The following is a 141,528-nucleotide window of genomic DNA, read 5'->3' on the forward strand; positions in this document are numbered from 1 at the left end:
TAATTTTAACGTTGGTAATAATTGAGTAGTGTGTTAACTAATTTTGTTACGTTCTGTTTAAGAGAATTAAAACGTTTCTATGACAAGTCAATGTTATGCCACGCTGCTTCCTGGTCTTATTTTGAAGGTGACGCTCGTGTTCCCCGCCATGTCTCCCCGCCGCCTTGACGGAGCTTTCCTCCCCGGTGCGCCTCAACTACCTGACTCCGCACTCGGAGCGCGCGCGGCGGCTGTAGAGGACGCAGAGGCAGAGGAGGCGCAAACTTTCAGCCAAACTTTTAGCGCGACGTTCATCTCGTCCTTCGTTCCTGCTCCATCCCTGGGTTGATTTTTTTGGGGGGAGGAAGGAGGAGGAGGAGGCAGAGGGACCGGCGGCTGCTTTCAGATGGAGCACCGGAGTACCGGGGTTCAGGGCGCACAGCGGACCCCGAGTGAGTGAGGCTGGTGGATGGACGCTGCTGTCCGGTGAGTCTGAAGCTGCACTTCTGATTCGCGACCACGCCAAGCTGTTGTGATGTGTCATCTGCAAAACATGCAAAATGCAAAATGCAAAAAAAATGGAAATTGAGATAAAAGTGCAAATTATTGAAAGTGTACTTGAGTGGATCAAGTGTGCTTGAACGAGGATGAAGTGTCCCCATGGATTCTATAGGTGTGAGCTCGTGTATGAACGTTTATGACGCTTTAGTGGCCATGAATAGAGCAGCTAATTGGTTTCTGGGGTCCTTTTGTGGTGTGACGTTTCATTCTGAACACTCACTGGGTGATTTATTGTACTCGTGGTGAGGTAAGGACATAATGAGGCTTTAAAACGCTTGGATCGGACTCATCAGCAGAAAAAAAAGCGTCTCCCTTGTTTTTCCCTTTCATGTTGGGATAAATGATGTCTCCCCAAAAAGCTACTACTGAGTAGAACAAAAAAGAGTAAACGGGCTCTGAGTCGTCTCATCTTCCAGGCGGCCTGCCCATTAGAAGAACGCCAGACTTTAGGATGCCAGACCTGTGGTTGGCACACATTGCATATCCTCCAATACATACTCCCAATTTAACGCCCAGTTGGTACAGTTGGAATACATTTCCCAAATCGCCTCGGGGGTCGATAAGTTATGTAATGAGCTCTCCCAGGACCCACAGGAGAGGTCGGTGTGCTCCGGCAGACTCTTCCGACTGCTGCGTATCGCCCAACAGGCGGAAGTGCATGATGAAATTAGGAGGGAGAATCCATATCTGGGATATAAATCTCCTGGGTGATGAATTCGACGAGACACTCCCTACACAGTAATTCAGTAAATTGCATTAGAACTGCAGTTTGATGGGTCAGCGAGTGCCGCCAGAAACCAACTATAAATCATAGACATTGATTACATTAAAGCCTCTTTGCACATATTATAGAACGACCTTCTACGCGATCTCTTTACAGGTCCATGTCGCTTTAAAGCTGCTGTGGATTAGAAGAATTAGCAGTGATGGCTGATGTCATTGTGGCCTTGTATGAGGGATAACAAAGAGCTGTAAGTACTTCCTGACGGCTGCTCTGTGAGCACCTTCGCAGACATCTCTGTGTTTGGGTTTATGTAGATTTATGTTTCCGGAGGCAGGAACGCTCAGCCTCGCTGGATAGAAGAGTTTGTGTTGGGACTCCAGCGCCTTAAAGGGAAGCCTATCACAATTTTTCCATGTCGGGAGAGTTATCTACAGTCTCTACATGTCTTTGAATGTGAAACAATAATGTTCGAGCTATTTAAAAAGGTCCTTTTTTTGGTCGTGCTGATGCGAGGAAGTCACACTGTTGCGTCACCCTTGATAAATATTCACTGGTTTGTAGACGGACTCCCTGGAAAAACAGATCCTACTTGCATTTGTTTCCTGAAAGATGAGGGAGTGTGTTTTTATTCTCCAAGTAAAGTTGCGTTCGTGTTGGTGTTATTTGTGGTGTTACCCGAGGGGCCCTTGGTTTCTTGTAACAGCCAAATTTACCCAAAGTTCATCTAATCTTCACTCATTTTCTACTCACCCTCACGTCGACTAAGAGTCGGTTCTTTTTCAGTCATAGACAAAAATGTTTCTTCATTTTGATGTAGCGACTGGAGCTCATTTGTCTTCGTTTTCTTCCAAAAAGACTCTTGAAAACATCTAAATACCTCCATACTGCTTGTCTGTAACGTCACACTTGTATTGAAGCCTCAACGTGACAATTTGTTGTGAAAAAACAATATTTTTGACGAAGATGAAGACGTAGACAACTGAACTCCAGTCGCTACATTAAAATGAACAAACATTTTTGTCTATAACTCTAAAAAGAACAGATTATTCTGAAAAGAATCCCAACCTTTAGTCGACATGAGGGTGAGTAGACCTCCAAGGTCAAGTGAAAAGTTAAAATGTTGAATAACCGCCACCACCATCAGTGAGTTTCATTCTTTTTGCACTTTCTGATTAATTTCCCCTCTGTGCCTACAAAACATCTGGGTTTTGATCGGTTAATGACTTGTCCCTGAACTTTAGGGATTCATACTTCAGAAACTGCCCCTCTGAAAGTGTTTCATCCCCCACTCCCATATTGTATGGCAACAGTGAATTTATACATTGGCTTTACATGTAAATTGCTGACCTGGATTTTTCAAGACTGAAACACGAACCTGCTTCCTGTGCAGGAAACGTATCCGGACAAGCCATGTTACAGGTTTCCACAGAAAAAAAAAATGAAGGAGAAACATCCCTCTGCTGGTTGTATAGCGTTACTGCGGCGAATATGATCCTTTAAACACAAATAAACACCATATAAAGTAATAAAGTTTCTCCAAATGCTTCACTAAGTCCATGAGTTTAAAAATGTCAAATTGTTTCCGTAACTTGAATACTAACAAAAGGTTCAGACACAAAGCTATGTGACGAGTTTGGGACATTTGGTTACTAGGACCCGTTTAGCAACAGCACCTTCACTTCAGCTGTTCACAGCATGGCCATGACGGGCACCCAGGAGCCCGACCCGAGGGCCCCCACCCTGGACAGAGGGAGTGATGAGGAGGAGGACGGGGAGCGGGTGTCGGTGGATGCGGACGAGGAAGAGGAGGAGGAGGAGGAGCTGCCCTATCCCTCTCTGGCACCGGTGGTTCTCCTGGCTCTGACCCAAACCAGCCCGCCACGCTCCTGGTGCCTCCGAGCCGTGTGCCACCCATATCCTTCACACAAGTGTGCGTTTGTTTGCGTTTCAGCTCAGCTCTGTCTCAAAGCCGTTGTCCCTACAACACCATGTTTGAACATGGGAGGGTGTGTGTGTGTGTGTGTGTGTGTGTGTGTGAGAGAGAGAGAGCTCAGGTATTTCCTTCAAGCCATTAGTCACACAGAAAGATGGCCAACATTTTTCCCTGATTGGAGGTTTCCATAGTGACGAGGCCTAATGAATCTCCCGGGTTACAGTCGCCTGGCACTTCCCGTGTCGACGGCAGAAGGAGTCACATGTGGTGGAACTCTCTTCCGTCTTTCACTCTCTGACTCCGTCGGCCGGCGAGGTGCGAGTTCGTGCAGACGCCGGGGTTCATGCGAGGAGCCGTGAAAAATGCTTCCGCCGCAAAGTCAGCCGCACCTCGGGGATTTGTCCAAATTGAATATTGTCCAGGGACTCCATGAGCGCCGTTGTGTCTGCTGGCCGTGCCTCCATGAAATACACAACGTTTCCAGGGTTAGCAAAACCACTGTTGGAGAAACTGCGACTGTCATTGTCATGGTTTCGGAACATGCTGGACACATGCAAGTGGATGCCCTCATGAACGCCGGGGAATCTCCCACAGTGTGGCTCTACAGAGGAATCACCTGGTTGCCTGGCAACAGCCCCGGTGGCCCAGTTACTTCGCACTTCCTCCATCTTCGGCCCCAGAAACTGCGATACAGTGAGTTATCTGGGAAGACAGTCTTGTTGTTGTTGGATGGGAGCGTTGTTGGATGGGAGTGTTTTCCATAGGTGACCCCCCCCCCCTAACCCCCTACAGACTAGTCATCCTCTGTTGTAGCGTGTTTACAGCACATTGTGCGTCTCCTCCCGCCCGACAGCTGATCCGTCACGTTTATGTGGGACAAAAACAAAAACAAGAAAAGTGGTTACGTAACAGTAGTATTCCTTCACCATTATTTCCTCTTTCCGTCTTCAATGGCACGAGTGCTGACTGTGGCTTTCATGTCTAATGTAACATACAGTGTGACACACTGGAGGTGTGTGAGGGGGAGACACACACACACACACACACACACACAGCACATAATTTATTCAAGAGAGCATGAAAGATTTAAAGCTTTTCCTTTTGTTTAAAGATGAGAAAAGCTGATTCTGTCAGTCGTACAAGTATCTCCATCTGCCTGCCTTTCTTCTCCCTCTTCCCTTCTGCTTTTGTTCTCTCACCTCTACAGTAACAACGACTTATTTCAACTCTCACTCTCTCCCTTTAAAAACGTCGTGGCTCTCTCTGGCTCGTGAGAAACTGGAAGTGTGTGAGTGAAAATCGAAAAGGTCTGACTTCAATTTTGACACTTGGTTTGTTGGATCCCAGTTACACGGCGTCATGCCAGTAGATACTAGAAGATTCTGACGCTCATTTCTCGATGTGAGTTCCAGTAAAGCGAGTAAAACCCAGTGTTCGAGCTGCTTCGTAATGAGGTCTTGATTTGCCGAGTGGTGTTCAGCAGTTTGTGTACACGCTCAATGCATCTCCTAATTATAATGTGTCTCAGTCTCGCCGTCACTTTTTATCGCTTGGGCGAGAATCATCGGACGGTGCAGGATGTTATGAAGCTACTTCAAGTCGTTGGTGACTAGTTTATTTTCCTCGCTTGCGCCGTATGCGGTGGAGCGCTAGCATGCTAACAAAAGCGGTGTTCTCGAGTTCCCACTCCTACATATGGCATTATAAAGTGGGTCATTCTATCTTGGAGAACCAAAGACAATCAAATGCCTTCATATATGGAAGTAAAGTCTTGGTATTATTTCTCTTTGTTGTTGAGCGAAGGTAGATTTGTTGATTCCTCACGCTCTGTTGGCTTGTACTTCCACACGTCAACCGCTAGAAATCTTTTAGCTCCTAACATATAAACTTTCAACACACAAATAAAATACAGCTTTTATTTAACTTAAAAAGCTGCGGGTGTTTCATTTATTGACGTTACCTGTGGGTGCCAGGTTTAGCTATTTTGCTAACTAGCATGTATGTCCGGGCAGGGGGGGGGCGTCATAGCTCAGATGGTTGCGGGTCAAATCCCAGCTTAAAATGACATTGTGGCGTTGTCTCCCTGAGCAAGACACTTTACCCTCATTGCTCCTGATGCTTGAGCTGTTCCGCTTCCAGCCTACTCCCATCAGTGTGTGATTTTGTGTGTGTGAATGCGTAACTTGGTGTTAAGCGCTTTGGCTACTGAGTAAGCATAGAAAATCTCTATATTAGTAAAAGCCATTTACCATTTAAATACTATTTTATGTTTATGATGGCCTCTATGAAAACTGTGTATGAAATGTATATTTTTAAAAAACAGCATTGTTATGAAATACAAGATTCTGAGGGATACAAATACTGACGATAAACACTGCGTAAACATAACTTTAACTCTAATAATCCTACATGATCAGCTGTAAAGGTTCAGCACGACCACATGAGGGCCGAGTACATGGAGTCAAAGGGTCTCCTTGTCCAGCTACGTAAGACTGTTGCACGTGAATGTGAGGATGTGTTGCTCCTCTTCATCTAAAACATTCTTTCTCCACGTGTTCAAACATCTAAGTGGTGTTGATCTAATTACATTTCTGCTTCTGGTTCCCCCCTCCCCGCCCCCCCCACGGCACTGTTTCCCACGTGCGCCCCCTTAAAACATTAATTGCCCTCTCTGTTCTCAACCGTCTGTAATTGGCCGAGGAGCTCGTGATGCGGCCGATGGAAGGTCGGGCTCCGGAGGATGAGCTGTCTGGAGGTTCTCCTCCAATTAGCATGATCCTAGCATGTGTTTCCGTGGTTACGGGCTGTCACCCCTTCAGGAGCTTGTCAGAGCTTCACTCGGGGCCACCTCAACATCAGACGCTGGCGCTCCTCATCACACTTGACGCTGAACTGGGTTATCTTTAATCAATTCTGTGTGTGAGGATTCCAGAGGCGGCGCCAGCTCGTTGGGCTCCATCAACGGCCCCGGAGGAGAAGGAAAGGTTCTCCGTTAGAAGGTGGGCGAGAGAGTCGTTTACCCGCCAGACTTACCAAAGAAAGCCACTGAACTTGAACACAAATTGCCATCATGAGCTTAAGTGCAAACAGTTTTTCGTCCCATCTTAACTTAATTTCCTCCTTAATCATCATTTTGATCTTTAACTTCTCATCTTGACATATCCTGCCTCTGGTTCTCAACCTGTCACTCACGTCACGCCTTTTAAACTTCAGAGACCTCGACAGTACTAGCATGCATTTTTGTATTGAATGAAGTCGGGGAAATTACTAAAACGGTTAAAACTGGAGTCCGTTTCCGTCGCTCCAACACGACGTCACGTCCGGGTCTTATACTTTGCTTTATGGAGAGAAAAGGTCAATGCAGAGTGTAACGGGTCGTTTATTCGCCGCTTCAAGTCAAACAAAATACAAGCTTTTACGATCGATCGGGCGCGCTCTTTGCCGGCAGCTCTTCAGGTCAATAGCTCCGGGAAAGACGGTCCCGAACGATAGAAGCATCGCTATATTTAAGGCAAATTTCCGGGCCGAGAGGTCCTCCCCCTATCGCCCTATTGGTTCCTTTAAACTCCCTGTGTCATGATATCCTGTGGAGAGTTCTTCCTACTTTGTTTCCTTTTCTAATCATTCAAATGTTCTTGGGTGGGAGTTCCTGTCTCCTAGCCCCCCCTCACAGATGTGTCCCTGCTTCGTTCTTTTGATCCACGACCCCAGGTGTGAAAAGGGCAGACAAACAGACGTTTTAAATAACCGGTGTCATGACTCTACGTCTGTTCCAAGCTTGCCTTGAGACAGTGTGTCAGTCTGAGTGAAATGTTAATTGTGAATGGGTATTCAAACGTTTAAGCTCTTAGATGAAGCGAGTAATTTATACTTTATATTTTGATTATCTTTTAGCATTAATTTAAGTATTGCGTATACGTATAGTGTATAATAATTTTTAATCTAACATTACGTTAAGATTTTTATTAGATTTTGTTGTTAATAGATAATAATAATAATAATACCTTCAGTTTTAATTTGAGAGAAATAATTTCATAAATTCTTTCTTTCTTTCTATTCTCGTCTCACATTCATCTCTTTGACTTGCTAATGCGGCCGGGGCAGAGTTCCCTGCGAATTAACTGCGTGAATGTATTTTGCATCTGATCAACTTCCTCGTCCAGTTTTAAAGTTTGCGTGGAGAAATAGTTTCGATTGAAGACGAAAAGTGCTGAGTCATTGTCGTTCAAATATCTCCTAATATGGACAAAAAAACAACAAGATTCATTCCAAGTTTTCTCTCAGATCAACTCATCAACATGTAACCCGATTCAACGGAAATTCCGATATCAGTGGTTTACGTCAGAGCTTTAAGACAATTTATAGTTTTCATCTACCGGCACATTTAATCAGCAGAGATGTTTTATACTTTCGTCTGGCTTATCGATTGAATGCAGGACGAATCAACAATGTCAGGTTAATGCTGCGTTGTGTAATAATGACCGTTTGTTTCCATGTTGAGCTGGACCGTCTTTTGTGTTTCTGTCCTGGAAACACGTGAGACAACAAAAACTTCTTATATTGTTGTTTAGTGTGTTGTTCTTTGTCAACCTTTTGTCTGCAAATCTATACTCTAATGACAGTTTCCTACGGGGGAAAGAGTGTGATCATGATTTCCTGACTAGTAAGTAAGTAATTATTGTTTGTAAAGCGCCTTTTCTCAGACCAGGGTCACAAAGCACCTAAGTAACAAAAAAAATACACGGTTAAAATACATACTGTAAAATGTCAAGACAAACACAGCAACAACACGAAAGTTGAGAAAAAGCACAAATAAAAAGCAAAATGTGAAATATGTGAAATGTGAGTTCTTCTACTAGAGCGGCTCAGAATTCTTGCTGCAGAGTTTTGTATTAAATGCAGGCGAGACAGATCCTTCTTGTTTAGACATGAAAATAAACTCTTACAATATTCTAAACAATATAACATAAACACGCAGATTTCTGTATATTTTCAAATAAATATTGCTTTTAAGAACCAGTACTGATATGTTATTTATATCTGTGGTTGTCTCTCCTCCCGAGTGATTCAACCTCTCTCTCCTCCATGTTTATTTCTTTTCTGTACGTGCTCGACTCCTGACGATTGACGGACTGTTTGGTTAGCGAGCCACACATGGATCGTGAGGTCCTGTTGCGTTCCTGCCAGGCTGTCATGACATCATGGGTTCATGATGGAAAGAGGTCACAACTATGAGAACCACTGTCGTGTGTGTCAAACCAGCTGCAGGCACATGACTTCTTGCCGTCCACCACGGAACGTGTGCGAACCACCAAGTCACCTTCCTGCAGTGCTCCGAGGTTTCCGTTCTCATGCTATCCGGGTCAGTCCGGATATTCTCTGAGGATCAAATCAAACTGCTGCTGTCGTCAGATACTTGCTGTCGGGACTCATGGCATCTCCTGTGGGACCAGGTCCCTATTGATCGCCTTTACTAGTCGACGAGATATCTTGACACCTTAGCATTTCTTCGCTTGGTGGAGGAGTGGTTGTAGTTCGAATCTCTCTTGGATGACTGTGCATCTCCGTGTAAGAGAGAAAACATTTATCTGTGATCTTCAGCAGAGTGAGTGCATTGATAGACATCAATGATACTTTTCTCTAACTCAGTAGAATCACAAAAAACAGACTGCACTAGTTCTCTACCTTTGAACCTCAAGAAAAATTTCTCTTTAAGTATTTTTATATGTTAAAGAAAACTGGTTGATGTTCGTAATGTACTTTGAACACGTTTTATTTTTTGCATGTTTCACTTACTAATATTAGTTAATGTATGAATACAAGAGACGTCCAGTAAAAATAGGAAAAGAAAACCTTGAGTCACGTGTTGTGAGGACAGCGCGACAATAGTGGTCCAAGATCCATTTAAGACGCACTTAAATGATCACGTTATTTGCCTTTTGGGTCGCGACAAATCTGCTAAACACAGGTGAGATTGACTACAGCTAGAACTGTTAGCCACGAGCTAAGCTAGCAAGTATTGCATTCAGTTTAAAACAACAGTTTATTTTCATCATGAGTGATGTAGTGGTAATTTAACAACAATCTAACTACCGGAAAGAGCAAATAATAAGGGACCTGCAAGAGTTTGAGTCTGGCTGAGAAGACAAGGTTTAATTCAAACGTCTGTGTTCTTTAACTCTTGTGTTGCATCTGGGTCAAGGTGACCCGGTGGCTGAAAACAAATGTGTTTAAGGTATTTTCTGTGTTGGCAACTTTCCTCAGTTCTGGTCCTAGTGTGTACGCTTTAATCTAATGCTGATGAGAATTCATACATTTCCTGGACCGTCGTCAACACTGAACCGACAAGACGGCGAGAAATATCTGTCGCCTGATACGTCCTTAAACATTCGCACTGAACCAGCAGCTTGTCCGCCTCGCTCCGGTCCAGATGGTCGTCCGTGATCTTTTCCAGTTAATGAACCTTTTTAGGCTTCAAAAAAAAATGCACCTGACCTTATTTTGTGTCCGGGCAGAGATGACGGCGCAAAGATCACGGTGATGTGATCCGATCTGATTTATAATGTCTGCCTGACCTTTATTACCTGTGTCGGCGCTGGGGGAGAGTAGAGGGGGGGGGGGGGCTGTTCCTGGAGATAATTAGTTAGGGCGGCCATGTTGCCAGACTCATCAGGTCTTAACCTCTGGCGTCCCTTTGCTCCGCCGCTATTGTCCGGAATCGAGCCGTTCTTCTCCGATACTGCTGGTAATTGCACCCAGAACCCTCCCTCCCACACGGCCTCACACCCTGCAGTTCTCGCAGCCCCTCACCTCTGTTAATAATTAAGTTGTAGTTCATCTGTTAGAGACTCGGGTTTCTGCAGCCAGGGGCGCTTCTCGGCGGAGCCGGCGAAGGAACAAGGAAAGTGCGTGCGGAAGCGAGGAAGATGAGCAGGAACTGATACGGAGTGATGAGTGGATGAAGGGAAGAGGAGCAGGAGGAGCGCACGGAAATAATTGGGCCAAACGAGAGCGGGAATAACTGTGGAGGAAAATGAGGGATGATGGAGGGAAGAGGTTGACCGGAGGGGAGGCTCACCTGGAGTGATGGGCTCTCATCTCACACCTTGACCCCCGGACCCTGATGGACCCTCAAAGTCAGAACCCCGAACTTCCATCCGGGTGTGGAGCTATGTGTTGTATTGATCCGGTGTGCGCTCAGGTGTGTGTTGATTGTTGTGTACCAGCCCAGACAGGATACGAGTGGTCGGCGAAAGTGGGTTCCCACGGTGAGATGGTGGTTCCCATGGCAACCGGAGCAAAGGGAGTACACCGGATTACCCCACCCTCCTTTATTTTAGTTCCTCACTCACCCTCGCTCTCGTGTCTCAAGGGTGAGAAAGGATTGTACTCTCATTAATTTTTGTGCCCTCTCGAGAGGAGGGTGTCCGTTAGAGGGGAAAGTGTGTTTGTGTGTGTGTGTGTGTGTGTCCATGTGCATCCTGCAGGCTTATGTTATGCATGCGTCCTTGGCTCTTGAATAGACTCCTGTCAGCCATTCAGCAGTTTTCGCACTCAGTTGTGTGTCTGTGTGAGTGTGTGAGGCTAACACAATTTTCTTTCTAGTTTAATCTTCAGACTCTTTCACCTTGTGACATCAAGTTTATATCCTCAGCTGTGTTGACGCACACACACACACACACACACACACACACACACACACACACACACACACACACACACACACACACACACACACACACACACACACAAATCACAATCCTGAACATCGACACAAAGATAATCGTTGCAACAACATTTGAAAACGGACACAGAAAAACTGTAACACATTGTTTGATACAGAGCTCAACATACAATACAACAAACCACACTTATTTACTGCACAAACACACAGCAACAACACATTATACACACACATCAGACTATTTATTCATTACTGCACACAACAAATCATAAACATACCAAACATTGCACACAACTTGCAGACCTTAATCCATATACAGAATAAAATGACTTAAAAACACACACACACACACTCAGAAAACGTTCTTCATTTAAATTATTTTATTTTCACCTGACGGTTGTGCTACTTCGCTCTGACAGCCTGTAATAGACACACACACGCACACAGACACACACACACACAGACTTCAAAAGCCTCACTTACTGTTTCATGTTGTTGCCTTGACTGAAAATATTGCGGAATATCTTCAGTTTCTATTGTGAACTTCTGGGCTTTAATAAAAGTGTTTTTCCTTCTAAACTCCACACCTACCACAGGTACACACAACACACTGTGACCATTGAGCTTTCGGTTAATTTCCTATTCCTTCACAGACTTGTGTCAACAGAAAACACACACTTACAAGCGTACACACTAGGACCCAAACTGTCAGAGAAAGTCACATATAAATAAGGTGAGAAAATGTGGAGACACTTATATATTGCAGTATTTTCTACACATTACCATATCGGTATAGAACAGCACTGTGTTGCTGTTTTCTTCTATTTGCTGTTATCATGCAAATATTCACAGCGTTTATTGATTTGTGTGTTGCAATTAAGCCCTGGCTGCATCTGGCTCTTTGATGAGGGCAGTATTTACATCCTCCATATGGCTGATGACTGAGGACGAGAGGATACAGTGGACTCTAGAAGCTTTTAAAACTGATGTTTGGACATATTTTGGTTTGAAAACAAATCAAAGCAGGTATGACTTCGTCAAGAGTCATGTGGTCTGTAAATTCTGCAACACCAGTCAAGTACTCGACAATACTACACATATATTCTTGTTCCTACAGTATTACTTTATATCGCCTACCAAACATATGAACACATGTACCCACCCCTACATATGAACAGGCTATTTGAAAAGTAACATGTCTGTAAAACCCCCCCACAAATTGACGCACATATGAAAACACAGATGTAAAAGACACAAAGCTAAAAACAAGCAAATCTCTGTCTCGATTGTGTGTCTCTTCTACTGGAAATTCCTAAAATATACAAGATTATGCAGGAACGTTCCATCTTCGCGCACACACACGGCACCACAATAGTGCGAATCCTGTGAGGAATCAAAAGGAAGACTTGAATTAGCGGCGGAGGATAATGATGCCGCCTGGTGCTCCAGGTCAGAGAGGGCGACGGCGGATTGATGAGATTCACGTGGAAGCTTCTTCGTGAGATGAACAGAGAAGATTTATCGCTTGCTCAGTTCTGACAGTCGCGGACCTGCAACACCAGAGATTCCTGGTTAGAGTCCGTACATCACTAATGCTCCCGGACCGACGGGGTCATTCCAGAGACGCACTGGGTGGATTCCAACGGGCCCAGGGGAAACCAACACTGCATCAATCATAGTTACCAGAGGAACAAGCTGACAAGTCCTTGCTGCAAACACTCTGTTGCACAAGTGTTTCTGTCACTGTCCAAGGTGTCCACACAAGAGGTGTTTTCAACCTCTTCTTTTCGCTCTTGATGCTCGAGGCTGCCGCTCAGGTTTTGTCAAACGTCGTGTTGTGATGATGAAAAAGAACATTTTCTTTTGCTGCACTTCACCACTAACACCGGCGAGCACACGGACATCGCTGAGTCGGCGGCGGCGCTCCAACAGGACTCATGTTGCGTTTGCTGTGCCGACGCCATGACACATGAGTGCAGCGGCGTCCACTCGGCACATCGCGTCTCAAGCACGGGGACTTCAGATGGTTTTAGACGCAGGTGTTCGTGTGGTTCACGAGCGACTCCACAGTTGTTAGCTTCAGCTTCAATAAGGACATTTTTTTTAATAGTTTTGGCAGGAGAGGCTTGTTCACGCTCCCTGTAGCAACAATGACTGAGGAGGAGACAGTTGCTGGTTCCAGCATCTGGCATCGTGCTAGCATGACGGGACGTCTTCCTGCGCCTCAAATCTGTCACGTGACATGATAAACACTTCACAGTCGCTTGTTCTCTCCTACAAAGTGGATTAACGTGTTAAGTCATTTGTTCCCATTCTCATCGTAAAACAGATTAATTAATAAATACCAACAAGTATTAAAGCTTTACTAACACAGCAGTGAACACAGAAGGTTTTAATGAACTTCAGGATGATATAAGAGTTTTTAGCTCTTTATATATATGTAGCAGAGATTTTTCTGTTTGGAGTTTGTATGTTCTCCCCGTGTTGTGTTGGTTTACTCAAGTTCAAGGGCATTCAAGTTTCCTCCCATAGTCCAAAAACATACAGAAGTTGATTTGGAACGTTGGGAAACCGTCCTTAGGTATGATTGCGTGAATTATTGTGTGTTTTTGTGTGCCTCGCAACAGACCGGCGTCCTGTCCAGGGTGTCCCCTGGTAGTAAACCTGTCCTCATCCCACATCCAAAGCTGTTTTCTGTAGGTTCGAAGCATCAGTGGATGTTTTATCTGGGAACCTGTCAATCAAAACCACCTTGCCCACCCCCCGTGTTTGGGGAAACAAGCAGATTCTTGATCCTGCCGTCATGCGTCAGAACGCAGACAACTTTCAATCTAATGGTTGTTTTATCCGTCTGGGCTCTGACAAGTAAACTTCCTGCCAAGTCCTCGCAGTGATATGGAGAAGTGACGAGGTCCCTTCCTGTCTGAGCCGCAGACGGATTTCGGGGTGGACAGAGGTGAGAGTGAATAATGATTCATCAAGAGGGAGACGGGCACGGGAGGGGCGCTCTTTGTTTACGCAAGATTGAAGGGTGTGTTGGACTGTGAAGTGAGCAGAACAGCAGCTTGTCTTCTTCGCAGGCGTCGCTCTATTTATGGAGTCCACGTTCATTTACGTCAGCCCCTACAACCTCCTGATCTTCCTTTTTTTTTTCTTCTTAGGAATCAGTGAAGTGTGAAGTCATTTCAGATGAATACTCTTCTGCATAGCCGAGAAGAGCGGCGTCGCCTTCATATCGGGCCCACTGGAGCATCAGATCCGAGACGAATACGGCGACGAACCACTATTTTAATAAAAACCCAATTGTTTGCGAGTTAAAAATATTCCGCGCTCCGAGGAAGTCATCCCAGGCTCAGTCCCGAAGGCAAGCGTGTGCTTTGCCAATTATTCAAGCGGCGTCTCGGTGTTAGATGGCAGAGCCAAGTGGTAGCGCGCTCAAAGTAATGGGTCGACTTTCCGGTGTGAAAGTGGTATTACTGATGGCTTCAACAAAAGCACATTAAATAACCTTATTTTTAGCATTTTAATAGTTGTTTTGTCATTGATTCTTTTGTTGCAGCCCTGTACAAGGTTAAGTCAACTGGGGAGGGGGCGCACTGTGGGGCAGTGGTTAGCGTGATCTCCTCGCAACAAGATGGTTCTGTGAGGAGTTCCGTCTGTTCTACCCGTGTTGCATGAGGTTTACTTCAGGCACTCTGGTTTCCTAACACAGTTTAAAAACATACAGATGTCGATCGAGAACTTAAGGAAATTGTCGGTAGGTACGAGTGTGTGTGTCAATGGTTGTGTCTTGGTGACAGACTGGCGTCCTTTTGAGGGTGTCCCCTGCCTCTCGCCCGATGAAGGTAGGATAGGCTCCAGCCCCCCGTGGCCCTCATAAGGTGATAAAAAAAAATGTCCATAGATTAACTGAACCAATAACTGAATGGAGAACCGAAGTCAATCCCAGTTCTGTAATGAGCAGCATGTGAGCAATTTCAAGAAGGAAACGGTGAAGAAAATTTCACTCGTGAAAAAAGTACGACGGCATTTGAGTTTCAAAACGAATCAAAGCTCTGGGATTTCTCTTCCAGCTCAACAAAGAGCAGCTGCGCCTCCATCGCAGCAGCTGCAGCTGTGGATCTCCAGGTCCAGTAGTTTACATGTGTGGCACGAGTCCTGGTCCAGTGTTGAGGTTTGTGTGTTTTCGGAGGTGGTGTCAAGGTCACCAGAGGTCGTGCTCACCAGCCTGCTGGATCTCTGGTGGTCCGAAGATCTGTGTCTGTCAAGGAGGGTTTCCACCCGGGTTGCCAGATTAAGGCTCCCTTGGAGAAATAAAACACTGGTTCTGCTGAGAGATGCACGTTTGTGTGAAGTGACAAGAGTCACGCGGAATTGAAAGAGTCACAACAATAAAAGCAAATGAAATGAATTTTCAGATGCGACAGAAATGAAGAGTTTTAAAATGAAATCACATCGAGTGATGCTTTCGTGGTGGCGCGCGAGGGAGCGATGGTACGAGATGAATAAAAAACAATGCGATTAAGTGAGTTATTACGAGTTGAACATCAACTTTGAAATCACGATCATCAACTCCCTTTGACAGTTGTCGTCTCTCCTGAAATGAAGTCACTGTTTCGTTCTGTCTAATCATCTCTGTAATCTCCTCTATAGTCTTGGGTTGTTGTTTTTTTTCCTGAGCTATTGTTTTGTTGAAACATTTTTTGATACGTGTTTAAGGAATTGTTTTTGCGGCTTGTAAAGCTGTTTATACAGTATGTTGCTAACACATTTCTTTATGTGTAGTGATTAAGGTTTATTGTTCAAGTTCAGGTTGGGTTTTGTTTGTTATACTTCTTTTTTTTTTTTAACGTTGTTTTGCTTCCTTTTTGTGTTTGGTAAGTTTGAGTTCGCATCATTCTGCTATTAAAGATGGGAAATAACATAAAACTGAATAGATAAATGTACAACTACACGACTGAATGTAGTATATAAATAAATAAATGGCACATTATTATGATTAATTGTATTTAATTATTTTTTTATTTGTACATATTAGGTCCCTCACATTAAGTTGTGAGTCTGTTGTGTTACACAACACAATATAACATTTCTTAAGTTGACTTTCATTCGCTGTATGAGTTTGATTGGGCTGGAAATCTGTCTGCTGAGTCAGCTTCTTCTTACAGCATGTTTTTTTGTTTGTTGTTATTTTATCATCAATATTGTGTTTCAAACATTCATTTCATTGTTGCTGTCATCGTGTGTCTGCGATTAGAGCGCCAGCAGCCGCTTCCATTAAAAAAACAACAACAATGTAGCAAGGCCGGCGACTCCTGTGTGGTGTGTTGCTGTTGTTGTGTGAAATAATGATGTTGACCCTCAATGACCCTTAACCCTGACACCACATGGTTCGAGCGAGTGAGCATTCTGGCCATCCTGCTAAACTGCGTGACTCTGGGGATGTTCCAGCCGTGCGACCACACACCCTATCTGCTGCAGGTAACACACACACACTTGCCGCAACACACTTGCACACACACACACACACACACACACACACACACACACACACACACACACACACACACACACACACACACACACACACACACACACACAGACACACACACACACACACACACACACACACACACACACACACACACACACACACACACACACCATGTTAATCTAAAATGACTAATTATGTTGAGCTTTGACACATTATTATCGAGGGGATGAAAAGTTTGTGCTTTAATTCTTTTCTTTTAATCTGTGTACACTAATCCTGTGTGTCCTTGTGTGCGCGTGCGTATGTGTGTGTGTGTGTGTGTGTGTAGGCTCTGGATGATGGGATCTTTGTTTTCTTTGCTGGCGAAATGTTAGTGAAGATGGTGGCTCTCGGGGTGATAGGTCAAACTGGTTACCTTGGTGACACGTGGAACCGACTGGACTTCTTCATTGTGGTTGTGGGGTGAGTGTCTCACACACACACACACACACACATACACAAAAGCGTGTAGACATCTGACATTAAATACGAGCCAAAAGTGTGAATGTGTGTGTTGTGTGTAATGCTGAGACGCTTGTTTAATGCCAGCTAAATGTCAAGCGCGTGCGAGCAGGAACCGGAGGAAGTGTGTGTGGCATGTCTTTGCCGAATGACAGTTGCATCCTGGGAAATGAGGACCTCTGCGATTGGTGGTTGGCCTCCATCGCCTTGCGTCGGGTTCCCCCTGCGGGGCGCGGCGGTTCGGGGTGATCGGGATGCCAGTGACACAGCTGTGACTTTGTGTCTTCACAGAATGCTGGAGTACTCTCTGGACGGCCACAACGTCAGCCTGTCGGCCATTCGCACCGTCCGGGTCCTCCGCCCGCTGAGAGCCATCAACAGAGTACCCAGTGAGTTTTCTTCCATGTCGATCGTGGAGAAACTTTTTTCAGGAAAGCAGGAGGAGACCTTAGTTCAGTTTCGGTACCAATCTAATGGCTACTGGAAACGTTTCCTATGCTAATCCGATACTGAAGCCAATCAGAAAGTAATAATACATTTATTTAGCACTGTTAGGGACTCGCAATTTGCAAAAAAGACACTTTACAACAGTGGCCCCCAGACCTTTTTTGTGATGCTTTCATTAAAACCTGCAGCTTCAGTTTGATGAAACAGAAGTGATGTTGTTTCACAAGAACGTCTGTGACTCTCGTGGAATCGACGATCAAACACAAATTATTCTGTTAGGTATATTTGATATTTGATATTCTAGCAACCAATCAGCTTTCACTATTGGGCAGGGATGCATCATGGGAGGTTGCATTTCTGTGTGCACCATTAATTAGTTAGGTTGGATAATTACTGCCTTCCTACAAGTTCTGTTGTCCAGTTCAAGTGTCAAGCTGACCGCTAATGATGTTCTTCATGGGCAGCGGTCCGGTATCGAATGACCCACGGACCGGGTGTTAGGGTCCAGGATGAAATCACACAAGAAAAAGGGTTAAACAAGTACAGAGGAGACATTTCTGAGTAAGCACAAAAATACCAGATACCAAAGCTAATGCGATAATAATGCAAATTAAAGTCACTCCGTACAGATGTTTCATTCTTATCCTAAACCAATAAGTTACTACGTTGTTTGGACGATAAAAACTTGTTTGTTTTTTCCATTTAATGTATTCAAAACAAAGTCAGGGTGGCGGGCCTCCACTGGCCCTGCATGGAAAAAGTTTGAACCTCCACTTCCGTTGTCCCTGGACTGAAGGGTGGACAGCGAAGCGGTAGTTCTTGCGCTCGTGAACCCGCTCGCCGTTAAGTGCTTCTTCGCTAATTGCCGGAGCTTCGGACTCAGACTGCGCCAGATGTGGAGCTGAAAGTCGACAACCTCATTAGTCAAAGTGAAAATGATGGAACACGCCGATGCGTCCTGCCCGCGGCGTTACAAATGCCTCCTCGTCGCCGGTATCATCCCCGAAAACTGCACATCTGCGAACAGCTGCACTCGGGGATAATCGCGTGTAAGCAGCCAAAAGCGGCTCTGATACCCTGACACAGCAGCCGTCGCTTCCACACACATCTGTGACCTTGACCGACGACAGAGGGAGACGCTGAGAAGCAGTGAGACAGGAACGCCCGTCTGTCTCCTGACGAGCTAATTATCAAACGTACGAGCTGAAATCATTTGCCGTTCGAATGGTTTCTTTGTTCCCAAATTAGTTGGAGCGACTCTCGTCGGGGCCCACGAGCCGAGGGGTAAAATGAAATGAGGGGCGTACCTGGAATCCTGGCTTTTATTTTGAAGCACACGTGAGTTGAGGTCAAGAGAGAGACTCACGGGTGCTACTCCTGAACGCCTGGCTGGACGGCCGTGACTCAGTCTGCTCCCGTCTTCGCCCCGTGTCTGCGGAAAACGAGCGTCTTGTTGCGAACGGATCCGACAAGTGACAAATCCTGTCAGTTAATTACCGCGGTGATGGATCTGGAGACGTTCAGGGATCTTCACGTCCTCCAGTCCTTCAGCTCAATCGTGTTTACATCTTCTCAATGAGGCAGAAATTAGCTGCACCATCTGAACGTTCCAGCCGGACAGCTGTGGATGGATTTAGGGTGAAAGGTTTTAGCAAAGTTTTCATTCGGATGATTAAATTCAGTGTTCAAATGTTACATCTGGTGGTTCAGATACGGAACTAGTTCAAACCAGTATTTACTCTGAGTTCATTGACGTTAGTGTTTGGGCCATTACATGTAATTGTTATTTTAATTAAATGAGATAATATTTTCATTTTATTTATTATTATTTCTATTATGAATAAATTTATTATTATGTCTACAGTCCCCGTAACACATGTATTTATACTCGATCGTGTTTTAAGTGTGGTGGAATCAGGAAGTTGAGGAGTAAAAGTTTAAAATACATGATAGTTCGCTTGAGTAAAAGTACTCAATAGCTGGTGTTAGCTAATGAGGTGTTAGCTGTTGTTGGTGTGACGTAAGGAGCTGATGTTTCAAATGTCTTCAAAGATGAAGTAAGTCCCTCATCATGACCATGTTTGCAACTTATTACTTTACAAAGTTCTCCCCCGTCTGAAATCTGGACGAACGAAAGGTTACGAGAGTCCATTATGACGTAATAATGGCTTCACTCCTCCAGCCAGTAGTAATCACACCTGCTTTGTTTATACAACGAGTCCCTTGGAGGTGGAGATGACGCTTGGTGACACAACTCCATGTTTGACCCATCACAGCAGAGTGGGTGTGGTTATGTTAAACAAGATTTCATCTGCAGAAAAACAAAGTGTTTTCGGGGCTTAAGATCATTTTCTAATGTCAATATTTAATTGAAAAGAGAGTTTTGTAAAAATACACACTGATGACACAATAGAGTCAAAGATCATTTAAGACTCACTCAAATCAACACATTAGTTGACCTTTAAAACAAAAACAGAGTTGAGTGAGCTTGTGTTCGTTCGTCCTCCAACACATCTTCTTCTTTCTTTGTGTGTTTGTGTTACTGCAACACTATAATCGGATGTTCTGTTGCGCCCATCCATCCATGCATGCGTTTGTTCATGCGTGCTCGTCAGTGAGTTGTTTCACTTCCGTGAGGATCATTCCAAGTTTGCCCTGAACCTCCACCGGTGTGTGTGTGTGCGTGTGTGTGTGTGTGTCTGCAGGTATGCGGATCCTGGTGACCCTCCTCCTCGACACGCTGCCCATGTTGGGAAACGTTCTGGCGCTGTGTTTCTTCGTCTTCTTCATCTTCGGCATCGTCGGCGTGCAGCTGTGGGCGGGGCTTCTGAGGAACCGCTGCTTCATGGGCGAGGACATCAAGACGTGAGTTGCCATAGTAACCGACAGATGTCACATCCAGCGCCTCCCCGGCCTCGTTACTCCCGAGTCGGAAGTTTCGGAAACTCGGGGCTCGGATGTTTCCCTCCCGGTCTCGACCCCCCTCCCCCGGTCAGACCCGGGACCAAAGAGGTTCTGCAAGTGAACCCTCGGGTGTGAACCCCGGGTCCTCCCGCAGGGCGACGCTTGTCGGGCTGCATCAGCGTATTCTCGCCTTCGCCGCACTCATGACTTCACATTACATCAGAGCAACATCCGCTCCAGCTGTGGAGTTGAAGCCGATAATCAATACTCGCTTCCTGGTGCAAAACCTAAGCGTCACGTGTGGTGCGTTTGGCCCGAGGGCAGAGGCAGCATCAGATCATCACTGAGTCATCCATGAAACACACAATTACAGTCAGCGTTTACGTCACCTTCGCAGCTATTGGATAGAAGACACTCAAGCGGCTTTCATTAGCTTCGCTTGGCAAGTTTAGGTTATTTTTGTTTCCTTATCATTCATCCATCAATGACAATTATTGAATTCAAATTTAGAGTTGTTTTTAATGATTTTTTTAACGTATTGTTGTATTTATTATTAATGCTCATTTTAGTTCCATAAGTCAGAAAATAAGACTTTTATTCTTCAAGTTTTTAGACCAAACAAATGTTTTCCACGTGTTAATTCATGAACCCATTCATCATGTCTGGTTGAGACGGTCGAGGTCTCCGAAATGACGAGGTCTTTCCTCAGGAGGTACAACGTGTCCTTCCTGAACGGCTACTACCGGACCGACAGCACCGACGACCACCCGTTCATCTGCTCCGCCGACCGGGACAACGGGATGCTGCGCTGCTCCGACGTGCCTCGGCGACGTGTCGCCGGCACTTTCTGCTCGCTCCCCCCGGGCGACGCCAAGGTGGAGTCGGAGCCCGGAGCGGAGCAGCCGGTGTCCTGCGTCAACTGGTACCAGTACTACAACGAGTGCCGGGCCAGCGAGGTCAACCCGCATAAAGGAGCCATCAACTTTGACAACATAGGATATGCTTGGATCGCCATTTTCCAGGTGTGTTTGTTTGTGTGTGTGTTTGCGTGTTTGCAAGTATGTGTGTGTGTGTGTGTTTGCAAGTTTTTGTGTGTGTGTTTGTGCAAGTATGTGTGTGTGTGTTTGCAAGTATGTATATGTATGCATGTTTGCAAGTTTGTTTGTGTTTGCGAGGGTTTGTGTGTGTTTACAATTATATGTGTGTTTATTTGCAATTTTGTGTGCGTTTGTGAGAGTGTGTCTGTTTGTTTGTAAGTCTGTGTGTATGTGTTTTTCCAATTCTGTGTGTGTTTGCAAGTTTGTGTGAGTGTGTTTACAAGTCTGTGTGTATGTGTGTTTCCAAGCCTGTGTGTGTTTGCAAGTCTGTGTGTGTTTGCAAGTCTGTGTGTGTTTACAAGTCTGTGTGTATGTGTGTTTCCAAGCCTGTGTGTGTTTGCAAGTCTGTGTGTGTTTGCAAGTATGTGTGTGTGTTTGCAAGTATGTGTGTGTGTTTGTAAGTCTTTGTGTATCTTTGTTTGCAAGTCTGTGTGTATGTGTGTTTGCAAGTCTTTGTGTATGTGTGTATGTGTGTATGTGTGTTTCCAAGCCTGTGTGTGTTTGCAATTCTGTGTGTTTGTGTGTTTCCAAGCCTGTGTGTGTTTGCAAGTATGTGTGTGTGTTTGCAAGTCTGTGTGTATATGTTTTTCCAAGCCTGTGTTTGTTTGCAAGTATGTGTGTTTTTGAAAGTCTGTGTGTATGTGTGTTTCCAAGCCTGTGTGTATGTGTGTTTCAAAGCCTGTTTGTGTTTGCAAGTCTGTGTGTGTTTGAAAGTCTGTGTGTATGTGTATTTCTAAGCCTGTGTGTGTTTTACAAGTCTGTGTAACTCGTCCAATGTTGCAGGTGATCACTTTGGAAGGATGGGTCGACATCATGTACTACGTCATGGACGCACACTCTTTCTACAACTTCATCTACTTTATCTTCCTCATCATTGTAAGTAACACACACTTACACACACACCTACACACACAGAGACTCACACTGTTGTAGGGTGCAGGTCATTTTGAGAGGAAACAAATATTGATATTAACAGTCACGCGTGTTCATCTAGATTGTTGTGTTCATTCTTCCACCTGTGTGTAAGTTGTGCGTTGGTAAAGACACACACTCGTAACCTTCAGGTTTGAAAACGTTGCATCGATTTCCATAAATGTTCCGGAGACTCACCAAAGCCGACATTATCAGATCCACGACCTCGATTTGGATTTAAAAGTCTAATAATGAGTTTGTCCTCGTGAAGATCACGGCGTGTGAGTCGATTCATCATCGACAACTTCTCGTGTGTGTTCTAGGTGGGATCCTTCTTCATGATCAATCTATGCCTGGTTGTCATAGCAACCCAGTTTTCAGAAACGAAGCAGAGGGAACACGCCTTAATGAAGTCGGAGCAGCGCGCCCGCCAGCTCCACCAATCGGCTTCCACGCTGGCCAGCGACAGCCAACCCGGCAGCTGCTACGAGGAGTTCATCCGCTACCTGGCGCACCTGAGCCGCAAGGGGAGTCGCCGACTGTCCCGCCTCTACACGCAGACTCACGCCTACTTCCGCTGCGGGTGCCAGAGGTCCCGCGGAGGCCCTCGAGGGAGCGGCGCCGGCGAGATGAACGGTCTGGCCCACCGGCACTCGGGCCACGTCCCCAACGACATCCGCCACCTCAGACACCTTTATCAGATCCACCGCCAGCATCACACGCAGCCACCCGAGCGCCCGCCGGCCCTCAGAGGGAACGGCTTCAACTATCCCATAATATCGCCGCTTATACGACATCCGGAGGTCAAGCGTCAGGACCATGAGAAGGCCGTTGCTATGGAAACCATCAATAAACTGCCTCAGCTGGTCCTGGAACACGGTGAGTGTGTGACATGTGTGTCTGTGTGCATTGGTGTGAGGATATGTAAGTGCTTATGAATGTGTGTGTAAACGCACATAGGGCTTTTTAGGTTTGTGTGTGTCTCTTAATGTGCGTCTATATGTTTGTGTCTGTTTGTGTACATGCATGTGTTTATTTGTTTGCAGTTGTGTGTGTTTGTTTACATGTGTGTCTGTGTACACATGTAAGTAAGTAAGTAAGTAATTTTTATTTGTATAGCGCTTTTCCAGACCAGGGTCACAAAGCGCTTAAACAATCAAAACAATATTCAATAAAGTATATACTTTAAAGATTAAGATAAAACTGATAACAAAACAGGAGTTCCAGAAAATCAAGGAAAAGCCTGAACAAATAAAAACGTCTTAAGATGTTTCTTGAAGGAGTCAGTAGACTCCATCAAGCGCAAAGAGAGAGGAAGATCGTTCCAAAGCTTAGGAGCAACTGCCTGAAAAGATTTCTCTCCTCTGGTCCTGAACCGTGTGCGAGGAACCATCAGTAGATTCTGATCCACAGACCTCAGAGCCCGAGCCGGGGTGTAAGGCTGGATCAGATCACTGATGTAAGGAGGAGCCTGACCATGAATAGATCTGAAAGTAAGAACCAGAATTTTAAAATTGATCCTGAAAGAAACTGGCAGCCAGTTAAGAGTTTTAAGGATCGGAGAAATGTGAGTTCTTCTACTAGAGCGGCTCAGAATTCTCGCTGCAGAGTTCTGAATCAACTGCAGGCGAGACAGCTCCTTCTTGTTTAGACATGAAAACGAACTGTTACAATAGTCCAGACGAGAAGAAACAAACGCATGGACTTCAAGCTCCAGACCATGTTGTGACAACAAGTTTAGAGATTTTTCTCAGTTGAAGGAAACAGTTTCTGCTCAGTTTTCTGCAGTGTTGAACTAGAGACATGTCTTTATCAAATACAACACCCAGGTTTCTCATGCTCAGTTTGACAGACTGACCTAAGTCATCCAAGTAGTGACTCAACCCTGGAACCTTATCATCAGGAGCAATAACCAGAGTTTCAGTTCTGTCAGTGTTTTCACTCAGCCATTGTTTGATTTCTAGCAAACAATTGACTAAGTTCAGCCTCTGGGGCTCAGTTGGATCAAAAGAGCAGTAGAGCTTGATGTCATCAGCAAAAATGTGGTAAGAAACATCAGGAAGTCTCTGAATGATTTTACCGAGGGGAATCAAGTACAGCAAATACAATTAAGGACCCAGAACAGAACCTTGAGGGACTCCACACAACAGATCCGCTGATTCAGACCTCATTTGATTGGCAGATACACTGAAACTGCACCCAGAAAGGTAAGATGAGAACCATTCTAACACAGACCCAGACAGTCCCACTTCATCCCTCAGTCTACTTAGCAGGATCTGGTGATCAACTGTGTCAAAGGCTGAGGACAGATCCAAGAGAACCAGAACAGTGGATTTACCCGAGTCAGCTGACATCATGATATCACTGGACACTTAGTGTCCACACATGTGTCTGTGGTTGCCCTCGTGTGTGTGTGTGTTTGTGTACATGTGTGTTTGTGATCATTAGTCTGTGTTTGTGATCATGTGCTTGTGTCCATGTGTGTCTGTGTTTGTGAACATGCGTCTGTGTTTGTGTACATGTGTGTCTGTTTGTAAACATGTGTTTGTGTTTGTGAACATTTGTGTCTGTGTTTGCTTACATGTGCTTGTGTACATGTGTGTCTGTGTTTGTGAACATGTGTCTGTGTTTGTGATCATGTGTCTGTGTTTGCTTACATGTGCTTGTGTACATGTGTGTCTGTTTTTGTGAACATGCGCCTGTGTTTGTGTACATGTGTGTCTGTGTTTGTAAACATGTGTTTGTGTTTGTGAACATTTGTGTCTGTGTTTGCTTACATGTGCTTGTGTACATGTGTGTCTGTGTTTGTGAACATGTGTCTATTTGTGATCATGTGTCTGTGTTTGCTTACATGTGCTTGTGTACATGTGTGTCTGTGTTTGCTTATACTCCACCCCCTACCGACAAGCTCATTCTCCTTGGGGATTTTAACGCGAGAGTGGGCTCTGACGGTGTGCTTTGGAAGGATGTGCTTGGGCAGCACGGTCTTGGTAAGCTCAATGAGAATGGTCTTCGCCTCCTCACTCTCTGCTCTGAGTATCGGCTGGTCATCACCAACACCTTGTTCCAAATGAAGAACAAATTCAAGACCTCCTGGCAGCACCCCCGCTCTAAACACTGGCACCTCCTTGATTATATCATCGTCCGCCAAGCTGACAGGAAGGAGGTGCGAGTCACCAGAGCCATGTGTGGAGCTGACTGTTGGACTTACCACCGCTTGATCAGAACCAAACTCACCCTGGAACTCCGTCCTCCACTGAGGACAACACCACCCTGCAAGAAGCTCAACTGCGATGCACTGAAGTCCCCGCACTCAGTCAACCAGCTCAGGAAACAGATTGCCTTACAGCTGTCCAATCTCCCTGAAACACCAGCCGTTCCTGACATCAGCTCTACCTGGAGCACTCTATGCACTGCTATCTACCAGGTGGCAGTAGAGTCTGTAGGGTACACCAGACGGCGACACCAAGACTGGTTTGATAATAGCGCACCAGGTATCCACAACCTACTTCAGGCAAAACACAAGGCCCTTGCAGCTCACCTTTCCAACCCCAAATCCACCTCGCTGAAGGCCCACTTCACCAACATTCGGGCTGAAACCCAGTGCACCCTCAGAGCCATGGAGAATGACTGGTGGACAAAGAAAGCACATGAGATACAGCATCACATGGACACCAACAACTCCCACGCTTTCTATGACGCCATCAAGGTCATCTATGGCCCACAGAGGAAAAACATATCTCCAGTCAGATCAGAAGATGGTACCATCCTGTACAAGGACAAACAACAGATCCTGGACAGATGGGCTGAGCACTTCAACACCCTGCTGAACACCTCATATCCAACCAGGATGGACACACTTGCTGACCTCCCATGCCTCCCAACCGTCACAGATCTGGATTCCTCCCCCAGCTTTGCTGAAGTACGAAAAGCCATCGCTGGCCTGAAGAACAATAAGAGCCCGGGGCTTGATGGAATCCCGGCAGATATACTGAAGCATGGCGGATACCTCCTCACCCACAGATTACACCAACTGATCAGTACCATCTGGTCATCTGAAGTCATCCCGCAAGATTGGAAGGATGCCAACATCATCACAATCTTTAAGCGCAAAGGTGACAAAGCAGACTGCGGTAATAGCAGGGGCATTTCCCTCCTATCGGTTTCCGGAACAGTGCTAGCACGGGTGATGCTCCTTCGACTAGCATCTCATGCTACTGATAACATCCTGCCCGAATCCCAGTGCGGTTTTGGGCAACAGCGCAGCACCACTGACATGATGTTTGTTGCTAGACAGGTACAGGAAAAATGCAGAGAACACTGCAAGGACCTGTACCTAGCTTTCATTGATCTGTCCAAGGCCTTCGACACAGTAAACCGGGAACTGCTGTGGGATGTGCTGGGAAAGCTGGGGGTTCCACCAAAGTTCAGGAACATCTTGCGGCAGTTCCATGATGGAATGCAAGCCTGTGTGAGTGTTGGTGGCCAGCAGTCTCCCTTCTTCAGTGTGGATGTGGGGGTCAAGCAAGGGTGTGTCCTAGCCCCTACCATCTTCAACATTTTCCTCTCCACCGTCACCATCCTCTCTCACAAACTCCTGGACCCATCAGATGGGGTACAGATACAGTACAGACTGGATGGCAACCTCTTCAATATTCGGCGCCTTCAAGCCTTCACCAAAACCACCAACCAACACATCTTAGAGTTACATGGACTATCCTCCATCAGGGACAACACTCTCCACCCACTGCACCTGACCGTGGAGGAGCTGGCCAGCTCCTTCAGTGGCAGGCTCAGGCACCCCCAGTGTAGGACGGAGCGTTATAGAAGGTCCTTCATCCCAACTGGTGTCAGGATATTTAACTCTCTACTTTAAATATCCTGATGCTAATCCGTAGTGTTTTTTCTTCTCGTGTGTGTTATTTTATTTTTTGTTTTTATTTTATTTTATTTTATTCTATTTTATTTTGTTAATAGTGTTAAATTTCTTTTTTTTTCTCAACTATGCTGTTGTAAAAGTGTGTTTCCCCTCTGGGGATGAATAAAGAGTTTCTATTCTATTCTATTCAGTATGCAGATGACTGTGCTCTCCTTGCCCACTCACCAGAATCCCTACAGCGTGCGTTAAACGTGGTCGCAACCATCTACAGCGCCATTGGTCTCCAAATCAACATCAGGAAAACACAGATAGTTGTCCAGGAGTTCACCCACCAAACATGTGTGCGTACCTTCACCCTCGATGGTCATCCCCTTGCCATCATCCCACACTTCACCTACCTAGGCAGCATTCTGTCCCCCTCCGCCTTGGCAGGCTTAGCTCCAGGGTATTCCACAACAGGAACCTCACCAGCTCCACCAAAGCAGCTGTGTACAAGGCGGTCTGCCTCTCTACACTGCTGTACGGGTCGGAAACCTGGACACCCTACCAGAGGCACATAAAAACACTAGAGGCCTTCCACATCCGCTGCCTTCAAAGAATCCTGGGTGTGTCCTGGGAAGACAGGGTGCCATATGTTGATATCCTAGAACGGACCCACACACCTACCATCGCCGTGCTCCTTGCGAAGAAACACCTGCGCTGGGTTGGGCATGTGATCCGTATGCCTGCCCACCGCCTGCCCAGGCAAATCCTCTACGGCCAACTTCTGGATGGCCAGAGATCTGCTGGTGGCCCAAAAAAGCGCTTCAAGGATCATCTCAAAACCCTCCTGAAGCAGTGCAACATTTCACCTATAGCACTAGAGTCCCTGGCTGCTGATCGCCATACTTGGAGTTCCTCCTGCCACCAGGGAACTGCTCACCTTCAGGAGCAAGCCACAGAGAGGAGGATACGGCGACGTGCACTGAGGCATCAGCCTGCTACAGGGCCCACACCCTTCAGTGCCACGTACCTCTGTCCCTCCTGTGGCAAAACCTGCGGATCCCGCATCGGCCTGCACAGCCACATGGCTATGCACCGCCGCAACACACCCCAATAAATGTCCATTCATTCAATTTGGAGTAACGTCATTATCGTTATCGATGGACTGCCATAACGTCTGTGTTTGTGAACATGTGTCTGTTTGTGATCATGTGTGTTTGCTTACATGTGCTTGTGTACATGTGTGTCTGTGTTTGCTTACATGTGATTGTGTACATGTGTGTTTGTGTTTGTGATCACGTGTCTCTGTGTTTGTTTACACAAATGTGTAAACATGTGTTTGTTTACATGTATGTTTGTGTGTGTGTGTGTGTGCGTGTGTGTGTGTTTTTGTCTCAGCAGCTCTCTGTGTCAGCTTTAGTTTAAACGAGCCAATGATCCACCAACAGTGTCTCTGCTCCTCCCCCTCCCTCCCCTCCCCAATAACAGCAATAATGATATAATTGTTACACTGGAAACAAGTGTTTACAGCAACAGTGAATAACCTTTGATTTGCCAAGCAATTTGTCTCCTGCTCCGCCGCCTTGGCCAAAAGACAAACAAGTAATCATGGAATTGGACCTCGCTCGCTGGCTCGATGCGCTGGAACTCTGTCGTGCTCGTGATGACGAGCGTCGCACTCGCGCTTCATTAGAGTCGTTTAAGTCACTGAAGCAGCTTCTCCATGTTGTTATTGAATCCTCAGCAGCTTGTGAACACGCTTCTATATAAACAGGGCAATGAGCAAGGCATTACAGGCTGGAGCAGAGCATCTTCTTCATGGACAAATTCACTCTCGTTGAAATCATGCGACTCCTTCTGAGGTTCTCTAGAGAACCTGCAGTTGTAGATCATCTGCAGCCGAGAACCAACAAATCCTGTTTTTCTCTCTCTTCTGTGGGCGATGAGTCACGATAGTTGGTCTTCACTGTGTAGTAGTCATAGTATTCATAGTGTTTGTCTTGGTCATGTGGACATGATCAAAGTTGTACTTGCAGTAGCGTGTTGTAGTACTGTGTGGTCACGGCAACATTGTAATTACAAAGATCTTATTACTAGAGTACTGTAAGTAGTAATAGTACAATATGTTTTATAGAATTAACCATTATTACTAGTATATGTAGTAGTTAATAAGTATTAGTAGTAGTACTATAAGTAAAAGTAGAATATAAGTAGTATTGAAAGTAGTAAAGTAGTAGCTAATGTATCAGGACTTCTAGAATAAGCAGTAGTTTTGGTACAAGTATCAGTTGTTGAACTATACTTGGTAGTTTTATGTATTACAAAGAGTAACTCAGTAGTAGTATCGTATGCAGTACTATTAGTACTATGAGTATTGGCTTTAGTACTAGTAGTTTAAAAAGTAGTACAAGTATCAGTACTAGCAGTACTAGTACTATAAACAGGAATGGTAATACTGTGAGTATCAGTTGTATTATTACTTAAGTATTAAGTTATAATATTAAGTATTATAATAATAATAATAATAATAATAATAATAATAATTAATAATGAAAATATTAAGTATTATAAGTTCAACTGTATTTGTCAGTAGTAGTATTACAGTATAAGCAGTAGAGGTAGTATGCTGAGAATTAGAAGTGTTATACATTTTAATAGTAGTATTAGAAATCAGTCTGGGTAGCACTATCAGTAGTAGTTAATATGAGTAGTACTATAAGTAGTAGTGTTCGCACTATGAATATCAGTAGAAGTAAAAGCAGTATAATTAGTATTATAGGTATCAGTGGTATAACTATATGTAGTAGTTGTGGTACTATGATTATCAGTAGTAATTAAAGCAGAATGAGTAGTACTATAAGCAGTAGTGGTAACAATATGAGTATCAGTAGTAGTTAAAGCAGTATAAGCAGTACTATAAGCAGTTGTGTTATTACAATGAGTATCAGTAGTACTTAAAGCAGTATGAGTGGTACTATAAGCAGTTGTGTTGGTAAAATGAGTATCAGTAGTATTTTGAGTAACAAAGTATTTGGCAACAGAGACATCAGCAGCAGAACTCTGCAGGGACGACAGCATCTCGTGACAGAACTGCTCCAGTTAACAGCACGACTGCTGTTCTCCAGGGTCGCTGCTGTGTGTGTGTGTCTGTGTGTATGTGCCTGTATTGATTTGTGTGTGTGTGCATGTATTGATTTGTGTGTGTCAGGTGGATGTGCTGGTTACCCTACTGTGCCACTGGCAGGTGAAGTCGCGGGCGACTCCTCGTCGTGCCCCTACTGCATCTACAGCCACGAGAATGTCACGGAGCCCCCCGAGGAGCCGCCGACGGCCGTCGGCGCGACGTGTCCCACGGGCAGCCCCGCTCGCACCAGCAACCCACAGCGAGCCGGCGCCGACGCTCAGGTGCACAAGCCCGACAAGAGCCTGCTGCGGCGCTGCTGGGCCTCGTTCAGAACCAAGCTGAAGCTCATCGTCGCCAGCAGATACTTCAGCAGAGGAATCATGATTGCCATCCTCATCAACACGCTCTCCATGGGCATAGAGTACCACGAACAGGTTAGTGTGTGTGTGTGTGTGTAGGTGTGTGTAGGTGTGTGTGCACGACATTTCTCAGGACCCAAGTCTGATTGGATGTGCTTATCCCGACGTGCAGGTAATGTACTCGCCAATCAACACTTGGATTATCACACACATGTGTGTGCGTGTGTGTGTGTGTGTGTGTGTGTGTGTGTGTGTGTGTGTGTGTGTGTCCTTCACACTGGTGACGGTGTCTGTGAGTGTAGCATCTGTTTGTGTTGGAGTGTGTGTGTGTGACTCAGCATCTCGGAGGACCTGAAGTGTTAATTAAAATGTGACAGTGGGACACGATGGGGCCGGGTCTGCTGGGCCATGGGGCCTGTGATTGGCTGAGAGGTTGAGGAACGAGTCATGAGCCCCGCCCACCGAAGCAGACGCTTGCTTGTCACTCTGTTGTGCTTCAAACATGGTTTCACCTCACACAACTTCCTGCACTGGAAGTTAGGGATGAAAACAAGTGACATGTTCGGGTTGTAAACACCTGGACCAGGTACTGCCTGGAGAGAATACACACATAAGGGAAGAAAAGAACACACACCCATGCACACAATTAAACAGTTATACACATTAAGACACTCACACAACACAAACACATGTTAACAAACAGTTCACACACTCGCATAGACAAACAAACACTCACAAACATATTCAAACTGAGCAGAAAACACACACCTGCCAATCCACACAAACAGAGAGTGTAACTTGCGCAGGTTTATGGAAGTCATGCATACACACACACACATAAATACACACACACTCACTCGCACGCACACACTCACATAAATACATACACACACGGATACACTTACACTCACATAAATACATACATACACACACACAAATATACTGTACTTACACACATTCGCACACATGCACACACTTGCATAGATACACACAAATGCACAGACTTGTATCGATACACTCACACGCACACACCTGCATAAATACACACAAATGTACACAATTGCATAAATACACACAATTGCATAAATACACACACACACACACTTGCTTTAATACACACAGATACACACAAATGCATATATACCCCCCTTACACACACACACACACACACACACATTCGCATTTAAACACTTGCATTAATACACGAACATGCACAAACTTGCCTGAATTCACACACTTGCATTAATGCACACATACATACACTCGCAAATACACACGCACACACGTGCATGAATACACAAACAGTTACAAACTTACATAAATTCGCACACTTGCATTAATACAAACATACATACATACGCAAATACACACGCACACACTTGCATTAATACACAGGCTGACACATGTGCATGTATAAATAAACCTACACATACGCACACGTGTATATAGACACACTCGCACGAACATAAATACACACTCGGTCACTAACGCGTCCCTGGAGGAGCCACACATTCTTTTACAAATGAGATCTCAGGACAATCCACAGCAGTTCTCCCAAAAGATAGAGCTCAACTCTCTCCCTCATCTATCTTCACTATCTACCCCTCATCCTCCTCCTCCTCTTCCTCACTCCCTACGAGTCCTCCCGAGTCATCTTCAACCTTGAGGAAGTATCGTGCACCAGAAGCACACACGGGAATCCAACCAGCAACAACAACTTAATTGACCCGAAGCGCTTGTGTTGTCTGCGCAGCCTCAGGAGCTGACGGACGTCCTGGAGATCAGCAACATGGTGTTCACCAGCCTGTTCAGTCTGGAGATGCTGCTGAAGCTGATGGCGCTCGGACTCTTCGGCTACATCAAGAACCCGTACAACGGCTTCGACAGCATCATCGTCATCATCAGGTTCGTGCACTTGAATGTCTGTGAGGTTTGACCTCACGGGTCAGGGGGTTCTGTGCCCCAGGAGTGGAAGTCCTTCCCGGAGGTCCACGTTTGCTACATAATGCATATTTGCGGCGGAATTATACGCCAGAGCTGTTTACGCCGCCACTCCAGCAGCTCCAGCTTTTTCATGTGGATTAGAAACGCTCGCTGGAAGAGCAGACTTTTGTGCATCCAGTCTAATCTGGCTCTGCAGGAGACGCAGGCCGAGGTGAAGCCAGGACGGCGCTCATTCATGTCCCAGGAATGAGGAATTACATTTCTTGTCTGCAGCTCTTGTATATGGAGCTGCAGCCGTCCTGGAACATCACTACTGTTCACCAGGAGATGAATGAACGTTTGTGCCGCCGGGATTGAAGATAGTTGAACCTGTACTACTCTTCCTAACTTAAGTCCGTCCAACTTGACATTTCCTGTCTGCCGGTTTGTACAGTGGTTAAACCTGGTCAAACCTAGGAGACTTTAGTTCTCTATTCATGTCAAAGGAAGTGTCAGCGAGATTCTCTAACTTCCTCCTTCACTTCTCATGAGCTTACTAAGACCCTCTTCCTGTCTGCGGTGTATTAAGGTAGTTAAACCTAGTCAAAAGGTGGAGATGTTTTTTTCTGTACTTGTATTTCAGGGAATATCAACGAGTCATACCAACTTCCTGCTACACTACTCATTAACTCTATTTCTAATTCCCACTTCCTGTCTGCGAGGGCAGCTAATGTGAAAACCCAACTCTCCTGACTTATTAATGTGTTGTAAATGTTGAAGTCGTCCTCTTCAAAATGCACTAGTTTATTCATCATGACGTTGCTTCGTTTTTAAGTTATTACTTAATAAAGTTCTCCCCCGTCTGAAATCTCACCAAACGAGATTACGGATTAAATTGTACATTATGACATCACTCTGGTGAAATGTCCTCCCCCTTTTGAAACAAAATAAATATTTAAGTAAACATGGTGAGAGTTACTTCTGCCTTTAGGTGTTTTTGTAATGAGTACATTAAGCAGCAAACCTTATTTTATTATTTGTTTTTAATGCACAAAACGGGAGTTTTGGAGGTGAGTTTGAAATTAACGTGTGTCCTTGAATGCAACTCGTGTTTTTTTGACCAATCAGAGCAGAGTGGGCGTGGTCGCTTGGACGAGACTTCTTCTGAGCCGAAATAGCGCATTTTAAGCTTAAGCCTATTTTCTAATGTAAATATCTTTATTAAATGAGAGTCTTGTGCAAAAAGAAACATACTGATGAGTAAAATAGAGGTCCTAGAACAATTTAAGAGACACTTCATAGCTTTCTAAGCCTTTTGTTTTCCGGCCTCCGGGTCACCCTGACCCAGAGACCACACAAACGGTTAAATTGAAAGGAATAATTCATAGCCTGTTAAATTCAATATAAAAATGTTTGCAAACTAGTGCCAGCCCATGCACTCAGTGCATTAGGTGCCATTTAAGTAGTTTAACCTGGTCAACAGAGACATTTGTTCTGTACTCATGTCACAGGGAGTGTAGGCGAGTCTCGCAACTTCCTGCTACACTACTTATGAATGATATTACTCAGACTCAATTCCGGTCTGCAGTGTTTTGAGGTAGTTAAACCTGGTCAACAGTGACATTTGTTCTGTACTCACGTTACAGGGCAACCAATTTACCCGTCTTGCCACGCTTCTCATGAACCCTATAAATAAACCCTATTTTTTTTTTTTTTAGAAACCCTTATTAGTCCCGCGAGGGGAAATTCAGCCATTCACACATACTGATGGGAGTAGGCTGCACACTTGCGCCAAGTTCACCATCAGGAGCAATCAGGGTAAAGTGTCTTGCTCAGGGACACAACGACACAAGCTTCTGTAATGTTTTGAGGTAATTAAACCGGGGCTAGGTCCCAAATCGCGCACTTCTGCACTTAATATCTTGAGTGCACAAGTGCGTCCAAATGAGCAGTGTGCGAAATTATAGTGCGCAATGAGCACTCAATTGGCGCGCTGAAACAGCCATAAAATTTAGTGTGGAGCGATGGACACTTTCCGCCCATTATGGCCGCCATCTTAGTCACTTCGGCCTAAATGTCTCGAGAAAACAAAAGTTTTACCACAAAACAACACAACAACAAAGCGCTGTCAAGTGTTATATTGGGCGATATTGGGCGGCCTGTTGCCATCAGCGTTAAAAAGTAGTAGAAGAAGATGCTGTCAAGTAATTTCCTGTAAGTGTGTAGCAGCAGTGTTTGATTTGAGAAAGTACTACCCTGTCAAAATGTGCGTACTGCGCAAGTAAGTGCAATGTTTTACAGTGTACTGTAAAGCACCTAGAGCAGTGCGCGATTTGAGACCATCTTAGCGACTCAAATCCACTTCAAGACATCAAGACCCCTTAAGAAAGTCCGTAATAGAGCCCCCTGGTGGACACACCTATTAAAACCTCTTCATGTGTCATGTGACCTCAGTGTGTGGGAGCTGGTTGGTGAAGCTCAGGGGGGTCTGTCGGTGCTCCGGACCTTCCGTCTGCTGCGAGTCCTCAAGCTGGTCCGCTTCCTTCCTGCGCTGAGGCGGCAGCTGGTGGTCCTGATGAAGACCATGGACAACGTGGCCACCTTCAGCATGCTGCTGATGCTCTTCATCTTCATCTTCAGGTGGGTTCCGTTGTGTGTCGTCACGCTGACGCACAAACACAGTGTGTTAGTCTCATTGTGTCCGTGTGTGTGTTTCAGCATCTTGGGGATGCATCTTTTCGGCTGCAAGTTTGGTTTGCGGCACGACGGCGGCGACACCTTTCCTGACAGGAAGAACTTTGACTCTCTGCTGTGGGCAACCGTCACCGTGTTCCAGGTTAGTCCTCTGACCTCACATGACCTTTCTACTGTCCAGACACGCTCGAAAAAGTCTGGTTAGCGACGGACCTCTGCGTCCTTACTCCTAAATATAATATTTTAGTCGATATTGCAATGTTAAAACCTTTCTCTTGTAGACCGGTATGTGTTCAGTCAGGGCTCTCCGAGTGCAGGTGGTCTTCTGTCTGGACCAGAACATGTGGAATTATATCGTCAGTGAGGGGATCTGGAGGAATGTCAACAACAACAGCAGCAGATGCTTCTGTCCCTGGCAGCCACTTCCTCCTCCATTATTCCATTTGACCCAATTAAGTTGGTGCTGGCACTCGCACGGACCACTCTCCCTGGACAGCGGGGGGTTCTGGAACATGCCGGTCTGACCCCAGAACGATCCGACGAAGGATTTATATGTCCCTGGAAAAATGCTGACATGGCAGATATCCAGGGAAAAATCTTTTGACTTTTTCTCTCGTAAATCACATTTACGGTTTCACCTTCACATCCTGAATCTTTCTTTTAATCCCGACTTTTATTTGCACTTTGGATCTGCAAACGCATCTCAACTTTTTTTTAAATCCATCCATCCATCTATATATACTCCAAAGATACAGATCTATATATATATATATAAATACATATATAAATATATATATTAATCCCATATTTCGAACACATGTAATTTGATTTTCTGGAATTCAATCTGGATGTTTTTTTCTTTTAAGCGTCACTGTTTAACCCATAATTTCAGTCTTAAAATCTTCATTTTCTTTTTCATCTATATCATGATGTAATCCCATTCATCTTATTTATTTAAGATTTGTTTTATGTTGAAAAGGAGCTGCAGAGATGAGTTTATGTGCTTTTGTTTGTTCATTATTAACATAACATCATTGTATTTATCCTTTTCTCAGCATCTAATTGTATTCATGATCCTTTAAATTTTAACTCAATCTTGGCTTTTTATCTTGACACAATCTGTAATTTAATGTTATCTCTATCTCGTCTATTATAGCATCTCTTTATCGTTATATAATATATCAGAATCTGAATCAGAAACTTTTATTGCCACAATTTTGTCTTTCTATTTCCTGTCATGTTCACATTTTAATCCCTGTTTTTTACCATTATCCAATTTACCATTTTCCTTGATTGACTCAGACTCCACTGAGATAATCCCACTGATCGTCTAATCCTGGGTCCTCAAGGACATCATCTTGACCTTTAAGATCATCATTTTGAAATTAAATCCCAGAGTTTCACCTCGTAATTGTGTTCAGATTTACACTCGTGATCTCACCATCTCGAGTCCTTATTCCGTCACCTGTCTGTGATGACATCGCGAAGCTTATCTGTGATCTGCTCGTCATGTCTGCAGATCCTCACGCAGGAGGACTGGAACGCGGTGCTCTATAACGGGATGGCTTCCACGACGCCGCTGGCCGCACTCTACTTCGTCGCCCTCATGACCTTCGGCAACTATGTCCTCTTCAACCTGCTGGTGGCCATTCTGGTGGAAGGCTTCCAGGCCGAGGTGAGCCTGACGAGACACACACACACACACACACTCCTCTCTTGGGTGCATATGTGTTTGATATTGCCTGCAATTCACAGCTGGTGAGCTTCTGTTGTTCAGTTTTCATCTTTTATCTGCAGCATCAGAGTCACACACACACACACACACACACACACACACACACACACACACACACACACACACACACACACACACACACACACACACACACACACACCCACAGACACACACACACACACACACACACACAGACGCTCTGGCAGGTCTGTCTGCCTCCATCTTTCTAGCAGAGACTTTAATTAAATCTAGCTTTATTAGTATGACGGTGGGGAATCAGAGTGTTGTACCTGTCGGTCCCTCCCCAACACATGCAGGGGTCCCCCCCGCCAGGCCCCACCGTTGCCCTAACCTCATCATCTCATATTATCTACATTTAAAGCCTTTAATCCCAACTGAATACAGATTGATTTTTAATTTTCTAAGCTGGAAAAAGATCAAGATAACACCAACAACAACACAGGAGTCTCAGAAAATCAGGGAAAAGCCTGCACGAATAAGAAAGTCTTAAGATGTTTCTTAAAGGAGTCAGTAGATCCATCAAACGCAAAGAGAGAGGAAGATCGTTCCAAAGCTTAGGAGCAACAGCCTGGAACGTTTTGACAGGGTAGTACTGTCTCAAATCAAACCTTACAGGAAATGAATCGACAGCTTCTTCTTCTACTACTTTTTAGCTCTGATAGCAACCAGTCGTTGAAACCTTATCGCTGACACTTGACGGCGCTTTTTCGCCCAATTGAAAGAAGTTATTAAGTTGTGTTTCATCGTGTCATTATTGCTGAGTGTTTTCTTGAGACAGTACCTGCTTCGACGACGGGTCGTGAGTTACGCATCTTCCGTTTAGCGCACTACATTTTCGCACACTGCTCAGTGTGGACGCACCTGTGTACTCCAGATATTAAGGAATATTAATATACTTTGGGGGTGTTTTTATGGAAACCCTTCATCATACAATAGTGAGATGTGTCAACATTTTTAAAGTTGTGAATGAACGGAAGCGAGCGTTTCAATTGATTCTTTTATAAGAACATGAACACTTTCTTCATCAAAGTCCTTCGTAGAATTTCCACAGAAGTATTTCTTCTGGTTGGAGATGACCTTGGATGTGGCATCAGAGACGATCTGACCACCTCGTTAATGAGTCGATAAGAGGATGGATGACTTCCCTGGCAGACGAAACTAAAGAAGGAACACCGGGAGAAGTATCCCGACGCACACTGTTAATCATGGTACACGATAACGTCCGGACCTTTTGGTCCTGCGTGTGCCACTGTCCACTGCACACTGGAAAAACCCGTGAGAGGTTAAGTGAAGTCAGAGTTTGTTCTCGTCCAGGGCGACGCCAACAGATCCGAGACGGACGACGATCGACAGTCCATCGGCTTCGAGGAAGAGGAGAAGCTGCGTGAGATGTACGCCGCAGGTGAGCGCCACCCAGTGGACCAAACCTACCTACAGTCCCGAATTCACCGTCACTCTCTCCGCAGAGCTCAAGGTTCAGGCCATGATGTTGAGCCCCAACGGCCTCCTGAACCCCAAAGCCTCCATGCCGCTCCTTCCTCCAGCGCTTCCTGTCATCACTCACACGGCGGCCACGCCCTCCATCGTCTCCAGCCAATCACGGCGAGCCAGCATCGCCTCCACGGACATCGGCAGCTGCGAGCACCAGAGGTCGCCGGTGAGGCTTTTTCGGGTTTCTCTTTTCGCAGGATCCGAGTTAAGCCGCGGCACAAACAAACTTAATTCTTAGAGACGCGTTTAAGCAGATTAGTGATATTTGCATAATCAGCCCGGACGTGAATTCTGACGGGCGACGTCGGCCGACATCTCATGGCAGAGATTTGATGTGGAGGCGGAGACTCTGATGTCATCAACAGGAGACTCTTGGAGCCAATATAGGAAAATATCGATACACTTAAATATATATATATTTTTAACCGTACTGTGTCGATATTCAACACCACTGTTTAATATTAATATGTATTAATCGTAGTTTATTTAAGGTTCATATTTGTGTATGTATAAGATAAAATAATGTTCTATTAACATTTAAATATTCACAGCGAATGCTGATTTTGCAATTAGACGTCGATCCGTAGCCAGAGGAACACTGAAATCCTGAGAGATCCTAGTGATGACTGAGGATGAGAGGATACAGTCAACTCCAGCAGCTTTTAAAGTTGATGTTTGGACTTATTTTGTTAAAAAAAAAATGAAAGCAGTTCTACAAATATATACAATAAATTGCATATCAGTGCCCCTGTATCGTGATTCGTATCGTATCGTAATACGTATCGTATTGTGATATGTAGAGTATCGTGATACGTATCATACCGCCAGATTCGTGCCAGTTCACACGTCTATTGGTAGACTTAGTTCAGAACCACAGGGTTCGTGATGGGCTGGCACTAGTTTGCAAACATTTTTATATTGAATTTAACAGGCTATAAATTATTCCTTTCAATTTAACCGTTTGTGTGGTCTCTGGGTCAGGGTGACCCGGAGGCCGGAAAACAAAAGGCTTAGAAAGCTATGAATGTTTTATTCATTCATTGTTTCAATGTCATATGTCTTGTGTATAAAAATGAATGATTTAATTAGAAATTATTTTAAAAAATGTAATATGTTAGGTTTTAATTTATACATTAATGAATTAAATTGTTCAATAAAGGTTAATTCAATTTAATTATTTAATCCTATGATTCAATAAAAACAATTCTTAAAATAAATAAACAACATTTATTCCATTTCCTGATGGTGACTCTAGACAAACAAGTCTTTCACTTTCAGTCATCCAGTTTTTAACCAGTTCCTCTCGTCAGTCTCCCTGGGACAGCGGCCCAGAGAGCAGGCGCTCCAGCTGGACCAGCATGAGTCGAGGTCCGAGCCTGCACAGGAGGAGCCAGTCCGGGGAGATGGAGTCCCTGCTGTCGGACACGCGCACCAGCTCGGCCCACAGCAGCCGGGACTTCTCTGTGGACCAGCCGGACTACCTGCAGGTGCCGGCCCTCCACACGCCCGACTGCAACGGCACCAGCGTCTACGTGCCGGACGCCTGCGAGGAGTCCACGCTGACCGCTCGCTTCCACCTGGACCAGGAGGATGAGGAGCTGGAAGAGGTACGTGTCCGGATCTCGGGTAACAAACCAGCAATGATCCGGAACCAAACAAACATCACAACGTGTTTCTGAACAGAGTTTCGGCAAGAAGCTGAAAAAGATTCTGGAGCCGTACGAACCTCAGTGGTGTCTGGACCACGAAGACTGGGCCCTGTATCTGTTCTCCCCGGACAACCGGTGAGACACACACACACACAAACATACAAACACAATTTTTTCTCGCACAACAGTAAACACAGAGAGTGTTGGTCACACACAGAGATACACACAACTCTCACTTGTGATTGATCCAAAGTGGTTCTCCAGGGTTCGGATCTGGTGTCAGCGGGTCATCGGCCACAAGATGTTCGATCATGTCATCCTCCTCTTCATCTTCCTCAACTGCATCACCATCGCTCTGGAGAGACCCGACATCCAGGCACACAGCATGGTAACACACACACGCACACACACACACACACACTAATGGTGTATGTGCGTCCATGAGGTTATTGTCGCCACATCGCTCGTGTCGCACCCTATCAGTGAGCAGGGCCCGTTTAGTGTGCGCCAAAGTGACAACGCCACAACACATCTCCGTTGCTTATGACGCACAATCACAAGAGATGCTACACAATCAGACCGCTGCACAGCAACCATGAGATTCTGTTTTGATAAAAGTACTTCAATACTTTCATGTACTACAGAAATATTTATCTTAAATCATTGATTTAATCCTGTAATATTTTTTAACCAGTGTTTGAATCAATATTACCGTAGTTACTGTGAGCGAGGAGCAGGATTCTTCCACATGGACGTCAACGCCGCAGCGACAGCAGGAGTGTTTGACTGATCTGAGAGCAGCAGCTCTGTGAAATTGGGTTTCTGGTGTCGGCAGATTAACATTCCCCGGGCCGACCTGAACCCGGCTAAATTTGGGAGGGATCATTTCCAGAACCCTGTTACCGAGCGGACAATGTAGTTTGAGCGGCCAAAACGCCTCGGGCAAGAGTTTCCACTTTCACACTGTGGAGCTGACTCGGTTTTTAAGCTCTCGCGCTCGTCGGGATGTTGACAGGCATGTCCGCTGGTTACCACGGTAACCAAGAGAAGTGATGATGTTTGTTTTCACACGTTTTATTTTCAACAAGATTTATATATTTCAATACATTTTATTAAGAAATAAACAACCATTTTATTTAACCGATACATTTTTTTTATTTTATCATTTTAAAATGTACCTTTCATTTCCAAAAACAAACCCAAATATGGCATTAGTATATAAATCAACCTTTTGTAATAAAGAAAGTCACTTTTTCACATATGATCTTCACGTTTACTTTTCATCATCTCCTTTGAGAGCCAAACTTGATCAAAGATGGACTGTTTCAGGAGCGAGTGTTCCTCAGCGTCTCCAACTACGTCTTCACCGTGATCTTCGTGGCCGAGATGATGACCAAGGTAACCACGGCGACCGGCGTCCTCGACGCCAGGGCGTTGACGTCTCACCTGTGTGCAGGTGGTGGCGATGGGATTCTACTTCGGGAAAGGCGCGTACCTGGAGAGCAGCTGGAACGTGCTGGACGGGGTGCTGGTGTTCGTGTCCATGGTGGACATCCTGGTGTCCGTGGCCTCGGCGGGCGGGAACAGAATCCTTGGAATCCTCCGCGTGCTGCGCCTGCTGCGAACGCTCCGGCCTCTCAGGTGCGATCACACCACGTCCTCGGGCCCCCCGAGCGCCCACTGAAGTGGTCTCCACGTGTCTCAGGGTGATCAGTCGAGCGCCCGGGCTGAAGCTGGTGGTGGAGACTCTCATCACGTCCCTCAGGCCCATCGGGAACATCGTCCTCATCTGCTGCGCCTTCTTCATGGTTTTCGGCATCCTGGGAGTTCAGGTGAGGAGACGCCGCTCGAACCAGGGATTACATTAATCTGGCGCCAATCCAGGGCTGCGTTATCACGCGTGGAAATACGTTTTTGTTTCCGTCATAGTCGACCACGAAAGATCCTAAACCGAGCAGCACCGAGAACAGAGGATGCTCTAACAGCTGATGTCAGCAACTCAGCCTTTTAGAAGATGGTGACTCGAATTGTTAAGACTCAATAATCCCTGAACGATTTTCTGAAAGCTCAAAACAGAGCCTCAACGATGAGTTCCCTGAGAGGGAGCGTGACAAAAAAAGGGCAGAGTTTGGAGCGAGTCATTGATTGTGTATTAAGTGAAAAAGTCCAGATATATTTTCACGACGAGTCAGCGAAAAACGGTGTTGACTCTTGTGAGAGCGACCGCACACACCAAGCTGGATCGATGCCAGTCCAGCAGAGTGGTGACCTCCATCTCTCCTCTCGCAAACACTCAGATGTAAAATCTATTTAAAACAAAAAAAAAAATCATTCAGAGGAATCGAGAGCCGAATCCCGATGAGATTGTTACGAGGCTCCCGGGGCTGAGCTCAGGGATGAAATATGCAGCGAAGATTTCTCCGCGGACATGAAAGGACACGCGGCCAGAGTGCCGGTCGTGGCTCCGGCTCGGCTCAGGTGCTAATTGCGCGGCGACTTGATGAAAGGATGAGACGACCTTCTGCCCGGCCACGCCAGGTCTCTCCGCTCTCTGGATCACTTCCATCCTCCGACTGCACTCGCCTGCACTTTCCTCGCACTGATAACGTTCAGGGACGGTCACGAGGATTTGAAGCTGCTCTGTGGAGAACAGAAGCAGATCTCAGACCTTCTCAGACCTCGCAGGAGAAATGTTGGAGAATCAGGCTTGTTAGCTTGTTAGCTTGTTAGCTTGGGCCTTCTACTAAATGATTGTTGTGTGTGTGTGTGTGTGTGTGTGTAGCTCTTCAAGGGAAAGTTTTTCCACTGTGACGGACAAAACGTCACAAACATCATCAACAAAACTCAATGTCTGGACACTGGCCACCGCTGGCTCAGGAGGAAGTACAACTTTGATAACCTGGGACAGGTTTGTGACACACATGCTTACATGCATAGACACACTCAATAAACGCACACTCAAGCAAACATGTATACACACATGCACACGGGTAAACACACTGAATTTAGAACGCAGGCACACACATGGATACGCACACAAGCACCCCAACATGAAGGGATGCGCACACGGAAACAAAAGAAACAAGCCTGTACACAAAGTCACACACACACATATACACACATGGAAAAAAACTCTGGAAATTAGAACACAGACCGACATACAGATACACGACAGCCTCACATATGCACACATACACTGATACACATACACTGATACACGTGCCTGCACACTCACATATACACACATGGATATGTGTACCTGGAAATTAGAACCCGCACACATGGATACAAACACACACACTATCACAGAAACACTAATTGAGACAAACACAAACTTGTACTGAGACACTATTTAAGACACACACTAACACAGACACACTCATACAGACACAAGATTATACAGAGACACACTATCAAAGACACACACTTATACAGACACACACAAACACAGGTACTCATACACAGATGAACACACACACATATACACACATACACCGATACACATGCCTGCACACACAGACACACAGACACACAGTTACACAGACACACACTGACACAGACACATACAGAAAAAGAGACACACTGACACAATACAGTCTTACACAGACACACACTTAAACAGACACACACTTACACAGACACATAATGAAACAGACACACACTTACACAGATACACACTTACACAGACACACATTGAGACGGACACACATTGAGACAGACACACATTGAGACAGACACATACTGACACAGACACACATTGACACAGACACACATTGACACAGACACACATTGACACAGACACACACTGACACAGACACACACTGACACAGACACACACTGACAAAGACACACATTGAGAGGGACACACATTGACACAGATACACACTTACACAGACACACATTGAGACAGACACACATTGACACAGACACACACTGACACAGACACACATTGAAACAGACACACATTGACACAGACACACATTGACACAGACACACACTGACACAGACACACATTGAGACAGACACACATTGACACAGACACACACAGACACACACTGACACAGACACACATTGAGACAGACACACACTGACACAGACACACATTGAGAGGGACACACATTGACACAGACACACACTGACACAGACACACATTGACACAGACACACACTGAGACAGACACACATTGAGACAGACACACATTGACACAGACACACGCAGACACACACTGACACAGACACACATTGAGACAGACACACACTGACACAGACACACATTGAGAGGGACACAAATTGACACAGACACACACTTACACAGACACACATTGAGACAGACACACCCCGACACAGACACACATTGACACAGACACACATTGACACAGACACACATTGACACAGACACACATTGAGACAGACACACACTGACACAGACACACATTGAGACAGACATATACTGACACACACTGACACAGACACACATTGAGACAGACACACACTGACACAGACACACATTGACACAGAAACACACTGACACAGACACACACTGACACAGACACACATTGAGACAGACACACACTGACACAGACACACATTGACACAGACACACACTGACACAGACACACACTGACACAGACACACATTGAGACAGACACACACTGACACAGACACACATTGAGACAGACACACATTGACACAGACACACACTGACACAGACACACATTGAGACAGACACACATTGACACAGACAAACACAGACACACACTGACACAGACACATTGAGACAGACACACACTGACACAGACACACATTGAGAGGGACACGCATTGACACAGACACACATTAAGACAGACACATACTGACACAGACACACAAAGACACAAACTGACACAGTCACACACTGACACAGACACACATTGACACAGACACACATTGACACAGACACACACTGACACAGACACACATTGAGACAGACACACATTGACACAGACACACACAGACACACACTGACACAGACACACATTGAGACAGACACACACTGACACAGACACACATTGACACAGACACACACTTACACAGACACACATTGACACAGACACACATTGACACAGACACACACTTACACAGACACACATTGACACAGACACACACTGACACAGACACACATTGAGAGGGACACACATTGACACAGACACACACTGACACAGACACACATTGACACAGACACACACTGAGACAGACACACATTGAGACAGACACACATTGACACAGACACACGCAGACACACACTGACACAGACACACATTGAGACAGGCACACACTGACACAGACACACATTGAGAGGGACACACATTGACACAGACACACACTTACACAGACACACATTGAGACAGACACACCCCGACACAGACACACATTGACACTGACACACATTGACACAGACACACATTGACACAGACACACATTGAGACAGACACACACTGACACAGACACACATTGAGACAGACATATACTGACACAGACTGACACAGACACACATTGAGAGAGACACACACTGACACAGACACAGACACACACTGACACAGACACACACTGACACAGACACACATTGACACAGACACACACTGACACAGACACACATTGACACAGACACACACTGACACAGACACACATTGAGACAGACACACACTGACACAGACACACATTGAGACAGACACACATTGACACAGACACACAGTGACACAGACACACATTGAGACAGACACACATTGACACAGACAAACACAGACACACACTGACACAGACACATTGAGACAGACACACACTGACACAGACACACATTGAGAGGGACACGCATTGACACAGACACACATTAAGACAGACACATACTGACACAGACACACAAAGACACACACTGACACAGTCACACACTGACACAGACACACATTGACACAGACACACATTGAGACAGACACACACTGACACAGACACACACTGACACAGACACACATTAAGAGGGACACACACTGACAAAGACACACATTAAGAGGGACACACACTGACACAGACACACACTGAGACCTGGTGATTAATCGTTCATTTTCTTCCAGGCGCTGATGTCTCTGTTCGTGCTGTCATGTAAGGACGGCTGGGTCAGCATCATGTATGACGGTCTGGACGCTGTCGGGGTTGACCAGCAGGTGACGCACGCACACACCCACGTGCACACACACACACACCTGTTTCACGCGCCTCTCATTCCCTTCTCAGCCAATCAGGAACAACAACCCGTGGATGCTGCTCTTCTTCATCTCCTTCCTCCTCATCGTCAGCTTCTTCGTGCTCAACATGTTCGTAGGCGTGGTGGTGGAGAACTTCCACAAGTGTCGGCAGCAGCAGGAGGAGGAGGAGGCTCGCATCCGAGAGAAGAAGAGGCAGAAGAGGATGGAGAAGAGGAGGAGGAGTGAGTTTAGTAGGACCATCAGGAGACTGAGACTGTGACCTTTGACCTCAACCACGTCGATCAGTCTGAATGTGTCTTAAACTTTGACCTCTATTGTTCCAGCACTTTGTGTTTGTGACACTTTAATGTTGTTCGTGTGCGTTTGTCTCAAACCTTCATATTTCACTGAAACTCTCACTGCACCTGCTGTGACTGATCTCAGTTCAGTCTCCACGGTTCAACTTCTGTAGCACTTCTGTGACACAAAGCCTGTGTTTCTGCTCTGCACGTTTGTGAGTCTGCTCTGCACGTTTGTGTGTCTGCTCTGAACGTTTGTGTGTCTGCTTTGAACGTTTGTGAGTCTGCTCTGCACGTTTGTGTGTCTGCTCTGAACGTTTGTGTGTCTGCTTTGAACGTTTGTGAGTCTGCTCTGAACGTTTGTGTGTCGGCTCTGCACGTTTGTGTGTCTGCTCTGCACGTTTGTGTGTCTGCTCTGAACGTTTGTGTGTCTGCTCTGAACGTTTGTGTGTCTGCTTTGAACGTTTGTGAGTCTGCTCTGAACGTTTGTGTGTCGGCTCGGAACGTTTGTGTGTCTGCTCTGCACGTTTGTGTGTCCGCTCTGAACGTTTGTGTGTCCGCTCTGAACGTTTGTGTGTCCGCTCTGAACGTTTGTGTGTCCGCTCTAAACGTTTTTGTGTCCGCTCTGAACGTTTGTGTGTCCGCTCTGAACGTTTGTGTGTCCGCTCTGAACGTTTGTGAGTCTGCTCTGAACGTTTGTGTGTCCACTCTGAACGTTTGTGTGTCCGCTCTGAACGTTTGTGAGTCTGCTCTGAACGTTTGTGTGTCCGCTCTGAACGTTTGTGTGTCCGCTCTGAACGTTTGTGTGTCCGTTCTGAACGTTTGTGTGTCCGCTCTGAACGTTTGTGTGTTTGCTCTGAACGTTTGTGAGTCTGCTCTCAAGAAGTTGGCTCGCAGCAGCCAGACTGCCTCATGAGTCACATTTCCCTCTCACCGTTCACCCTCTTATCGATCGGCATCATCAGCGTGACCCCGTTATTGACCGCAGCTCGCACTGCGGTGGTCCAGCCAGAGTAAGAGGTCAAACTATGTTTAATATAAGAAAAGACTCGACGTTCCCACTGGCCAGTCAGAGTGACCAGCAGTGGACACTCTCTGTGACTCGCCTCCGTAACGAGGCTCCTGTTCACCATCTCATGCTGCTGCCTGAGAACCTGCTGCACTCTTCATCTTCTGCTCCTCTTCCTCAAAGACACCTTGAGGGCCAACACAGCCGGAATCTGTGTGTGAAAGTTTGCCTCTCCTGAGGTGGCACTTCTCCACTGGACACACACACACACACTCACACACACTCACCGCAGTGAACTACTTGGCAGCGACTATATCAGTGACTTCATAGGACGTGTCGTCTTTTTCATCATTCACTTATAATTGTGTGTGTGTGTGTTTGTGTGTGTGTGTGTGTGTATGTGTGTGTGTGTGTGTGTGTGTGTGTGTGTGTGTGTTTGTGTGTGTGTGTGTGTGTGCGTGCGTGCGTGTGTGTGTGTGCGACAGGAGCTCAGGAGAAGCCCTATTATGCTGACTACTCCCCACTGCGAAGATCCCTCCACACTATCTGCACCAGCCAGTACATGGACCTCTTTATCACCATCATCATCTTCCTGAATCTCCTCACCATGAGTATGGAGCACTACAACCAGCCTCAGGTAACCATAGCAACACCTACCACCTGTCCTAGAACCATAGTAATGAGGCCTCCTCTCCTCAGTACCTGGTGGACATCCTCAAGTACTGCAACTATGTCTTCACGCTGGTGTTTGTCATCGAGGCCGTCCTCAAACTCGTCGCCTTCGGCCTGCGTCGCTTCTTCAAAGAAAGGTATGAGTGCGCGAGAGACTTGTGACTCGGTCAGCAATCACAGGATCATATTAAAAAACTGTAAGATGAAAAGAAAATAATTAGATTAAATGGAAAAAACACAAATAATATTTTAAGAAATGGTTAAAATATTAAAATGGAACTAAAAGTACTAATATACTAGAAAAGCACACGTCCACTAATCTGCAGCCATCATGAAAAGTAATCTAATAATTTCTTGTTATTTCGAAAAAACTGAAGAGAGTTAATTTATTATTATTATTAATTATTTAACACTTGAGCGGCACTAAAAGATTGCCTGTAAGAAAAATTACATTCAAAAACATTTTAAAAAATCTACAATATAGATCATTACAATGTTAAATGTAGAGACAGTAAATCCTCAAATGTCTTGCCAAAGACTCAAAGAAGAGGAAAATAATGAAAGGGAAAGTAAGAGTGACAAAATAAAACCAAAATAAGAGCATGACATGACAATAAGAGTCACAGAGTAAGTTGTTTTTTGTGAGTCCAGGTGGAACCAACTGGACTTGGCCATCGTTCTGTTGTCCATCATGGGGATCACGCTGGAAGAGATCGACCTGAACGCGTCACTGCCCATCAACCCCACCATCATTCGCATCATGAGAGTCCTGAGGATCACCAGAGGTACTGGACCACTGCTGATGTAGCTAACTCAGCCCATGACTTGACCATGACTTTACCACGACTCGGAACCATGACTCAGAACCATGACTAGGAACCATGACTCGGACCACGACTCGGACCATGACTCGGGCCACGACTCGGACCATGACTCGAACCATGACTCGGGTCACGACTCGGGGAACCATGAACCGGACCATGACTCGGGCCATGACTCTGTCCATGACTCGGACCACGACTGGACCTTGTCTCTTCACTGTGAAGTTGTGGAGAGTCGAGCTGCAGCAAAACGAGTCGACAGCCTTGTCCCCGACTCGGGGTCGTGGTGCTTAGCCAAGTTAAGTGGGACTGATGGATGTCCTCGCTGCCCACAGACAGCCTTGTCTTGTTACCGCGGCGACCAGACTGGACGGCCACAACACCCTGCACTGGTCGAGTGACACGCTGCAGTCAAAATGAAACTGTTCTATTTAATCAATCTCAAACCATCTGAGTGAACATTGAGTCACAATACACACACAGTCACACACTCTTTTACACACACACTCTCTTACAGTGTTGAAGCTGCTGAAGATGGCCACGGGCATGAGGGCTCTCCTGGACACGGTCATGCAGGCTCTTCCTCAGGTAACAGCGACGTGAACATTTACAAGTCACTGATGAAATGAAAAGACCTGCGATCTGAGGCCTAAAGATCAAGTCTGGTATCAGTCCAGGAATCTGTAGTTTCACCGGATCCAACATCACCTAGAAAATCGCTGATATGGCAGAGTTGTGCTCATGACACTCACCAAGTCTTTGTCTTCTACCTGTGTTTGTGTGTGTGTTTGTGTTTGTGTTGTGTTCTCTCTGTGTATCATATATGTGTGTGTCCAGGTGGGGAACCTTGGTCTGCTCTTCATGTTGCTGTTCTTCATCTATGCAGCTCTCGGAGTTGAGCTCTTTGGAAAACTGGGTTAGTGTGTGTGTGAGTGTGTGAGAGAGTTTATTTGTATGTCCGGCGTGTATAATTGTGTGTGACTATATGTGTGTGTTTAGGTGTGTGTGAGTTTTTGAGTTTATGTGTGTGTGTATGAAAATTAATTTGTGTGTGAGTTTTTTTGTCAGTGGGGGTTTGTGTGTTTGCATGAGTATATTGGTATGTATGTGTGTGTGTGTGTATGTGGGGGGGGGGGGGTTAGTTGTGTATAATGTAGTTTATCAGTGTGTTTATCAGACTTATACAAACATAAAAAAAGATCAATGTTGACGATTATTTTAAAACTAAAACAGAATAAATAATAATAAGTCAAATAAAAAAAGATAAATACATTATGAAAAACAGCCAACTCGCTGGAAATGCGGCGCCCCAGCACCCTCCATGGGCCAGTTCCGATTCTCCGTCTCTCCCTACCCCTTGCTACGTCATCAAATGTTGCTTCTGACTGAATGCTATATGTAAAACAAACAGTTTAATTTTAAAGTTTTTCTAATTTTTATTTAACATATAAAGTATGATTTGTGTGAACATTAATATAACTAACCGGTTTCGCAACATAAATGTTAAAAAACAAAACAAAACAACCAGTGTTTCAAAAAGGTGTAAGAACCTTCTGTCTTTGACTCACAGTCCAGACATTTACGGACATAATATACAAAATTAGTGTAATTAATATTAGTATATAGTGTTATTTTTATGAGTGATCTTTTGTTCAGAACACTCAAGACATACGTGAAAGACACAGAATAGGAGCAGCATGTGACAAGTAACTTTATCTGTAGGATTGAAGTGGGATCCTCCTCCTGAAACCATCACTGGAGTTTCAGACTTTTCCCCAAACACCTACATTTCTTCATAAAACTGCCAGGCAGCTTTTGTCTCCCTCTTGTCTTTACCAGAACCACTCTGTGGTGTTTGGAGGTCATGACACACATAAACACACAAAAGAAGGGAATGAGAGACACATACAATCTTTACATTATTAAAGCCCTAATAATAATTAATTTTTGTCAGCAGCTATAAAGCTATCATTGGCATTTTCACGGTCTGCAAAATTACAAAAAGTATGTATTTGTTAAAATTCTTTATGCTCTTTGTTGCTCAGTTGCTTCACCATGGTTGCAAATTTGCACCGTTTCTGGGTAAGTGCATCATGCCCCTCAATTTCAAGTGTGCCTCCAACCTCACTTGTTTTCAAGGGCTACCTGGCCCTTCATCTTATCACTCCTCCTTCAATTGGGGCACCCTTCCGTTTTGCGCATGCCTGCGATCTTAGCGCTAAGATTGAGGAACTGAAACTGAGGGTGAAGACGAGAATAGGAACTGGGCCTAAGAGTGTCTGTGGTCGGAAATGTGTTTGTGTGTGTGTGAGAAGATAAAGTTCTTCTACATTCTACATGATGAAGTTACTACTTCCTCGTCCTCAGCATCATCTCTTCACTCTCGTCCCTCAGAGTGCTCAGAAGAAAACCCCTGTGAGGGTCTGAGTCGCCACGCAACCTTCGACAACTTCGGCATGGCCTTTCTCACCCTTTTCAGGGTTTCCACCGGAGACAACTGGAACGGGATCATGAAGGTCACTCGCTCGCTTCACCCCTCCCTTCTCTCTCTGTCCCTGGACGAGTGTGTGTGAACAAACCTGTTTCTTTCTCGGCTTCACATCTCCCCCTGATGGAGAGAAGCTAAACTGCAGCATGAAAGCCAAGCTAAAGCAGGAGAGCGAACCGTCCTTATAACAGTCGTGTGGAAGTGTTGTTGTGACGTGTTAAAATAAAAAATCCTCGGTTTAAATGACTCAGTTCAGTCTCACACATCAAGCTGAGTCGAAACATCACCAGGACAAGCTTTTTTTTCTCCCCTCAGGACACGCTCCGCGAGTGCCGCCCACAGGACCGCCACTGTCTCACCTACCTGCCGCTCATCTCCCCGGTCTACTTCGTCACCTTCGTGCTGACCGCTCAGTTCGTGCTGGTCAACGTGGTGGTCGCGGTGCTGATGAAGCACCTGGAGGAGAGCAACAAGGAGGCGCTGCTGGAGGAGATGGAGGAGCGACAGGAGAGGGAGGAGCGCGAGCTGGCCAACCGCCGCCACAGCGCCGCCTCGTTGGGCGCCGACGCGGACCCACCTGTGCAGGTTCAGATGGAGGACGAGAGGCGGTCCCGCGCCAGCCTGATGAGCGTCGGGCGCATGATGTCGCTCCCCAGCGAGGGATTCAGTGCCCCGCTGAGGTGCCCCCCATACTTTGGAGTGGACGCCGGGTTTAACTACTCAGGTACTCTCTTAAGGTTCCTCACAGCTGTGGGATGTGTAACGCCCCATTATTTCTCAGCAGGCTCCATGTCCTCTCTGGCCTCCAGCGGGACCAGCTCCATGCTTCGGGTCCCGGGCGCCCTGCCCGCCATCAGCCACGCCTCGCTGGGGTCTGGCCGCAGCACCCGGCCTACCATACGCCTCAGCACCTCCCAGAGTGTGGACAGACACCCGTGCCACAGGGTCAACAAGCTTGAATCGTCTCACAGCATCGACCTTTACCAGTTCAGCCCATCCCGGCAGATCCACAGACACAGCCTCAGCTCCACACGCAGCATGGATGGGTACCGGCTGGCCCAAAACCCAGAGCGGCCAAAGTTGCTGTCGAGCGTCAGCATAGACAGACATCCGTCCCTCAGACTGAGTCCCAGACCGACTCACTGGCTGAGTCCTGAAGACAGCCTGGACAGAAACAAGCTCAGTCCCTCCTACATCCCAGAGAGTTCCGTCCTGAAGAGGCCCGCCTCCTTCCATGCGCCCGGGAGACAGCTAAGGAGACAGGTGAGCCCTAAACCTTGATGTGACCCGCCAGGCTTCTCTCACTGGTTGGAGGATGATTTGACGCGGCCATGATTCGTATTCTCACTCTGAAGGAGTTAAACACAAACGAGTGAGTGCTGCAGTGAGTTGCTCACACTGTTGACCAGGTTTAGCTGGGTCACCAGGAAGTTTTCTCCAGGTTAAGATTAAGACGGGTCTGTTTGTGTTTGTCTGTGTATCATTCTATTATTTGTGTATCCGTCTTTTGTCTCTTCTGGTCTGTTGAGTGTTGCTTTTCTCTCAACAGTCGTTGCATGCAGATGTGGGTTTGTTGGTTCTTCATGGACGTTCAGTCGACCAGGTAACTTACCTGAGATAGAGTTATGAGACAACAAACTCACCTTGACCCAAGGTTTCCCAAGATATTCTGATCGAATCTTCCCTCCCTTAACTAACATGAGAGTGACTGGACTGCAGATCTTCTGTTCTGGTGTCTGCACTTTCCTCTTTACCGTTCGCTCCGTTTAGTTGACTCATCACCACTAACACCAACTTTTTAAAGTCGCTATAATGTTTTTCTTTGTCCTTTATTAACTTTTTTTTGGTTTTGAAAAGTAGAATAACATACCTTAAAAATATATTTTATTTCACTATTCTCTACCTTATTTTATGCTGCTACATCGGCTGTTGGTTCCTAGTGGTGAGAGAGGGGACTGCACTATGCTGACTAAGGATTCTGACAATATATTTTTTATTATACGAGATTCATTTAAAATATCCTAAATTAATATGATCTCCATGAAAGGTGAGAAGCGCAGAAGTTTACAAACAATCTCATAAAACGATTATACAAACTAATTAATCTGTTTACACATTATATTGCACATTTGTAAATCTCAATTATTTCGATTTTATAGTCTGTACATACATCTGGAGTTTTATAGTTCGTAAATCAGTTTTATTAGTTTGTCAATTTTTAATTTAGTTTGTAAATTTGTTTATTGATTTTGTAAATGTGTATTATTAGATTGTAAATTTGTTTAATTAGTTTGAATTTTTTTTTATTGATTTTGTAAATTTCTTTTATTAGTTTGTAAATATGTTTTATTGGTTCGCACATTTGTTTCTTGAGATTTGTAATTCTGCTCTCTGAATTTGCACATTTTTCGAACAATTTGAGTAGCTTTGCACTTCAGTGCCACTGCAGATGTTTGATCTTTGTGAGGTCAGAGGTCAACCCTGATGGCTAATTGACTGTTCAGATGACATTACAGCCGTATCACCAAAGCTCACATGTGTAAAATTTTTGTTCACAAAGTCAAGAACCAACTGACCTCTAACGGTTCTGTTTATCGGGCAGGAGGCCGTCCGCAGCGACTCTCTGGACCACAGTGGCTCGGAAAGTGACCTGGTTCAGCCACGGCTGGCCGTTCCCGCCATGTCTTCCACGCCGCCGCGCCAGCGCTCGTCCAGCGTCCGCACACTGAGATGCCAGCAACCTCAGCGTGTCATCACAAGTCACAGCCAGAACCGCAGCGAGGGAGGTCAGGACTCACGACCCCAGGATCCAGCTGAAGATCTTACTGCAGCGACCAACTTGAACTCTGACCCAAAACCGGAAGACGAGGAAGTGAGTCGCATTAACAGTTCAATTCCTACCCCGCCGGCCCGTGATCGACGCAGTCGCCTCAGCCAATCGGCGTCCCCAGTTGCCGACAGGAACAGGAAACAGAGGCTAAGCCCCCCGCCGGGGGAGGAGCCAATCGCCACTACATCGCAGCTCGCTGACAGCGGCGTGGAACTGAGGCGAAGGACTTTATCTTTCGACGCTTCATGTCCAAGCGAGGGCGACTAGAGGCCTATGAGGGAGGGACCTCCTCCTGGATATTTTTTACACTGTACAGTTTGCACTCGAGATGCACACGAATTTCCTCAGTCCTGTCGCAACACTTAGGACAAAAGTATTTTCTTATCAATAGCGCCCTATCCAGGACCTCACTTTTCATCCTCTTCCCGCTCCAAAGTTCAGTGTGACGTGAAACTTCACAAAAGTTTGTCTCACCGAAAAGAAACAAAAAACTGCTTGATTTTATTGCTAATGACACAATAACATCGACAGAAGTTTCATGTCAGAAAAGCCAGTCTTGAAACGTCTTTTAAGACGAGGAACTAGGCCACGGTCAGGTGACAGGAAATTACTGAACTTGTTCTGAAGGATCCATCCGAGTCCACCAATAATAAGCTGTGGAGCTCTGGAACTCGTGCTTACATCAGGCACCTGTGGCCCTAACATTATGACCACTTGTCTTGGCTGCTCGTATCATCCCATGAGGAAAGGATTCAACTTTTGTTTTGCTTAAATGTTTGAGGTGGTCATAATATTATGGCTTCTCTCCACGGTCTCGTTAGTATTCTCAGGTAGTGCTAGTCAGATGAGCATGTGACCCGCGGGGATGCCCCCTGCTGGCCGCGGCTAGGACGCACAGAAGGGCTCGTTTGTAGAAAACGGCGAAGAATCTATTTTATTATGGCAAGAGCCAGTTTCTAACTTTGAATGTCTGATGATGATGATGATGATGAAGGTGATGCTGCAGGACATTGCCTGTAGTCATGTGACTGCAGCGTTGGAATAAACCACTTCCTCTTTTACCTGTCTGTTTTCATTCTTTCAACCGAGATGTTCCTGGGCCGGAGTGGAGATGTCTCTCTTTTTTTTTTTCTTTCTCCCTGCGCTAGCATGGTTGACGGCCATGACAGTTGTAAAACACCCGTTTAAAGTGGCGGCAATTTCAGTCGTGCAACGGTTGCAGTGAAGACAGCGTTTATTCTTCACGAGAAAATACCGACTCACATGAATATGAGACACTTAAACGTTCATGATGTGACATCGTGTCTCTCTATCACACCACCTGTGAGTGACTGCATCAACTCTCCAACAAGTCCGAGTGAGAACACGTGTCCCAGTGAGTCGGGGTGAGGGCTAGATATTCACTTCCTGTGTGTGTGAGTGAGACGGCAGTGGCGTGCCTGGATGTCTGCGTGACTGAACAGAAGATGCGAGCTAGCTAGCCAGCATGTAGCCTGGGTGACTTCAAGGAGCGACGAGGCAGGAAGTGCACGTGGGTCTAGAAGGCGGGTGCTACAGGTCTGGGCTGCTGCGTGAGCTTCTGCGGGTCCAGCGTCTCTGTGAAGGGTGGAGCTTGGTAGGGGTTGGTGGTGACGATGGTGGCACCGTTGGCGATGGGGTAGGGCGTGGCCCGGGCGTTGGGCGGTGCGGGCTGCAGGTGCTGCCAGGTGAAGAGATGAGCCTTGCAGCCGGACCGATATCGCCGCAGAGCGCTGAGCGTCAGCACGGCCTGAGAGCGGAAATAGTTAAAAAATGTGACTGGATCATGAGGGAAGGACGAGGACCAGTACTGACCCAGGTGATGGTGGAGAAGAAGCAGAAAGTGATGGCTGCTCGGGCTGCGTCGGACCCTTGAGCGAGCGGGAGTTCGTCCGGTGATGTGGCCTGCCACTGATTGGTCAGGAAACAGAAGCCGACAAACCACAGGAAGCTGGCGAGACCTGTGAGGACGCGGATGAGACCAGTGTCCTTACATATATTCGTCTAGTTTCCTATTTTTAAACAATTAAATGATATAGCTGACTTCTATCTTTTTAATTTGAAGTTTAACTAATGTGTTGATTTAAGCGCTTCTTAAATTGATGTTGAAACTCTATTGTATCATCAGTGTCTGCTTGTACAAAACTATCTTTTCATTTAAAATATTGACATTGGAAAAGATCTTAAGCTCCGCCCACTGAAAAGGCTTGGTTTTTCTGGAGTTTAAATCTTGTTTACTATAACCACGTCCACTCTGCTGTGATTGGTCAAGCATTGAGGATTGTCACTGCATGTTATCAATCCTGAAAGTCTCCACCTCCAAGAGACTCGTTGTAAAAACAAAGCAGAGTGTGATTGCAGCTGACTGGAGGAGGATTGAAGCCACTGTTACATTATTATTCATAATGGACTATGCTCTAGTAACCCCTCATTTTCCCAGATCTCAGAAGAACTATAAAAGTAATAGGTTCAAAACATGGTCAGGAACTTACTGCGCCTTGGAGAGGAAGAATTCAACATTTGAAACATGCGAGTCAGGATAGCTTTCTAATGTAATGTTATCTAATATAAATATTTCAATGGAAAGAGAGTTTTGTACAAACAGACTCTGATGAGTACAATAGAAGTCCAAGATCAATTTAAATGACATTTGATTAAAACATTAGCTTCCCTTTAAGATTGGTCACATGACTCTGAAAACTAAGATTGATAAAAACCACAATCTGCTTTTATTCTTGACAGTGACTAAAACAAAATCTAAATGGATTCCGGACTAAAACTTTAAGTTCAAAGTACAAAGTTTGCTCGACAACTGCAATCTTCAATATGCACCACAACTTCTAGTTTGACAGTAACACTGAAAATGATCACTTGTTTTGGGAAGCGTGAGAGACCCAGAGAAAGAGCAGTACCTGAGAAGCCCAGGTCCAGCAGAACGACGCGTCTTCTGTCGCGGACGTTGCTCATGCTGGGGAAGTAGACGTCAAGGACCAAGAAGAAGATGCTGGCCAGGAAACAGGCCACGCCCACCGTCACCCCGAAGTTGCAGGCGTCCGCGTTGTTGTTGAACACGCACAGGAGCCGCTCGCTGCCGATGTTGATGTAGCCCTCGTTGACGATGCAGCCGAAAACCACGATGGAAAAAACCTGTACCGCGATACCATAGACAGTCACGTGACCACTCAGGTGAGTTACCTCCTCCCCATCTTACCTGCACTTGCCGCGTCATAAACCTCGACTATATATAATATCAAAATTATAACCAGATCGCAGGTTCGTGAAGAAGCAGAAACACGAAAATAATAAAAAAAAAATATATATATATAGGTGCCACATTTTCTGTACTAGTCATGAAGGGCTAAAAACGAACGTTTATTCTATATCAGAATTAATACATAGGATTTGTTTGGTGTCAGTACAGAATAAAAGGATGAAATAATATACACATATATATAAATAAATACAATTTAGAGAAGATGAAATGCATTGAAATTATTTTTTACATATTGATCCAGTTTTATAAAGTAATTATCTAAAATGTCGCATGTGGCCCCAACAACTGGACGTCAGGTTCCATCTCAACCTAGATCCAGACTTCACGTCGTTACCGAGAAAACATGACACGAGACTGATGCCGGAGACAAAGAAGCTGCGGGTCTCCATGGAAACGGCGGAGCCACGTCTTTCATGTCGGACAATGGACCGACGCGACGACGATTGAACAGCGAACACTAACATCGGTTCCGAACCCAAAAGACGAAGGAGAGACAAAGCGGGGAAGGCCAGACGTCCCTGCGAGGCGGACACTCACCCACGAGAGCAGCCGCAGCAGCGTGCGCGGATGCTTGAAGAAGGCGACCGGGTCGAAGGCGACGCCGCCGGCCCGGGAGGCGCCGTAGGCGGCCGCGGCATCCATCAGCTCCGGGGTTCGTGCTTCCAGATGCCCGCAGAGATGGAGGGGAGAGTCGGAGAGAAGCGCAGGGGATGGGGGTCCTCCCTCCTCCGGGCTCCGTCACACCGCGTCATCGACTCCACGAGCGATCGCAGTTCACATTTAAAGATAAATTTACCTCATTTCTTCCAGAATAAAAGGAACACGCGACACAAGCAGTACAACTCATCTACGCTTATATATTCAACCATATAAATACAAGCACATTTACTTCTTGATCAACGTTTATTTACAAATGAAACACACAAGTTTTAGCAGTTTTTGTCTCCACTTAAACCTCAAAATGGTCATTTTCATTTGACTGATGTTGTCCAATAGAATGTATATTTATTTTTATTAATATTTCTAATTTTAGTAATGGTTTGTAGTGTTGGTTGTAGTGGTGGGACATTGTAAAGGTTAAGTTCACCATAGATTCAAACACATTTTCTACTCACCCTTTGTCGACTAAGAGTTGGGATTATTTTCAGAGTAATTTGTTTCTTTTAAGAGTTAGAGACAAAAGTTTTTGTTCATTTTAATGTATTGACTGGAGCTCAGTTGTCTTCATCTATGTCTTCTGTGATGTCCCTCTTGTATTGAATCCCAACCCTTAGACGACATGAGGGTGAGTATAAAATAAGTGAAGTTCGGGGGTGGAATTTTGGGTGAACTATCGCTATAAGCTGTGACTGAGGTGAAAGTTCAACAGGGGCCTCAAAGGGCCTAAAGTCACCAACATCTGAGAACAATATCAATACATTCAACAAAACACACACCAGTCAACACAACCATCTGGTCCACTAATCTAACTGGAATAAACAACAACACACAAGTTAAAGGCAACAAACACACTTCTATCTCAACTGTATAGTTTCTCCACGGTTCAGCTGACCAGGTGTATGTGCTATTTCTTAACTGCTGCATAAACCACATCCTCCTCCCGCGTGTGTTCGGGTGCTGGAGGTGTCATGACGTTGGAGTAGATGGGATCCACGGATTCGTTCTTTGTCCTGACAACGTTGACCACGCTGTACTCGACGTCCTCCTCTGTTTCTGCTGCATGTGCGCCCAACTGGAGATAAAGGTCGGTCATGTCAGAACAGGTACGACCCAAAGACAGAGGAGCTCACACAACACAGAGTTTCGGGGTCACACTTCACCTGGTGTATCTCTCTGGGTTGAGAGGCAGGCGAGCAGGGCCTCAGTTTCCTATGAAGAGAAATAAAAGTGAAGTGATGAAACTGATCAGAGCCACAGTTGAGGTTTTCACCTGAGAAGGAGGAAGGCGACCAGGAGACTGAGCAGGAGAAGGAGAGCAGTGATGGAGCCGACAGCTGCCGCTTTGATTGGATCTGAAACCAGAGGTTGTTTAAATGTTCTTCAGTAGAAGTCGAGACTGACTGACACACCTGACCCAACAGTGAGGAGCACGGCAGCCTCATGTTGTCCTCGGAGGTTCTGGGCTCGACACACGTAACTCCCAGCCTGATCACGTCTGACTTCAGTGATGGTGAACATCTGTCCAGATGCTACAGCAGTCGGGTCTCCTTCCAGGTACCAGGTGTAGTTAGCTTGAGGGTTAGCATCGGAGCTGCAGGTCAGGTTGACTGAAGCTCCCGCCTTCACTTCATCAGCGGACACAGACACAGATGGAGGCCTCGGAGCATCTGGTGAGGAAGAAGTTTGACATGACTGTGGATCAGAACACCTGCTGAGAGTCCAGTTGATGACCGTCCTGGTCAAAGAAACTTCAACAGGTGGAGAAGAGGTCACGGACTCACATTGAACATCCATGATGAGCGTCTGTGACGTCCACTTCCTAAACTCACTCTCAACGGAGCAGGAAAACTCTCCGGAGTCTGAGGACCGGACAGAACTGAAGAGCAGGTCTTTGCCCACAAACTGCTGAGAGACATTTGACGTCTTCTTCCAGGTGAACTTCAATTTCCCTCCGGGATGAAGGTTAGCATCGGAGCTGCACGTCAGATTGACTGAACGACCTTCAACGACCTCACCAGGAGGACTCTGGACCACTGACGGATCTAATGGATTGTCTGCAAGTGAAGGTTTGAACACGTCAGTGAAGATACTCAGATCATTTCCCGTTGCTGACAACAAGAACTCACACAGAGGAGCAGACGTGACCTCATGACCTTCAAGGCCACAGATGAAAGAATCACCAGATCGTAAATCCACTTCATAAGAATCTCTGTTCACATCGACTTGATGTCCGTTCTTGGACCAGAAGAACGAATGATGGTCAGATGATTTGCAGCTGCTGAGACACCTCAGCTCCACTCTGGTACTGCTGAGCCATCTGCTCGCCTGGACCTGCAGGTCTGAGGAACATCATTGACTTCATCAGTGAGCAGGAGATTCATGCGAGTGTTCATCAGTACCTGTCACAGTCAGAGACACTCCAGCTAACATGCTCCTCCATTCGACGTCTGAAGTCTTGAACTTGAAGAGAAACTGAGCTGAATCTCCTCCTCTCAGGTCAGAGATGGTCAGATTGGAGACAGACTCTCCCATGTTTGCGACATCAGAGCTAGAGTAGCGCGGGTCTTTACCAACGTCCTCAGGTGTCGATGGTTCGGTCCAGTGTTGGCTTTGTTGAGGACTGAACCAGAACTGTGATGACAGACTTCCAGTGTAACTGTAAGAGCAGGAGAACCTCACTGAGGAACCTGCAGGAGCACAGACGCTTCTTCTGCCAGTGTAGCTCAGCTTGTTGCACCTGTTGTCATGTGTACCTGTGAGATGAAGAGATGAAGAGTGATGGACGCTTGTTGAGGTTTCAATAAATATAGACGTCCCTTCAGTTGGAGACAAACAGGATGAGAGAAGAACGACGACTGTTGACTTACACACAGGTGCAGACGGAAGATCTTGGTGTCCTTTCACTGCACAGGAATAACTGTTCTTGATGGTGAATCCATGATAGTAAGAACTTGTTTCTTTAAGTTCTACTCCATTTTCATACCAAACGTATGGATTAATGTAACAATCACTCTTACATTGTAGGTATTTTGAGAACGTGTAAGTTCTTTCAATCACCAGTTCTGTTGGAGGAAGAGAGAAAAGCCAAGTCAGCACATTTACAAGATTTTGACAAACTGAAGAAAATATTATAGACAATAAAAGCAACATTTAAAGAATACTTGATCCTCACTAAGCAATGTCAAGGATATTGTTTTCAAGAATTCTTGTTTGTCAACATCAACAAAAACTCTGGTTTGTTTCACAACATCTGACTGGTTTGTGAGGAAGACATCAGCTGCACGTGTGACTGACCTGTGACCTTCAGACTGACTCCACGTAGAAAAGTGTTCTTGTTCTTAGAGGTGATGATCCTCAACGTGTATACTCCGGTGTCTTGTTTCCTCACATCAGAGATGATCATCGTACAGTTGTTGTCACTGCACTGATGCTGCACTCGACCTCTGAACTGTGGCAGAGACTCCAGACCAACCTCGGAACTCTGACCTTGAATAATCCACAAGGTCCTCTGAAGAGTCTCAGTCTGAGGGTACGTGAACCTGCAGTTCATTTTCACTGTTGATCCTCTGACAGCACATCTGATATCAGAACTGTAGGTTCCCCACCAGTCATACTGACCTTGAACATCTGCAGAAGAGACAAAGTCAGACATGGAAGTCAACAACGTCCTGAACAAGTTTTCTGCTGGATCTACTTCCAACCCTCTGACTGACATCAACAGGACTGAAGCCTCAGTGAACAAAAATGTAATATATTCTGCTTATAGGAAACAGAACTGACAGAGGAGTACGCTGAAGTGATCTGTGACAGCAACACTTGATCTAATCCACAGACACTTAAAACTCATTTAGTTATATTATGTCCGACGAACAACCATACAACGACAGCACAGGCAACAAAAACCTGCAGGTTCGTTTTGTAGTTTCATGGGTTTCACATGAACAAGATGGACAAGTCAAGAGGAGATACCTGGAAGACAGAGAAGGACAATGATGACCTCCAGCAATGATCCCAACGTCATCTCTCCAGGGTCAGTCGGAGGTGAGCGGCTGCAGATGGTTGTGATCTTAGACACGTCTCTACACAAGCGATAATGTGCTGTACTGTATGAAAAAAAAAAAGAAGTTTCCTTCCTGAGACCTCATTGACATGCATGAGTGCTGGTTGTCCCTCCTTTATTTCGACATACTAATCTTTAACATCGCCTCAAATAGGAAGTTGTTAACTTCTCTTTACTTCCCTGCTCTTTCAAATGTTATTTAAGAAAGTCTGCTCTGTTGAATGCACTTGTGGTGGATAGAAAAGATAGTTTAAGGACAACAGTAAGCTGCTGTAGGGTTCATTTTAGAGTATAATAGTTGTATGTTGTAAAAAAAATAAGAGTACATTAATAGTGATAAAGAAATAGTTAAAGACATTGAAGTTTTCATTAAATGTTTTTATGTTAAAATATGATTTTTTTTTTAAGTTGTTATTTATGAGATCAATGTCTCTGATATCGATTGCTTTGGCATCGTCTCGCCTGCGGGGGGGGGGGCAGCGCGCATAACACTATGAACCTGAGGAAAGTGAACATCGTTCCGGTGTGTTTATTTCCCTTTCCGCTTTTGCAGGGGAGAAAGCGAAAGTTGTGTGTTTTTTTTTCTTCAATACGTGTAGTAGAAATTCAAGCATGTTGTGTGTTATTTTCTTGTTGATGTGCCAGAGACGTGAGAGCCCACGTGTGAGAGGTCTCGCGAGATTAGGTGTGACTATAATTTCAATTGTACTATTGCTCATCGTGCGTTTGTTTTAGTGTATAAATATATAAATAATGTTAAATGGCGGAAGTCTTTCTTGTTTTAAAATATCTTTATTTTCTTAAAGTGACAGTTCAGAAGAACATTGTAGTTAATTACTGTGATTTGCATTTAAATAACGTGTGCATTGTGATTCCTGTGAATATGTTTAATGACACTATGAACCTAAGGACAGTGAACGTCGTGTCCATGTGTTCCCTTTCCCCTTTTGTAGGGGCATATCACTCGTCACTGTCATCTTCCTACCCACAGTAAGAAAACCTGTCTTTATCTACGGTGTCTTCTTGACGGGCCTGCAGGGACAGAAGACAGTTTAGAGTTTGCTTGCTTAAGTTAGGTTGGTTATTTATGAAGATTTACAGAATGTATGTTCTAAAAATAATACAGTTTAACAGGGTGCAGCTAGCACTGTTAGGAACATCTTGAGCTAGCTTTATCTACCAAAAAAGAAAAAGGGGCATAACACACTCGTCACTGTCATCTTCAGAGAAACGACATTGATGACGAGCTCAACACTAAGAACAGGAAAAGAGCTGACTTTTTTTTACACCTTATAATCAATGCTGAATTTATGTCATCATGGGGTGTTTTCTCATAAAAAGTATAGAATCTGTGAAGGGAAAGAAAGCACTTTCATGGGTCTGAAAGGAAACGTAACAATTCAGGTTTGTGTTTCTTTTGTACTGACTTACCTTCCTTGTTTGATTTGATGATTTATTTGATGTGACATAATAATTGAATAACGTGAAAACTCTCCTGACTCACATGTTGTAAATGTTGAAGTCTTTCTCTCTAAGATAGAATAGAAATAGAATAGAAAATCTTAATTCATGCAGTGAGTCCGTCATCATGACCATGTTTTGAACTTATTTCTTTATAAAGTGGCTCGGAAATCTAGGCGAATGAGAGGTTACAAGAGCGGAGTCCATTATGATGAAATAATGGCTTCACTCCTCCTACAGCCAGCTGTAATCACATCCGCTTTGTTTATACAACGAGTCCCTTGGAGGTGGAGACTTGCTGGGTGATGACGAGCAGTGACAAACCTCCATGCTTGACCAATCACATTAGAGTGGGTTTGGTTATGGTAAACAAGATTTAATCTACAGAAAAGTGTTTTCAGTGAGCGGGGCTTAAAATAATTTTCCAATGAAAAGAGAGTTTTGTACAAACCGACACACACTGATGAGTACAATAGAGTCACATATCTATTTAACACACTCTTAAATAATCACATTAGTTGAACCTTAATGAGCGATATGTTACTACAGATTTAAAAAAAGAAAATATTTTTCATTCACTCTTGAGTTTGTGCTGGAAAGAATGAGAGTAAACACGCCAGCAAACTGTGTTTAACACTGGTGTTATCTCTGGGTCAAGGTGACCCGTAGGCCAAAAAATAAATGTGTTTGGGGAATCTCTGTGTCGTCTCTGGGTCCAGGTGAACGACGAGACAACACAGGGGACACCTCAAACACATTTGTTTCTCCGCCTAGGGGTCACCCTGACCCAGAGATAAGGGTTGAATGGAAATATAAAACTGCTAAACGTTTTGATAGGGATCTTCAAAATAAGGGCGGGTACGATGAAGGAGAAGAACATGGTGAACAAAATGAGAGTGTGGTTGGTACATGATAGTTTTTAACAAGTCGAAATGTTGAAAATATAAGGTTATAGAAATGTATCACGTAAACAAATAATTAGACAAAGCCATTTCTTTTAACTGGTCATCTTTTTACGATACCCCTTTTTTGTTATTCAAAGTAAACAATTAAAATTAACTCATATTTAAAGATCAATCACTGGACTGTTACAAACTAAAACTTGTTTCATTTTAAAGATTTTGTTTAATTTTTTTAGAGAACCCCTTTTTCGTACGTGAATCAAAAAACCCAGAAAATACAGCACACAGATCACGATGACAGGCTGTCGTATACTCAGCTGCGCATACTTTACTTCATGTCGCTCAATCTCTTTTCTTAACTTTTCTTTGTCAAAAACACTTTCAGCTTCAAGTTTTCTGGAGAAAAAAAAACGACCCAAAGTCCACTTGTTCTCATTGTCCAGTCTTTATTAGGAGAATTGGATCATATTTTTCTTCACTAACATTTTGAACAAAGCCTGATGAGCTCTGATCTCAGTTGCATTCAGGATAATACAAAAGGTAAGAAAAACACTTGATTAAATAAAATAATAAAAGAATCTTTAACCTTAATGTTCTTTGTTTAAACTCTTAACGTCAGGCTGTGTGAGTTTTACTCTCATAGAGGCGAGTTCTGCTGTCAGATTACTAAGAGAAGAATGTAGATACATCATTACAGTAGTAACAGTTTCTATCATGTGATGATGTGATACATTTATTTTGTAACAGCTTGACTTTTACACACTGTAAAACATTGATCACATTCAATACATAATTCCCTTTATTAAGAACAAACTGAAGAGCTCATAACACGAGTTGAAAATCCACTGTTGTGGCGTCTACCTTGAGACTACTGCAGACACTTTTGAGCGTCTGTCAGTTGACTTTTAACATCAGCAAATTGAAACGCTGACTGTATTCGTGAGCTAAAATTAGTTAAGGCGTTCTTTCCATGACGCATGTTTTAGCAGTGATCAAACGGCTGATAAGGACGCCCACAAGCTGATGGTGTTCCTTTTTTATCAATAACAGAATGTAAAGAGATGACAACGTAAGTGTCTCATTTGATGTTTTATTAAACAATTAAAACTCAAATATTCACGTCGTTTATTCATTTGTGTGGTGCAATTTAACCTCTGGCCACTAGTTGGCAACATTCATCATTTCTTTTACGCCAAAGAAACTAGAAAACCAATGAAATGGCAGCAATGTGTGTAAAAGAAAGGATACACCAGAGTCCAGCAGCGTTTAAAGATAATGTTTGGACTCATTTTGGCTTTAAAACAATGTTTTAAACACTGAGAGATACTGGATATTGCATGTTGCTCCAAGATCTTTGAGACGGTTAATGCACTTCATTTTGCATTTTTAATATAAGTTGACATTTTTGTTAAGACTTTCCTACAAGAACTTTCACATTTGATTAGAGAAAGTATTTGCTCATTTCTTTCTTGTAAAAGCCAGATATATTGTTGTTCCTACAGTATCGCAATATACATCGTATTGTCACACATGTATCGTGATACGTCAGATATCTGCCAATACACAGCCTTACTTGTCACTATATATGTTTGAGACGGTAAATCAAACTGGGCGCCAGAGGATTGGTTTCACAGATGCAGCTGTCTGCTCGAAAAGGTAGAAGTAAAGGTAAGAAAGAAAAGATTAATACCATGAGCAAAACGTGTTCATTTTCAAATACTTGGTCTGAACTCTTTTTCTGTGGTTCACAAGACCACCCTGAGAAGGTGCTTATCTCTTCCTCACTCATGAAAAGTGCAACAGACTCTTAACCACCAGGAAGAAAACTTGTCTTTATCTACGGTGTCTTCTTGACGGGCCTGCAGGGACAGAAGACAGTTTAGAGTTTGCTTGCTTAAGTTAGGTTGGTTATTTATGAAGATTTACAGAATGTATGTTCTAAAAATAATACAGTTTAACAGGGTGCAGCTAGCACTGTTAGCAACATATTGAGCTAGCTTTATCTACCAAAAAAGAAAAACATGTCTAGATCTAAAATGTTTTTAAATGTTTCTTTGTAAATACAAAAGACACCATTACATCAATGGAAAATAAACAAACAACACCAACAAAAAACCTGCATAACAAGTCGGAAGCACACATTTCCAATTCTTAGAAAGGAAAAGAAAATTCAAATATGTACAGTGAAAAAACGTCTCTTCAGATTAAATCGTTTTTTCCAAGTTTCACATACTTAGTTTATTTGGTCAATATTCTTTAAAAATGTTTCCATTTCAGTTTGCTGTGCAAATGACATCTTCTCCAACTACATCGTAGAAAACGTCTATCCATTCCTCAGAAGTGATTAGGTGATTTTAGGTGATTCAGCTTTTAAACGTTTATTTCGTCCTACTGAGGGGAAGTTACCGTAAAGTTTAGCGAGAACTCTCCAGATTTAAATTTGGCTCAAAAGTGAAGAATCCCGGGCAACGGTTAAGTTGACAGCATCATGACGTCAGCGCTGTGTTAAAATGTAAAGTTACCATGACTGGATCACACGTTGCTTTCAGTGTTAATTAGTAATGAAAGATCTGCCTTATGTTGCTTCCGATTGGTTAATATGCCATTAAGCCTTCTGTGATTGGCTAGATTAACGCAAAGGGACCAACGTCTATTATCATGAAAAGATAAATATGAGTATTAAATAGGTCAGTAGAAGTGTGACAGAAACAAAGAATATTTTATTTAAGGCGTTCGTGAAATATATTAAAGAAGAGAATAAATTTAATTAATGTAAATCAAATCGGATGAATAAAATACAATACAATAAATTACTCTTACATTAAAGTGGGATTGTGAAAAAATAGGATTATGTTATGTAAGGAATCCTTGATACTTAGTCGAGTGTGTCGATGTACCTGCTGCTTTGATGACGTCAGCGTTTGTGTGCGTCTAGTGTTGCCAGATTTTTCCGGGATATATTAAGACTTGTTTACAGTGTGTTCTAGTAGTATAGTCTCTATAGAAATCTGGCAACCTACTGGACGAAGATGAACGGAGAGAGTGAGACGTTCAAGGACACCAGAATGAAGACGTTCACAGAAGCCTTCATCAGGTAACATACACTATGTTCCGTTTATGTTCGTCCAAAATACAATTTAGTTCATGAAGTATCTTGAATGTTACCATCTGTGCTCTGAATGGACGCTGGCCATGGTCTGATTGATCCATCGGTCGGGGTACCTCATGACCAGCTTGTTGCCTTGCAGCTCCGTGTCCTGACACAGAAGGAACACAAGAAGGTAACCAGATCGCCGCTGCACATTAAACCCCTGAATCAAGACTCACCTGCATCTTGTCGAGAGCTTTGGACGCCTCGATGCCGTTTCTGAAGTTGATAAATGCACAAAAGCTCTCGCGGAGAATCCTCACGCTCTCCACCTCAACAAACCTACGAAGAGAAAGGAGTGAGACTGATGTGGCAGATAGCATGAAGAATGCAGTTTAAAGGGCCACTAATGTGTTGATTTTTTTGTCCCATAGATTGATCTTGGACTCTATTGTATCATATTTGGCTGTTTTTACAAAACTATATTTTCATTGAAATCTTGTCATTATAAAATCGCCGCCTACTGAAAAAACTTTATTTTTCTAGAAATGAAGTCTTGTTGGCCATAAAAACAACCCACTCTGCTGTGATTGGTCAAACATGGAGGTTTGTCACTGCGTGTCATCAATCTCAGAGGTCTCAAAGCTTGCTGTGATAACAGCTGGCTGCAGGAGTGAAGTTTTTTTTACGTCATAATGGACTCTCGTAACCTCCTGTTTGCCCAGATTTCAGATGAAATTTATAAATTAATAAGTTGAAAACATGGTCATGATGAGGAGCTTACTGACTTCAACATTTGAAACATGTGAGTAAGGAGAGTGTGTTTATTGCTCCACATACCAACTCAGTTTTTTTTTTAACCCTCTTAGTAATTCACAAAACCTCTAGCTGACATCACCAAAACAACTTACTTTCTGAAAAGATCCAGAAGGTCTTTCTCCGTCACCGTCAATGAAACGTTTCCCACCCACAGAGATCGGCAGCTGCTTCTGGAGGATGACGGGGGATGAAGGTCATGAAACATTGCAGAGATAAAAGAAACGACTGGCCTCAAGAAGAGAACAGAAACTTCCAGGAACACATTTACTTCCGCAGCGGGGAATTCCGGTTTGCCCGAAATAAATGTTAAACTGATATGTTGACCAATAAAGTTCCCCGTGATTATACTAAACTGAGAAACAAATTTAAAGGAAAGGAATTGAATACTCCTGGTTAGAGACAGTTTGTTAAATATTATAATAATACAGGGTTTATTGTAACGTGTAGCGTAATCTTTTTGTCTGCTTTACACACTTCTTTTTTGTTGAGATAGAATTAAATGTGTCATAAAAAAAAGCACAAGAATTTTTTACATTAATGATATGTAGGCAGCTAAAATTTAAGATGTATGGGGAGTTGAGTCAACTATGTCATCGGCCATCTTCTTCTTTAAGACCTACCCATTCTGGAACGACTTGGTGTTTTTCAGCGCTGAAAGTCAGAGAAAGACAAGATATTGTTAAATGGAAATCCATGTATGATAAGGTTTCTTGAAGTTCTGAGTAAAGCAAAGTAACCGCAAGCAGTAGAGGGAGTGTCTAGTAATCAAATGAAACCTCGACTATGAAACCAGATAAGACGGTTACAGAAGTCTGCCAAATGGTTGGAAAAACAACCCAAGGATAAAAGGTATCCTCTCTCTCTAGTAAGCAAAGATGTTAAAGGATAAGCTTTACATTGTTTATTACGAGGTCAAGATACGTGACGGACAGAGCGTGTTGCAGAGCTGACCTTTGGCCCCGAAGTAGGCGAGGACCGCTTGAATACTGCCAAACTTCTCTAGAAGACGTTTACTCTGTGGCTCGTCAAATCCCAGCTCCTGAAGAACACGAGGTTATAAGAAACAGGGACTTGAAAGAATCAAGGTTTAAATTTGTGCCCACCAACATCTGAAGAACCCAACAAGAAGCCAATAAAGTGGAGGCTTCATTACAGTGCGGGTCCAGATTCAACACCTCCTCCAAGGCTTTCCCTGCCTCCTCGTGTCGCTGGAAGAAACCACAAGTTAGCAAATTAAACAACAGCCTGAATCATTTGTAAAAAGTACCATGAATAAATATGGTAAATGTGTATGACTTTTCAGACCGAAAACGATTGGGTATTAAGAAGTTCTGTATTTCTACTCTATTGTAGACATTCTAACCTACCAGCACCTCTTCTCATAGCATCTGTACTTGTGAATTCTAACAAGACTTCTGGAAAGCCAACACTCGTGCGTTTATAATTTGGATCCAATTTACGTTTACTAAACACTCCTGTTTATTCATCGTCAACAGTCGCGTGTGGTGCGTCACACCTTCAAGTTCATTAGAGCACAGCCTTTGCGAAAATGTCCTTTCGGCCAATTAGGAGCAAGATGGATGGAGGTCTCTGCGTCCGTGAGCGCGGAGGAGTACTGCTTCAGATTCCAGTAGCAGTACGAGCGATTGCCGTAGAACCTGGGAGACAAGTTGATAATCACCAACTGATGAAGCATTGCAGAGGTCAAAGGTCAGCTGACCTATGGTCACTGGGGTGATAATGGATGGCCCTTGTGAACAGGGTCACTGCCTGGCTGTAGTGTCCACACTCAAACATGTCAATTCCCTGTGCTGCAACATAAGAACAAATTCAGAAACAGATATAGCTAGATCAGAGTTAAGAGAAGTTTTAAATGAAAAAAGATCATTACACATTGTAAACAGGGCCTTCATAGAAAGTGTTACCACAAACTATAATAAAAGAAAAGCTTTAGGGAGGATTAAGAGCGTTAATAGAAAATTGTTACCAGCCAGAGCCTCTGCAGTTCTTTTCATGTCCTCTGTGGTTTTGACCTGCATGACACAACAGACAAACTCAATAACAAAAGGGGCCAAATCAAAATTTACGGAAGTATGACGATTGTTTTTTTTATCATCTCTGTCCAACACTGACCAAGCAAATATAGATATACTCTAGCATTAACAGATTTGTGAAGTTATTTTTGTCTCACATCTTGACAAGATCGAAACTACTGATGTATGGTTCTGTACAAAAGCTATAGTGCTAATTAGGTGAAGAAAGGCAGCCTCTCCAGTAGCTCCGCAGCAACGATCGATATTTTCAGTTTTTCATTAATAATTGTTATTATAATTTTTGGATACTTTTGAACATGGAGAGAATCATCTTGTTTACTCAAGAGAGGATCTGCTGTCACTGAAGTCAATGGCACGGGCTGGAGATCGTCATGATATCCCGATGGAACTTCAGCGTCGCAATCGTAGATGTAGAGCCGGCAAGAGAATAAAGGCTAGGCTAACGGACCATCGATCCCCACGATCACGATGGGTAACTTCAATTCATTGACCAACAAGATCGATGAGCTGTCTGCCAACAACCAGCTGATCTACAGATAGAGCAGCTTGTCGATCGATCTATCTATCTATCTATCTATCTATCTATCTATCTATCTATCTATCTATCTATCTATCTATCTATCTATCTATCTATCTATCTATCTATCTATCTATCTATCTATCTATCTATCTATCTATCTATCTATTCTATCTTCCTTCAACACAATGTATGAAAAATGAATTTACTTTGATGACTTGTGCTCTAGCTTGGGTCGCAGGGCACACTCTCACACACACACACACACACACACACACACACACACACACACACACACACACACACACACACACACACACACACACACACACACACACACACACACACAAACACATACACACACACACACACACACACACACACACACACACACACACACACACACACACACCTTGATTAGAACTGGCAACCTTCTTGTTGTGAGGCAGTCATGCAAACTACTGAGCAACTGTGTGTGCCAATGGCTAGTTTTTAAATATAAATTAATATTTGATCAAACCAACCCACTAAAGATTAAAGGATAAGCGTGGACGTCTTATGTGTGTGTGTTTGTTTGAACCAGAAATATTTTGAATTCCTCATAGTGACAGAACTGGTTTTCTATCAGGACGATGTCTGACCAACCTGACTTTTGCTGCAGAGAATGTTTTCCAAGTCATCTCCGGGCGTCTGTCCTGATTTGACCTTGAGAGCTTTCAGCTTGATGTTTTTTGCCACGTTGGCCACAAACGCACTGCTGGTGTCCCACTCCTGCCACACACAACACATTCTTATCTCTCCTGGTTGGTTTGTTTCCAAGGCAGGCTTCTGCTAATTGTCTCCAACTCACCTCCTCGTCAGCCCTACCCGTCCTCCAGGCTTTGTTCTTTCCTGTTAACATGTCGAAGGAGCAGGCGATCTGTGCGCCTTGTTTGTTTCGGGGTCGCACCTCTTTCCATTCCTCATTTTTGGGTGCCCTGTCCCTGTCACTTCCGGAGATCAGGGACCGCGAGTCTTCATCCTGACAGAAGTCAAAGGACGTTAACATTTAGAGAGGAGATCATGGCTTGTCCCCTGAGTGGTCCCTGCGGCTGCGCCATGAAAGGTAGACCCAATGAAAACTATAGTACCAGGGCAAAGTTGAGAATGACCGTATCTCTAAAGTCGAAATAATTTTCGAATTTAAACTTATAAACATATTAAGAGTAACAAACTTTCACTTCTACTTTCATGTTCGATGTTTTCTGGCAAACGTTACAAAAATGTGAACAACATGGCAGAGCAAGCCTTTAACCAAAAAGTGAAATCACTTCCAAACTACTTAATTAACTCAGTTAACAGTTCATAACATGTTTCCCAGCAATGCTTCCTCTTTGTCTCACTCCCTCTCAGTGAAATCAACCAACATCTAGCATACATTTGGAAAGCTCTTATTTTCCACTTTAAATATTATTTCTGATTCCAAAAAATCGTCCGGTGTCATTGTTTTAAGGAGCTCGCTTAACTCTTGACTCATGTGCAGGTGAATCCGATCTGTGTTTGACTGGTTCTAGTGTATAAACATCAAACCTCCTGTGTTCCAGTTTCCTGCTCCAGTTTCTTTCGTTCCTTTTGTCTCTGAAAGAAAGCAGACCTTAAGTTGTATAGAGTTCATCTAAAACAGTGGTTCTCAACTGGTGTGTTGGGGACCTAAAAGTGGATTGCTGAGACATCAGTCCAGGACCTTTTAAACTGCGAGGAATATTGACCTGAATGTGACTTTCAACGAAGGTTCAATTGAAGGAATCTGAAGGGTCTTAAAAGCCTCACCTTCTGACACGTTTTTGATTTGTCTCACAGTGATTGTGGCAACTAAACCAGACCAGATGAGAACCACTCACCTAATGAATCAGTCAGTTCCTTCACTCACTTTCTTTTTTTCTCTCCTCTTCTGTGCCCGTCTTTGTCGCTCTTCATCTTCTAGACTCTCCTCTCCACTCATGTCCAGTTCTTAGGAAGAAACACATCAAATCTCGTTAAACGTGACCTTGAACTGTTCCCGCTGGCCGGTCCATTGTTCACGACAGGACTAGAGGTTCATGGCTCTTCATAGACAGTAGCAACAGTGACGTGCGGTTAGGTTCATGGTTGGTTAGGAACTGACTCCTTCAGTGTCAGATTTAGAATTATATAAACCCATATGGGTAGCTTATTCAATTGGCTACTGGTTATTTCATATCTCATCAGCATCATTCACACACACCTGCCTTGCCTGACCGCACGACCCTAGTACCTGCGAGTAGCAATGTTTATCTACTACAGTAATGCTCAGAGATGATGGTGTTGCCTAAAATTAAGAAAGTTCAGAAGTCTTAGTGGGCCAACTGGTATACACAACTATCACTGAGGAATGTCAGTCCACCACAAACCTCAGGATACAGCCTCTAAACCTCAGAGCAAGGGACCCAAACTGGTGTTCATTCATTATCTACTTTTTTTGAGTTCTTCGAGTGCAGCTGGCGCAAAATCCTCAAGTCAGATATTATTAGATAGATAGATAGATAGATAAAACTTTATTGATCCCTCTGGATCATAAAACCAGATTCATGGTCCCAAGCGAAACCCACAGTTAGAGCTTTGCACAGCCAGGCCTTAATAATCCTTGATCAAAAACCTCGGCGTTACCACCATTGCTTCATCCTTGAAAAACATCAAATTTGAGCTTTGACAACTTGATAAGGTTCTCCAATATCCTTCTGGTACATAAAATCCTGCATGATGCTGCCCCTCCTCCCATAAAGACCTTTATACAGCAACGCTCTCAACTAACAAGCAGGGCTTTAAGGTCAGTGTCCAGGGGCGACTGCAATGTTCCCAAAAGAAAGTCTGCGTTCTCTCAATCAGCCTTTTCATACAAAGGAATCAAAGCAGATTTTCATCGCTTCTCACAGGCTGTCAAAGACTGGCTTTTAGACCGCCAGTACTGCTCGCACTAAAAGAAACCAGACGGATATTTGGCCATCATTGACATTATTAGATTGTACTGTGTTTTTGTAAATATTTGTGGTTTTGCTTTATTTGTATCTGGTTAAGCCATCTTTTTTAATGTAACTGAACATTGTCCTTTTAAATAAACTAAAATTGAAATTGGAGGTCTCCTTCGGGAAATTGTATTTCCAGTCAGCACACAGCAACACAGACGATAGATCATTAAAGAACAAGAACAAGAACAAAGTTTCTATAAAAAGTAAGTGCAAGATTACACAATCTAAGTCTAAAGATAAAGAACATAGATCAAAACCAAATAACGTAGACAAAGGATACAACATTAACAGATTAACATGTAATAGAATCATCTTTTTGCTTCACTCCTGACCCAAACTCAGAATTAAACAGCCTAATAGCCCGAGGAATTAATGAGTCCCTGAGTCTATTAGTGCTGCAGCTGAAAAATGAGCATTCGTGCTCCATCTGCTTCTCTGTTCGGTGATGACAGTGTTCAGAGGATGATGTCATCATCCATGATGGACAGTAGTTCGTCCAGTGATCTCCTTTCTGCAACTGTTACCAGTGAGTCCAGCTTCATGCCAACAACAGAGCTTCTGATCAACCTGTTGACACTCCTCTTGGATACATTCCCACCCCAACACACCACAGCATAAAACACTGGCCACCACAGACTAGTAGAACATTCAAAGGTGTTTCCTGCAGATGTTTTACATAATACATTTATTACATAGCTTCTATAGATTCCTAAAATAAAATTAAAAGTAAATGACCAAAATCCACAGTGAAACCACGTGCAAATCTGTTAAACATTGAACAAGAAAATCTAAACAAATTTGTCAAAGACATTACTTCATTGTGGGATGAGTGACTCAATGTTGACCGAAAACTGGTTGTGTCTCAAATTGTAAAACCTCTATAATATGACGACAAAAAAATGTATTCTTGAGAGTTACTTTATAATGGAAGACTCTTTTTTTAAACAAACTGTATTCACACAGGTGGGCTCAATAGATTCTATAATTATTCATTTGTTTGCACAGTAGTGTTTATCTCGCCATCTCTTTAGTACAACAAAAGAAAATACACTAAGGCATGTTTAATTTGGATTTTTTCCAGTGACAAACAGGGCGTGACTCTACAGAAACTGTCGGCAGAGAATCACACCTAGGTTGACTACTGTTTTTGTTTTTAAATAGGTTATAGACGCTGTTAGGGAACGATTTGAAGGAAACAAGAAAAGTTGATTGTTGAAGGATAAATACAGGTGCACAGAGTAAGTCAGATAAATGCCTCTGGCTCAAAGCTAGATGCCAAAACATCAAAGATATATTGATGAATGATTTATCCAAAAAACAACAGCTAAAAACAACACGTACATCATGTAAACGATGAAATAGTTTGGAATTAATTGTAAGTGACGTCTACAAAGAAAAATTACTTTAAAGGAAGTTTAATTTTTAAAACATTTCTAATACATTATTTTATCTCCTCGAGTAGAAGAAAACGAAAGTCATGAGAGAAGAGTTTCAGGAAACGAAAGTTGTCGGTTCACTCACCTGTTCTAGAAGCGCTTGAAACGCGCGTTTTTACCAGCAGAAAGAAAGCGGTTGAGCTTTAAACGCAGCGATTTTGAATTCCTTCAGCTAGAAAGCAAACGACAAGTTGACTCTTCTGACATCTCCTCGTCTCATCACCACTTTCTCTCGTTCGCTAATAAGGAACACTACTTCCGGTTTGGGTTTGCGACACACAGTGTGGGCCGGGAAATAAAAGCTTTATTACTCTGTAGTGTATCACTACATGAGGACGTTCCCTTTAAGTAGTATGAATATGTTTTAAAACAAAAACTTAAGGATGCAAAATTAGACAATAAAACTACATCCTTACTTAAAATGTACTTTTTGGATATGAATTTGGATCTTGATCTATATTATTTTCAATACCACATTGTAATAATGTTTTTTGTTCGAAACTTTTACTTTTTACTCACATTGACAATTAAACCAATACAAATTCCCAAATGGATATTTTTAAATTATTGTTTTATTAATGTATTTAGTAATTTCCCTCATGATCGACAGCTCAACATCTTCTTGGCACTCAAGCGGTCCATGATCCTGATCGACACCAGGCTCCTCCAATCAGAGATCATATTTGGTTTCTCTCGTCCAATCACAAGCCACGCTCGCTTAGATGGGCGGGGCTATTGCTGAACAGACGGGAGGATAAGAAATAGGCCATCGATGCTCCGTGATTCTCACCAGAGTCATTTACGTTAATCTTCCGTTTTTCTCGGCACGTCCTGGACCAGAACCATGGTGTCTCACTCCCTCGCCCTACCGATGATCTGCTTCACCACCTTGTGGGCGCTGGTGGGGGTCGTAGCCCCGTTTTTAGTGCCCAAAGGACCGAACAGAGGGTAAGTGTTTTGACCTATTTGTTGTATTAACGATGCAAACACTCGATTAAAAATACACTCGTTCCTTTGAAAGACTCGATTCATTCATATGTGTGTGAGTGATGGCGGACGGATGCGTCATTCTGCGTCCACCGTATCATCCGAGAACCACCATCTTTCGCCTCCAAAATTGAGGTCCCAGAATCAATAAGATTTCAAAATTATTTTACACTTTACAACGACGACTTTCTTGTGAAAACCCCCTGAAAAATTCAATTTATTAGCTGCGAGGGGAAGATTTGTGATTAGTCCTGAAACCGGAAATGCTTACTTACTGTCAAAATAAAAGCGGAAATCAGTTTTCGCAAAGACACTGATTTTTAAATTCGAATTATTGTATTTTAAAAACGTCGTATGTTAAAGTGAGGAATGTGTCATATACACGAATTGACCTTTGTGTGACTTCCTTCTCTTCCTCAGTGTGATCGTCACCAGCTTGATCCTCACCGCCGTCTGCTGCTACCTGTTGTGAGTGTTTATCTTTTCAATGGCTGCGTTTGTGAGAAGACCATAAATCCCATCATGACTCGGTTTCCTCAGATGTTGAAGTGTCAGAAATAAACCTGCATGATCAATGTGATTAACTTTTCTACCACTTGAGGGAGCACCCACTCTGTCTGCGAGAAAAACGATAGAAAAAAAAACATCTTCAATATACTGGTTAGAATCTTCTTTTTTGTCATGTGGTTCAGACTGTGTTGTTGTTGTGTTTCCCTCCAGCTGGTTGATAGCGATCCTGGCACAGACCAACCCTCTGTTTGGACCGCAGCTGAAGAATGAGACTATCTGGTACCTGCGATACTTCTGGGAGTAAAACACGGTGAGTTGTCGATTGACTTATGTTCAAGTTGTTCAAACACTACAAATGTTCAGCATTAAAAACAAAGCTGAAACACAAGACCATATGCAAAGAGACAAAATAAACAATTCCACACCCATAAAACAGTGCGAGGAGAGAAGAGATTGTTTAACTTTCACATGAGGAAGTTAAACAATCTGATCTCTTTGTACTCAAGCAACTTGGACATCCATGGGTTTGACTGACACTGGTATTCCATGAGTCAGATAAACTTCATGTCTTAAACCTGGAGCCACAATAAGCTTTGTACAAATACGTATTTTAATTTCATGATGGTTGTTTGGATCAAAGGCTTTCCACCTGACGTCTGTTCTTTTGTTTCAGACTCTCGTCGACACAAATAGTGTCCTGAGGTCTGATGGCGGAGATACATGGTTCTCCGTGAGAGTTACTCCTGCAGCTCTCAAAAAAGTGCAATCTGTCCATACTTTGGTTTCTGTGGTTCAACTGTGAATTAGTATTTATTTTATAGACGCTGAAGTTTGACGCTCGTAAATACCTCAGCGTGCATGTGACACGTTACATAACTCTTATTGTGTGTGATGTAAGATTGAGTGTGTGTGTGTATGTGTGTGCTCTCTGTTAACAAATTCTCCCTCGTTCTGTCCTGCTCTCCCTTCTATCTATCATGCTCCCTCTTTATCATAAACTCCTAAAATCTCTTGTTCTTTTTCACCCATTTAGACTCTCAAAAATAATATTTTGGGCCTGATCCAGACAATCTTGGAACTGAATCGATCACTATCAGAGTTGACGCCTAAACGTAGCTAAACCGATCATTTTTAGAACATTTTTGAACCTTTTCTATCCATTTTGGTCCAGAACCCTCAATGGTTTGGAATGTCTTTGGCTCGGCAAGTCTTCACTTGAAGACCTGACTCAGCCTTGTAGATGCAGACAAGTCTGGACCACTTTCACATCGTGGAGATTTGGGTCAAACGAGTGTAGACCAGGTATAGACTTGGAGACACAAGGACCTTCATCTGAACCACATCAACGTCATTTGCACTTGCATGTCTTCATGTTATCGGTGAAGTCCTTGTGTGTATAAACGTGTTGTTACCAGATGGAGAGGCTCTTGTTGAACGGCTGTCATTAACAACCCGGATGGACTGTTGAGCAAGCATGTCAGTCCAGTGACACATCACATGGTCGGGCTGTGAAGAGGTTCTGTCAGCGACGACTGTCCACGATGGTAACCTCCGGAAAGCCATTTGTTAACAATAATTACACTTCAGGGCACAGTGGTCGTTGTTTTTTAAGTAAAAAACTTGTTTTGTCTCTCAAGTTCGTATAGAAAGTCTCATGTTAAGTTAGAGAAAAGTCAAAATGGCGAATCAGAGGAATCAGATTGTATTCTATTTTAAGTGAAAATATAAGATTAAAAAACATTCGGTCACTGCTGTCTGGAAGAGAATTTGGAAAGTGCAAGGTTTTCCTGTTTTTGAATCTCTACCAGACGCTTAGCCAAGTACAAGGACTGTTGTTGCTCAACACGGAGGGCGTGATGATGACCTTTACCTTGAACCACTGCAAATATCTTTGGTAATAATTAGCTCAATCACACGGAGGGTGATGGTGGTGAAATTAAATCAGCTAACACAACATACAGTTGGGGAAGATTTCATTGTTTGTGAAGACAGAAAAGTGGAAGATCAGATGACCTTCTTGGCTGGTGTAATTATGGTATTTATATATAGACCTAGGGAAAACCAAAACCTGGAGAGCACATGCCGCCGCCACCTCAGCGGACTTCCTGTGCCCCTGATTCCTGTCCCCCGTGTCTGTCTCCCTGCAACCTCTCTCTTTAAAACTACTTTGCTTCAGCCAAAAAGAATCAAAATCAAAATACAGCTACTTTTTAGAAAGACCAAATTGCGTTGTATCCTTTCCTCAAGCCCTCCCTCGTTGAGGTGACGGCATCTGACATGGTGCGACTCCAGCGTTCTGTTCTTCCTCTTGAAAGCATTCGGCGTCAACTGAGCTCTGATTCGTGCATTTTACTTCTGCAGTTGGACATATGAATCACAAGGCTTGATTTACTTTGTGTAGACAACGGGTCAATCTGAGCGACATCAGCCCATGATAAACATGTAGAATTTAAAACCACTGGCCTTGTGTATTCCACGCTAAACAATCAATCAGTCCACAACTCCAGATGTTCTTGAAGAGCTAAAGCCATCCGCCCTCCTCCGTGTTGATGCCTTTAGCTACTCAAGGCTAGAGAAAGTAGCTGCATCTCAAAGGCTTATTCTTCCTATTAAACTGGATTTACACTCAATTTAGGATCTTCTCACACTTGACAAACCTCTCCCATATGTTCTTGCCCATACTTCCCTCTCTGCTTCTGGCTCTGTCACCATGAGCACATGAAGTGAAAATCCCTGATGTAACTGTGTGACTGTGTTTGTGTTGAAGTCAGTTGTGATGTCAGTTTGTGGAAAAACTCAATAAAACTATTGTTGACTATTGGACTGATTGTTTTCTCTTAAACAGGCACTTTCTAAAGTGTAAAGTCATTTCTTGTCAGATTGTTTTTTTTAATTTTTTTTTAATGGCAGCTATTATTTCTAGTCACACCGTCTTCTGAACCTGTGATTTTTATAAAGCCAAGCTTTACTGTTGGGATATGAGCTGCAATAGTTCTACCGCTTTCTTTGGGTTTTATAAACGGTCAAAAATAGAGTAAATCAGGCCTTGTGGACGCTAACACTAGCTTCCATTTCTATTATTCATGCTTAAGTTCAGTTGTTTATTTCAGACAAATGATTTGCGTTTAGACAATTCTTACCCGGTTATATTTATGAATCTGGTGTCTCTCAAGTTAACCTATTATAACGAAATTTAAAAAGGTCAACATTTGAATTTAATAAAAATGAACAAAAGTAAATATTTGTTGTTGTCTTGTCTAATAATTATTCATAGATAATTCCCAATTTTTAAAACTACATTTTCAATATTGCATCATTAAATGAGTATAATTTATTTAAAAGTCCATCCTGTGATTTTCCATACTTTATTAATGCTTAGGTGCTCTTGCTCTTTCAAGGACGCTTCTCCTGGTATTTAGGTTTTTTAAACTGTAATACAACGTGAAGGTTGTTAAAACTGAACGGTATACTTGATAGCTAAGCTATTTGCTAACAATTTTGGTCAAACTTTGTATATTTTAAAGACTACCATATTATTACTAAACATGTAATGTTGGGAAATTTATTAATATTCTGTCTCTGATGTGTTGAAAAGGTGCCTGCTCTCAAAACATCAATATGAATAAATTCATGCCTTTGTTACATGATGTAAATGTCTAGAAACTAAAAAAACTTTTCAGAAAATGCAAAGTAGAAATTACCCTTTTTTTTGGTAAAATGATGCTGTTCGAATCAGATGCTCTGGAGTTTGAGCAACAATAACATTTGATAACGAACCACAACAACAAAAGTTATAAACAAGTAATAATATTCACTCAATGTGTGATTAAAAAAAAGAAGTGTTGAAGTTATTTAATAAACTTATTTGGGCCAATAGTTTTCCAACTTCTTTCATTTCATCGCCCCGTCTTAACCGAGTTTCCAGAGAGACCGCTGTACGGCTCCTCTAGGCCCCACTAACTCGCCCACAGAGCCGTCGCCCCAGAGCTCGGAGGCCCTGCAGAGGTCACCGGGTTCATAGTTTCGCTTCTCTCGTTGTCCTTAAAGACAGGTCGCATGGCCCCGCCCCTCTGACGACGCCGTGTTTTTCAAACAAACTATTTCCGCTCGCAGTCGCGTGTAGCCGTATTTCACCCGGAAACATGGATAATACATTTCACAATAAAAGCAGACCGCTAACCCAAATGAGTAACGTGTTAAGCTTAGATTCAATTGTTTTATTCGTCAGTTCAGAGTCCAATAAAGCTATTTAAGAACTAGCACACACTATACCGTTTAAATGGCTGACTTCTCGCAGAAAGACGCAGCTGTAGACAATACATGGATAAGATGAACAAGAACTGACACCCTTTTCCTTTAAAGTGTTCCGTTCTCTCATCGTATATGAAGACGTCTTGTTTCAGCCCTGAAAAAAAGACGGCTATAAATAAAAGTTATTCGGCTACATTCTATCCTACGCTTTTTTTTTAATTTTTATTCAGAAGGTCGTTGCCCGGATGTTGCTCGTTCCTGCCGCTTCTTGACGCGTTCGTCTCGGAGCTGGTGAACTTGAATGCCTCCCACCTCTCCGTGACACTTCCTCCTTCTTCCTCAGGTGTGTTTACTACTCACTTTACAGGTGAGAATATGACCCCCCCCTCCTTTATACACACCAGGTCTCCTCCATGTACACCAAACACTTCAACATATTCTTCATCTTAATCCGTTTCCTCTGGTAGTCAATGAAGGAGGAGAGCGGGGGCTCCTCTGTCCCACGGCCGTCTCCGGACTCCTCCTGGTCCTCCTGGTCCTCCACAAACAAACAAACAAACGTCTTCTCGGCGCAAACTCACTTCCTGGTCGAGGCTCGAGCGACCCGCGCGCCTCTGCCGCTCCTGCCGCCTGCCGCTGCTGCGACCCGCGGGGCTCAGACAGGAGAGGCCGACATTTTAGCCCCGGTCCAGAGGCGCCTTCCCCCCGAGAGGACATCCGAGGACACGCGAGGAGGCGAGCGGCGCTCCGTGGGAAACACGCACCCACGCACACACCCCAACAAAAAAAAGGCAAGTTCCCGACAGACGAGCGAGGACTAAAGTACTTGAGATGACTTGGTTAAAATGGCCACTTTCACGTGGAGCGGACAGAAACTCGGGTCTGGTTCGGATGTGAACTTTTATTCCGGGTCCATTTGAAGCTAACGTTCTCATTAGCATAATAAAAGTCTGGTGTGGAGCTAGAGATGCTTCTGTGTTCACGGTGGTTCCGAGAGTCAGGCCCGCGACACGGATTCTGCTCCAGTTTGCTGCTTTTGTGCGGGTGTTTTTGGTGAATTTAGGGATTATGGTGGATTATAATTTCGGGGCCTATAACGTGTCCACCTGCAGGTGGACCATCAGAAGCCCCCAAAAACTCGCTCTTGGGTTTCATTCCACACAAGTTGAACATTGAATAAAGTCGGTAAAGCAGGGAGGTTCGGGAGCCACATGTGCGGGAATATTTTGGGATTAACTATTCATGTTGGACATCCGGTGGCAGTGCCAGCTGCGCCCGCTTCATTGTTGTCTGTGCCGGAGAGGATCCGCGTCTCTCGACTCTCGGGGCTCCACGTCCGCGGTAAGAATCGTCGTTTATTCAGAAGCAGAAATGTGCGTTTTTTTTGTTTTTCTACCGTTGAGGGTCTGGTTTTAAGGAAGCGCGGCGGCTCGGCTCTCGTGCCATGCGGGGACTCTGCCACCATGGCACCCTTCTGTCCTCCGCTGCAGCCGCCAGTCCCCTCCAGATGTGCGGGTTCACAGCACCGCTGTGTGTCCCCCCGACACGAGGGCTAAACCTGCCCGGCGCGGACGGAGGGAGGCGCGGACGGAAGGACCGGGCCACTTGTGCTCTGTAACGGGAACGAGTTGCAAGGACACGGGGAGGAGACGCTCCGGAGCCCAGCCGCCTCTGACCGCGTTTTATCTTGTCTTTAATAGTCAAGTTTACAACAGACAACAACAGTCGCCTTTACCCACAGAAACCCCTTCCTTCGCTGAATTCGGGTTGATTTAATTCGGGTAATTGGCCTCCCAGACACCCCCCCCCCCCACTGATGCTGCTGCCCGGGCTCCCCTGCTCTGTTCTCGGCCACACTCGCAGCCATCAGCGCTGGATGTCAGACCCCCCTCATCCTCTCACCCCTGACACCTCAGGATGACGAGGTTTCACGGATTCTGACCTCTTTCGTCTAGTCCAGCATGATTTGCAGATTCCTCCAGACGTTTAAACTTCATATTCTGAAATGCATGCACAGGTTTTTGTCAAATTACATAACTTTTATTTTTAAAAACATCAAAAGATGGAAATCTGCGGAGTCATCCTCAGTTGCTGTTACATGGATGGAGAGCCTCCACAACATCCGCTTAATTTCATATAATATGTATGTTTTTCAGTTTTCTAAGCAAACATCTTTTTTTTTAATTTTTTTTTTAAAGTGATTCCAAAAGGCTCCCTGGACTATTGTTTCACCAGAGACTCGAGAGCAGTTGTTAAATTCTACTCATGTTTTTTAAGGCTTCAGATTATTTAGTAATCTGTTGAGTTATTGTAGACTAAAGGCGCCTGCGATTAAAAAAACAAGATTTTATTTGTTCTGGCTTTTCCTTGATTTTCTGGAACTCCTGTTGTGTTATCAGTTTTATCTTGACCTTTAAAGTATATACTTTATTGAATATTGTTTTGATTGTTTAAGCGCTTTGTGACCCTGGTCTGGAAAAGCGCTATACAATTACAAATAAAAATTACTTACTTACTTACTTCCTCTCTGTGTAGCATGTTATTCTTTAAACTTCTGCTAAAAAACAAGCTCAAAGTACAGACTTGTTTTTTTTTCTGGAATAACTCCTCATGTTAAGGTGTGACGATAAGAGAAACATTACAAATAAGCAGTATTTATTTGGATGTTTTTGAGTGTATTTTTGATCGGAGATTTTCATTCTAAAATGAACATACCATTTTTTTCCCCTACGACTTTAAGGGTTGGAATTATCTTTAGAGAAATCTGTTCCTTTTTAGTCGACATGAGAGTGAGTAGAAAATGAGTAAAGTTTAAATATTTGAAACTTTGACTTTAACAACTTAACCATTGTTTGGAAATGTGGGACCGTGGATGTCTCACATATTTTGTTACATCCTCAATCAGTAACCATTTTTTTTAAGTTTCTGTTTCAACATTGCACATTTTTGTTTTCATTGAAACTATCCAGTTGGAACTTTTCACTGTTTAAATTTTTGGCGAAAGCTTGAGATTGGTTTCCCATTTTTAAAATGTACATTTCGTTGTTTGTTTCTTTGGCCCTTTTCCTCACTGGAAATGTTAAACTTTTGAATTGTTTTATTCTGTTTACACAACCGTTCACCTACAGACAATAGAAAGTTATCACCTCTATGATAAACACCGGACTGCCTGGTGCTAACATGCTAACACGTAGAGAACAATCTTCACACAGAAAGGCTGGAAAAAATGCAGGATTTAGAAAAAAAAACATTTTGCAATTTTGATCATGAAAAAAAAAGAAAAAGAAGTTTATAATTTTGTAACTGTCTTTTAAAAGTTATTCTAAATGTGTGTTTGTGGTTGGGCCTGCAGGAAGATTGTCAGTCTTGTCTGTTCAAACAGGCCATTTGTTTTGATGTGTGTGTCTGTGCATGTGTGTGTCAGTGGCTGACTGGGTGAGCTAGTTTTCCATGCTGCGTGCCAAAGCAGTGCTGGTTTCCTCATCCTGTGTGTGTGTGTGTGTGTGTGTGTGTGTGTGTGTGTGTGTGTGTGTGTGTGTGTGTGTGTGTGTGTGTTGCTCCTAGTTTCATCATGTGTGATGGTTCCTTAATGGAAGTCAAATTGTGTGTGTGCGAGAGGGTTTCAGGTTTTTGTTAGCAGCCAATGTGATGATGTCACAGGTGGAGTGTAGAGCAGGTGGGTGGAGTCAAAGAAGCGGATTAATGAGAACACCATAGTAGTCTTGCCTACTTTCTCTCAGACTCATTTTGTGGTGGTGATGACGCAAGGGTTTCTCTTTTTCCTCCTGATGCCCCTCACCAGGCCTGTTGACTCAGTGATGGGGCTTTACACGTCCATGTAATGCTGGAGACTTCCAGGTTATCATTCTACTTCTGACGCCATTATTTTCATTGAGAATTTGCGTTGAGGTCAAAATAAACGATAATCCCCTTCCTACAGATCTAACTTCCTGTCTCTTGTCCCTGCAGGCGAGAGGCTAGCTGCGACATGTGAAGCTCTGTGACCTCTGACCCCTCCTTGCCCTCAAAATAGGTCAGAGAATTGAGCTTGGCTTTGACCTCTCCATCATCCTCACCTCTCTGAATCCCTGCAGCCAAATTCTTGTGAACTCGCGGTGCGACCACGACGCCCCCCTCCTGCCTCGGGCATGCCTCAGGTAAAACTCCTGCCTCAGACCTTCTGAGGGATCTCATCTTTTAACGCGCGTTTGTCTGCTCAGCCGGGTATGAATGGGATGGAGCCTGCTTTTGGCGAGGCCTACGTGGGCCACAGGACTCTGCTAAGCACATACCCTCTGGCCATGTCACCACAAGGGGGCAGGACAGAGTACGACCAGGTGAGTCTTTGTCCCAATGTAATGCCCAGTTCAACGAGGTCGCGGTTACATCATGTCTGCCTTCCTTCAGGGTGTCCTCCTCATGTTGGGCTCGCCAGCATCGCCGCGGAAACGGCCTTTCGAGCTCCTGAGCGACCTGGTGGACGACGGGGGTCTGGGCGAGGACCTGCACCCAGAGCGCTGGGATGTGTCCGCACTGGACGAGATGGCCCGCTACACAAAACTGGGCGTGGGAGGAGAGCTGCTGGCCTGCTCTGAAGACACGGTGCTTATGTGTCGTTTGGGGCGTGGTCGCGAGGAGCAGCAGGAGAATCTGGAGACGAGCAAGTCGGTGCCCCCGGGATCTCTTGTGGACCAGGAGATCCTAGCGAGTGGTACTACAACAGTAGTAATAGATAAATCACAAACATCTGGAGACGGGGGGTGCGGTGGGATGGATCGGAGAGGCACGGTGGAGGTCTATCAGGTGGCACAGGACCAGGAAGCAGCCTTTGCCGCCAGTCTTGCCATGGAGCACTGCAGTGAGGAACACAACTACTCCCTATGTCAAGGAGGTCAGCCTAGTCAGGAGATCCAGATCCCTGAGGTACCGGCGGACCACCCGGATGCCCAGGTGAGAGTGGTGGAGGAGATCCTTGGAGAAGACGAGGACGGAGTGGATGAGGAGGCCTGTGGCGGGGAGGAGGAGGAAGAGGAGCAAGAGGAGGAGGAGGCCCGTGAGGAAGAGGAAGAAGATGAAGAAGAAGAAGAGGAGGAGGAAGAGGTTGGAGCAGAGGAGACTGCAGTGGAGGAGGAACTTTATAGCTCCTCCGAATTTGAATGTGGTGAGATTTGACACATGCATATAGTTAAGTAGTGGAAATTCAGACTTTATTAACTCGGATTAAGATGAAAAGGCTTAAATTGAAAGCAGATTAGATGGATTAGTGAATGCAAAAACAACAAGGACTGCGGACAAGGGTCAAACCAACCTATTACAACCGAGTGTGTAAACGTTCATGTGTGATCTTTGCTTCAGCGATCATCTCATTGGGTCTGAGTGCATGTGCAGAGATGCTGGACTGGTTGTAATTTGCTGGTGTGTGTTAGAAACTCTCGGTGAACCCTGAACCTTTTATTTGATTAAATATAATGTTCTGTGAGAAATGATCACGTCACTTCCTGTTTGCGCTTTATGATGACCAACAGGAAGTGACTCAACAGCCACAGTCAGAGTTTTGATGTTGACAAGATTTGAGATTCCATACGTTCCTTTTTTTCTGCAGATGTGGAGGCCGAGCCTTCCCAGCTACCTGGGGAGCGACCTGCTAAGCGGCGCTGTTTTTGGGAGTACCGCCGTTGTAGAGAGTCGTCCAGCAAAAAAAAAATAGGGGGCGACGTACGCTGGTCACTTTCCTGGAGCTCCAGTACGCTGCCGAGCACACTGTACCGGAGAGAAGGTTGACACACACGCGCACACAAACCACAGCATAGAGACTGACTCTAGTTGTTTGCAGGTAAAAAAGGTCGACGTAAGGCTCGGAAAACCGATGCCAGCGACTTGACTCCAAACCCTCAGAAGCTCCACAACATTGGTGAGCAGATGCAGAAACTAAACGCCGCCATCGACGGGATGGGTCCAGTCAACGAGCTCCCTGCCGTAGCCAGAGCCCGATCTCGCAAGGAGAAAAACAAATTGGCGTCCAGGTACAACCGATTGTTTGTCATGCACCAACCGTCACGACTCCCACTTCCTGTTTCTCTTCAAGGATTTCGCTCAATCGCTTCCGTAACCGTTACTTCTCTTCCTGAAATTGCATCAGGACAAGAAAGGAAATTAGAACCACGGCGGTGGAATGGAGAGGGTCATGAAGAGTTCAGAAGCAAAGGAGGGAGGGGGGAGGAGGGGCTTATTTTGGAAAAGGATTATGGGAATATTTTGGGATGAAGCATACGAGACACTCTCAGGTCTCGAGGGAGCGTTGGAGACTCGGCTGTGACAGAGTTCATCCTTACATTCCATATGCAGGAATTTATGTTTCCGCTGTTTCACGTCCGACTTGATTGGGGAGAAGAAAAAAAAAAGTATACACATTCAGTCGCCATTTTTTTTACACTTCTTAATGTTTATATATATATATATAATCTAAAGTACAAAATAATGATTTTCAATGTCTTGTAAAATATGTTTTAGGTCTAGGATGAAAGCAAAGTAATGTAGGCAAAATTGTATTTAACAATGATTAAAATTTTACAGAAGAAAGTTGTAGAATAAACCAAATCAGACATTTTCACTCAAACCTATGAATATTTAAAAAAAAAATAAACAAGACTTGGTGAAACAAAATAAAAAATCTGAATAAAACCTTTTATATATTATTTTAAAGAAGCAACGGATACAACTCTCAACTTTTTTTTTTTTTGTTTTTGTGTGTGTGTGTGTGTGTGTGTGTTTTTTTTTTTTTAGAGCCTGTCGGCTGAAGAAAAAAGCTCAGCACGAAGCCAACAAGATCAAACTCTGGGGCCTCAACCAGGAGTACGGTCAGTACAGAGCCAGTACCAAGTTCTTCTTTCAGTCTGTCATAGAGGTAGATGAGTTCAGTTTCTTTCTTTTCACCAGAACTTCTTTTGTACAGTTTTCTTTTCTCTCCAACATTCCGTACATTCCCCAAAGTTTCAGTATTGAGTTTTTCTTCAGTGTGGCGAGAAACCGAAACTGCAGGCACGCACAGACACTTTACTTTTTTTTTATTACGCTTCCATGCTTCATTTCTTTTTTACTGTTTTTCATTTCCAACCATGTTGAATTTTTATGATTCAAAAAAATGAAAAACTGAGCATTTTCAAATGAAGTTTATCATTTAAAAATTAAATGTGGCTAAGATTCTCAAATAGAGACATTAGTTGAACGAAGAAATAAATCTGTTCAGACAACGAAAATGTTAGTTTTGTGACTCGAAAAAGGAATGTTTAACCATTGGGCTTCTCCTTGACAAAATTCTTATCTTCATTGCATGGATGTTGAAAAGCCTGATTAGATTTTCAAGTTGAATTAAACCTTTAAAGTGATTCTCTTTTTTCTAGGTGTATTTGTTGACATTTGTCCTAAGTTGTCGAGTCATGTGTGTGCAGAGAACCTGCTGGGGGCGCTACTGAAGATCAAGGAGGTGATCCGGCAGAAGGTGGAAGGCAGCGAGGAGGACGACGTGGATGAGCGCGGTATGACGCAGCGCCTCCAGGACATCCTTCGACAGTCGGACGGTCAGTGTGGAACATGTTTTCCTCGCCTCGGATCAGTTACATTTGGTGACGTTTTGATTGAGATCGTTGAGATCAGAGGCCAACAGCAACAACCAGCTTGTCTAGACTCTTTCTCTGCCCGCAGGTCCCCTCGTCGCCGGGCGGACTAAGGACTTCGTGCAGAGGATCCTGGCAGCCAGCGCAGGAGGTCAGCTCCAGAGCAGAGACGCCCCGAGGGAGAAGGACGAGGCGGTCAACTAGACCGACCCGGAGTCCCTCCCTCCCATCCCCCTTCTTCTGCCGCGCATCTTCACTCTCACAGAAGTAAGATAGGGCGGTGATGGGGAGGAGGAGGCCAAATGACACTCCGACAGCATCCCTCCTCGGATCAGAGCTGCTTCTGTGTGTGTTTGTGTGTGTGCGTGCGTGTGTGTGTGTGTGCGTGTGTGTGTGTAGAGCTTCCTCTGTGTGTTGTATCGTTTCCCATCGTGCCTCTAATAGACATTGCACTGTTTAGTAGGTTATAGCTGTTGAGGGGGCGCAGTGATGGTGTGGGGGGTTGCACATTAAAAAGGGGAGGGTCGCAGCTACAGGAGATGCAGCCATGTTTTACCGAGGACGATTCCTTAAAGTAACACTGTGTAAATGAAGCTGATGATGTCGACGAAGCAGTGGGTAGTTTTAGCAAGTATGCTAATGCTGAATACCAGTTAGCTCGTATGCTAATACACGTGCGAGAAAACTTGCTAATAGTCGTACTAGAACACCTGTTGGCATATATCCTTATGAACATGCCAGGACATGTGCTTACACTAATGCTAGAATACTCGTCATCACATGTGCTAATGCTCATTCTAAAAATATTTAAGATTCTTCGAGAGGATTGTCAGCAACAAATGCCATTGCTATGGCAACACTGCTATTTTTTTTTTCTTTCTTTCTCCAAGTCTTTTTTTCAGGCCTCAGAGGGTGTTTATCCGAAAGTTCTTGCAGCTTTAATGTCTGGTCGGCAAAGTGCACCTTAAACCCACACTGACCAAAGATTCTACTGAACCACTCGAGCACCAAACAATGCGGACGCCAACCCCACGTTGTCACGGCGACCAAACGGACGATGGGCGTTGTTGCACTACTGTTGCCGAGAGCCGCACACTGGCAGGAGGACGCGTCCCCACCGCCCTCCTCCCGGTTAATTGTGGCGGCTTTAAAAGGGACGTGACCCCCCCCCCCCCACTCCCCTGCCGTGCCCCTCCGACCCCCCCCTTGAATATGTAGCGCACCTTTCTCAAAGACGAAACTAGTAGAATCACTCCAGATATAGAGAACAGCTTCAAGTGTGTTTTTCTTTCATCTTTTCCTTGTCAATGCTACGCAGATTGCCTACGCCACATGTCTGACAGACGAGCATATTGATCTTTGAGTCGGGTCACTACGTCCCGAAGGTTTAATGGAAAGAAAAACAAAAAAATGTACAACACTGACATTGTTTCGAGGACATGTTCATCTTAAGCCAAAGTCACAGATTCTGCTATGTACTCTTCTCATCTGATTTGTTAGCATATATGCTAAGACACATGCGCTCTTAAAGAGTCATTTTTCTTCCATCGAAGCATAATTTTGTCCATCTTTGTTCTGGAACATTCACTGTGAAATCTGTGAGCAATATATTGGAGTAATAGTTTGCGATATTGGTTAGTAATTACGAACACTCGACGAATTGTGTGCATTTGTCCGCGCGATGGCTGGCACTGCAGTTCTAACTTTTCAACTGTAGCCTTTTTCTCCTGAGGTCCGAAGCTGCAGACCGGCTTGTCCGAGGTCTCTAAATATTGTCGGACAATTAAGTTCCTTTATATATTGCACTGTGGTGAAACGACTAGCACCTTCGCAAGACGACTTTGTATCCGAGAACGACAAAACTCCTTTTGCAAGCTTTTTTTCTTTTCTTTTTTTATATAAATTGTTCCTGACAGGCGTTAACACAAGTTCAGAAACGACTGGCTCGCCGGGAGAAAATTTGCTAGCTCTGTTACAATGTCCTGTGAAACACAATCACACATTTACAACATGTACACGGCGCTAAAAGGGCAAACACACGACAACCATTTAACCAGTTGTTACACTAACTTGATGGTTTTTTTTCAAGGCCGCATAATCTTTTTTGTAATTGTTGCATCTGCTAGTGTTGTATAGCTTAACATATGTTGATTATGAAAACTTGCTCTCTGTACCACACCAGGCTTTCTCCAGTCACTCACATGAAACATTGGCTGGCCTCACATTTACTCGTTCTAAATTTGACGACACGATTCACTATTTCACAAACACTGCTATCACATTGTGTTACAAACACGCCTTTTGAAGTGATGGTTCCTAGAAAATACCAATTTATTTTTTACTCACCCTAAGTCGACTAATGTTGGGATTATTTTCTGACTTCTGTTTTTTTTTTTTTTTTTTCTTGTTCCAAAAAAGACACTTAAAAACATCTAAATACCTCCATACGGCTCGTCTGTAACTTCCATCTTGTATTGAAGCCTCTACATGAGGAACTGTTCTGAAAAAACTAACCTTAGTCTGTATTTTAGATTTGTTTGTTGCGGAAGTTATCGGCCTTCTAATGAGGAAAGACTTCAGGCAGGAACTCAAACACATTGCTCCAACAAAAGTGCAAGATTTAGGCTTTAGTTCTAGTAGAGTCGGCTAAAAACAACCTTAAAACATTGATTAGTCGTGTTTTTTCAGAACGGTTCGTCATGTCGAAGCTTCAATACAAGATGGACGTTAGAGACGAGCAATATTTGTTTGTTTTTCAGTGTCTTTTTGAAGACTATGATGAAGACAACTGAGCTCCAGTCGCTACATTAAAATGAACAAACTTTTTTACCTAGAACTCTGAAAAGGAACAGATTACTCTGAAAAGAATCCCAACATAAGTCGACATGAGGTCGAGTAGAAAATATGCAAAGTTTGGGTGAAATATAACTTTAACAAACACAAAGCAAATCTGGCAAATGGTGTCATCTGACCATGAGGTTGGAAGCAATTTTGTGGTTTCTCATTTGGGAGGAAAGTTTGGCTCTGAATACATTCCGTAGTGTTCGCAGATGACGCAGATAGGTTCAAGATGAAAATGTTTTTTGTCGTATTATCAAAACTTTGTCATCCAACATCCGTCTTTTGTGTGGTTTAAAGATTTGCCTTTGTACCAAAAAAACATCAGATGTTGGATCTATTAAGGCATTCTACCACCCCCGACCTTGGTTGACCAACATGTATACCCCTACTCTAGCATCTCAGTACCATTGCTGCACATCCAGTCAGTATCCATCTTTTAGAAATGTACTATAACTGTCCCTATGATTCAGTTTTTAAATTACTGAAGACCAAAGAAGGAAAAAAAAAAAACCAAACTGTTTTGCAAAAGTTAGCTAGTTGAGTTGTTGTTGTTGCAGGAAAAGTGGTCTTTTAAAAGGGTTTATTTATTTTTTTTCCCCGTACAATATTCAACAGCAGGAAGCTAGAAACAGCCAGTGATCCTCCCTAAATCGAGCCAGTCGTTTCTGCTGCCATCATGTGTCCATGTGGCTAGAAAGTCAAAAAGTCGTGCACGCTTACTTGCTGGATTTGACGACCGAAATGCGAAAAACATTCCATGATGTCGTGTTCGCAAAATCTTGCCTCGTCTGTAGCCACGCTCGACCTTTAACTGTTAATGTCAGTGAAAACCTTTAATCGACTCAGAGTGAGAAACCACACACACACAAAAAAAAAAAATCAAAATAAGTGCCGTAAAATAGAAGCTTGATATTTGTTCTTTCGGTGTGAGTACTGTAAACCTGTACATGTATATTTTAATATTTATATGCAGCTGTTGTATTAAAGTATATTTTTTAAAATACATGTCTGATTTATTTCTTTTTTTAACTTGACCTACTTGACCTTAACCTACTAAAAATGACAAAAAACTGACAAACAAATGTTTTTAATTTTTAAATTCACATCACATTTGGATCATTGCACTTTGCTCCAACACAGATTTGGTCCCGTCCAACAGAAGGTGAGAAACTGCCGATTTATGTACTTTACGCAAGCAGGACTCTCTAGTGTAGTTTGCTGCTCTTCACTCACACCTTGAGGTCACATTTATGACTTGTCTTCCTTGGCGTCGAGATCACTGGCCATAATACAACATACAAAGTAAAAACTATTCAACCACTGACAGATGTAAAATAATCTTTTGGATTTTGACACAGCAGCTAGCATGTTGCTAGGCAACAGCTGCCATCATAAATAATATGCAATTATTTAAAAGTCAAATTAAAAACATAGCATTAAATCAACATCGGTTTCATTCAAACTTTCCCCTATAGCTCTACGCTGCATCCCACATGGTGCCAAGAACGTGGTGACGTTCATACACGAGTGACCATTTTTGACACTTCCGCGTTTTTCGTATCTATGTATTTATTTGGTCAGCTAGCTCGATTCTGTCCAACAACCAATCAGGGCTGACACGTTTCAGAAAATGACCTGAGTCAGGTTTCGAATGTCAAGACAAAAGTCAAAGTTTTGGGGAAAACAAGACAAACAAGAAATGATAAACAATGCAGTAGGTGTAGCAGAGTCAGGAGAACGTAAGAAGGGGACAAGTGGGTTGTGGCTTCTTCCCAGGAAAACAAAACCATCCAATTAATAATTGTAGATAAAGGTAAATTGCTAATGTATTGCTAAACATAATCAATAGTATGTAATAGTTATTTGTGACCAGGGTCACAAAGTTCTTTAACAATCTAAAGCAATACACAGTTAAAAATACATACAAATTAAAAACCTCTAAAAGGCCAAAACAGTCCCAGAAGATCAGGAAAAAGCCTGCAAAAATAAAAAGGTCTCAAGATGTTTATTGAAGGAGTCAGTAGATGATGCTCTTAATTTGAAATCTGGAAGTTAATTTCCACCTTTTGAATGGCGTTTGGGAAATATACTGTAAAGTTCAGTGACAGCTCTGATGCTGTGATGAAAGACCTGTCTTTTGTTGCTTCTGATTGGTTGATATTGTGTGGTGTCTTCCTTGAATGGCTAGATTCACGCAGAAAGGACCAACGTTTATTATCATGAGAAAATAAAGAGTATTAAATGGGTAAAGCGTGAGAAATGTCAAGTTTGGTGTGAGAATGGGTCAAATTGCTTGACCTTGACTTGGAAGCCCTGAACATAAACATCCAAGGTCCCAGTCCTGTATACAACTTAACAGATGAGTGTGGAAAGGTCCTGCTGCCTTCATTTGTCTTCTGTAGACCACATCTCAGCTTGGTCACGTGACCTCTTCTCTGGTGCTCAGAGTAAAATATTCATCCAGACGTTGCTGCAGGCTCTTTTGAGACGCTGTTCTCTAGGAAACTAAAATTAGCACCAAAGCGTTTGATCCAGTGACGCTTCCTGAGTTTTAGTTTTGAGGCGATCCGCTTCGGTTTCTTTTCTCTTTCTTCGTGCTGTGATGTTGAAAGAGATACCGGGAGCTCTCTCGGGGCAAGAGGGACTGTGAAAAGTCTCAGGGCAGCAAGGACTCTCCCTCCTCGACCCACAGCAGGTTCAGGACCTCGGTCTGACGCTGCTCCCTCTGGTGGATCCGGCGCAGGCGCAGGATGTAGAGCAGGATGGCGAATAGAACCACCAGGATGCAGAGAGAGAAGAGGTGGTTGTAGACAAAAGACAGACGCAGCCAGCTGGGGTGACTCTGACGCAGCGCCTCCTGCTGGAGATCCCTGAATAGAGACATGTTCTTGATGATCCTCACAATTTTTTCTATTCTCTTCTTTATGTAATATAACTGAAATATAACATTGAGTGATTTAAAAAAAAATATATATATATATTTTTACATTAAAAAAAAAAAATTCGATTCCATGCTAGGTGTAATATGGAAAGTAGTGTTGCCTACCTGAGCGGCAGGAAGCGGGTCTTGAACAGGATCGCCCCCAGAGTCCACTGCACCTCCTTGTCGTACACCAGCTGGGCGGTTCTCAGGCTCTGGTAGTTGTCAGGAAAGCGAAAGCCCGAGTGGAGAACCTCAAACATCCAGGCGGACTTGAAGCACTGGTACCTGAGGAAAGACCAGCAAGAGGTCAGTGGGGAGTCAATTGAACGTAGCACACTATCAAAAACCTGGGGCCTCATGTACTAACGAGTCATAGGCTCAAAAAAAGCGGACATACTTTTCCACATCAAAGTCCGTATGTATCAATAAGGAAAAGAGTGTTAAAAAGGTCGGACTTCCCGACACGTTTTATCAAACTGAAGCTGCAGAATAAAACTAGATAAAGCCGGTTTTCCCTCATGTGATCACATAATGATCGGAGATAGGAGAGTGAGCTCCTTAAAAAACACTTTCATAAATACACCGTCACATGATTTGTTCATTTGTAAACAAAACGCTTTTATTTTATAAAGAATCACACTTGTGCTGCGCCACACATTCATGTGAAGCTTAGACGATCAGAGCATCTCCATCATCATCTTCATTACTCAGTGCTTTAAGTTACTGATTTACAGTTTTATTCTTGTTAAACTCCACTTTAAGATGTTTCAAATAAGCTGTAGTAGGAAATAAGTTGTCTGTAAATTAAGTATTTGCGTTTATAACCCTGTATGTAAAATACAAACATTTACACCACTAATTTAAATTAAAGTATGTGGTCCATGTTAGGAAATGTTTAAATGAATGAATATAAACTGTAAATCCAGTTATTCGTTGATTGGGATGAACAATTGAAAAGTGTTTGTATTTCGTTGCACGTGCAGATTAATGCATGTGATTATTTTTGTACGAGCCACATTTTCTGGATTTGAGTGTTTGACCGTTTTTTTGGAAAAAATCAACAAATTTCTTTTAGAGGTAAGATACTCTCACAGTTTTTGTAGTAAAGAAAATCGTTTAACTATAGTCACGACTTAAATAACATTTTTTTTAAAGAAATGTCTTCATGTGAGAGTTTCTTTGGAAAAAAAAATGCTTTCTCTAGTTTAAGAGAACTCCCTCCAGTGACCCTGGCTATCCTGGACACCACAGAAGACTTACTTGAGTCGTCCGACGTCAGCCTGCTGAGAGAACAGCTTGTTGTCCAGTCGCAGCTTGAGCGTCGACCACTGGGTGGCGCAGTAGTCCTGAAAGCAAATGTAAGTAAGTAAGTAATTTGTATTTATATAGCGCTTTTCTAGACCAGGGTCTCAAAGCGCTTAAACAAAGCTAATATATATATATATACTAAAAAGATCAAGATAACACCGAGAAAAACACACGTGTCCCAGAAAATCAAGGAAAAGCCTGCTAGTGACCGACGGTTCTGCGAGTGTGTGCAGTCGGTTACCGTGGCGGCGCGGGCGTACTTGGTGCTGTTGTACCGACCGCCCATCCTCAACACGTCCTCCGTGCAGTAGTAGAACTCTGAGAAGCCGTAGAACTCGCTGTTGCTGAAGTTGATGGGGGCCTGTGAGGAAATTCATCAATGCTCACGAAAATTCTGGCTACACTTCTTCTTCCATTTAAATTGTGCTCTAGGTCCACCTGGTAGACTCCCCCTGGTGACATGGTCCCGTTGTGGAGCCCGAGGAAGGGTCGGACCGCCTGCTGGCACCGAGCCCAGTCTCCCGCTCCTCTCAGGTACAAGGTCCGGTTGGTTCTGACGATGGAGTCTGACAGGCCGGCGGGCAGGCAGGGGTCGAGGTAGGGTTTGTCTTCCCTCAGACCGGTCTGTGCGGTGAGGAAGCTGCAACAGTGGCAGTGTCACACAATGGCACTGGCCTTCAAGCTCCTAAAGCTAACCCACCGGTTCTTTGCCAGCGTGCTGTTGAGCAACTGGTCCTCGTACCGCTGCCGCGCCATGTTTCCCCCGAAGCCCAGGAAGGTGGTGACATAGACCCGGTACACATGCTGAGTGTGCTCGACGTCACAGCCCAGGTTGAACTCGGCGAGGAGACTTTTGCCTGCTTCCTCCTGGAACGACAGGACGAGTCAGTAAAACCCAAATTACACAAACTGTGCTTGCATTGCAGCCACGATCTTCCACCGGACGATGGCGGACCATGGAAACTAGTATATGGTGAGGGGCCACGTTACTACTGATCGTGAACTGAGACAGTTTTCATGACATACCATGTACATTGGTGGTTGTGTTTTAACAGTAACGTTTTAGCTTTTTGATAATGCTGATTAGAAAGGCTTCACATTTGCTACTCAAACTTTCTTGGCGTCAAACTCACCTCCTGTGTGGATCTGAAGTTAATGGCGTTGGGAACCTCGTAAGCGATCTGTAGCGAGGCTCCACCCATGTCCATGATCCCGACCGTGCGCCGTCGGCTGATTGGTTGCTGTGTCTGGGAGCTCGTCGTCACTTCCACGGTGGCGGCGTCTTCTAGAAGGACAGTTTTAGAACCTGCAGAAAGTCAAGTCGTTGCGTTGGCACTCACCCTCGTCGGCGTGATCGAACCGACCCAACACAAAGTTGATGCCGATCCAGGCGTACACACCTGAGCGAAGAACACAAAAGATGAATTATTCATCTTGAAACAAGTATTGCACGTTTTATGCGGGTCTCTTTCGATTTCACACTGTGCGTTGTTAACTGTGTGTCGACCACGTGGAGATTGTGGAACACAACAACTCTGACCTTCCTGCTTCCCTGAGATGACCTCTGCGTGCGAGCGGGAGAACAGGAAATCAAATTCCACAGGTACGTCTGTAACCAGATCCTCCAGGATCGCGGACTGCTGGCTGAACACACAAAACAACTTATGCATTTCCCAACTTAACTCTTCCACCAAACTTGACCATATATAGATGTAATTAAGTCTTCTGTGATACTTTGAATAATCTCTCACCTGTCGGGGAGCAGTCGCATGCCGGCGGTGCACAGGATATAGAGTGGTGTCTCCTTGTGCTTCTGCTGAGGAACGTGAGAAGCGGCGAAGCTCAACAGAGGGTGGAGGTAGTCGCTGGCAGAGGAGGGAGTCTGAGCCAGGGTGGAGATCCCTGACACACACACATTTGATGACGATGACGACACAGAGGTTTAGCGTTTCAGTCGAGCCACACTCTGTCTCACCAGGCTTAATCTTCTTCACCACTGGTTTGAGGTTGTGGTCCCTCATCTGTCGGATGTCCAGCAGGGTGTGCGGGTTACCATTGTGGGGGGGCCAGTAGTAGACAAAGACCCTTGAACCGCTGCTGCCACAGTCCACCACGATCCCATAGTTGAGAGCCACGTTGAGAATGTCGGTGGCCTCCATGGATTCCACGCTGGACAGGAACCTGGAAGGTAGCAGAGAGACCTGATATCCCAGTTCTGGATCCAGAACCACTCGTCTTCTAAAAAGTGTTCTTGAGAGTCAGAAGCTGTAGGTAGTTGGTGTCATCTATGCTTTGGACTAGGGTCACAACCCCAAGTGGATCAGTAGAGTTAGATTATGGTTTTTAAATTTTTGTTGGCAACTTTTGAATTAGTTATTTACGTCTTTTTATATTTTTTTATATCAGGGGTCTCCAAACTGGTCTTCAAGGACCGGGGTGGTGCCGGTTTTTGGTCCAGCCAATCAAGAGCACCCCATCAACCCATACAGGGAGTCTTCAGAGTGTAGTCAGTTCATTGTCAGTCTGGTGTTGCTTGTTTCACCTGAAACCTCATTGGTTAAACTGCACATGCTTGATCGGTTGGAAAAAAAAGCTGCACCACCCCAGCCCTTTGAGGACCGGTTTGGAGACCCCTGGTTTATACGTTTGTATGTATTTATTTGATTGCATTCATGTATTTGTTTTGATTGTTTTAACATGTATTTATGGATGTTTGTTTGGAGGACAAAATAATTTCTCCTTCGGGGAACAATAAACAATCTATCTATTTACAGATACAGCAAACATATTTAAAAAAATAAGAAAAGAAAAATATCACTAAAATTAGGTTGAAAATAAGTAATAAATTCAAAGCCTTAGACACTAAATTTGATCCATAGATTTGGACTGCCTTTATATTTTTCAAGAAGATGAAAAGAGACCTCCCATTCTCCAAACTTCCACGTTCACATGTGGCTCTATAGACTCAAAATCCCGCTCAGAGTTTGTCATGTGATGCAAGGATGCTGCAGGGACACCCACTTGTTGATATGTGCCCCGGGCCTCCTCTGGGGGCCCCATATTCTCCTCTGGTAGGTTCCCAGCAGCAGCAGGGCAGAGGTGAGGAAGAGGAGCAGCAGCAGAAGTAGCCTCTGACGTGGAGCACAGCCCAGAGACTGCAGGGACACACTGCAGTACCAGGAGGCCGGCAGGCAGGACACGCTGATCCTGCAGGAGAGAAGAAGGACACACATGTCACATGTTCATGTAATCTGATGGAAGATAGTGACCTTTCTTTTTAATTAGGCAGAGGTTCATGCACCTTCACATATGTTCTACTACCCCTCATGTCGACTCAGGGTTGAGTATATTTGCAGAGAAACCTGTTCCTTTTTAAAAGTTATAGAAAATATAGTAAAAAAATATATATAAAAAATGTGTCTTCACTTTAATGTAGCAACTGCAGCTCAGATGTTTATCACATGGGCTAAAAAACAAACAAACAAACAGAAATAGACTTATTTAAGTTTTTCCAGAATAATTCCTTATTCGAGGCTTCAATACAAGAGGGACGTTACAGACGAGCAGTATATTTGGATGTTTTTAAGTGTCTTTTTGGTCGAAGATGAAGACGAAGACAACTGAAATCCAGTTGCTACATCAAGGCTTTTGGCTTAAAAACAAAACAAAACGAATACTCTTAAAATAAACCCAACTCTTAATCGACATGAGGGTGAGTAGAAAATGAGCGACTATTTGGTGAACTATCATTTTAAATACTTGAATTGTAATCTTTTTGTTTGTGTGTATTGACCTTGTGCTCGTGATAATTAAAGGTATTATATTAAAAAGCTTGGGCTTTACCTTGCCATCAGTCCGTGTTAGTAGTCGTCACCTCATGATGATGTCGTCTCTGTCTTTCCGCTGTCTAATCAGGAATGGGAAAAAAACAAGAAGCTTTTATCAGTCTGTCCTCGTGGCAACAAACACAGCTGTCTGAGTTCCCTCATGTGAGCCTAAAGAAAGGAATTAAGTGTAATAAGAAGAAGCAGTAACTTAAGAAGTTATTTACGTAAACATATTTACCCTTCAGCGTTTGTACATTTTTACTGTTTAGCAGCGAGTTCTTTTTTACTTATTCGTTTTACTTCAAATGTGCAGAGGTAATAATGCCACAAAACAATGACAACCCCAAAGACAATAGTAGTCTGGGGTAAAGAATTAAATCAACCAATCAGAATCTGAATTTAAATCACATGATAATAATAATAATAATAATCATCGTAGTTCTTCAACTTATGCCTTTTAAATCGATTCTTGACATTCCAATCCCACAAAAGCTCAATGAAACGTAACTTTGACCTATGCTGTTCCAGTAATAATACAATAAATACAATCGATGGGCCAATGTTGACATGTTCCAATCTAACCACAGCTTATCTTACTGTTATATAACGATGATAAGTATAATATTTGACGTTAGCTTCAGTTCATGGACAGAGTGAGTTGTAAGGCTGTGGCCATAAAACAATGAAAACAGCAAAACGAGTTCAAAGACCACTCCTCGAAATACCGTTATCGTTCGATATTAACTCACCAAAATCAGCTTCTACACCAAAAACCCAAAAACTCCAAATGTTTTGGTTGCCCGGCCGATAAACTAACGTATTGGTGAACTACATCTCATTAGGATTTGTAAAGAAAGAAGAGAGAAAAGAAGATGCACAAATCCAGCCATCTTCCGCTCAGCGTGACGTCATTACGTCGACGAGTACGTGGCTGTGGTGCGTTTGAAGAAGTTAGGAATTATCAGAAGAGAGTCAGACAATTAGACTATTGGGTAAATCCGAATTACAAATAAGAATTTAAAACAACATTAAAAACGTACAAAAAACAATGTACCCGTCTTTTTCTATGTTTCGCCATGTTTTAAAAAAAATAATTAAATCAAAGTTTTCTTCTAATTATTACGATATGTTTATGTTTCCGGTAAAAACAAACATGTAATTATTCTCTCACTTTGTGAAACTTTTATTCCACTTCCGTTTTAAAAACTGGCAAACATGGTGGGAGCAACATTTTTTTTAACAATTATTCTAGTTTCTGTTTATTTTAACAGAATGTAAAGTTTATGAAGGAAAACGTCATCCGTACAAACTTCCGGTCTGAAACGCTTCCCGAAAGTTCCCACGTGACTATGGAATGTTACGCAATGAAAAACTCCCAGAGTAGCTCCACCTACTTTTGTCCTTCCTCTCATAACTAGTTTACACTCGACCGACCAATCAGAACTCGGAAAGCGTGATTGACGGATAAATTAGCGAACCGGTGTCGTCTATTCTACGGCCACCTCACCGGGCCATCCCGGTGTCATTCCCGGTGCCCGCCAAGACAGCCTGGCATCCGAGCGTCACCTGCCGGCGTGGTCACCGCCGCAGCCCTCCAGCAGAGCCGGTCCACAAGGACAAGTTTGTCCGCTCAACCCAATGGACGCGGACGGGTTTGTGTCCCGACGAGTTTCGTTGGAAACCCCGGGTGTCGACGGGGGTGTGTCGGCCGGGGCAGACATCCGATGGCTGGGCGGCAGGCTGATGAGTTCCACGGGAGGACTCGTGGACTCTCTGGCTGGGAAACCAGACTTCACGGCGACCGTGCACCGAGCGAGCCCGGGGCCCTCCGTGGAGGCGGAGGTGGACTACGAGGGTCTGCCTCAGGGAGCCTCCACCAGGACTCACATGCTGGCCGGAGCCGTGGCTGGGATCATGGAACATTGCCTCATGTACCCCATCGACTGTGTCAAGGTATGTCTGCGGACCCCGACATTTGTCAGGCCGAGTCTGTCGCTCTTGAACGGGGTCACTCGGCTGGACTCGGGCCCGGGGAATGTCGTTAGCTTCGCGCGGCTACATGCTAGCTGAGGTAACCTTGAGGTCACTTGACTCACACATTAAATATAAAATACGAAACCTCTTGTTATTACGCGTAAATATATTTCAATAGCAAAGCAAAGTAGAGGTAACTTGAGGGGTACGGTTTACAAATCACGTTTTATTTCTCTGCTCGTGATGTTTTGTTGCTACTATAACTGTTGAGCAAAAAAAGGTTAAGTTAATGTGAAACATCTGAACCATGAGCGGTTTGTTACCTGGGCGTGAGAAAGATCTTCGTCTTTGATATGATCAGAATTGGAAACTTTGATGGCAGATTTGTAAACACAACACAGTATTTTTGTGATGGCGTTACATAATAAAAGATACCATTAAAGGGAATGTAAATAAATAGTTAACAACCTTTAAAAATTAAAATGCATACATATATACATTATAAGAAAGGGTCCGTCACTCGGGGCTTTAACTGAATAAACAATTGATAATCGCATTTTTAACCAGATTTATTGTGTTTAAAAATGTATCTTTGATTAGTTGAAACTAAATCACATAAACCTTCAGTGGCCACATCTTGTATTGTTTTATTATTTCTGTGTGCATGAACTTAACTCAAATCTCATAATGGTAATGAAAACGAATTAAAACATATTTTCAGTTTTCACCAGCACCAAACTACCCTCGTAATGAACTTTCTAAAATTGGAACATGACCACATGAAATTCTTTTGTGTACATTTCCATTATTTGTACCTTTCTTGACTATCGTAAACCACAAGTATTGACACGGAGTATCAAATGTTCTAATCAAATTCCTGGACACGTATCCATGACTTGAAGTATAGCCTTGGCTCAGATACTGTTGGCCATACAGAATCTACAATGGTCCTTTCAGATAATGTTTCAACCAGCTGGGACCGGACCATGAGCAGTCAGAGGGACAAGGTTCACATTACTTCTTTAAATGGTATTAATGAAATGGGAAAGGATATTTATTTCTCTTCAAACACATGTACTGGTAACTCTTCAGTTATGGTTAATTGTTAACTCGGGTGGGTCATCGGTCACCAGGTCAGACCGCCAGAGGAGTGTCTGTGGTTGTTAACCACATTATAAATCCAAGTTGTCTTGCATAACTTTGTAATCTACCTTGTTTTTTCTTCACCTCCACTGCAGTACTTTTTTTTTTTTTACATCTCCATTTATTTGCTGTAAAGGCCAGAAAAAAGTGTTGTTTCTTTAAAAGAAACACTGTATCGTTGTTCCTACAGTATTGCAATATTGTATCGTGGTACGTATTGTATTGACAGATTCTTGCCAGTACACAGCCCTATTGTGTAGTGTGCAAATTTTGACTAAAGGAACACGCACGTTGAAAATAACCTGCATAAAGACACAAATATGAATGTGTGGAAATATTCACCAAAATGAACACTGAACACAAAGCTATGAATAAACACCAGTGTATTGGATCAGGACAGACACACAAACATGACTACACAGACATTGTAAATAAATTGTAATCTTCCTGATGGTTTTCTCGTCAGGTGGAAGGAGGAAGGGGAAGTGAGTTTTAGCAGCCTGTGTTTCCTGGTGACCACGAGAGTTCTTAGTCGCTGAGCTGTAGCATGAAGTCATTGCCTGGCAGGCTGGACTCAAGTCATGTAAACCAGAGTCTTCCATAAAGGTTTTAACATTCCCTGGCACGTCAAATCGTTCATCTCAAATATTTACTCAGCAAATGCTCAGCGAGGTCAATCTCAGTACAGAGGGAAAATTGTTGCACTTTTTTTTTTGCTGACTCACTGACATGGCCACACCGACCAGTCACCATGACTATTGTTTCTATTATTTTATAATTATTTAAACGGCTCCAAAATGTCATGGATCAGCAACGTGTGGCTGGAGAGATGCTATACTTTATTCAAATATCATATAAAAAACATATATTTAACCATGTAAACCACACACGAGTCACAACTAAATACATAATAATTTGTTGGTTATTTTGTGATGATGGTCAATCAAAACTCATTTAAATAATACTTAAAAAGGTCAACAGAAGAAAATTGTTTCTTGATCATTAATGACTGTGTAGAGAATGCTCTCTTTAATGAAACTGAAATGCAAGACGCAATCTTTGGTTTTATGTGGTTTATAGTGAATGTGAAATGATTGTCGTCATTGTTGCGTTTATGTACGGTCAGTGGGGCTTTATAATTGATCATGACCGGTGGATATCCGTGGAAAAACTATGTGATCCAGGTTCGTCGATCAATCCTTTTCATCACTGATCACAAAGCGATCAATGGTGGCTCAAGACTGCGGCGACAAACAAAAAAACATGTCTGCTGTGTGGAAGTTTCATTAGAGTAATGTGAAGTTCCTGCAACACATGCAATTAAAAAAAAATACCTTGAGGAGGAAGTTTTCTTAAAGTCTTCAACACAACATCTTAAATTTTCATTTTAACAATATATAATGAGTTTTCAGTTGGACGCACTGAAACAGCCACATCGCATGACGCAGGAAAAGATCTGTGACTGAAAACCAGTGATTCTCAGAAAGTATATTTTGGTTTCAAGGTCTTTAAGAGCACATTGATGTTTCTCCCTTTCTCTTTCTCTTTCCCTTTCTCTCTCCCTCTCTCTTTCTCCCTTTCTCTCTCTCTCGCTCTTTCCTTTTCTCTCTCTCTCTCTTTCTCTTCCTTTCACTTTCTCTCTCGTAGATATATATATATATATATATATATATATATATGGTGAGAGTACAGGCCAAAAGTTTCAACATGCCTCTTTACTTTGCTGATTGGTTCTTTTCATAAAATGAATTATAGGACTGTATCAACCCGTCTTCTGCACAACTAATGGTCCCGACACCATTGTTGAGGCAACGAAATTCCACTAGGTAACCTTGAAAAGAGACACTTGTGAAGTAAAAGCCGTTTCAGGTGACTAAAAATAAAAAAAATAAACTTACATTAACAATAAACAATGAAGTGCTTTAACAGTCTCAAACAACTTGGAGCCACATTCAAATCCATTATATCCTAGTGTTTAATTCTTTAACTTTAAACTCTGTTTTAAAATGAGTTCAACCACACAACCATAATATATAGATGTATATATATTAAAAGAAGGGTATCTTGGAAAACTCTTGTACTCATCGGTGTATGCCTATTTGCACAAAATGTTCCTTTAATTGAAATATATAACGACATGACGGTGGGGTTTTTCCCAGGGGGAAGTGCTTGGAGGAAATGGGCACATAAACCTGTTATAAATACTTTTTTCAAAATGGTTCCTTTACCATTCCCTACCCCATACTTTACCAAATTAAAAATGCATTTGAGAGTAATGGAGTTGTCGGTCATGATCGTGTCTTTGTCCTCCAGACCAGGATGCAGAGTCTTCAGCCTGATCCTGGCGCTCGCTACAGGAACGTGATGGATGCGCTGCGGCAGATCATTCAGACAGAAGGAATATGGCGGCCAATCAGAGGTGTGAACGTGTTGGCGATCGGTGCTGGACCGGCTCATGCGCTCTACTTTGCCTGCTACGAAAAGATCAAGTTCTCGCTCAGCGACGCCATCCACCCCGGAGCCAACAGCCACTTTGCAAATGGTTTGGTAGCTTTTAATTTTCTTTATGTGTTAATTTTTTGATTGCCGCCCCATCCTGCTGCGGCTGGGATTGAGGCTCATAAGCAAATGAATCGCAGTTAACTTTTGTCTTCCACAAGCAGCCACACGTCGCCGCTAACTGGTCTTTTGTCGCTTCTGCAGGAGTCGCCGGCTGCATGGCCACAGTGCTGCACGACGCCATGATGAACCCGGCCGAAGGTAGAGCCACGTCATCAACACTGTGTTTACGTATACTAACTTTATTGTAGGATGTACAGATTTACAATTTGCTTTTACTTCATTTAAGTGACATGCAAGATCAAAATGTCATTTCTAACTTAAAGGGCACCTAAAGTGAAAACCCACCTCTCCTGACTTATTCACATGTTGTACATGTTGATGTCGTCCTCTTCAAAATGCAGTAGTTCATTCATCATGATGTTGCTCCGTTTTGAAGATATTACTAAATAAAGTTCTCTCCCGTCTGAACTCTCACCAAATGAGATCACAGATATACATTCTGATGTCACTCTGGTGAAATGTCCTCCCCAAGAAGCCCTAAATCAGTGAAGTACCTACATGTTAATCATGAAACAAAATAAATATTTATGTAAACATGGTCAGTTAGTTACTAACTAGAGTTACTTCTGCCTTTAGGTGTTTTTGTAATGAGTACATTAAGCAGCAAACCTTATTTTTATTATTTGACTTAATGTACAAAACGCGAGTTTCAAGGGTGAGTTTGAAATTAACGTGAGTCCCTAATGCAACTTCGCATTGGACGAGACTTCAGGCAAAACAGCGCATTTTAATTGGGCGGGGCCTAAGCGTCTTTTCTATTGTAAATATCTTTATTAAATGAGAGTTTTGTGCAGAAAGAAACATACTGATTATTATAATAGAGGTCCTAGAACAATTTAAGAAACACTTAAAACAGCAAATTGAGTGCCATTTAAAAGTTTTTTTCAAATTGCAGTTAACGGAAATGTCCACAATGTGGCGCCAAACACCACGTGTGTAACTACCACCTCCGCTAATAGACTAGGTTTTCCAAAGTTATCAAGTTCTGCCAGAGTTGGAAGACTGCAACTGTGTTTATAGTTAATCCTCTGGTCCTCTTTTTTACAGTTGTGAAGCAGAGGATGCAGATGTTCAACTCTCCATACCGCGGCGTGCTTGACTGCATGAGCTCCATGATGCGACGAGAGGGCAGCGGCGCCTTTTACCGGAGCTACACGACACAGCTGACCATGAACGTGCCCTTCCAGGCGCTGCACTTCATGACGTACGAGTACCTGCAGGAGATGCTCAACCCCCACAGACACTACAACCCTTCCTCCCATGTGGTTTCGGGGGCACTGGCCGGAGCGCTCGCAGCCGCCGTCACAACTCCGCTGGATGTCTGCAAGACTCTCCTGAACACGCAGGAGGCTCAGGCCATCCATGTGATCCAAGCCGACTCCATGGCGACAGCTGCCGCCCCGGTTGCTCGCCACATCTCTGGCCTGGGTGAGGCCTTCAGGACTGTTTACAGGATGGGCGGCATGCCAGCCTTCTTCAAGGGTGTCCAGGCACGCGTCATCTACCAGATGCCCTCCACCGCCATCAGCTGGTCGGTGTACGAGTTCTTCAAGTACCTCATCACCAAGAGGCAGCACGAGCGACGGCTGAGGGGAGACTAGACCCTGACCGCGTGCTCTCTGGGATGAATCTAGACAGTCTAACTCAAGTTGTTGTCGGAGAAAATGCGAATGTTTGACTAATGAAAACACAGAACATCGTCGAGGTCCTTCAATTTAGAAGACCATCATCTCTACCTGGTCGTTCACGGACGTGTTGGACTGGCTCCCAGTTCTGATATCGGTATCAAAATACTTGAAACTACGGCTCTCTGTCAGCGCACAACTACATTTTATATTTAATGCTAAAACGTTCAGACTCCTGTACTCTTATGCCTTCGGCCGCTTGTTCGCACATGTATGAACAGATTTAGTTTTTCACCATATTGTGTATATAAAACGTGAAGTCAAAGTGACTGAAGAGAGCTAAGAAGAAAAAACTTTATGAATTGTAAATAAACTTGCTGTGGCAGCTCCTCGCAGAAGCAGGGTCTTCTCTTGGTGCTGGTCATCAAGTCCTGACTAAACCCAGACTGGTCCTGGTCTTCTTTCATCTCACTAACCAAGGTCAACATCAGACTTGTGCTTATGAACCTCCAATGACAGGACGAAGACTGGAGGATGAGTTCTTCAGTCGTGAACAAGGAAAACAAACCATAGAACCTCAAATATTAGTTGATCGTTTCAGCTCTTTCGTCATCTAAATTTAAAGTTTCTTTATATTGATGATTTTGTGAGTAGTGTTTTGAGTAGTTTTCAGCTTAAAATGTCACTTGAATGTGTAAAGGATTTATCATTAAAAATATATTTATTTCTCTATATTATTATTTAAATTCTTAAATAAAACATTAATAGTAAATGCAAATTATAATTTAGTGGTTTCTCTGAATTGACATATTTGCTAAACTGAACTTTTATCATGAATTGTTCTGTGTTTCAACTTAATCCTTGAGTGAGGAATTCTGAAACAAGTTGACCCTAATATCAAAACGTGAACTAAAAATTGAAGAAAGCAAAATACAAGATGAACTCTGCGGTGAGGATCTTTATTTGAGGAGTTGATATCATGACAACCATTTGGATCGAATGACGTCACACAGTTGAGGTCATGTGACCCGAGTCTGTTTATGTGTCTTGGACCTCCAGCTGGAGATAATGATTTTAGCTTGGAGAAATTTATGTGTGTTATTACAAACCCTGACGTTTGTGGATGAGTCTACGTCGCTCCCTGTAAACCAGGAATCTTCCCAGAAACCCACTGGTTCTGACCCAGAACGCCACAGGGAGGATTGATGAACGCACATCTCTGAGTAAATATTTGGATTTCTGCAGCTGATGGAGGAGATGGAGGTTTTGTGGTCGCTGCCTCTTCCCTGCTGCACACTTGTCCTCGCTGATGTTCTCCAGCCGCCCGAGGACTCTCGCTAATGATCAGTTACTGCACATGTCATCAGTCCATCACAAATAGTCGCAGATCTCTCAACATTAATTTAGATTAAAGAATGAGAAATTGATTGATTCATACTACGATCATTCCATTTTAAAATAAAATCTGTTTCATTAGAAATCTCCCCCACGATTCCAATTAAATTCAGTGCAATGTTTGACTATAGCTATACCCATTCTTCCTAATAAAATTAATAAATAATCATGCTTATAAGTTACTATCCACATTTTTTTTTATTGTAAAATTCAAGGTTTACAATTATTTTGGTTAAAATGTATCATGAAGTTAAAAGTTCCATTCATTTTCAGAATCAGAGTCTATTATTGCCAGTGCTGTAAACACAACATAGATGTTTTTGTGCCGTCAGTACAGTTAAAAGAATTAAGTAAAATAACACACAAATTTCTATTGGAATTTGTCTCTAGGTAAATATAGAATAGTTTTCATCATAATGGCAAATGTTATATATCCATATTTATAACTTAACATGTATTATCTCAACTTTTGGCATTTTTATTTATTAATGTGTGTATCTTTATTAATGTATGAAACATTTATTTATCTGTTTCATGGACATGCAGTGGAGTAGGTTGCTGGTCCACATCTGCAGGCTTCAGGAAATCTATGTCCTTTTCTGTTGAGTTTGTAGCTCCTGCCTTGAGTGGGTTTACTCCGGACAGTGAAGTTTCCTCAAACAGTGTTAATATTATAGAGATTTCAAGCTCTCACCCAATCACTTGCAAAAGGCTTACAATAACATAGAAATAAACAAAACTACAAACAGATGAGGAAAAACAACGACAAAATTATCATCATTGCACACAAGAAATCACAGAACACAACAACAAATGATGACAAAAACAGTCGACAACACTCAAACGTTCACCAAGTTGTTCATTTTTAAAACATTTCTGTCGTCAGTTGTCTCTGGCCTCGGTGTCTGCCAGCCGAAGAGTGTCCTAGAGGAGCCCGGCCTGTCCGGGCCTGCCGGGTTTGGGATCGGTGTGGAAGTGGCTCGCCCTTAAAGTGGGCGGAGCCTCTGTTCTGATGAATCCTACTACTGGCACAAGAACCCTCACCTGAATGGCTGATATAAAAAACGAAATTCCTCTTTACTGCATGAAGTACTTGGAAAAAAACTATTAAATACTATTGTTTCATCTATATCACTACATTTTATAGTACAGCTACAAATACTACAAAAATAACAAAACAACACTCCAATGCTTTTACTTATGAAGTAGTCTGCAATGAAAAGAGTCATTTAGCACCATTTCCCTCCAAATTAAACTTACTCAGAGTCCCAAATCATGCTGAACTTAAGATAACACTGTCAATACTTTAAACATCAGAAATACTGTCTAACTTTCTCAATACAGTTCATTCACTCACTGAAGAACCATAACCTCTGATGTTTTTAGATAATTATATTCACTAAGTACTGTTCCCAACAATCGGGCTCCCTGGACGGCAGGTTCCTCGTCGATGATGAGTATGAAAGACTTTCTACTCTCCTCTTAGTCCTACTTTGACTTCTAAGACTCTTCTCAACCACTTCAGATGGACCGACGAGAACCAGTATCTACTTCCACCAGGTCCTCTGATACTAGTATATCCACTTCTACAACAATAGCGACAGGACTTTTTATTATTCTATTCTTCTGCCTACGTCTGATTACAACAATGGATGTGAGTGACTGAGTGTGTGTGTGTGTGTGTGTATGTGTGTGTGTGTACCTGCAGACGCCGGTCAGTCTGCTGGTGTTTGTTAACGTCACCTGAGGGGTCCGGCTCTTATCTGCTGTTTACTCCTCGTCAGTTGTCCATTAGCAAAGAAGCAGAATCGGACGACCTTTGACCTCTTTGGGCCCAAGACAGGATCCGAGCTTGCGACCGATCTCAATCTGGCGAGGAGATCACGGCCTGATCCCTGCCGGCTCCGCGAGGACTTCTCAAGAGGTCCTGAAGACACTGGTTCCGACTGCAGTTTTAATCCTCTAATTGTCTTTCTAACTCGCTCTTAACTCAAACTAGGTTCCGGAGAACTTTCCTACTTTTGATCCAGTTCCAGGTTTGACTTCACAAAAACTATATTCGGATCTAAGAATGAATCCCGTGACTCTTAATGAAAGATCTACTCGGCACAACCAGGGCTGGACAGCTGTGCTGTGTCTCAAATCGCATACTTCTCTTAGTATACTAGAAGTTAGTATGCATCAGGATAGTGTACGTACTAACCAGTACGCAAATTCTCCACAGATAGCATGTCTCAAATCAAACACTGCTGCTACGCACTAACCGGAATTGAGGTGACAGCTTCTTCTTCTACTACTATTTAATGATGTTTCAACCAACTATTTGAACGCTATCGCCGACACATGCTGGCAGCACGTTTTGCAAGTTTGAAAGAAGAAATAAAGAAAAAATATGAGAATCTAAATATTTGCGAGATATTTAGGCTGGTATCCGCACCGAAGACTTGTCATCCTCCTACTGCTGCTGAAAATGCACCTGTAAGTACAGGTGCTGGTCAAATTATTAGAATATCATGAAAAAGTTGATTTATTTCATTAATTCCATTTAGAAAGTCAAACCTGTAGAATGTATACATTCATTCCAAACAGACTGATACATTTCAAGTGTTTTTTGCCAAAAAGAAGATGATTATAGCTGACAACCAATGAAAACCCTAAATTCAACATCTCAGAAAATTAGAATATGGTGAAAAGGTCAGATATTGAAGACACCTGGTACCACACTCTAATTTGCTAACTAACTCAAAACACCTGGAAAAGCCTTTAAATGGTCTCTCGTTTTGATTCTGTATGACACACAATCATGGGGAAGACTGCTGACTTGACAACTGTCCAAAAGAAGACCATTGATACTTTAAAGAAGGAGGGCAAGACACAAAAGGTCATTGCCAAAGAGATTGGATGTTCCCAGAGCTCTGTGTCCAAGCACATTAATAGAGAGGCGAAGGGAAGAAAAAGATGTGGTAGAAAAGAGTGTACAAGCAAGAGGGATAAACGCGCCCTGGAGAGGATTGTCAAACAAAACCGATTCAAAAATGTGGGGGAGATCCACAAAGAGTGGACTGTAGCTGGAGTCAGTGCTTCAAGAAGCACCACGCACCGACGTATGCAAGATATGGGCTTCAGCTGTCGCATTCCTCGTGTAAAGCCACTCTTGAATAAGAGACAACGTCAAAAGCGTCTCAAGACAAAAAGGACTGGACTGCTGCTGAGTGGTCCAAAGTTATGTTTTCAGATGAAAGTAAATTTTGTATCTCCTTTGGAAATCAAGGTCCCACAGTCTGGAGGAAGACAGGAGAGGCACAGAATCCACGTTGCCTGAAGTCCAGTGTAAAATTTCCACAGTCAGTAATGGTCTGGGGTGCCATGTCATCTGCTGGTGTTGGTCCACTGTGTTTCCTGAGGTCCAGGGTCAATGCAGCAGTCTACCAGGAAGTTTTAGAACACTTTATGCTGCCTGCCGCGGACCAACTTTATGGAGGTGAAGATTTCATTTTCCAACATGACTTGGCACCTGCCAAATCATAGTGCCAAATCTACCAGTACCTGGTTTAAGGACCATGGTATCCCTGTTCTTGATTGGCCTGCAAACTCACCTGAACTTAACCTCATAGAAAACCTATGGGGTATTGTGAAGCGGAAGATGCGAGATGCCAGACCCAACAATGCTGAAGAGCTGAAGGCCACTATTAAAAGCAACCTGGGCTCTCATAACACCTGAGGAGTGCAACAGACTGGTCGACTCCATGCCACGCCGTATTGCTGCAGCAATTCAGGCAAAAGGAGCTGCAACTAAGTATTGATTGCCGTACATGCTGAAACTTTCCATGTTCATACTTTTCAGTTGGCCCAATTTCTAAAAAATCATTTTTTGTACTAGTCGTAACTAATATTCTAATTTTCTGAGATACTGAATTTGGGATTTTCAGTAATTGTCAGTACTAATCATCCAAATTAAAATAAATAAACATTTCAAATATATCACTCTGTGTGTAATGAATTGATATAATATGTAAGTTTCACGTTCTGAATATAATTACTGAAATAAATCAACTTTTTCATGATAATCTAATAATTTGACCAGCACCTGTATATGCATATATATATGACGTAACTTCTGTTTACAACGTCACTAAGATGGCGGCCGTTTAGGGTAGATAGTGTACATCGAACCATACTCAGTTTTGTGGGCGTTTTAGTACGCCAATTTAGTGTGCATGGCGCACTTAATTTCGCATACTAAATATTGAGACGCACTTACACACTAAAAATACTAACTTTGAGTACGCTAGTATGCGATTTGAGACACAGCACTGTTGAGCTGAGCACTGCTGGAGTAACTTAGAGTGATGCGACTTCTAGAAACGGTCCTGATCGCAATCTATGTTTTACCCAAGATTTTACACGAGGAAAACCTGTTTTGATTTGAACACTAAGATTTTCACGGGACACTGGGGCCTTGGTTTTAATGATGTAACAATGGCTTCACTCCTCTTCCAGCCGGATGTAATCATGCTTCCGGCATTGATGACGGACAGTGACAAACCTTGATGCTTGACCAATAACAGCCTAGTGGGTGTGGTTATTGTAGATTTTAGCTTGGGAAGAACCAAGCACCAAGAACCAGCAAAGAGCTCTACGAGAGAGGGATTGATCTCAATCTTTCATATTTTATTAGAATTAGCGTATAATCTCAGTTCGGACACATGTGTTGTGTCTGACACTGCAGAAGCTGGAGGAACACTTGAGACAGAATTAAAACTTTCCCTGGAAACAGACCTGACATAGGATCACGGGAAAGATTTGGATGCCACAAACTCAATGTTTCAATGGTGGACGAGGTGGGAGCTCCAGTTCAGAGGTACTTTCTCTGTTTTGAACTACCTGCAGCTTCACATCGTTAGACGTAAAAGGCCTCCTTATTATCACGGCTCCCCCCTTGATACTCCCTCGTTCCTTTCTATGGTAAAATGGTGAAACTTGTAGCAATAAAACCTCCTTCATTCACACAAATACCCCCCGTTGAGGGCAACGGCCGCCTGCCGCTCGGCTGAAGTCCACAAATGAAAATCTGCAGCAGGAACAAAAGCGCAGAACATTTTCTCTCCCCGTTCACAGAAGCCGGACCTCTATTGGGAATATTAGGACGTCAATCTCCCGGCTCCTGCTCGGCTTTGTCTTTGCCGAGTGGCCGCTTCTGACCACCACACACCTTTTGTCCCCGAGTCCAATACGAAGCATTGTTCCAGGTCTGCAGCGCTCCCTTCAGGGGCTCTAATCACCTCCTTTAAGGACCACAAATGGTGAATAACTTCCTTCTTTCACGTCGTATGGTTCCGAGACAAAAGCCTGTGGGCGGCTGAGTCGCCTTAGGAAGTCCTGGAACGCAACCTCATCCAACCAACCGACCAGGTTCTCTACATTAACACTTTTTTTTAAAAATACATACATTATACTTTGGTTATGGCACTTGTTGAAACCAGACAACCATTAACATTAAAAAGTCAAATCTTTAGCAATTTTCTTTTGAATTAGTTATTATTAATTTTGTTCCCTTTAAAACATTTGATTAAACTTTTATTTTTTTTATAAATACAGATTTAACAAAAAAACCATATTGCTCAACTTAATTTATAAATGTAGATTCAAAATCTTTATTTCCATTTAATAACCATAATTCCTAGTTTCAAACACACAATGTGACATTTCACCAGATTAAATAGTTGCATATATATATGTTTTTTACAAATATACATTAAAACTAATTATTTATTAAATTAAAGTGCAATGCTTTAGGTTTTCTTTTAACATGAAATACAAATCACAAAAGTATTTATTTAATTTCTTCTTTACTCATCATTTTCTTTAGTAAATATTTCTTTATAATGTGGCCATGAATTAACTCTAGAATGTGAACCAATTTATAATCGAGGCTTCAACCAACGTACTATAACCACAGTTATGTTGCGACTAATAATGAATGAAAACAAGTTCAAAACGACTTCACACATCTGAACCAATCAGAATAAAATGTTTCCTTTTATTACAATCAATGAAATGAACACATTCTTTCTTGATTGAAACATATGGTCAAACTGAAACTCATTGACCAGAGAGCAGTCTGGATCTGGATAAATAACTCCATGTTTCATTCTGCTAACATCTCTTGCAGGGCTTATGTTTCAGTTTACTACCAGAGACCAGATTTTTTTTTTTTTGGATGTTGTACTGATGTTTGTCCTGAGGTGGATCCAAGTGTTTCCTAAGTCATCAGAAGTTTCAGAGGCAAAGAGTGGAAATAACACTGACTGTTCTAGTTAGAAGTGTTCAAGTCTTTGAGCTGATGCTAACCGTTAGCTTTTCTGAATTTTTACTCTTTGCGATAGATTTACATTTCCACAATCAAGGTTTGTGAATATGTTTTATTCTTTTTCGATACAAAGTGTTAGCTTATGTGATATAAGTTGGCCTCTTTTTCCTCCATGGCTGACTATTATTAAGATGTTAAAGTTTCAACGTCATAGAAATTCTGCAACTTCTTTGCCATTAGGTCCTGTAGTCGCTCCTCCATATTTTTATTCAGTCAGGTTTCTTTTCTTTTCAGCATTTTGTACTTTTTTACATTATGTAATATGGTCCCAATAATTATTATTTTTAACAGACTTTAATATCAAGATAACAATGAGCTCAACTACTGAAACTCGCTCGACTTCTATTAACACTCGAAAATGTACAAATGGCTTTAAGTTAAATTAACACTTGAGGGAGCACTGGTGTTACATTAGCACCCACTGGTGCATATATTTACACATAATAATCAAAACTGATGAGGACAAGTTGAGTGCAGGACCCATTTATTTTAGTAACGTTGTTTGTGCTAATGCTAACGGTTAACAAACAACCTATTTTTAAAATCCTGTCTCTTCAATTTTATTTTAATTTACCGTGATGAAGGGGTGATGATGTATGGACAAATAATCCCACCTTTTGTTCGTTTAATAATCCACAATGATGAATATTATTGAAAAATTAAAAGTTCCAGGATGCTAATGCTATGATGGTAGCTTACGGTTCCTCCAGCAGAAGAAGAAAAATGTTTATTTCTACCGTTTTATTTGTTACTAGACCCCTCCTGTTTCTTCACACCAAATATAAAACTCTATTTAATGATGCCAAAAGTTGTACAGATGCTACCAGGCCCGGATCCCTTGCAGGGACCCCTGACACGAATTCGTCCCCTGATGCGTCTGCGCGGGAGCGGAACCTCCGAGCCCGCCAACGTTGATGAAGGTGGATCCGGGGCCCTGCAGGCTTCCGTAGCTGTAGCTACTGTTGTACCCGGGGCTGTTGTAACTGTAGCTCGGGTAGCTGTTGTACGAGTACGGGTTGGTTCCGTACGCAGCGGCGGTGTAGCCTTGAGTCCCGCCGAGACACGGCTTCCCGTCCCGGACCAGCACCGGCACCGCGACGCGTCGGGGCGGCGGGGGCTGGTGCTGCTGGCTGGCCGCCTCCAGACTCTTGTCCTGCCGCTGGCGTTTGCACTTGTAGCGCCGGTTCTGGAACCAGATCTTCACCTGGTTGGAGGTGAGCTTGAGGGCGGTGGCCAGGTGCTCCCGCTCCGGGGCGGACAGGTACCTCTGCTGCTTGAAGCGCCGCTCCAGCTCGAACACCTGCGCCTGCGAGAAGAGGACTCGAGGTCTCCGGCGGCTGCGCTGCTTCTGGGCCGGTTTGTCCGCCTCGTCCCGGGACACCAGGCCGCACATGTCTGCTGGGGGGAGAGTGTGACGTCACGAGTTAACCACCATCATCACGAACTCGCTTCAGTTAGTTATACTTTATTACTCTAGGTTTTACTGTGCACATTTAAAGTTAAATAAACTCGCCGTTCAACGAGCCACCATTGAAGTGGTCATACATCTTCTTACATACTTTAGACCAGAATTTCATTTCTTAATGTTGAATAGATGTATGCTGGTTTTTGGTTCTTTTTTTCTGTTGCTTATTTTGTGTTTTGTCATTTTCCATTCGTTAATCCTGTATAGCCACCACAAAAACCCAGTGTTTAAAACACGTTTCCGACTTTGAAAGACCGTATAATTGAAAGAAAGGTTTCATTGATCACGTGATCACTTCGATTATTTGAAGTCAACATTAAATTGACGGTCAAGCAGTGAAACATGTTCTAGATTAAATATCAACATTTACCTGTTTATACGTCGAAACGGTCACAAAAACAATGTGATTTAAAAACTAAATCGATGCAAAATAGTATTAATCATTACGAATCATATTTAAATGAGTCATATGTACACACACACACACACACACACACACACACACACACACACACCATTCTGTCAGTTTTTCTCTCCCAAACTGCTCATTAAATCACAACAATAATAATAAAACACGTTACCAACGCTATTGTGTGGCCCCGGATTAAAATCATTCAAAATATATTTTTGATAAACTAATCACGTGACTTTAATTCAGAAGTTCATCACAGTTATTTTCATGTCATTTGTTCTTTATTGTGTCTCGGTTAACATGTCTGAGCGACACTCGCTCAATCAAACTATTTCAAAACCAGCAAAGAACTAACAAGTGTCGACTGGTTGTGATGTGTGTGTGTGTGTGTGTTTGTGTGTTCGGGCCTATGCGCGCGCGTTGGTGTGTGTGTCTGTATCGGGCCTCTTGAACTAATTACTTGTTCGGACTAAAACCTGCATCTGATCCACTAGAATGTGTTTGACGCTTTTTTTTTTATTTGATCCCGCTTGATTTGGACCAGAACCAGAAAACTGTGAAGCGTTGGCTGAGACGTATTACAACAGACGCGTGTTCCTCGTCAACGTCGAACGAACGTCAAATAATGATTTAGCGACTTGACTAATCTCTTTTCTGACGCTGATTCCACGAGACCTCGCGGATGGATTTAAATATAGGTCACAACAATAATACAGAAAAACCTTAAAAAACACCAATACGTGCGTAAAACAACTTGTATTCAGTATCCCATCAACTTACACTTGTTTCTGTATATCTTTAGATCTCTTAGATCGAGTCATAAACAAAAAAAGCAAACACTCGATGAAATATGTTGTTTTGGTTTTATGATAGATACCAAAAAGTTATATCACTAGTAAAAAGATCGATTTTACCCAAGGTTTTTGGTCAAATTTTCGGTGCCTAACTTAGTTGCGGTTATAAAGGTATTGGGTTGTGGCGTTTTGAATTTTACATTTTAATATTATTTTATCATTTGAAGAGCTATCAGCATTTATTGGTATTCTTCTGAACAATGAACCCCACTCAAATAAATAAATGATATTTTCCTAATTTCAAGTCATTTTATTATAATAGTCACCGAGACTCGAGCGAAGTTTTACATTTAATTATACATTCATATATTGTATTAACCCTTTCTTATTTACTTTTCATCTTATTGTATTTAAGATTAAGTTCGTTAAAGTACAAATAAGTATTAAAATAAATGTTCAGATTTTATCTCGCATGTATTTAAAATCGTCGTGTTTGGTGACAACATCAATAAAGTTACGTTTGAAGTGAGTAGCTTGAACTTTTTTCCCCCAGCATTCATTAAAACAAAACGTATAGTCTTTTGTCAACAAATTGTTTTGTGCGTAACATAAAACAATTGTTAAATTATTTCAATTTGTCACGTGGGCCAGCAACAACAACTGTATCTGATATTATAACTTTAGATTTTACACTGAACGGTTATAATACAAATCAATTCAAAGGTCTTTTCTTTTTTTCTTTTTTTTTTACGTAAAATCACTTGTGTTCTGTTAAGAAAGCAACGGCTGTTTGATGCAAATAAGAAAACTAATTATAATACTTTCAGTGTTTGTATTTATGTCGTCAATTACATTGTCGTTGAATTATCGATTCAATATCGCCCCGGCTTCTTTTATATGTGGAAATTCAAAATTCAAAATAAAGGCCGTTTCGTGTCTTAATATAAGCTTAAATTAAAATGTTGATTTACCAACAAAAAACCCTCTTAGTTAGCTGCAACAAACACGAGCAATGTTGAATCATTTGTTCGTTGATGTTGTCAAAACAAATCAAATAAAGTAAATTTTACTTTATTTTGCATTGAAGTATATTTAAAACCCCACCTTGTCCATTCAAAATCAATTTTGGGTGGTTTTAGGACCGAAAGAAATCTAAAAAAAAAAATCATCTTTTGTTCTGTTTATCTTGTTGTATCGAGTATGATGGTTTATTCTGTTGCGGTATCTTTGTCTGCACTCACTGTTTTCCGACTCCTCCAACTCCGCAGCCTCAAGCTTTGTCCCCTGGAGCCCGGGATGTGCGTACATGTCTGGGGACAGACTGGTCTCGGTTCGGTCCTCCTCCCGGACCGCCAGCGCACTCAGGTACGCCAAGTTCTCCTCCCCGTCCGAGAAATTGTCCCGGGCCAGCATGCAAGAAGGTGGGTTCTGGTAGTGGTGGGGGTGTCCAGCCAGGTGACTCCTCTGCAGGTCCAGGTGAGCGGACTGCTCCAGCTTCAGAATGTCCTTGACCGAGAAGGGCGTGGAGGTCAGCGGGCTCTGCAGCATCATGTCGCCCAGCTCCGGACCGTCGAGAAAAACTCCCAGTGACATGCAAGCTTCCTCTGCTGCTCCTCACGCTCACTCCCGGGGTGTCTCTCTCTTGGCGAGGAGCGAGTGTTTCGGAAAACTTTTGGAATTCCACATCGCTGTGAAGAAAAGCAGGAAGACTATTCCGTGATTGTCCGAAACTGGAATGTGAAGCTGTGAGAGCGCAGTTTGGAAGGAGCGCCGTCTCCCCGTGACGTCAGAGGGATGTGTGTGTGTGCGTGTGTGTCGCTGAAAGCCTTGAGAGTAGGAGTGGTGTTTCCATTTCTTTTTTTGTCAACAATACCAACTGGGATTTGGACCCACACCCTCCAGTGTGCAGCTCCTTGTGTCTTGTGTCTTGACGCATTTATTAAAGTAATGATCTAAATATATTGATCAAACTGACTGTAATAATTAATCAGCTTGAAAACTCTCTCTCACACACACACACACAAATCCTTTTTTCAGTCGTTGTTGTAAAATGTACAACAAAATGTAACACACATTTAATATGCAATCATATTTTCGTCAGCTTCACCATTGTCAGACATGGCGATGAGGTATATATATATATACATACATGATTTATACATATGATTTATTCGTTTCGTTTATTTCATTAATATTTTCAATATTTTAATGTTGCAGATTTTCATGAACGATTACATTCTTTTAAAAGTTATTTTGATTAAAAGAGTCAAAACATTGATATTGCTGTTTTTTTTCCTAATATACGATACCACAGTCGAAGACACAACTACAGTTATTACAATAATAAATCAGCATTTTAGTGAGAAGAGAGTTAGAAAAAGTGTTTTTAAGTTTTCCCGTATAGTTGTTTAATCCAATGACAAAACACGACTAGAAACAAGTGGCCTGTACTTAAAACAATGTTGAGGTCAGAGATTCAGAAACATTTAAAAAGTTTATGCAATACGAACTGTATTATTTGTTTCATGTCGTTTAACAGTGACAGAAAATCTTTTTTAAGGCATGATGCGGATCAAAAACGGAATTAAATAATAACATTTGAAGAGACGTTCTTTCGGGCCGCCATAAATATAAGTTACGGAAGTCTCTGAATTCAGAAAACCGTTTAAGTTTTAAAGAAAGGTTTAGTCTTCGTTTACCAGACTGTAGCGCTCTGAACGCTGCAGCCTGAAAGTCCTTTATACATTGAGTTTTATCGACGAATGTTTACAAATATAATTGAATTTACGTTTTTAATTTGGCTTGAACATTATTATTATTTTTTAAACCCGTTTTCTTTCAAGTATTTTCAAGTATTGAAGTATTTCTATTTTTACTTCATCTGAAGGCCTCGAGATGTAAGAGTAAAACCTAAATTGTTTAATTTAGAACGAATTTTGTTGAGAATATAATTTGCAAGCATTTATTACAGCAATGAGTTCGGCATTAAGCCATTTCAATTTAATATTTTTAAAACGCTTGGCTATATTTTTGGGAAACAATTTTCAATTGATTTAATTAAAACATTATTTAACTAATTTAATTGAATTCTAATGAAAATATACAAGTTGCCTCACATATTTAATATTTATTTCACTTGTGTTCCTGCGGATTTTATATTGGAAATCTTTCTCAGAGCCTTTTTGTCTGCAGTTTGATTGAGAAAGACAGACACTGACTCGAATAAACTGGTCCGCTTCTTAACCATTATTTCTTTAAATGTTATAAATCATTGCAATTAACATATCTTTTAAATTAACTCACATTTGAAATACCAACCGAAAAGGGGAAACATGTTGCTTAATTGTTTTACAAGTTTAATTTTGTCAAAATAAATAAGTAAAAACATATACATTATCGACGTCCTTACACTCCGCGTGTCCTGTCACTGTAAACAAAGTCAAATTAAGATTCATTATCAAACACTGTAAAAATGTCCGAGTTTAAGTGTTTTAAGACTTAAACGACGTCAAATTCGCAAATGTTTGGTTTCATTAAATACAAGCGCTGTCTTCGACAGTGGTTTTGCAAATCTTCTATACGACGCATCATCGTCCGTCCGTTTGCTTTAATCACCATTTTTACTGCTGCGATCATATTAAATGTTCACTGTTCGACTGTTCGACACGAAACCCTATGACATGTTTCCACGGTTGACAATGTCATATATAAAAACTCTAGTTTTAATTAGTTACATTCTTAGAACAAAATGTCTGTGGTGAATAACGATAAACAAGTGGACGCTTTATGAGCAAAACAAACTTCCAACCGAATTAGGTTAACATATACACACATAAACATGATCTTGCTTTGGGATAAATAATTTGTCTCGCAGGCCAATGTATTTTACCACTGACTTTTAAATCACTCTTATTTAAAGTGATCAATTAACAAACAAATGTTGCACAAAACATATTTTTCTAATGATATTGTAAGGGATTTTAACTTACTTTTATCCGACATAATTATGAAGACAACTTTCTTAAATAAAACGTAGTTTAATTTTAATTAGAGTTGCAAAAAATACCCCCCACCCGCCCCCCAACCTACCATCACCAACACAAAAGTCAAACAAGCAATTTAGTATTAAACATTCTTTGTGTCAGTAACGTTGACATTAACTTATGAGTTAATATAGCCTGCTTTACTTTTGTGGATAAGTTAGCTTCATTTAGTTACATTTCAGACAAAGTATCCGGCTGTTACAGAATCTTTGTTTTTTATAATGAAAAACAGACTTCATTCAGAGACACTGATCATCTTATGAATCAAAATCATTAAAACTTCCTGTTTTTTCTCTGTTTATTGTTTGTTTCTGTTACTAACTGTAAGAAAAACCCAAACCATATTTAGCTCATAACAAAGGCTTTGAAAGTTTTGACCACTTTGGTTCGATCCGCCCGCTGAGTGTCACAGCTAAACTCACGTTTGTGCAGGAGCTAGTTTCCACAGACCCTCCACCCCCTCCACTCACTGCGGACCCCTGTTATCACGGCTGTATTAATAACCGGCGGGAGATAAGGAGCTCCTGTGGCAATTAAAATGCCTGACAGACGTTTTTAGCTCCGACTAATCTGCTTCTGTCACTGCTGCTTTCAGTTTTATGGCTCGTCCGTTCAACGCTGTCTCCATCTGAGAACAGGTACTCTGAGGTCCACAAGGAGACACATCTTTTCCTATTGTTTTTAAAAAAAAGTGCAGTCCATTGGTTGTAATTCATTTATTCAAAAGTATGCAAGCTAAGCAGGAAGACCATCTTAGGAAAGACCAAGACCAGTTGTTACAGTTTTATTTTTATTTTATTTTCGACACCTTTGGTTGTAAAGTAATACATTGTTCAGACAATAGAAGCTGGAAAAACAAACAAACATGAAAATGTGGCATCAACACCAACACAAGTTTCTTTCCAGGCCTGTAAGGCGTCATAACAAGCACTCAACTTACGCCGAAAACTGTAAGGCGCCTGTGCCGAAAGGAACATGAGATTTCTTAAAGATGTTGGAAAAAAAGAATAGTTAAAGCTTTCACCATGAGTTCAATAAGACCTAAAAAATGAAACAGGTTGTTCACTCTGGGATTCTTCTGGATAACAATAAACTGACAGGAAAGTTTAGCTCTGCGTTTAAATCTAGTGTTGGGGTGTCTCTCTGCCCTGAGAGAGGTGGGGTGAAGCTCCTACAGACTGTCTGGCGACTCGCTCTGATGCTCATTGTATCATCATCAGTGCGAGGTTGTGAAAAGGTGCCAAACAAGACAGTAGAGTGTTTAGACTGGTACGCTGACGCCCGCTTCACTTTAAATAAGCTTGAGTTCCAGAGACGCCAGCCACAAGTGTCTGACACTACAGAGCAAGCTGGGAGGAAATTACAACCGATGTGAGGACTTTATTCAAACCTAAGCAATTTTTTTGCTGTTGTTAGTGATCGCATGACATGCAATGTAAAGATGTAAACACTTAAGACCGTCTTAAATGTCTTCAACAGCACCCCCTAGCTGCTCAGTTGTAAAACTTTTGTTTCTTCTAAAATAAATGTATGAATGAATTATTATTGAACCAATTGATGTTGAGTAACTTTGTTCTCAACTCAATAAGGCAAAACCCTCCACCATTTCCCGGTGGCATCTCGATAAGTAGGTCAATCTGATGACTCTACCGACTGTAACAATCAATATGAGTGTATGAAGTGAAATCTGAGATTCTCCGTCCAGGAGAGAACGCCCTTATAGTGTGTCTGTGTGTGAGCGTGTGTGTAAACAATAAGATATGATACCCTTCTGCTGTCATTCGCAGAGGCGCCAGACTGCTGGTGATGGTTGAATGGAGGGAGAGAGAGTGTGTGCGACTATAGGTGCAAGTGTGTGTCTGTCGGCAACTCTACCTTTGAGGGTTGTTAATCTCAGCAGACGTTGATAAATTTTAAGCCACGGAAAATGTTAATCAAAAACTCAACTATCTTCTGAAGCAACAGCTCGGCCTCCTTCTCATGTCCTTCATCCCTTGCTTATCATCTCTATCCATCCTTCATCTTTACTTTATTTCCTCTACATCACCATATTTTCCTCCTCCTTCATCTGTTTTCTTCTCATCACACCGTCTTAGCTTCCTCCCTGATCCTCCTCCACACCTCCTGCTTCCTCCTCTTCGCTGTTTACTGACGGCGTGAGTGAAATAGTGGTGGCGGCGAGTTTATCTGACGGGACTTCTGTTTCTCGTTGGCTGTCATCTCCACACCAGACTCTCCTGACGGATGAGCCTCAGTTACCGGCAGGAGGAGCAGATTTATGTGGGAACTGAGCGCAGAACCAGCCAACGTTCCTGTCCTCCTACAAAAAATGTTCTCCAGCGAACGCCAAGATTTGTGTCCGAGGACAGGGACGAGCTTGTTTTGTTTAGTTTCCTCTGGAGGAGTAAACTTCCATGTTGATGCTGAGAGGAAACACTGGCCAAGATTTATTGTCCGTTTGAAAACACCATGACAGAGAAAAGTGAGCAAGTATTTGTGCTGAGGTTGATGAAGATGGATGAAGCAGTATAATGTGTGTAAGCAGTATTTTCGTTTTTGGTGAAACCAGCAGGTTCAAAAACTTGTTGAGTTGAGTTGAGTTTTTCACACATCTATTATCAAATGTATTAATAATGTATATACTTTATTGCAGATATAACCTGCAAATTTGTCAACTTAATTTGTCAAATCGATAATGCTTCCATTCCTTGCCTCCTGCAGATCACCATGTCATCATCAAACATCATGGGCCATAGGGACTCCTCCGTCACTGTCGGTCCAGTGTTACTCTCTTTGTATGTATGTATTTGTGTGTGTGTATGTGTGTGTGTGTGTGAGTGTGTGTGTGTGTGTGTGTGGGGGGGGGGGTAACTTATTACACCTTGTATGTGGCCTGTGCTAGTGTAAGGTGGTGTGTGTCAAGTTTCCTCAACACTATAGACCTCATGCTCAAATTCAGTCAGGTGAGTCAACTAATGACTCTGTTTGACAAGTAATTAGACTCCGAGACGTGTAATGAGAATTCCACGACACAGCTGACGCTTCATTAGTACATGTGTGTGTATGTTTGTATGTAACTCCATAATGTTTACCCATTGTTTCTTAGTCTAAATTTACAGGGACATTGAAGACCAAGGACTCTAATCTAGGGTTTCATTCACGTGAGTTTCTGTGTGACTTATTTTCACAAAAAATAGTTTTTTTTTATCACAGAAAAAGATTCTTGTGTCATCTTAATTATTATTTTTCCATCATGACAAACTTATGCAATGAAAAGATTTGTGTCTATTAGAAATATTTTTTTGTATAATTATGGAATGTTTATTTTGGTGTTTCTGTTGAGTTCTATATGCACACACAAACATGCTTGCATGAACGCACACACACAATCAGGAGTTTAATGTCATGTCCAGGCTCGCCGTTGGTGTTTATCTTGTGTGTGTCAGCCAACAGATCAGAGGTAGAGACATGGCTGCGTTCCCTCTCACTGCATCTGAGCGGCGACAGGAATGTCAGGAAGTGTCATCCTACTTCTGACGCTCTGATGCGACGGTATGTGGCGCCTGCAGTCACATCTCTGTCCCGTCACTCACTGGCTCTCAGAATAAAAGTCTGTGGCTCTTTTGACTCACGAGACCTGACAATAACTACTCATGCATTTATCTTCAGGTCACATGACCTCGTAAATCACTGCAGGACAGTCCACTATGGCTACCTCCACTTATGAGTTGACATTGACTCAAAACATAGTTTCAGCTCATGACAACTCATAAAGTGGATTCCGAGTCATTGCACAACCGTAATGTACGTTTCAAAGGGAATTCCCTAATTTCCCAAATGAATTCAGTCCATAATGTTATATTTAATCTACTGTTTAAATGTCGAAATGAACAGATCTCACTCTGGTTCCACCTTCCATTTGCAGCTCCATGGAAGGCTTCTCCTTCTCCTCTGATCTCGGATTTGTCTCCCGGAAAATCAGTCAGGATGTAGGGAAACCACAAAGCCTTCTGGGAATACTGAGGCAGCAGGTGTGATTGCATATGTGTGTGTCTGTAAAGTGTACTGAGGAACTCTGTGAATCAAGTTACATACAGTAAGTATGGCACAACCTTGTTTATCCCCTGTTTTATTTGCATATTAACCGAATATTAATCGATTTTAAGTCAATAAATGTAGCATTCGTTAGTATTTCTAGTTATCTTACCGTGAAAGACAGTACATGGTTATAATAAAATCCTGTGGCGTAGTCAACAAAAGTAGTAACCTTAAAAAAGAGAAATAATTGTCTTAAAAGAAAACATATGAAATAAAATCAGTTGTGTAAACATATAGATAGACGCCCGTCCCTGCATGGTAAAAAAAAGTTTGTAAAAAACAAAGTCACCATATAAAAATAAGCTACTGAAGTGGAGGGAAAACAAATAGCCCATTAGATGAACAGCTATGTCTATGAATGGATTTCATAGGAAAATATTGTAGGAAACATTTAAGTGAACAATTGTATGCATTTAAGGCAGAAAGCAACACCAAAGAAATAGTGTGAACGCATCACTTACTTAGTCAGTGAGACTCCAAGAACACTGCAAGGTATTTGTTTTTTTCCCCCTACTTTTAAAAGCAGCAATATAAAAAAATATAAATATTGTTTCTGGCTCCCTCCATGGACAGAGGATTGTTCAATGGACTCAAGTTATTCTTAGAAATCAGAAACTGAAAGATGTTATTGCCATTGCACAATGTACAACAGATTATAGCAGCGACCTAGTGTTAAAAGTATGTGTAAAAACAACAAGTCATTTAGTGCCAAAGGGATAAAAAAAATAGATAAATAGTGAGGTGCTTCTCACAGTATGATACACACATGATTGTGTTCATTGCATTCATTCTCTCTGAGCTGTTATATTTATTTTCACCCACAACAAGAATAAACTGAAAAAGATCTGAGAGGTTTAATCAAGATTCAGGGCACCACAGATAAAGATCCATCATTACTATTGAAGACTTTTATCACTTGAAATACAAACATTTGATAATCTTTGGTGACTTTGATTGAGTGATCAGAGAACTCAATTTTTTGTCGTCTATGACAGTGGACGTCTTTACCAATGACTGGTTCCTGCTCCTTTGAGTCTCCATGAGCATTTAATGGTTCTATGCTTTGCTGGGTAATTTTTACTCATATTTTTTCTGCTGTGCTGTGCTCTGTCACGAAAGAAAGCTTGCCCTGAGACTCTGTAAGAAGACAAAGTGGATCTCCCAGTTTTCATCACAAGGATAAGATACTACTAATAGTACCGTCTCACTGAAGAGGTTCTGGAGTCAGTGTACCACAGGCTCTTAAGAAGACTCCAAAACCGCGCACTTCCGCACTTACAGTTAATATTTTGAGCACACAAGTGCATTCGCACTGAAATGTAGTGCGCCATCCTCACTCAATTGGTGCACTCAATCGGCCAAAACATTTATTGTAGATCGATGGACACTTTCCACCTTCAACAGCCGCCATCTTAGTGATGTAGAAGACGCTAGAGCTGTGTTGCTAAATGTATTTTACCAAAAAACAACACAACAGCAATAATACAGCGCTGTCAAATGTTGGCAATAGGGTTCAGTGCACTGTCTTACAGTGTACTGTAAAGCAGTGCACTTAAAGAAGTGCACGATTTGAGACACAGCAATATTCTTTTGTTTCGGCCAGTCCAGAAGCGAGGGGTCACTTTAGGGTCAGGGCCATCCGCTGGACTATTGTGAATTGACAGTAACTGATGGGAGAGGAAGTTGACTGTGTTGTGCTGCATGTTCCAAACACTGTACGTTTACACAATTCTATCTATAGAGCGTATGTTTGTGATGGATTGGACGACAGCGCCACTTCATTTTCCCATAAATCCTGGCGGCCGACGGCTGAAGTACACAAAATAACGAGCTGTGACTCAGAATGATGATGAATGGCTCAGATTTCCGTGTTGTCCGGCTGTGCTGGTTCATAATTAGTTCAGCGAGATGTTTCAATCATTGTAAATCAATGAGTAGTTTTCCACTCACTGCTGATGTGTGTGTTTCTACACGTAAGTGTGCGTCCAAGTCCTGGGATGAGACCTTGTGACCCTCCGGGGAGTAAACAGCATTGCAGAAGGACTCGAGCTGTTTCTCTCTCCGCCTGTGGCTTTGCCGTCAAAATGACAAGCTGTTATTGGGAGCGACCATAATGCTAATGTATCCCACGACAACCACATAAACAGACAGCTTCTGAAGTCCAGACTTTCGGAACAGAAATCAACTTCCCAGTAATGTTGCACATGAAACTAAAGTAATAGATGAGGATCAGTCCGTGTTCGGTAAACACTGGCTGGTAAAACACACGCACACACACACGCACACACACACACAGCTGCAGCCTAGTGCGACGCTCTGCGGATGCAGGATATCAGGACTCAAGGTCTGAGAAGCAAAACATCGACGGAAGTTGTAAAATGATCGGTCACGCTCATCCAACTGGTCCCACTTTGGCTTGTGAGGTTTTTGTGTGTACGCCAGATTTTGTTGACAGATTGCAACTGTCCTCTTGTCAGAACAAAGTTGGGATGGAACAATTCTGTTGTTAAACACCAACTTCTTCATTGCGAGGAAGCCACAGTGCTGCCCGTGACCACCGTGTTCCCATTTTTGAAGGTTCCATGATAGCCCTGGTTCGGACATAAGTAGTACTAGCAGAACCTAAAAGCAACAGTGATGTTGGTCCTTTCATTTGTGTATTTTCCTTTAGTAGAAATATTTAGTGTTTTTTGAAGTAAATTATATTTTTAACGCCGCAATTTTTAGGTAATAATTGTTTTGACATATCAGAAAACTCTCTGGCATCTGCACGTCAATTTTTTAAGCACCTACTAAACTTTCAAAGATGAAAAAAAAACTAAAATCTACGATGACATAAGGATTTCGGGAGGGTGATGGTGAACTTTACAGAAACCGCTTGTCTTTCAGGAGAATCAAACCAGCAACCACCAATTTGCTCCATTATGTCTTGTGAGCGACCACTGGCCAAACACACTTCAACACAGGCCACACAGGGATGTCAATCATTAGCCCCCTCCCACACTGACCTCTGACCTCCCGCTGCTGCTGTTTGTTGATGTTCCGGCGGCGACACGGATCACTTCCTGTCAGGGATCAGACTGAACACAGCCAGACGGTTCAGTGGGCGCACGAGCGAGTAAAGGCTAAGAGACACATTAACGTCCTGTAGGGTCGTGACCCCAGCCTCACCGTGTAAGCAAGCCTGCTCACAGGGAGTCTGACAGCGGAGGAAACCTCTGGCTCACTGACACAACACAGTCCATTAACTGTCAATAGAGGCCCTGCAGTCCGGGGGCCTCGAGGCGGACGGCCCTGTGGAGACTCGCTCGCCTCTGAGGCGGGAAACAACTTGAAGTGTTTGCATTCAGCTTTTGGGCACTGATCTTCAGAGACGGGGCGAGGATGATGAGGGACGTTCTGGATTAGAGGAAAGATTAATTCCAAGGGTTATCAGATTATATACTGTGCATGAGATTATGTCTGGATAAAACTCAACGTCCTGTGTTTCTTTTGTCACACTGGATCTGGATTTTGATACACATATCTACACGCTTCTACACACACAAACACAAATGTACACACACAAAGCTATTTGTGAAAAGAAAGACAGATTTCTAAGTTGAAGAAAGTATTTTAAAGGTCAAAACTCAAACCCAGTTGCTAGAGTCGTCCAACAACCCTTGGTCACAGTGCAAAGAAATGGCTTGTTGTCCGAAATGGTGACAGCTTTGTTATACAAGTCTACAGCCCGTTTGTTTTCACTGAGAGGTAAATCTTGCTGAAACTTGACGAGCTTCTGTCGGCCATGTCGCCTGCAGTCAGTAGGCCATTGAGGCCCCCCAGGCGTCCATCATTTGGACAAATTGACTCAATCAGCCTCGACATGGAGCTTCATATCGGCCCAGCTTTGAAATGTGACACTGTTGATGCTTCCTGAAAATGTTTCTGTAGAAAGAAAATACCAAAAAAAGAAGAGGCCTCACTGTGTACACTGTGTATGTGTGTGTTTGTGTTTGTGTGGTGGTCTCTGTGTGTTTCTGTGTGTTATCTAGTACTCTGAACTAAACTCAAGTGAACACATAAGCATGTTTTTTAAGTTACTTTTGATAGTTCATGCAGTAGTAAAAACTCACAAACTATATACCCAAACTCAGGGAGTGGGAAAGAAAATATGTTCCTTTCTCGAATTGAGTTCATCTGGTGCTCTTGGTTGGTTAAGGGTTAACTTGCCAGCTTGAGACCCTAAGCTCCTGCAAGGGTTTGAGTAATCTAATCTTCTGTATGTGATGTCACTTAAAGACACAGTGTCTTTGTACTAAACAGAACATTCAAGTGTTACCAGGTGGTATGTAAAACTGTAGATGGACATAAATCATTATTAAATACAATAAATTAAACAAAACAAAAACGAATTATAGTTTCAAGATGATGAAGTTATATTTAATTTAATTTAATTTAATTTGTATTTTTTTTTTATTTTAATTTTAATTTGTATTTTTTTTAAAAAAAATTTAATCTTATTTATTTTTTTAAACTATTTTTTGTGCCAAATATATTTGACTTTCTGGTCTTGTTCAAACTGTCCATGTTCTTGTTAAATTGTAGATCTATATTACAATGACACTGAGCATTTTGTAAGTCCAAACTCTTAAATAAGCCTTGTTGATTGCTGATACTAGACAAACTAAACATATTCAAGATCAATGCGTTACAAGTTCTCCAACACAGCGCACAGTTCTGCGAGACACTCTCCATCAGTCAAGCACAGAAGCAGAAGCACTCCTGAGAGTCACACTTGACTGACACAGAAACTACTTTAGGGACTGCAGCGCTGCAAGTGAAGCTATTCATCAAACACTTCACACCAAACACAAAACAGGATCAAGAAGAGGAGACAAACACCTGATTTAGACTTTTCTAATGACGGATTACAATATTTATCACTCCTGTAATTTGTCTGCACAGAGTGCTCTCACACATAGTTGCAGAATATCAATTTACACTCACTGGACTTAGGTCAGACTTTGAATACATTTGGGCTGCTTAGTATTTTGAGTTCCCTCGTGTGGCAAAGGTCAGTGCTCCATCTCAGTCATATATAGTGAATAAGACGAATAAACCCATCTATTTCAAAAACTGCATCCCACAACGTTATATCACAGCTGTCCTAATTTCACCCATAATTATACACTGTCTCTTCAATCCGTGTGTCCAAACATCTCTCCTACAAAACTTATCCATCACTTCCGATTATTGGCCTTCTTAATTGGCTTTACTATGATTAACATTGAAAGCATCATTACATTATGATATCAAACATACATTGAGCTACATTATTAAAGTTGAAAATATGATAACAAACAAATGCTACTGTGTTATGTGTACCAGGTAAGGATTCTGGACATCCACCTGCAGAAACAGAACTTGTTTATAAATACAAAAGACAAATATGTTCAACTTAAAAGCTATTTTCAAAGGGAATAAGACAGAATTGAAGAATGATATAGTAATACATGCCACAGTGGAGACTGGAATCCAGGAGAGTCCGAAACTCTCCTAGTAGAGATCGGAATTCCAATCTGTACTAGTATAGTCCAATCTCTACTAGGAGAGATTGGAATTCTTCCAGGACATATCCAATTCTAATAGGAGAAATTCAGATTGCTTAAAATGTTGTGGAAAATAGTCTGAATCATTTCACATTTAAAATTTAAAATTGCTTCATGTTTTATATATCTGATAAACCCTCTGTTAATACACATTGTAACATGTTTTTCTTGCACTTAGATGTCAAACATATGCTATTTACTACTCACTATTTTTACTCAACAATTGTAGCCCTAGTTACCCTACACCAGGGGTCGGCAACCCGCGGCTCCGGAGCAGCATGTGGCTCTTTCAGGCCTCTGATGGGCTCTCTGAGTTTTTTGAAAGAAAAAAAAAGGATAAATGTGGGAATTTGATATAAATGTTTCGTAACGTTTTTCCAATGATGCATGAACAACGTGCAAACCTCTTCTTCCGTTTGCATTTTATTTACTAAAAACTGTTACAGTAAGACGTATCTTCGGTGATAAAGGAAAAACATCAGTTCTTCACGATCATCAGCGCAGAACTCGGACTCACCCCCCCCCCCCTCACCTGTCTCACTCTTAAAGGAACAGTGACACGCAAAACAATCGTATTCTCGTATTTTACTGTGGTTTGTTCAAAAATGTAATTTCAAATTTGTGCAGACTTGAAAAAAACTTGGTGAGCTATAATTTCTTTCTGCCTACATAGAAAATATTTATTATTTTTCAGCAAGTCATTTACAAACGTGTACATTATAATAAATTAGGTTAAGTTAGATATCAAATAGTTTAGTTTTGAATGTCCTATTATTTTGTATTCTGCATTGTTGAAATGATAGTAGAAATAATGATATAATAATGATGATAAAATATTATGATGTATATTAATGTATATAAAACCCTCCAGAGTCACATAGTGCTTTACATAAGAAACAACAACCATGACTTAGTTAAACAACTGCAGTAAATATACAGTACAAAACATCGTTATGATAATTATCAATGCTTAGCTAAGTGATAGTTCACCTGAGATTCAATTTTCATCCTCATGTCAACTAAAGGTTGGGATTATTTTCAGAATAATCTGTCCTTTTCTGAATTATAGAAAAAAATGTTTGTTCCTTTTTTATGTAGCGACTGGAGCTAAGTTGTCTTTGTCTTCATCTTCGTCCAAAAAGACCAACAAAAAAAATGATTCCAATCTCTCCTAGTAGAGATTGGAATTCCAACACTCCTCGATTCCAGTCTCCACTGTGACCATCCAGAGCGATGGCATTAGACAAGTGGGGCTGTAACCCCCAATTGATTGATTAATATTGCGTCAGGACTTTCGTGATTGCCTAGATTTACGCAAACCGGAACAAATCCGTTTTTTTATGGTGAAAAGATAAATATTGGGTCAATATAAGCGTGAGAAAAAACAAATAATATTTTTATTTAAGGCTAAAATATAGTTTTTAAATATTGTTGTTGTTAATATTTTTCTTAGTCTCTTTTTTTATACGATTGAAATGACAATGACTCATTAGCATGTGCCTCCAACTTTGTCTTTTCACTGCGGCTGTATTTCCGATTAGCGAAAATAAATAAGACCATTACAAACATTAAACTTTAATGGTTAAAGACATCAGCCAGACGGTGGAAAACCAAGGCAAATAAACGTATCTGTGAGCGTTATATTGGCGACATTCAGAGATACAGCAACCGGCGCGCGTCAATTGCACGTCCTTGAGTATTGGATATCTATAGACTCCATTAAGAGGTACAGCCGTGGACCTGACAACAGCATGTCTAGGTCACCTCTGTGTCTCAACGACATCTAGCGGTAAGGCCTGGAAATGTATTTTAAGGAGGTAGGCTGGTGAGTATTTTGATTACAAGTTATCATCCATCAAAACGGAAAATGAATATGGATAATACGATTTGATATACGATTAGCGCACAAATGAATGAACACTTAGTGCTGGATCTTCAAACATGATGTTTATACGCAGTTATTGGGATTATTACTCGGGGGGAAAATTAAAACATTATTATTACTATCATTATTATTTATTTATTTTTAACTCTGCAATCGATAACATTCATTTAAGTTTTTTTTTATGTTCTTTAATTATATTATATTATATATATATATATATATATATATATATATATATATATATATATATATATATATATATATATATACTGTATCTATATATACTATATATATATATATATATGCATATATGTATATATATATATTATATTGTATATTATTATATTATAATATTGTATATTATATATTATATTACGAAATTTCGTTGCCAGTCACTGCTGTGTTTTCTGTGCAATGACAATAAAAGAAAGTCTAAAGTCTATATTTAAAGCAAACTGAAAGTCATAGTTCACCCAAAACACCCTCATGTCGACTAAGGGTTGGGACTAATTTCATCTGTTCCATTTTAGAGTTCTAAACAAAAATGTATGTTCATTTCGATGTAGGTACTGGAGCTCAGTGTCCATTGTTCTGAAAAAGACTTTAACAAGTCTGTATTTTTCAGTTTTTTTGTAGCCGAAGTTATGAGCCTCTCATGTCCTGCCAGAGGTCTGTCCTCACATCACTGGTGCGCAAGATTTAGGCTGTTAGCTAGCAAGCTCGCGTCCGCTAAAAAACATCTTAAAATAGACTTGTTTCTACAATTTCTTATTTCGAAGCTTCAGTCCAAGAGGTAGAATATAGGCGAGCAGTATGGAGGTATTCGGATGTTTTTAAGTGTCTTTTTAGACAAAGATGACTACGAAGACCACTGAGCTCCAGTCGCTACATTAAAATGAACAAACATTTTTGCCTTCAACTCTTAAAAGGAATGGAGTACTTTCAAAACAATGGATGAGTAGAACATGAGTGAGGTTAGAATATAAGTTGAACTATCACTTTAAATAAAATAAAAAGAAAATGAACGACATGTTCTCGTCTTTTCAGTGCTGCGGTCCCATTGGCTGCTGTTCTCTGTGTCTCTGCGTTCTGATTGGCTCACGGACTTACTGCTGCCTTCCCGGGTCTTGTGTGAAGGTGAACCGGCCTGTCTCTCTCCCGCTCTGGAGCTAAAAACAACAGCTGCTTCTCGCCTTCATTCTCGCTGCACAACACTCTTCGTCCTCAGCCATGTCCATATTCAGCGAAGTCCCTCAAGCTCCGCCGGTAGCCGTCTTTAAATTGTCAGCAGACTTCAGGGAGGACACGCACCCACAGAAGGTGAACCTCGGGGTGGGAGGTAAGAGTTGCTAATGCTAATGTAGCTGTCATTGGCGCTTACACTACACACCTTAACACTTCTTATCCAGGTAATGGCACCGGTGTTCGCGCGAGTCACTGGTGTCTGGATTTGTTTTGATATTATGACGTCATAACAACACTAGCACGGATTCTGTTTGACCTCTAGCTCTGCTAACAGCTAACGATGCTGCTGTCATGTCGTCACAGCTGGTTGCATTTGTGTGTATGCTGTCATGTGACCCCTGCTGTCTTGTTTACTCGCCTCATAATAACTGATAGTTATTATGAACACGAAATTAATGAAATAATGTTATGTTTATTGAACCTCTAGTCATTTTTTAAACATTTTTTCTGAAACATTGTTTAGATTATTTATTAAAAAAAATGTATACAGTAGTATATAGTCTCAATATTCCTTCATTGTCGACTTATATTCGATTATAGGTGTGCATAAAACTAAAGCAATACCAAAGAAAATTTTGAATACAACACTTAAACAGCTTTGTATCTGTTTCTCACAGAAGAGACATACATTTTTTTTGATGAAAATACAACAAACAAAACCTTTTAAGTCACGATCCTGATGTGCAATAGATACTTTATTGATCCCGGGAGAAACATTTTCTAGTAGCAATAGTTGGTGATGTTTTGGTGAATTATCATCTAATGTAATTTTGAGCCAAATCTATCTATCGATGGTTTGTACAGGCTATGAAAAAAGACTTGGTATGTTGGATTGTACCCCCAGCTTTGAGTTTGTTAATGTTTCACATTCTCAATGCTCTCCATTAACCATTTGCAGTACATTTTACTTAATTTTAATTTGACATAAGTTTATAATGTTTACTTAATAATCCTCTACTATCTATCTTTGTTATCCAACCAGTTTTTCTGCTGTTGTTTTTTTTGCTCAAATACACTGACAGAGTCAGTAATGGCTGAAGCATGTCCTGCCATTACAACAAATAAAAAGCATTTCCCTTTTCTTCATGCATAGATTTGACAGAATGTCTTAATGTCAAAGTGCTTCTAATATAAATAAAACGTTTTTAAACTTGAATGTGTTCCTTTGTCATGTTTTTTTTAATTTTGAAAATACTAAAGCTGACTCTAAAATTTTGAGGGCAGTAGATGACCTAAGAATAAAACCAAAACTACACTGGTTCATTGGGAAGACATCCCGAAGGACTGCTAATAATAGAATTTCCACTATCAATAAAAATGGCTAAATTAAAACTGACCTTTTCCTCTGATCATGCGTGACAGTTCACAGCTGCTCTGAGGGACTGATACCTGATCGTGGTCTGCTCGGCTTGACTGTAAGACACACTTTGTTCAATATGGCTGACAGGCTAGACTGTACATGAGCTGACCTTTGAGATTGAGACAACTTTATTTTTCACTAAATTATTATTTGTAATCACTAGAGATCCATCCAAAAACATGTCTCTCTTCAATTCATTGTTGTTGTCTTTGTCTTCACAGGGTGTCTGATGGACTTTATTTGCTCTGCTGAGTGATTGTGTAATTGATTAAATGGGTGTATTTTTTTGTAAAGTGATCATTTGAGAATATGAACTCCAAATGTTGAGCTAATTTTTATGATAATTTGATGAGCTTCTCTGTATTAAATCCCATCTTATGTTGCCTCCATTGCTCAATGCTCATTTGATACTCACCAACCTATTTTAGACCCAGACATGCATACGAAAATGTAAAACTTTTGTGCGAGTAAACTTGCTGTCTCTTTTCTAGCGTACCGCACGGATGAGTGCCAGCCCTGGGTGCTACCTGTGGTCAAGAAGGTGGAGCGTCTGATCGTCGAGGATGAAAGTCTCAACCACGAGTACCTGCCCATCCTCGGCCTGCCAGAGTTCAGATCTGCTTCCTCCAAGGTGGCACTTGGAGAGGACAGCACAGCCATCAAGGATAACCGGGTGAGATACTTGGGAAAAACTTGTCCTTTGTGGAGATTTATGTTGATGCTGATGACTACTCTCCGACTTGTAAAACTTCACACAGGTCGGTGGGGTACAATCTCTCGGGGGAACGGGTGCACTGAGGATTGGAGCGGAGTTCCTTCGCCGCTGGTACAATGGCGTCAACAACACCAGCACGCCTATCTACGTGTCTGCGCCCACCTGGGGTCAGTGTGAACAGCGACATTCTTCTTTTTTGGTGTCATCAGGAGGTTGTTATTAATTGTCATTTACACAGAGAACCACAACAGTGTGTTTGCTGATGCTGGTTTCAAAGACATTCGTCCGTATCATTACTGGGATGCAGCCAAGAGAGGACTTGACATCAACGGTCTGCTGGACGACCTAGAGGTAAGTACAGACTATTGCACTGTAATCTTTAGCTCTCACGTACAAGTTGACGTCAACTCCTGCACCTGTGTATATTTACACAAGCTTCTAAGAGCCCTAGAACTATAATGAAAGTGAATATCTGCAAATCCTACGCGAGTGATGAATTCATTGAGGGGGAGTGAGACAGTGTTGAAAAAATGTTTTCGCGCTTATGGAGTCCAAACAGTCATTTATTTAATTTATTTTCTTTCTTACTTTGGCGGCTAGATGAACAGCTTTATTACAAATGTTTGAGTCCCATGTAACCCTTGTTTTATCTCGGGGTCAAAGTGACCCAAAGCCCGGAAACAAAATTTGTCACCTTAATCCATAGATAACAAGGGATACCTCAAACATATTTGTTTTAAGCCTATAGGTCACCTTGACCACAAGATAAAATGGGTTAAAAATAGGGTAGAAACAAAGCATAACGTTTATTTAGTTTCAGTCTCAGTCACACAAACTAACAGGACTTGGACATTGAATAACAAATGTATTAATGTAAAAGTGTAAAAATAGGTTTTATATTTTATAAAAAATAATACAAAAAACAAGTTAATTTTTTTGCCCTTTTTCCTGTTACGTAGCTATATAAAAATATTGTTGAACCTGGACCAAGTTTGTTAATTAATTTTTTTAATATCCCAGAAAGCACCAGAACACTCCATCTTTGTCCTCCACGCCTGTGCACATAACCCCACTGGTACTGACCCGACTCAGGAGGAATGGAAGAAGATTGCAGAAGTCATGAAGGTCAGAAGTGTGAACGGATATGATTAATTGATAAACTTCTGTGTTTTAAATTTCTGATATCACTGATTTCATTTCCCAGAGGAGGAACTTGTTTGTGTTCTTCGACTCGGCATATCAGGGCTTTGCCTCCGGCTCTCTAGATAAAGACGCCTGGGCAATCCGCTACTTCGTTTCAGAGGGATTTGAACTCTTGGTAGCTCAGTCCTTCTCCAAAAACTTTGGCCTCTACAGTAAGTTCAGGCCTACGTGTTTATCAACCAGGAACTTGTTTGATCATAACTGAAGGCAAGCTGATTGCTTGTGCTCTTTACAGATGAGAGAGTGGGGAACTTGACTGTGGTCGCCAAGGACAGTGAAAACCTGGGTCGCATCCTATCCCAGATGGAGAAGATTGTCCGAACCACTTGGTCCAACCCACCATCCCAGGGAGCTCGAATCGTCAGCAAGACCCTGAACTGTCCTGAGCTATTTGCTGAGTGGTAAGAGGACAGTAGATAGGGGGAGGTCTGGGTGTCAAAGCTGCCCCATGGAGTCATTTAATGTGGCCCATAAACACTTTAAACCTAATATGATTATTTAAAAACATATTAGAAGGGCAACTAATGTGTTGATTTGAACGTCTCTTTAATTGCATACAACTCTGAGTGACTGAAGCCACAAGGACCACATTGTGACCTTCTGAGCTGGAGGGACAATCATGTTTATAGAGTTAAAATAATATGGGAGCATCTAGGGTATGTTTAGGGAGGGGTGTCCAAATCTGCATGGGGTGGTGCAGGTTTTTGTTCCACCCAATCAAGAGCACCCCCTTCAACCCAATCAGGAGTCTTCAGAGTGTAATCAGGTTGATTGTCAGTCTGGTGTTGCTTGTTTCACCTGAAACCTCATTGGTTAAACTGCACATGCTTGATCGGTTGGAACAAATACCTGCACCACCCCAGTCCTTTTGAGGACCGGTTTGGACACCCCTTTTTTACTGGATAATGTGTCAATGGGCTGCTGGAGAACTGGGCGGATGATATTGATAAATTAGTTCATGGTGATCCTCTAGGTGGCAACATATCCAACTTGTTTCAATTCACGAAAGGATTTGTTGGGGACTAGAGAGAAACGAGTTGCAGTAATCCAGACTTACGATGGAAAAACTTATGCGATGACTCTTCCAATGGTCTTTGAATGTTTAATTGATGCAACCATGGAAACGAAAGTTCTGTCCAGGACGACACCAAGTTTTTTTTGCCTGTAATACTAAGGAGTTGTCTGGGATAAATCTTAAATGGTACAACTGTGTGACCTCAGCAAAGCAATGAAACTGTATATTACATTTGTGGAAAATTCGACCAAGTGGAAAGAGATGTATGAAGAAGAGGGTTTGGATGTTCCATATTGTACTCCCTCCATAAATGGAACTGTGTAAATCAAGGTTTTTATTACTAAAAACTTAACACTACCTGACAAGAGTTAGCTGGTTACAAGACAAACAGGGTTTGGATCAAAAGTTGGATGAAGTTAAACAGTTTTTTCCTGGTACAGATACTGTCCTACTTGCAGGAAGGGTAACGTGAAGACGATGGCTGATCGAGTTCTGTTAATGAGGGATCAGCTCAAGTCTAAACTGCAGGCTCTGGGGACTCCTGGAACCTGGGACCACATCACACAACAGATAGGAATGTTCAGCTTCACTGGACTGAACCGTGAGTCTAACATCACACAGCAAGCTCCTTGTATTAACCTGGCACACTGTAAATATTGCATTTGTTGTCACCTCCTGCAGCCCAGCAGGTGGTGTACATGATCAAAGAGAAGCATGTGTACCTGATGGCGAGTGGGCGCATCAACATGTGCGGTCTAACCTCAAAGAACATCGACTATGTTGCCCAGTCAATCCACGAGACTGTCACCAAGGTCCAGTAAATTACAGATGGCTCCCTGCTGGCTGAAGTCCCGCCTCCTACCAGGAAGTATAGCTCAACCCTGCTTCCCTTCTTCTTGGTCTGAATCAATCAGAAGTTTTAGTTCTCACGTCATAGCATCAAGGTATTGAAAGTGGAATGAAGGTGCACACTTGAATTGACAAATGCCACAAACTTGTAAACGGTTCAGCAGCACAATGTTTCTTTAACATGTCAGTTTTGATTAAAGCAGCACTGCGGAGGACTAATCGTATTTGGCTCCCCAAACTGTTGCAAAAGTGTAATTGCAACAGTGGAAACTTTAGATTGTCAGAAAATAATTCCACCTGACCCTGGTGGCAGAACAAAAGCCCTTCAGTTCTAGAATTTTTAGAACCAGGGTCTCAGGCTCACAGGCCTATTGTGGTCTGAGGGTCATGTGGTGACCAATTGGATCACACAGGCAAGATGTGTAGAGAAGAACACGTTTCAAATTATAGCTAGACTTCTAGTGGATCATAGCTTTTCGAAATTAAACATTTTAACACAAATTATTAAAAGTCAAAATGTTACGTAGTGCTGCTTTAAATCCCACAATGCTGTTATTTGTCAATGAAGAGAATACAATTCAATTATACAACACAATTCAATCTAGTCATACTGTATTTATCTTGTGAAACAAATTTCCTTTGAGTTTTTTTGTCTGTGAGTTCATCTAGTGTTGTTTCCAGAAATCTGCTGTCTTCATCATAGTGTGGTCTATAACTTTCCACTAACTTGAATCAAAGATTTAGATGAGATTATGCTTCCAACATGATTTTACGTAAGACCTTTTTGTGGTAATTCACAAAGTGATTGAATAAAATGCTATTCACAGTCAGCACTTGTATGATGCTTATCCATGTTGCACATAAATTAAAATGAATTAATCTGTATTGACTCTTAAAAAAACAAAACAACATATTGCTCAGAACAAGTTTAACTTATTATTCATGATTTATAATTCTAGTAGAACATACTGCTTGAATGCAGTTGTTTCTGGGGGGGTCTGCATTCCACTTTTTTTGTCAACTACAAGACACACATTATATTACCAATATTCATGAGTTGACAAAAATCAATACAAACCTAATAAATATGTATGTAAAAAATCAACGCTCAACAGAAAAACTTAACCCAATCACATACCTTTTCTACACAAATATAAAAAAAAGATTGCATGTGCACATTCATTTTGTTATAATCTCATACTACGATGTTTTAACATATAAGCACGTTTTGTACCCCCACTCAAATCTTCTGGCACCATTATCACAAAACACCACTCTCTTCCGTAACTATCTCAAAACCATCCACTCATGGCCAAATAAACCACAATTCAGTCACACATGAAACATTTTAATGGACAAACAGGATACAGATATACAGTATATTCAACCCTGTTACAAGCTACCCTCTATAAGCCCCCTTATTCATGTCGGAAAACTGTTTGAACACATCATTGGGCCTCGTCGTAATACGGTATGCAAGATTTTTTTTAAAAAAAGGAACACCGACAACATCCTCCACCTCTCAGAAGACATTAAAAAAAACAACACAAAATAATTAACCCTGGCAATATTCTTTGACATCAAAAAGCATTTGACAATAGACTTCTAGATTGAAACCTTAGACCCCCACAACCCACCCAGTCCATCATCTCAAGATTCCTCAGTAACGGCTATATTATAGTCGAAGTTGCCACCACCATCTCATCATCTTTAACTCCTGAAGCAG

The 141,528-nt window shown here is 42.7% G+C and overlaps 10 protein-coding genes across 18 annotated transcripts; 5 read left to right on the plus strand and 5 right to left on the minus strand.

Moving 5' to 3' along the window:
* The first annotated feature begins 321 nt into the window (after positions 1 to 321).
* On the plus strand, positions 322 to 55,544 carry LOC148089094 (voltage-dependent T-type calcium channel subunit alpha-1H-like). The gene is made up of 34 exons (XM_087802857.1): positions 322 to 465; positions 2,959 to 3,176; positions 16,268 to 16,362; positions 16,704 to 16,837; positions 17,168 to 17,265; positions 20,029 to 20,188; positions 20,937 to 21,249; positions 22,108 to 22,200; positions 22,560 to 23,115; positions 30,342 to 30,655; positions 32,334 to 32,485; positions 34,958 to 35,143; positions 35,222 to 35,339; positions 36,717 to 36,872; positions 38,268 to 38,355; positions 38,420 to 38,610; positions 39,755 to 40,051; positions 40,128 to 40,228; positions 40,358 to 40,481; positions 41,423 to 41,491; positions 41,550 to 41,734; positions 41,799 to 41,925; positions 42,876 to 43,001; positions 46,197 to 46,286; positions 46,357 to 46,549; positions 48,101 to 48,252; positions 48,315 to 48,424; positions 48,939 to 49,072; positions 49,626 to 49,696; positions 49,946 to 50,024; positions 51,503 to 51,624; positions 51,912 to 52,320; positions 52,381 to 52,859; positions 54,199 to 55,544. Exons 1-34 carry the CDS (start codon positions 449 to 451, stop codon positions 54,691 to 54,693), a joined length of 6,252 nt encoding a protein of 2,083 aa, XP_087658983.1. The 5' UTR covers positions 322 to 448; the 3' UTR covers positions 54,694 to 55,544.
* Positions 55,545 to 55,642: 98 nt separating this feature from the next.
* On the minus strand, positions 55,643 to 58,416 carry LOC148089095 (synaptogyrin-3-like). The gene is made up of 4 exons (XM_087802896.1): positions 58,256 to 58,416; positions 57,357 to 57,591; positions 56,260 to 56,405; positions 55,643 to 56,194 (listed from the first exon to the last, which is right to left on the minus strand). The coding sequence occupies exons 1-4, from the start codon at positions 58,358 to 58,360 to the stop codon at positions 55,964 to 55,966; spliced, it is 717 nt and encodes a 238-aa protein (XP_087659022.1). The 5' UTR covers positions 58,361 to 58,416; the 3' UTR covers positions 55,643 to 55,963.
* A 199-nt stretch (positions 58,417 to 58,615) lies between these two features.
* LOC148089096 (uncharacterized) lies at positions 58,616 to 62,472 on the minus strand. Of its 2 annotated transcripts, XM_087783155.1 has the most exons (10): positions 62,348 to 62,472; positions 61,673 to 62,005; positions 61,246 to 61,440; positions 60,778 to 61,131; positions 60,505 to 60,717; positions 60,160 to 60,432; positions 59,788 to 60,045; positions 59,649 to 59,730; positions 59,539 to 59,587; positions 58,616 to 59,450 (listed from the first exon to the last, which is right to left on the minus strand). In XM_087783155.1, the coding sequence occupies exons 1-10, from the start codon at positions 62,397 to 62,399 to the stop codon at positions 59,283 to 59,285; spliced, it is 1,977 nt and encodes a 658-aa protein (XP_087639281.1). In that variant the 5' UTR covers positions 62,400 to 62,472; the 3' UTR covers positions 58,616 to 59,282. The 2 variants fall into 2 exon arrangements, with proteins under 2 accessions (XP_087639281.1, XP_087639273.1); XM_087783147.1 differs by lacking the exon at positions 62,348 to 62,472 and having other exon boundaries at positions 61,673 to 62,130.
* Positions 62,473 to 65,227: 2,755 nt separating this feature from the next.
* On the minus strand, positions 65,228 to 75,993 carry LOC148089097 (uncharacterized). Of its 3 annotated transcripts, none has more exons than XM_087802917.1 (15): positions 75,824 to 75,993; positions 73,189 to 73,268; positions 72,849 to 72,896; positions 72,130 to 72,300; positions 71,925 to 72,050; positions 70,696 to 70,741; positions 70,429 to 70,519; positions 70,225 to 70,366; positions 69,812 to 69,916; positions 69,660 to 69,747; positions 69,329 to 69,359; positions 68,801 to 68,875; positions 68,129 to 68,231; positions 67,967 to 68,058; positions 65,228 to 66,660 (listed from the first exon to the last, which is right to left on the minus strand). In XM_087802917.1, exons 2-15 carry the CDS (start codon positions 73,258 to 73,260, stop codon positions 66,639 to 66,641), a joined length of 1,212 nt encoding a protein of 403 aa, XP_087659043.1. In that variant the 5' UTR covers positions 73,261 to 73,268; positions 75,824 to 75,993; the 3' UTR covers positions 65,228 to 66,638. The 3 variants fall into 3 exon arrangements, with proteins under 3 accessions (XP_087659043.1, XP_087659036.1, XP_087659051.1); XM_087802910.1 differs by having other exon boundaries at positions 68,801 to 68,878; XM_087802925.1 differs by lacking the exon at positions 75,824 to 75,993 and having other exon boundaries at positions 68,801 to 68,878; positions 73,160 to 73,268.
* A 507-nt stretch (positions 75,994 to 76,500) lies between these two features.
* Positions 76,501 to 80,055, plus strand: atp6v0e2 (ATPase H+ transporting V0 subunit e2). Its single transcript, XM_087802937.1, has 4 exons — positions 76,501 to 76,686; positions 77,146 to 77,193; positions 77,446 to 77,545; positions 77,909 to 80,055. The coding sequence occupies exons 1-3, from the start codon at positions 76,583 to 76,585 to the stop codon at positions 77,537 to 77,539; spliced, it is 246 nt and encodes an 81-aa protein (XP_087659063.1). The 5' UTR covers positions 76,501 to 76,582; the 3' UTR covers positions 77,540 to 77,545; positions 77,909 to 80,055.
* Positions 80,056 to 81,714: 1,659 nt separating this feature from the next.
* LOC148089099 (uncharacterized) lies at positions 81,715 to 92,943 on the plus strand. 4 transcript variants are annotated; one of them, XM_087802973.1, is made up of 10 exons: positions 81,715 to 82,277; positions 85,456 to 85,519; positions 85,581 to 85,643; positions 85,707 to 85,823; positions 85,894 to 86,647; positions 87,089 to 87,262; positions 87,320 to 87,509; positions 88,270 to 88,343; positions 88,935 to 89,063; positions 89,188 to 92,943. In XM_087802973.1, the coding sequence occupies exons 3-10, from the start codon at positions 85,635 to 85,637 to the stop codon at positions 89,301 to 89,303; spliced, it is 1,563 nt and encodes a 520-aa protein (XP_087659099.1). In that variant the 5' UTR covers positions 81,715 to 82,277; positions 85,456 to 85,519; positions 85,581 to 85,634; the 3' UTR covers positions 89,304 to 92,943. The 4 variants fall into 4 exon arrangements, with proteins under 4 accessions (XP_087659099.1, XP_087659091.1, XP_087659075.1 ...); XM_087802957.1 differs by having other exon boundaries at positions 81,775 to 81,853; positions 81,954 to 82,277; positions 85,456 to 85,643; XM_087802965.1 differs by having other exon boundaries at positions 81,717 to 82,281; positions 85,461 to 85,643.
* A 68-nt stretch (positions 92,944 to 93,011) lies between these two features.
* On the minus strand, positions 93,012 to 100,899 carry LOC148089100 (ectonucleoside triphosphate diphosphohydrolase 7-like). Of its 2 annotated transcripts, none has more exons than XM_087802992.1 (14): positions 100,748 to 100,899; positions 100,015 to 100,078; positions 99,193 to 99,378; positions 98,147 to 98,352; positions 97,923 to 98,073; positions 97,712 to 97,815; positions 97,512 to 97,571; positions 97,305 to 97,453; positions 96,872 to 97,038; positions 96,610 to 96,811; positions 96,413 to 96,532; positions 96,124 to 96,209; positions 94,987 to 95,148; positions 93,012 to 94,810 (listed from the first exon to the last, which is right to left on the minus strand). In XM_087802992.1, exons 2-14 carry the CDS (start codon positions 100,020 to 100,022, stop codon positions 94,597 to 94,599), a joined length of 1,815 nt encoding a protein of 604 aa, XP_087659118.1. In that variant the 5' UTR covers positions 100,023 to 100,078; positions 100,748 to 100,899; the 3' UTR covers positions 93,012 to 94,596. The 2 variants fall into 2 exon arrangements, with proteins under 2 accessions (XP_087659118.1, XP_087659110.1); XM_087802984.1 differs by having other exon boundaries at positions 97,305 to 97,456.
* A 628-nt stretch (positions 100,900 to 101,527) lies between these two features.
* On the plus strand, positions 101,528 to 107,798 carry LOC148089101 (mitoferrin-2-like). The gene is made up of 4 exons (XM_087803005.1): positions 101,528 to 101,951; positions 105,429 to 105,657; positions 105,819 to 105,875; positions 106,785 to 107,798. The coding sequence occupies exons 1-4, from the start codon at positions 101,637 to 101,639 to the stop codon at positions 107,336 to 107,338; spliced, it is 1,155 nt and encodes a 384-aa protein (XP_087659131.1). The 5' UTR covers positions 101,528 to 101,636; the 3' UTR covers positions 107,339 to 107,798.
* A 7,170-nt stretch (positions 107,799 to 114,968) lies between these two features.
* LOC148089102 (homeobox protein Nkx-2.3-like) lies at positions 114,969 to 119,515 on the minus strand. Of its 2 annotated transcripts, none has more exons than XM_087783174.1 (2): positions 119,040 to 119,515; positions 114,969 to 116,522 (listed from the first exon to the last, which is right to left on the minus strand). In XM_087783174.1, exons 1-2 carry the CDS (start codon positions 119,389 to 119,391, stop codon positions 115,948 to 115,950), a joined length of 927 nt encoding a protein of 308 aa, XP_087639300.1. In that variant the 5' UTR covers positions 119,392 to 119,515; the 3' UTR covers positions 114,969 to 115,947. The 2 variants fall into 2 exon arrangements, with proteins under 2 accessions (XP_087639300.1, XP_087639292.1); XM_087783166.1 differs by having other exon boundaries at positions 114,969 to 116,525.
* A 15,011-nt stretch (positions 119,516 to 134,526) lies between these two features.
* LOC148089103 (aspartate aminotransferase, cytoplasmic-like) lies at positions 134,527 to 140,681 on the plus strand. The gene is made up of 9 exons (XM_087803018.1): positions 134,527 to 134,754; positions 136,512 to 136,693; positions 136,779 to 136,902; positions 136,974 to 137,086; positions 137,756 to 137,860; positions 137,940 to 138,090; positions 138,174 to 138,339; positions 139,412 to 139,554; positions 139,635 to 140,681. Exons 1-9 carry the CDS (start codon positions 134,646 to 134,648, stop codon positions 139,772 to 139,774), a joined length of 1,233 nt encoding a protein of 410 aa, XP_087659144.1. The 5' UTR covers positions 134,527 to 134,645; the 3' UTR covers positions 139,775 to 140,681.
* Positions 140,682 to 141,528: the final 847 nt, after the last annotated feature.

The sequence above is a fragment of the Callionymus lyra genome, chromosome 1 (assembly GCF_982586985.1).
Source record: "Callionymus lyra chromosome 1, fCalLyr1.hap1.1, whole genome shotgun sequence".
NCBI classification, from domain to species: Eukaryota; Metazoa; Chordata; class Actinopteri; order Syngnathiformes; family Callionymidae; genus Callionymus; species Callionymus lyra.

Excerpts from the sequence above, each read along its gene's own strand:
- LOC148089094 (XM_087802857.1), top strand. Across the intron at positions 30,656-32,333 it reads GCATAGAGTACCACGAACAG|CCTCAGGAGCTGACGGACGT; the intron begins GTTAGTGTGTGT and ends TTGTCTGCGCAG. Across the intron at positions 52,860-54,198 it reads GGAGACAGCTAAGGAGACAG|GAGGCCGTCCGCAGCGACTC; the intron begins GTGAGCCCTAAA and ends TTTATCGGGCAG.
- LOC148089095 (XM_087802896.1), bottom strand. The coding sequence starts at position 58,360 with ATGGATGCCGCGGCCGCCTACGGCGCCTCCCGGGCCGGCGGCGTCGCC. Across the intron at positions 57,592-58,255 it reads TGCTGCGGCTGCTCTCGTGG|GTTTTTTCCATCGTGGTTTT; the intron begins GTGAGTGTCCGC and ends ATCGCGGTACAG. Across the intron at positions 56,406-57,356 it reads GCTGGACCTGGGCTTCTCAG|GTCTCGCCAGCTTCCTGTGG; the intron begins GTACTGCTCTTT and ends GCGTCCTCACAG.
- LOC148089096 (XM_087783147.1), bottom strand. The coding sequence starts at position 62,093 with ATGTCAGTCAGAGGGTTGGAAGTAGATCCAGCAGAAAACTTGTTCAGG. Across the intron at positions 61,132-61,245 it reads TCTTCCGTCTGCACCTGTGT|GTACACATGACAACAGGTGC; the intron begins GTAAGTCAACAG and ends TTCATCTCACAG. Across the intron at positions 60,718-60,777 it reads AGTGTCTCTGACTGTGACAG|ACCTGCAGGTCCAGGCGAGC; the intron begins GTACTGATGAAC and ends GATGTTCCTCAG.
- LOC148089097 (XM_087802910.1), bottom strand. The coding sequence starts at position 73,260 with ATGAGTGGAGAGGAGAGTCTAGAAGATGAAGAGCGACAAAGACGGGCA. Across the intron at positions 72,897-73,188 it reads AGAGGAGAGAAAAAAAGAAA|AGACAAAAGGAACGAAAGAA; the intron begins GTGAGTGAAGGA and ends GCTTTCTTTCAG. Across the intron at positions 68,232-68,800 it reads CTTCTGGATCTTTTCAGAAA|GTTTGTTGAGGTGGAGAGCG; the intron begins GTAAGTTGTTTT and ends TTCTCTTCGTAG.
- atp6v0e2 (XM_087802937.1), top strand. The coding sequence starts at position 76,583 with ATGGTGTCTCACTCCCTCGCCCTACCGATGATCTGCTTCACCACCTTG. Across the intron at positions 76,687-77,145 it reads CCCAAAGGACCGAACAGAGG|TGTGATCGTCACCAGCTTGA; the intron begins GTAAGTGTTTTG and ends TCTCTTCCTCAG. Across the intron at positions 77,194-77,445 it reads GCCGTCTGCTGCTACCTGTT|CTGGTTGATAGCGATCCTGG; the intron begins GTGAGTGTTTAT and ends GTTTCCCTCCAG.
- LOC148089099 (XM_087802973.1), top strand. Across the intron at positions 86,648-87,088 it reads CTCCTCCGAATTTGAATGTG|ATGTGGAGGCCGAGCCTTCC; the intron begins GTGAGATTTGAC and ends TTTTTTCTGCAG. Across the intron at positions 87,263-87,319 it reads CACACTGTACCGGAGAGAAG|GTAAAAAAGGTCGACGTAAG; the intron begins GTTGACACACAC and ends AGTTGTTTGCAG.
- LOC148089100 (XM_087802984.1), bottom strand. Across the intron at positions 98,074-98,146 it reads GGTGAAGAAGATTAAGCCTG|GGATCTCCACCCTGGCTCAG; the intron begins GTGAGACAGAGT and ends TGTGTGTGTCAG. Across the intron at positions 97,572-97,711 it reads CATCTCAGGGAAGCAGGAAG|GTGTGTACGCCTGGATCGGC; the intron begins GTCAGAGTTGTT and ends TTCTTCGCTCAG.
- LOC148089101 (XM_087803005.1), top strand. The coding sequence starts at position 101,637 with ATGGACGCGGACGGGTTTGTGTCCCGACGAGTTTCGTTGGAAACCCCG. Across the intron at positions 105,658-105,818 it reads CAACAGCCACTTTGCAAATG|GAGTCGCCGGCTGCATGGCC; the intron begins GTTTGGTAGCTT and ends TCGCTTCTGCAG. Across the intron at positions 105,876-106,784 it reads CATGATGAACCCGGCCGAAG|TTGTGAAGCAGAGGATGCAG; the intron begins GTAGAGCCACGT and ends TCTTTTTTACAG.
- LOC148089102 (XM_087783166.1), bottom strand. The coding sequence starts at position 119,391 with ATGTCACTGGGAGTTTTTCTCGACGGTCCGGAGCTGGGCGACATGATG. Across the intron at positions 116,526-119,039 it reads GTTGGAGGAGTCGGAAAACA|CAGACATGTGCGGCCTGGTG; the intron begins GTGAGTGCAGAC and ends CTCTCCCCCCAG.
- LOC148089103 (XM_087803018.1), top strand. The coding sequence starts at position 134,646 with ATGTCCATATTCAGCGAAGTCCCTCAAGCTCCGCCGGTAGCCGTCTTT. Across the intron at positions 134,755-136,511 it reads GGTGAACCTCGGGGTGGGAG|CGTACCGCACGGATGAGTGC; the intron begins GTAAGAGTTGCT and ends TCTCTTTTCTAG. Across the intron at positions 137,087-137,755 it reads GTCTGCTGGACGACCTAGAG|AAAGCACCAGAACACTCCAT; the intron begins GTAAGTACAGAC and ends TTAATATCCCAG.